The sequence below is a fragment of the Lynx rufus genome, unplaced genomic scaffold, assembly GCF_022079265.1.
Source record: "Lynx rufus isolate CCGP_SWC_20201006 ecotype Redwood Valley unplaced genomic scaffold, mLynRuf1.p SCAF_2, whole genome shotgun sequence".
Classification (NCBI taxonomy): domain Eukaryota; kingdom Metazoa; phylum Chordata; class Mammalia; order Carnivora; family Felidae; genus Lynx; species Lynx rufus.
Window position 1 is genome coordinate 145,325,536 of NW_025814834.1, and position 144,179 is coordinate 145,469,714.

Here is a 144,179-nt window from a genome sequence, read left to right on the forward strand (position 1 = left end):
TAAACATTAAAAAACATATTAAAAAAAGAATGTTTCAGAATTATTTATATAAGTATTCTCTGATTATTTATCTAAACAAAAATACTAAGAACATACTTATAATAATAAACTTCTCAGAATTCCCTGTCTCAATAGTTAAGGTTTCAAAAAGCTGGGGGAAATGATGAATCCCAGCACCAATCTTCTTCATTTGGTGGGGCAGGTGGATGCTGATCATATTACAGTTAATTCGTGGATCATCTCTTGTTTTCTGTTACCATTTCAGAAATTTCTTCTGCCACATAGATTTGCAGCAAAATATTAATAGTTGGCTAGATATGACCTTTACACCCATTTATGAATGGTGATCATCCTGGAATCTACGCAAGATTCCTTACCACAGATGGCTACGTGGAGGATTTGTGCATTGACCTGATTTAGGGAAATATCTGGTACACGATTACTTTTCCTATAAAAAAAATTCATTATTGGGGCGCCTGGGTGACTCAGTCAGTTAAGCATCTGACTCTTGATTGTGGTTCAGGTCATGATCTCACAGTTGTGAGTTTGAGCCCTGTGTCAGCCCCAGCACTGACAGCATGGAGCCTGCTTGGGATTCTCTCTCCTCTCTCTCTTTCTCTCTCAAAATAAATAAAAATAAACTTAAAAAACTTTATTGGGGCGCCTGGGTGGCTCAGTCGGCTGAGCGTCCGACTTCGAATCAGGTCATGATCTCGCCGTTTGTGAGTTCGAGCCCCGCACCAGGCTCTGTGCTGACAGCTCAGAGCCTGGAGCCTGCTTCGGATTCTGTGTCTCCCTCTCTCTCTGCCCCTCCCTTGCTCACCCTCTGTCTCTCCCTGTCTTTCAGAAATAAATAAACATTAAAAAAAGTTTTAAACTTAAAAACTTTATTATTACCCATAGGGATAAAGAGATTAATACTTGATCTCTTTAGGGATATTGCAGAAGAGTCCCCTTTTTCCATTTTGTTCCTTTGGAAAATTTTCGTTGTCACAAGAAAGCTTCCCTCAGGGGCAATTACAAGACCATTTTGTCTTCCTGTGCAATTAAAAAAAAAGTTGCTTTTTTGGTCCTAGTGCTTCTTTCTTTGCAACATTTTTTTCTTATTAGTCAGGTTGGCTATCACTGCTCTTTTCCAAAACCTACTGCCAAACTCATCAATTTGTATCTTCTACCCTTGGGGATTCATTTTTCCCCTTTTCACTAAAATAAACATCCCTTATGCATCTGTGTATATTTTTAATTTTAATTTTTTGGATCACAACAGTAGAGGAAATAACTTGCATATATCTTTTTATATCTTGTTTTTTCTTTTATTACTGTTAACTGTCTCTTCTTAGTGCTCTCACAGACAGAATATTGACAGTCAGCTAGGTGACCACTGTGCCCTGTATTCTGGCCCCAAAACATGAGCTCATGTAAGATTTTTTACTCTACTGAAAACAGATTTACAAAAGTAGGAAGAAACTCTTGCTTTTCTGTCTTCCTTCAAAGCGGTGTGAAGGGATTCCTAACCCAATGTTCAATATGTCTAAATACACACTTGTATGCATTTGACTATTATACATCTGATGTCTCTCTTTTCAGAAGGCAAAGAAACTGATTTAATGTGTCACTTTCATTTTATGCAGTAGAGCCACATTATTTAATATGTAAAGATTTCTCAATAATCTGTTATCCAAACTGAGTGAGATACCAGGTTAGCATTCATCTTTGGTGGAAGGTCATTGTGAAAGTTTATTGAATTTTAAGGGAAGAAAATACCTGGAGCTGTTGCTGACAGTGTACTAGAGGGCTGTGTATACTTGCTTTCACCGTTGAGTCTCTAGCTATAGATCCTAGGAATTCAATATTGGCCATATACTTCTCCCAGCTCACAATACTCACCCTAGAAAGAAGGAACATAATTGAGTCCAGTTTGAAAATGGGGTCATGTGATGGAGTCACCTTGATCATGGATGGTCAAGTGATCTGTAACTGGTGTGAGTCCCATGGTGACCTATATACTTAGGTAGTGTGTGGTCTTCTGAAGTCTGCAAGGGATCACAGTAGAGCCTGGGGGAGCACATTGCTTATTTAGGCATGGAAGCCTGAAAGCAGGGACCATATTTATTTAGACTATTGTATCTTCACTGCCATTAGACGCCTCATACCTGAGTCAAAAGACTCAATATATATTTTCTGGGTAAACGGATGAATGAACGAAAAATGTCTTGATATGCCTGACAAAATGGTGGAACAGATGCCATAGAAATCTGAGTGCTCAAAAGATTTCAGAAGTTTCTGAAAGATGTGTTCAGAGAAGTGAGAGAACTGTTCCTTCACTTGTACTGCTGACTTGTGCTAGAGAAAATTACATAATTATACAGAAGTAGACATTCTTGTTCTCTAATATCAACGGAAACCCCGATGATGTCCAAATGTTAATGTCTGGGCTCACTCACTCTCTGCAGCAGCTGTTTCGGACTTGCTCCACTATCCTCCAGCCTTCTGCCTGCCTCCTTCAGGTCACTTAGTATGGAAAGGCTTGCTGCCAACTTTACAGAGAAATTGGATAACATCTAGCAAAAGAAATAATCTCATCTGCCTGACACCTCATGTAGAAATGTGTCAAATGGGGGTGTTATCTCTCCCTGTCCAAGTCTAATCTTAATACCCTTCTATTCCATTCCTTCAAGGAACTCACTCCTTCCATTATCTCTTAGAAAATTTTTAAAGTTTTTCATGGAATCTCTTTATTGAAACTCTTTTATTGAAGCAATAAACTGTACATCTTTAAAGTATACAATTTGGTAAGCCTCCGAAGCCATCGTTACAATCAAGATAATGAAATGAACATATCCATCACCTCCAAATATATCCTTGTGTCCGTCTATAACCCCTTACCTCCACCCTTGTCTCTTTTTCCTCTTCCATGGCAGGCAAACACTGATCCGCTTTCTGTCACTATAGATTAGTTTGCATTTTCTAGAGTTGTGCCTAAAGAAAATCATACATTAAATATTCTTTTGGGTGGCTGGGTTTATGCACTCAACTACTGATGGACTTTTGGGGCTATTACAGATAAAGCTAGCATGAACATTCTTGTATAAGTCTTTGTGTGGATGTATGTTTCTTCTATCTTGGGTAAATACTCGGGGATGAAAGGGATGAACCGTATTAACTACATGGTGTGTATGTTTAATTTCTTAAAGAAACCACCAAGCTTTTTTCCAAGGTTGTTGTATGATTTTACGTTTCCACAAGCAGCATAGTAGAATTCTAGTTGCTATATATCCTGGGCCACACTTGGCATGGTCAGTCTTGTCAATTTTAGCCATCTTCCAGGTATGTTGTGGTATCTCTTTTGTGGTTTTGCTTTGTATTTCACTAATGACTAATGAACATTTTTCCTGGGCTTATTTGGTGTCAGTATATCTTTTGTTGGCAAAGGAACTGTTAACTCTTTTGTCTACTTTTTATCAGGTTGTTTGTTTACTTATTGAGTTTTGAGAATTCTTTATATGTTATGAATGTAAGTCCTTTAACAATTAGGAAGTTTGCAAAAAATTTCTGCCCATCTGTGGGTTGTCTTTTCATTCTCTAAACAGTCTCTCAAAGAACAAAAATTCTTAATTTTGATGAAGTTCATTTTATCATTTTTTTTCTTTTATGAGTAGTGTGTTTGGTGTCATTATTTCAGAAATCTTTGTCTAACTTGAGTTCACAAAGGTTTTTTTCTTCCTAGAAGTTTTCCAATTTAGGTTTTACATGAGGTCTATGATTTGTTTTGAGTTAATTTTTATATATGGATTCAAAGTTTGCATATGGATATTCATTTTTTCCAGTATCATTTGTTGAAAAGATGATTCTTTTTTTTTTTTTTAATTTTTTTTTCAACGTTTATTTATTTTTGGGACAGAGAGAGACAGAGCATGAACGGGGGAGGGGCAGAGAGAGAGGGAGACACAGAATCGGAAACAGGCTCCAGGCTCTGAGCCATCAGCCCAGAGCCTGACGCGGGGCCCGAACTCACGGACTGTGAGATCGTGACCTGGCTGAAGTCGGACGCTTAACCGACTGCGCCACCCAGGCGCCCCGAAAAGATGATTCTTAACTGAATTACCTTTTCTCCTTTGCTGAAAATTAATTGACCATGTATTTGTGGGTCTATATCTGGGCCCTCTATTCTCTTCCATTTAATCTATTTGTCTATCACAATGCCACACTGCCACACTATCGCGATTAGTATTTTCCATGCTGGTTACATCATAGACCACTTGCCAGCCTATGAATTGGCCAGTCACTGCAGCCAAGTGTTAGAGGGAGCAGGCTCACAAAGTACAAAGGAGAGTTGCTGAGAACTATCCATGTGGGCTGAGGGCAGGACAGTTTCCTTTAACATGTGCTATGGTTATATGGGCACCACGTTCTATCCTGAAAATATCCCACTCTTTCTCTGCCTGAAGTTTTACTCCCTTCAATAAAATTTTTAAGGGGGTGCCTGCCTGGCTCAGTTGGTAAAGTGTGCAACTCTTGATCTCAGGATTGTGAGATCAAGTCCCATGTTGGGCATGGAGCCGACTTAATAAAAAATACAAAAAAAGTTTAAAACAATAATAAAATAATTTTTTTTTACATAGTAGACCTTTCTAACCTTATAATTTCCTTTGAAAACTTCATCAGTCATTTCCTAATTGCCTTTAGGGTAAAATCCAAGGTTCTTGACCTTTGAGATCCAACGTCTGCTTTCCCTTTCAGTTTCAATTCTTAGCATTCCCCACTCTCCAGTTGTGCGCTATATTCTAGCCATGTGAATTACGTGCCATTCCCCAAACATACCACCCTCTCTTGCTCTTCTTAGGTATTTTTCATATGCTCCTTCTACATAGAAAATTTCCCTCCAGCTCTTTTCCCCAAGCTAGCTTTTAGAAGTCTTGTAAATCTTAGCTTAGCTATAACATCAGCTCAGTTCAGCAAATGTTTGTTAAACAACTACTATGAGTTAAAAACTGCACTATGAGTAAGAGATACAATATGGATATCTAACACCCTCATGTAGCATAGAGTCTACAGGAGGAAAAGGACATAAACAAGTATTTATCTTGTGAGTCTTAGTAAGTAAAATCCATATCTACGATGATGTAGAAAATAACATCTAATAAAATCGTGTTCTCTGATAATGCAAAACCAGTGTAATACATCTGGCCATTAATCCTGTCCTCTGCCCAGTTTCCATTTTCAAATAAGTTAGACTAACATTCTTAAATTGGGATGGAGAGAGACAAGGTGAAGCGGAAGAAGTGGGATTCTGTATTCCCAACATTCTCTCAACCCAATCTTCCTGGATTAAGCAAGTGAAATGGGTGCCAAGTAACTGAAAGTAACTGAAAGTAACTGAAAGATTCCTAGAATCAGTGCTGTGATTTTGGAATTCCTGGCTAGTTACAGGACCTAGAATCACTCCTACTATATTTAAGCTGGAGAGGTTAAGTACCAGCAGATTGCTCCAAACTCTAGCTGAGCCGAGGATGAATTTTAATCACACAGCCAGACCTCTGGAACTCTAGCCAGCAAATTATACAGGCTCACTCCAGTTGTTTCATTAATCTCATAATTATATGAACTTGTAATTTATGAAATCGAATTTGGGGGCTCTATTTGTTCAGTCGTGGTGGGGGTTACTGTACGTAGAAGACAAGTATAACAAAGGGAAAACAAAGAGGTATGTGGGTGTGAAGTAAGGGAGTGGGGCAAAGCCTCTCTGAGACGGGGATATTCAACTGCAACTTGAAGGATGAATAGGAGTTAGACCAGGTGAAGGAGTAGAAAGATGGTTCCAGGCAAGGAGAGCCTTCTCTGATCCCCCAGACTAGCTTAGGTCCTCCTCCTTCGTGTTTCCAAGGCCCTACTGTGTGCTTACTCCTGTCTTACATTTATCACACACACCCCAATGGTCTTTTTCTTGGTTCATCTCCCTCCATTAGACTGTAAGCTCCTTGAGGGCAGAGACTGAGTATTTAGGACCAAGTAGCCTATCAATTCCCTTTGTGTGAAGTGGCAACACCAAGAAAGACTCTCTGGCAGAGAGGTTAAAAAGGTGATGCTCTAGAGGTGCCTGGGTGGCTCAGTCAGTTAAGCATCTGATTCTTGATATTGGCTCAGGTAATGATCTCGTGGTTTACGGTTCAAACCCTGGGTCTGGCTCTACACTAACAGAATGGAGTTTACTTGGAATTCTCTCTCTCTCTCTCTCTCTCTCTCTCTCTCTCTCTCTCTCTCTCTCCCCTCCCTCCATCTCTCTTTGCCCATCCCCCATTTTCACTTTCTCTCTCTCAATAAATAAATAAATACTTAAAAAAAATAGGTGATACTTTGTGCAGAAGAATTATAAATGTGCAGTGCAGACCCACAGGTGTGAGGATTGCTCCACAAGGAAAGGCACTTTTGTAGGAGGAAAACAGCATCCTTTCCTGAAGAAAAATTCAGCCCTGCACTATGGGCACGATTTGGTGAGTGGAAAACAGGCTGGATTTTAGCCTCCACTTCCTGCTTGGCTGAGTATCTTTGTGTAGTGCACAAACTCCACAGCTGTACGTAGTGAGCATGTGGATTTTTCACTACAGTCTCTGCAGTGACTAGTAAAAGGCCTGACATGTGGTAGGTATTTAAAAAAAAAAAATAGTCCATGGAAATGGAAGCTTAGACTAGGGGTCCCAGCGCTGCCTTAGCACCATGTGTATTCCAGATTGACAGCTAGGCTATGGAGGTGCCTGGCAAAAAAAAAAAAATGGTGGTGCTGTGTGGAAGGCAGTCACTTCCAGCAGAAGGCTCACTATAGCCACTGAAGATAGCTCGTCATATCAGGGGAGTGATGGGTAGTTGGTAGGACCTGTTCTTAAGTATCCCTTAAGGAACTTTGCGGCAGTTTTATCTGTCCTGCAGCGGAAAGTGGTAACAAAACCCATGAAGGTTACTTCTGGGTTACTTTAGTAGCAAAGAAAGTGCTTGTGTATGAACTATCCTTCAATATTCTGTATCTTTTGGGAACATAGCCCAATTATAACTGATCAAATGAATTGAGAAGACAAAAGCTTGACATAGGTTTTAAACTTAGTAAGTAATGATATACTAGGGCAACTGAGTTTATGAAAGTCACCTTACCAAAACAGAATTTGAGGAGTTTCTAAAAATGTCAGTTATTCTAAGGCATTGCCAGTTGAAAGGTATGCCATTATTTTATGAACCCCTAAAAAAGAAAAAAATGCCACTTACAGTCTAAGATTTGTAAAACATTTTGATTTCAGAGCTGTTACAATATTTAAAAGAAAGTGCTATAGAACTGATGGAATATGGATTACAAAACACTTCATCTTTTAAAAATTTTTTTATTTTTTATTAAAAAAATTTTTTGATGTTATATATATATATATTTTTTTTTTTTTGAGAGAGAGAGTGTGTGTGTCTGTGTGTGCACGTGAGCAACGGAGGATAGGGAGAGGGAGACACAGAATCTGAAGCGGGCTCCAGACTCTGAGCTGTCAGCACAGAGCCCAAATGGGGGCTTGGATTCATGAACCGTGAGATTGTGACCTGAGCCGAAGTTGGACGCTCAACTGACTGAGCCACCCAGTTGCCCCTCCATCTTTTTTTTTTTTGTAAGATTTTATTTTTAAGTAGTCTCTATATCCAACATGGGCCTCAAACTTACAACCCCAAGATCAAAAGTTGTATGCTCCACTGACTGAACCAGCCAGGTGCCCATCCATCTTTGTTTTGTTTTGTTTTAATATATTGTTATATATCTTTAAGGAAAATAAGTGATTTTCTTGGTGAGAACAGACTAACAGTTCAAGTTCCCTTGACAGGTACATCTTCATGGCAGAGTGCAGTTTGCTATCAAAGTTTCATGACACCATCTGTTAAGATCATTTTCATATCATTCCATGTTCACTGAGCAAGTAATTTGGTGTTCCTGGCACCCTTCTCTACAGGGGAGGGAATGTGTTGATCAATCTGTCTGAGAATTCTATTATGGTTGGCAGTCAAAACTTTTACTGTAAATTAATATATTAACAGGTGATTTATGCACTTGTCTCATATATTTCATGGACCTGAGCTTGATCAATTATGGTCTAATTGATTCCCAACCTGCAAAGCTAAGAGCCAAACCCTAGAGGAAAATGACTCCATGGCATTATCGTTATCACATGAGGCACTAGTTGAACAATAAGCTGACCTCTTTCTTTGTCAACTTTAAAATGCAAGCAGCACTTTGAGCATGTGACTTTTGATCTGTTTGACCATAAGGCATTTTTGAGAGTCGAGAGTGTTCTGTTTACTGTCATATCTTCCAAGGAGCCCGGTACATACCTGGAACATTGTAGGCACCATGTGAATATTAGAAAAGAGAATGGCTCTATATTTTCAATACACCATTCAGGTCCTAGTAGAAAAGGATTAAATTCATTAGCTACCTGGAGACCAAAACCATTCTTCTATGTTGAAGTGAGGTATGTCAATCAGGAATGCATCTGACAGTTTGCAAGAAAAAATTTAATGTTCTGGAATAAAAAGAGAAATGGATAAGAAAAATGAAGATGACATTATTGTGTCATATTTTTAACCTGTATTTTAATTTCAGACTAAATTTTTCCTAAATCTATTTTTTAAAGATAGATTAAAGATATTTTAAAGATAGATAGGTACTGGAGGCACCTGGGTGGCTCAGTCAGTTAAGCGTCCAACTTCGGTTCCTGAGTTTGAGCCCTGTGTCAGGCTCTGTGCTGACAGCTCAGAGCCTGGAGCCTGCTTCCAATTCTGTGTCTCCCTCACTCGCTGCCCCTCCCCCACTCGCACTCTGTCTCTCTTTCAAAAATAAGTAAAACATTAAAAAAAAAAATTTAAAGGTTGTAACTACTGGGGTGCCTGGGTGGCCCAGTTAGTTAAGCGTCTGACTTTAGCTCAGGTCATGATCTCACAGTTCCTGAGTTTGAGCCCTGCATCAGGCTTTCTGCTCAGAGCCTGCTTCCCCTCCTCTGTCTCCCTCTGTCTCTGCTCCTTCCCCCCCACCTGTCAAAAATAAATAATATTTTAAAAATTAAATAAAGGTTGTATCTACTGTTCTTTTCCTTCTTCAATATACTTATAAAATTTAAGTAATATACGGTAGAGATTTTAAGGTTTATTTTGAAGATATTTAATTTCATTTACAAATTGAGCTAGAGATATCAGAGTCAAAGTTCTAATTATTAGAATATAGTAAAAAGGAACAGATTTATACAGTTATATCTCCTAATTATTGATTACTAAAGAAATCAACACGTGTAATGCAATATATTGGCTTACTATTTTATGTTCATTTTCTATAGTAAAGCACATGGGATGGCTGAAATTGCAGATGCCCTTTTTCCTTGGATGGATCTCAACCAAATATCCCAGAACATCTGGAATCTTTCACTGTGGAAAAAATAAACAATAAAGGCATTTCTCAAATTTAATGTGTGTGGAAATTTGATGAAGTCCTACTGAGGGCTTTCTTCTAACCAGGAGAAGGCTGGCTGGTCTGTTGCCAAGAATCCTTGAACAGTGGCATTTACCTATAGCCTCAGATTAGTCTGTCAGCCTTAGGAGTCCAGTGGCTCAGTTGCGATTTCCCCTTCTTTCCTTTTCGTTTGTTACTGAACCCACTGCCGTGGCTGAGTCACTCCACTGACCTTGCTCTTACCAAGGTCACCAATGATCTTGTATACCCAGTGGACACCACTTATCTTTCATAACCTCTTTGCTACATCTTTGCAGGATGTGCAGAGCCTCTGCTTTGTGTTCGCCAGTCCCATTTCCTTTCCCTCCAGGGCACACTGCCTAACTACATTTCCTAGGCTCCGCCTGCAGTTAAGTGGGACCATGTGATTAAATTGCTGACTAGTGGAAAGTGAGAAGTGATTTGTGCCACTTCTGGGCTTGGCCACTTCAACTTACTGCACTCATGATTCTCCATGTGTCCTCTCTGTCTCTTTGCAGAGGATCTAGTAGGAGACTCTAAGACCTTCGCGGATGGCAAAGCCAAATGGTGGAAGGAACTTAGGTGCCAGAATAACTGCTTTGAGGTCTTCCCTCTCCTTCCCACTCACTGCAGTGGAGTGTGACCTGAATAATAATGAAACTTTACTGTGTGAAGCCATTGAGGTTATTTGTAGTGGTGGTAAGCCGTTACCAATATTTCCTTGGCTTTGGTAATGTTACACTTGTGCCTGAATCTCCTTTTATGCCTCTGTCCCTCCATTTCTTTTTTTTTTTTTTTCCTTTGAGAGAGGTGGGGTAGGGGCAGAAAGAGAGGGAGAGAAAGAATCTTAAGCAGGCTCCGTGCTGTCTCCACAGAGCCCCACACAGGGCTCTATCTCATGAGCCATGAGATCATGACCTGAGCTGAAATCTAGAGTTGGACACTTAACCATCTGAGCCACCCAGGCACCCCTCTCCCTCCATTTCTTGTTTCTTGGACTTCTCTACTTATTCCTTAAATATTTTTTATTTAAGTTTCCACGGTCCACTGTTTTCTTTCTCTACATGTGTTCTGTGAACAAGCTTATATACTTTCATGGTCTACTTCTAAGATGTTGATGAGATAGAGTAGTAAATGTGTTTCTCAATATTATATGTAATTTTTTACTAAATATTAAAAAATACATGTTTACTATCTATCTGTCTGTTGTACCATGTTTTACAAGGTTTTGTTATAACTATGACTTTGAAATCTTTGTTATCTATTTCCTCAACTTCCCCCTCCCTGGTAAGTTGAGAGTTGATTATATTTTTTGTCTAGTTCTTTTATTGGACCGTAAAAACTCCTCCTGCATTCAACTACTGTTTATTAAATATGTATGACAAATGGTCTTCTTCTTTTCGCTGCAGTGCCTGTACGGTGCTTTTCATGGAGTAAGCAATTGGTGAATGTTGGTTGAGCACAATTATTTATTTCATGCTTGCTCTGTATAAGGCTCTGTGCTGATGTTAATGTGAGACAAAATTAAATATAAGACTTGATTTCTATTGACTTCATCTTTCTCCATGCCAAACATCCTTCTACCTCCACTCCAATTGACAAACATTCTAATATTTGCAGTTCTACAAATAAGACTGCCTTATAGTCTCGGTACTCAGAGGGGTGTCCAGAACTAGTGAGGCCCTAAGATAAATCCAAAACTTGACTTTATTACTATGATAGTAGATTAATCAAGGTTTTTACTTTTTCTTTTTGCCTGAAATTTTGAAGTACTAGAATGTGGAGAACTACCTGCTTTTATCCAACATCAAACTGCATTTTCTTCTCACCTGTATCATTTGAGACTACAGCTTACTTCGGATCTTTTCTTGGGTAATTCCATTCACCGGAATAACTTTCCTCTTTCTCTCTTTCTTTTAAAAGATTCTTAGTCAGATGCACTTATCAGAGCATTATTTTATTACAGTGAGTAGAGGTGCTTTGTGAATTTTCTCCCAGGGTCAAACTGTTTACAACATCTTGATGTTTATTCTCAACTGCCATTTCCTTTCAATGTCTTTAACTATTTTGGCACTGTACTACATACCTCGTCCTTGGATTTTTCCAGTTGCTTACATATTTGTGTTCTTTTTGCATTACCTTATTCAAGCTTTCCACCCTTATCAAGCTTTTTGACATCTATTTTGTAAATAATTTCATCAACTAGTACTACTTTTACTATTATAATTACCACTGTTACTTGTACTACCATATCTATAGGATTACAATTTAATTGCTGGATTCTAGTATCAACAAACAGCATCATTAGTGAGACAAGTTCCTGATCATGGTTGACTTCTAAGTGGTTCTATTTGCTTGTGGCAAGATCCGCCTGCCCATCAGTTAATTGATAGTGTATGTTCACAACGGAAGCAACAGAGTTTGTTGGCTTTTTTTTTGTTTTTGTTTTTTTTGTTTTTATGGTAACTGCTTCTGTACAGATACAATGTCATGAAAATTTTCATAGTACATAGGATTTTTATTAATTGTAAGTCTAATAGTAAATGGAGAATGTCTGATTTTAATGATTCCGCAGATGAAATGACCCAGAGGGCACCCCTCTCAATTGGCTGAAAAAAAATTTTCATTTATATAGTATTATTTACCCATTTGTGTAAATAAAGAAGGAAAATTCACATTTTAAAGAGTCTAAAGAGCTTCGTGACTTTGAGAAAATTACCTAGCCTCCCTTTGCCTCATTAGGTTGTAATGAAATTAAATGAGTTGGAGCAATGTTTGGTACCTAGTAAGCACTCAAAAGTGTTAGCCATTTTTATTATTAATTAATGCAGCAAGTGTAAATATCTGTTCTTGGGGATCTATGTCTGCTGCTGCTGATAGTCATGATCATACAGGAAAGAGAATGTCCCTCATTCTTGTCAAATAAGCACAAATATGGTGTATTTCTCTGAATGCCAATAACATCTTGAGGGTTTGGAGAAGCACAGTTTATGATGGTTGCTAAGCTAATGAAAGGTTTTTTTTGTTGTTTTTGTTTTTTAAAGAAGAAAACAGATTCAGAAAAGATGAAAAATTTATTAAGACAGGACTAGTAGATTCCTTGGGAACTTTTGGTTCATGTCAAACATGTTAGCAACTTCTTGTTTGCTCAGTTCGAAAGCAAGAGAATAGCCCCAAGTCAGTGTTTCTCAAAGTGTAGTGTGTGAAACTCTGTCCTCAGTCTCTTGGGGCGGATGCTTGTTAAAAAGGATGATTTCCAGAACTCTTTTGGGACCTACTGATTCTTTGAAGGGTTAACCAGTATCTCAAATGCTTCTTATATAACCTTAATTTGGAGACTTCTGGCATAATGAGTAACACAGGGACAAAGTATCCTCCCTGCACTTGAGATTTGAAAGAATCAAATTGGTCCAAACCCAGGGCACCTTTTAGGGCAGCCTGCTCCGCTAATTGAGTTGCCACATTTGATGCTTCGCCTGGCCATCAAGCATCTCCCAACAATTGGCTCCCTTAAGATCCAAACCTTCCTCTGCCATTACAGTTGTGACTGGCAATCTTGAGCTCCTTTGCTCTTTTCATCAACAGTAGGACAAGAAAAGGAATTTTGGCACTCTAGTGATTATGGAAATCAAATACGGGCCTGTTCCACCTTAAAGGGCCTAGGCTTGCCTAAGTGCTTGGGTCTTGCAGAGTTTGGGCACCACCATATTTGGAGCGTGCCTACTTTGGGGCGGGAACCTCCTTGAGAGTGATTAGGTCAGCGCTGGGGGAGGTGACCTTGTTTGGTTTCTGGCACCCGAGAACAGTGGTGCACTGTTTCTGCTGCCCCCGTTTGCCTAATTGGCCCAGGCGCTCCACCAGAGCAAAGCCGCCCTAGAACTCCTCGCTGGCCGCCCCCGCGGCTCGCAGCTCGGTAGAGGCGGGAAAGCAGCGCGCCTGCGCCGTGGGAACCGGGGCCGGAGGCGAAAAGCGGGGAGCGGAGGGGGGCCGTTGGAGCCGAGTAGCGTACAGAGCGGCGTGTGACGCGGGGACGCCGCGCGCTCCCAACGTCGCCCCGGTTTGACGCACACGGCACCAAACTGTGAGTTTCAGGGGTTATTTGGTCGGATTCTCCGGGACTCGAGTGGGTTTCGGGCCTCTGGGCTGTGGCGGCGGCGGGATTGAGGGTGGCGGAAGAACTTGGGGGACCCGACCTTCGGCGCTCGGGCCCGGGGAGCTACGCCCTAGGCTGGGTCCCAGCCATCCAAAAGGACGCGTTTTGCCGCACAGGCTAAGATGGCGGCGGCGGCCGAGGAGGCGGAGTTGGTGCTACACAAGGAGCCCGGGCCCCGGGTTCGGGGAGGCGGCGGCCGCGGCGGCCGCGGGGGGCGGCGGAGCCTGAGGTGAGCGGCGGCCGCCGCCGCGGGGCGGGACTCGGCGGAGAGTGGGTGGGGGGGGGGGGGAACCTTTCCGCGGCGGCGTCGGAGGATCCGGTAGCGGACACAAAGGGGCTGAGCTGGGCACTAGACTTGGGGGTTTTGTTTAGTCACATGAAGCCGAGCAGCCAGTGAGCAGTAGGGGGAAGGGGCCGAGATCCGGCGGCTTGGGGAGCCTGGCGGTCGCCATTGCAACGCACTGAGTAACGGGGCGGTCCGAGAGCAGTCACCAACCCCTCTCCGGGGCTGCTCGGTTTGGGCCAGAAGCGCCAGCTCTGGCATTAACTGCACACACCCCTCCCCTTACGTGGGACCGGGACCGCATAGACCTCCCCTCCCCCTGTTCTGCAAGATCTTATGCCGCTAGGTGCCTGGGAAGTAACAGCAAGAGGTAAATCGCCCAAAGTGTTTGGGTTGCCAGGGGCTTGGTGGGTGTCCAGCTAAAGCTTTTTGCTTCTCCAGGTCTGATTCCCTGGCCTTTGTGTCCCTGGGAGCTTAATCTCTGCCAGAGGAAAGCAGGTGTGCTCCACTTCTCCCGTGAACCTGAAGATGAGTTGTCCCAGACCCTTCTCAGTGATTGGAAACTTAGGTGGTGGAGCTAAAGGTTTCTTGTTACGAGACTTCCACAGACGACTCTCGTGTTGGGATCCATCCATGGTTTAGCAGCATTAGTGGAAAACTTTCCTTGAACTGCCTAAGTAATATTGACATAAATTTAGTTGTTATAAAACTTTCATGTCTAGACTTCAAATTTTGTGTGGTCATTGAGAAGTACTCCACAAGGGGGTAAACACAATGGGGGCCTAAATGATGGTCCTGTTTTGTATACAAGTCAATAATTACAACAGGAATACCAAAACACCATCATCTCTTCTGGCCAGTTCTGACTAATGCCAGGCTTGTTGCATCTGGATGATAGATTAGATTTGCCTTAATAGTATATTGCCTCTCTGCAGTAGTTTAGTTACATTTCTTTGGTCCAAGAAGAAGGAAAGCATTTCAAAAAATAGACCACTCAAGTTACTCAAAGGAAACCTGCTGTTTGCCTTCAGTGTCATGTGTAAGTATCCAGGGAAGTTGATGGCAGTAATACTGCTTTGGTAGCTTTGGTGAGAAAAAATTGGTTTTTATGAGGAAGTTAGAATTTCGACATTTTAATAGGTGAAACATGAAGGCTTGACCACTGTTGATGCAGTGATATGTATATCCCTGTTAAAACCTCTGTAGTGTGGATTTTAGAATTGTAAAGTTACACTGCACTTACGGCTACCTCATACTTTGTATATTGGTATTAACTAATGTTTGAAGTACAGAATTTGGAAACAACTAATGTTTTGGCCAGGTCACGTTAACAAGAGTAAGTTATGTGATTGCAGGGTTAAAGCACATTTGGATTGTTAACTTTAGATCTCTGTTCAAATTAAAATTTGAATTTTTTAATATGACTTAAAACTTTCATTTTCCTTGCTTCTTTCAGATACAGATTTTCCCCCTTTAACTTTTCATCTTTTAATAGAGAACACTCTTACTGTATTAATGAATAGGAGAGACATCAACATTGGCAAAATGTGTTACTGAATCATGTGGTTTTGGAGTGGAAGGAATCTCAGGGAACACCTAGTTTTACCCACTGTTTTATAATATATTAATGACCAAGTATGATTAAGTTAGTGAATAATGGAAAATTGTCTTTTCAACTTCTACCTCATTGCTCTTTTCGTTGATCACGTTGGTGGGATGAAAAGGTGACTGCAGCTAATGGTTAAAATAAAACAGTTAAATAAGTGTGCTTGAAAACACTTATTAGATACTATTATATTAATGAGAACTTCTGTGACAAGAAGTTAAAAAGTTTCAATTAACATGATATGGTGATACAGTTGTGAAAGTGACTTTCAGTGAAATAATTTCAGTTACAAAATACAGACATTTCAGATAATTTGGGGCCAATGTTGCTTTTGAATTGTGAGGTTTTCAAAAAGCAGTCTTGACCCAGAAATTAAAAAAAAACAAAAAAACAGCTTGATGAACTTCTTGGAAGATTTGAAGTAATTGCCATTACTACAAATTATTACATAAGAAATGCGATGCTGAAAACAGTAATGCTAGTGCCTTCATTTTGTAATGGTAGCTTTTTTATTGGGTGAATGGACATGACACTTAGATTAGCCCTTGTTAAAAGCAACTTTTTAAGATTTACTACTACTGAATAGTAGTAGATCTGTAAGATCTGTTAGGAAATTCAAAAGTAGCAAAGTCACTTATGGTGGGATCCCTCAGTTCTTTAACTTCTTTGGATATCAAATATAACAAAAACTATTAAATCATATTGAGGTTTTAAAGCTTTTATTGGTCATTTAGGGTACATTTAAATTATTGATTTTTCTAAGAACTACTTCTTAATTTTCAACAGTAGATTTAATTACATTTTAGTCATGTATACATCGGATTATTCTCAGATTATTAGTAATTACAAAGTGAGTCTGTTATCTGCAAACCTTAAATATTTTGCAGTTTTAATTTGTTATTCAAGTTATATGAGGAAGAGTTTTGGTGTGGTTGAATTGAGACTGTATTGGGTAGCATGAGAAGAGGAGAGACTCAAGGACAGTCACTAGAAGTGGTGAGGGTACCTAAAATTTAGACAGATTGGTTGTCAGAAAACATCAGGTTTATCCCAGATATACTGTTAGTGTTAGGGTTACCTATTTAGACTCTTCTCAGGGTGTGGGACTAAAGGAAAAGAGTGGATCTTATTTTTGTAGGAATGCTTTTCTCATGATTGCTTTTCAGGCAGCCTTAAAGGCAGCAGTTTGCCCTGAATTCAGAAATAGGTATGCTGAATTATCCAGTCCTAATTTTATACCAGTCCTTTTAAAAAAGTGTTTTTAATTTAATTGATAGCTGTATACAATAAAACATGAGAATAAAGAATAGCAATTATGATATTTTGGGTAGGTATTCAAATGAGCTCTAGTTTTTTACACTTATTATCATTAATCCCTGTAAAGACTGTTTCGTAGATGGAATCTGTAAATGTTTACAAAGTTATGAGATACAGCAACGATTAAGGCAGTTCTAGATGTATTGTCTGTTAATAGAAATAGTTGCTTTTAATATTACAGACCATTTACATCTTTGAATTTTCAGAAAATTGACAGTAATCAATCTGATTCTAGCACTAGCTCACCCTGCTGGTTGGCTGAAGTATTTCTGTTCTTCTCTTAAAAACAAGTGTAAAGATCACTTGAGACCTAGAAGGTAGAATAGCAAATTAAATTCATGGTCTTTCTTCAGGAAGGAGGGGGTCTCCATGAAAAGGGTGTTTCTCATCTCTAGGGTCGTAGTTGCTCTACTGTTAATTTTTTTCTAAGATCTGCCAAATTTGAACTATGGAGTTACTATCTTTGAATTTAGGAGGAACTCTTAATTATGGGGAGATACTATGTTTTTGTCCTTTTCAAGGACAAGATTCAAGATAGGACATCCTTTGACAATTGAGAAGTGTTAGCAAGAAAAACAAAAAGTCCTGTGACATAACTTTCCAGGAGGAGAAAAACAGAGGATCTCAGGGGGAAGAAAAGAAGCATGCCAGGACAGAAGCAGCAGTGCACACTTCTGGATGGAGGAAAGTGAGGCTGGATTAAGATTAGTGTTTCTAAGATATTTCCTTTATACTCTCCCTCTACTAATCTTTGCTTTACCTCTTCTGTTTGCAAGCTGTAGCCTTCCCATTTCATTTGGGATTCTTGGAACTGTGATCTTGTAAGTAACTTTGTGAAAAGTATAGATAAGTGGTTTTTTCCTTGTAATTTAATTCTATTAGTCTAGATTGTGGTACAGTTGAAGTTGGTTGGAGTGATAAATATGATTTTAGGTATTAAGCCTTTAGTATGTATATCTTTCATTGAAGTTGAAAATACAGCTTTTAAAAGACTTTTTGTACAAAGTTCAGAAACTTAAATAAGTCAGGAGTGAAACGAATAATTTAAAATAAAAAAAATGTAATGAAGCGTTAGGATGAAAGTACTTTACAGTTTACAAAGCATGTTTATCTGTATTCTATCAATTATATATCTTTTATAAAAGATTAACACTTTTATCCTTTCTTCTATGGTGTTTATCCTTTTATTTGAAAGCTGAATGCATATTTTTTTCATCAGTTTCTTGAGGAAGATGATGATATAACTAGTATTTTCAAAACACCATTTATTGGAAAGAAAATGATGGCCATTTGTTTGTTGAATGGCTTGTGAAGGTGGATAAAAGCCTTGCCTGTTGCTTACTGTTGATTTGCTGAGTATTACACACATACACACACAGACAAATGTGTATATATACACACACAGGAGATCATAGTTGCATTTATAATTGTGTATGAATAAAGAGATAAGATGAGCTAAGGTTTAAAAGTGTAAGCTTTGAAGTAAAACTGATGGGGTTAAAATCTAGCTGTGGGGGGGTACCTGGCTGGCTCAGTCAGTAGAGCATGTGCATGTGACTCTTGAGACTCGCTCTCAGGGTTGTGAGTTCAGGCCCACTCTGGGCATAGAGATCGCTTTAAAAAATCTAGCTCTGTGAGCATTAGGCAAGAGGATTTAACAATAATAATCTTCATAGAGGCTTAAAGTTTACATTACATAATTCATGTAAAGTCCTTAGCTTTCTGGTACACAATGGGTGCTGAGCAAATGTTAGCTTTCATAATAATAGGAATAGTTACTACTATTGTTTAATTTTTTTATAATAACTTGAAATTTTCACCTGCGAGTGATTTGGAATTACATACTTTTGCTAGTGTTCCTTTTTTAGACCCATGTCTACAAAGGGAGGGTTGTTGATAAAGGAAGTTAGATGCAGGCATCAAAGTGTGCCTTCTCCAGTTCTAGCAGCAGAAGCTATTAACCAGGTTCAGTATTTCAGGAACACATTCCCTTTTAGTACTGTCAGCTGATGAATAAATGCACTTGGGAATGAGTGCATTTTAATGTGAAGTTGTTTCCCAGCCAATGTGTTGATTTATCTTGGTTAAAACATCCTGAATTTCTTTACTGTCCTTTAAATTTTTGACCATTAGTGGCGGGAAGAGGGTGCGTGGCTGTATGTATTTGTATATAATATACTTTTAAACCCCAGCTAAGAGAGAATAGCTTTAACTGCAGCTAGATTGAGGAGAGGTATGTTGTCATTTTGCTGCTTTGTCTGAGTCAGGAGAATTTCCTCAAACAGCATTTCCTTTTGCTGTTTTCCTCTCCATACTTTTCTTTGTTTTGTATTTGGGCTGGTATGGTCTTAAACTTACTTGTATCTTTAATTTTTCTTCTACCACCTATGTCCCCCACCACCAACATAGATTTTAAGCTTTTTATTTAAAAGCTAGTAAAAGTAATTTTAAGTTCATGTGGCAGAGAGGTGTGAGCATGAAAAGTTAGAATTCCGTTTCAGATATGCTTAATATTTTCAGCAGTTTGGAAAATGAAGGAGAGAAAAGTCACCCATTTCTTATCACCATTATATAATCATTAGTATTAAAGGAAAGGGAGATGAGGGGCGCCGGGGTGGCGCAGTCAGTTAAGCATCTGACTTCGGCTCAGGTCATGTGGTTTGTGGGTTCGAGCCCTACATCGGGCTCTCTGCTGGGCTCTCTGCTGTCAGCTTGGAGCCTGGAGCCTGCTTTGGATTCTGTGTCTCCTGTTTTCTTTGCTCCTCGCCTGCTCATGCTCTCTCTCTCTCTCTCTCAAAAATAAATATGAAAAAAAAATTTTTTTAAAGTTAAGGGAGATGAGACCAACATTAAGCATCTACTTTGTATTCCTTATAATAATGTTTGATATATATATTCTCGTTTTATATGCAAGGAAACAAACTCAAACTCAGGTCGTGTAGATAGTAATTAGTACAGCAGCCAAGTTTGAATCTTAGGTATATCTTGATTCTATAGATGAAATCTTTCTACTCTGCTTTCCCCTCCTTTCTATCTGTACTTTAACCTAATTATACAATTTGTAAGTTTTATTTCCTACTTATAAAACATTATAAAAGCATTTTTCTGCCTACTCTTATTTTAAGCGGTGTCATATTGCCCACATTGTTTATTCATACCACCATATAAAGGCTCTTTGTCTTGGCTGCTGGATATTGGTACAGTGATATTGGTCAAAGTGGAGACTGCCTTTTTTCTTTACTGAGTGACCAAGAAGAAAAATAATGAAGGTTAATCAGAACTAATACTCTCTGGGATTAGAAATGCTACAGGTTTAATAATACCTACCTGGTGAGACATTTAACTCAAAATTGGATATATGTAAAATGTAGATGACGTTTTCAGTTTAGGCATGTGAAAACAACTTTTCCTATATTTTTGTACTTTGAAATGCTGTAAGTTTCCCTGTTAGAAATATTTAAAAAGTGATATTAAAATTAAATAGGCACTTAATTTTGTTTGGTTACTATTTCTAATTCCTAATGTAATAACCTTTATAAAAGGGAAAATACTGAATTCTTATACTTTAATTGGGTGGATGACATATATTTAAAGATAATTTGTGGGGCTTTTATAAATAAATTGTACAGGGCAGCACTGACCAATAGGAATATGTTGTTGTGCTACAAATGTGATTTAAATTTTTCTGTAGCTATGTTAAAAAATGAAAAGAGGGGTGCCTGGGTGGCTCAGTCAGTTAAGTGTCGGACTTGGGCTCAGGCCATGATCCTATGGTTCTTGAGTTCGGACCCCACGTCGGACTCTGCTGACAGCTCAGAGCCTGGAGCCTGCTTCAGATTCTGTGTGTCCCTCTCTGTCCCTCCTCCACTCACACTCTGTGTCTCTCTTTCTTTCAAAAATAAATAAACATTAAAAAAATTTTTTTAATGAAAAGAAATAGGTAAAATTAAATTTATTAATGTATTTTATTTAACCCAGTATATTCAAAACATTATTCCAATAATTGAGCTATTCTGCATTCATTTTTTTCACGTCAGGTCTCAGAATCAGAAGTGTGTGTTCTGTAATTAAAGCACATCTCAATTCAGACTAGCCGGACTACAAGTGCTTAGTAGCGACGTGGCTTTTGTATTGGACAGTGCAGATATAGTTAGTTCTGTACACGTATGGAGAAAGGATAAAGTAGGAATTGAAATGAGCCTTAAAGGGTAGCTAAGAAAAGAGTCTGCTGGAGAACAAATCTGTAAAGTGATGGGAATTAAAATAGGAGACATAATTTGAAATCAGATAATAGAGTGACTTGAATCTAGTTTAAGGAATTTGTTTAGTATGGGGGATGTGTGTGTATGAGATAGTGTATGTTGGAGGGTGCCTAATCATGTCTTGTACATGAGCAGTTAATATCAAATTAATATTTAAGTGAGTTAATATGAGGCAGAACAGGGGGCACTTGGGTGGCTCAGTTGGTTGAGCTTCTGACTTGATTTTGGCTCAGGTGATGACCCTAAGGTCATGGGATCAAGCCTCATGGTGGACTCCATGCTGTGTGTGGAGCCTGCTTGGGATTCCCACCCCCTTCCCCTGCCCTTCTCAATCCTGCTTACGTTCTCTCTCTCTCTCTCTCTCTCTCTCTCTCTCAAATATGCACGTGCGCACACACACACACACACATGCATGTGTGTGCACACACACACACGAGGCAGAACAGGAAAAATGCAGAAGAGTACTCACAAAGTCTTGTAGGTCTTCTAAGGGGAAAAAAGTGTGCTTAGGGAATATTGGTATTCTCTGATTAGCCGTATGATGGAGAATGATCAAAAAGGAATTGAATTGAGAAAAGGTTTTTAGATTTGACCATTTTTTGAAGTTATTTTTATATGTTTTATTTAGGTATAACTTACATACAGTGAAGTGCACACATCTTATGACAACACCTCAGTGAAATTTTTCATAGAAGCATACGCGACTTCTCAGATAAAGACAGTAAACATTTTCTATATGGAAAAAATTTCCAATTCCCCCTCCAAAAGTGACCACTGTTTTGGTCTCTATCACCATAAATAAGTTTAGCTTATATTTGAACTTGATTATGGCATATTTGTCCTCCTTTCCAAGGGTAGTGAGAGTTGATGACTTGAATCTCTGTGTTTTCTGTCCTTGTTTGGCATTATGTGAATTTGGAGGTAATCAGTTGATAGCTGGTTGGTACCATAGCTCTACTTTTTTTTTCCAGTGTGGTTTATACCAAGATCAGAGAGGTGTTTCTTAGTTTTCATTAATATTGATTCTTCAGAAGGTAGTTTTATGACTAGAAATTTGTTTAGAATGCAGAGATTTGAATTGCTTCTGCAGATAACATAGTTATCTGGCTTGCTTTCATTACAGTATTCTCTAGGCATATAGCCAAGAAGTAGGTAGAGGAGGTCTTGGATTGCCTCCTAATATAGAGGTCTTTTGGAACCTTTTTAATAGTAGCATCTAGGCATTATGTAAGTTAGCTTTCAGGCATTGCAGGTTACTTAATAAGGTATTTGAGTGTTTCTGATTGTGATTGTAGGGATAAGAGTAAATTGGTGTACTTCTGTTTACAGCTAAGTATGCATTCTTAACCTGAAAGATTTTGACATTTATTTATGTGTAAAGAACCTAGAATGTTACCTTAAGGACAGTTACACAAACATTTGAATGGTTAAAATCCATGAGAGACACTTTACAAAATGAAAACTGAAGTGGAATTATTCATCATGATTTTGACTTCTGCTGCTTGAATCAATTCTGTTTTTCAAACGGAATTAATGGTTACAACATTGTTTTTTATAAATACTGAGCAGCAGAAGCCTTGTTTACTACTGCAACAATTGGTGCTTTTGGGAGAAATATTTTTATTTCTCAAATATGTATTTTATAAAGTTGAAACAGTACCTAACAATGAAAATATGTATCTTTACATCCTAGTATGCCTAGTTTTGAAGAATAGATACGTTTCGTAAATTTGTACAGAAGTGGACATGAAAATACTTTCTCATTAACATTTGGATTATGAATGCTTTTGAACTTATGAATGAGAATATATAAAGTTTTGTTTTTTTTAAATATGTAGTAAGTTTGCTTAATATACTGTAGCCCTAAGAATTTTATAGTTGTCTTGAAATAAAACCTTATATATCAACTTCTCTTATGTAGGTTTTGCATTTATGAAGTACAGAAGGCTAAAGCAAATTGGTTAGATTAGACATTGAAAAAGTGTGGTTATTATCTACAAAATATTAAGACTTTATATAATATCTTTTGGGCCAGATTTAGAAAACCACAAACAAAAACAACTAGAATGTTATTAATTAACAGCCTTAAGAGCTTTAAGAGCTGACTTCTCCAGCTAGAAAAAAATATTTTTAAGGGTATGTTCTATGTTTTTGTGTTGTTTTGATGAAAATGAATGTTATATTTGTATTTAGTTTTGGGAGATTGGATTTTTTTTGTATGCAGAAAAACCTTATTTTTGTGGTTGTATGTTCTTCAACCTTTGCTTGTTTTCACTGGGGTAGTTATTATACAGAATTCACTTAGTATCTTACTAGGGTAAGAATGCTAATATATGGAGTAAAGGATATGGTTCCTGCTCTGAAGAACTTATGATTTAAGACACAACTTGAAGAGGACTTAATAATGAAGCATTTGAATTACTGAGTTGACAGAAAATAAAATGAATGGTATCTAGTAAGACTGGACTAATTAATTAAGCTCCTTGGCAAAAATATTTTTCTAATCTAGGTTTTGAAGAAGTGGTATGAAGATTGGTGGAGAGGGAAGGAATATTGGTGGAGAGGTAGGGGAAAAGTTATGTGAAAAAAGCACAGAGATGGAAATTGTGGAATGTAAGCGTTTCCCTTACTCAAAATAGAGTCTATTTTAAATGAATGTAATGAAGAATAAATTTGATAAGATGTGGCCCGAGCTGGGGGAATCTAAAGAAGTTTGGATTAGAAATTAGAGATAAGGGATACTCCTTAAGGCCACTGAACAGAAATAAATGAATAAAAATAAAGAAAGATTAGCAGCCAGATAGAACATGATTTGAGAAGAGATTGAAGTGAGGAAGGCCAGTTGGAGGTTATTATCTTGGTGGGTGAGAGGGAAGAGTAAGCATGGGTAGTTTTAAAATCAAGTGAATTATGTGGCTCCTGTTTGTCATGCAAAGTTAAAATAAGAATGGAACACTTTTATCGTCTCATTGAAAATAAATTTACTTGGACACACAATTTGCAAATAAATTATTAACACTAACTGGGATACATTCACCTTGTTCTATTAAAAAACTGATGAGCTTTTAAGTTTGGTTTGAAAACGAAGTAACACCCAAGGAAGTTATGCTGTAGTGGTATTTTCTGAATTGCTAGTACTTTGAACTAAAAAAAAATTACTTGAATATTAAGAAGAGCTTGTAATTGTAATGTTGTATTCTGAGTTATAATAGTATATTTTAGACATGGTTTAAGAGACATTCTGATTGGTATAGGAGTTGGTGGGAAAACAGATAATAAAATTAATAACCTGGAATACCAGTGTTTAAATTTGTTTTAAAATAAATACTTATTTCAAAATTTAGGAATAGTTGAGAACAAGTGTGTTGGTAGGGGAAAAAATAATCCTTATAGTTCCCTCTGAGCAGTAGCATTTTTTGATATTTAAGATGTAAGATGTTTGTCTTTACTGGGATTTTTAAGGGTGTTTAAATGGAATGGATACTGTGTCTTATAGTAAGATTCTTGTTTTTTTATTTAAAAAAATTTTTTTATGTTTATTTTTGAATGAGAGAGAGACAGAGTGTGAGGTGGGGGAGGGGGGGTGCAGAGAGAGAGAGGGAGACACAGACTCTGAAGCAGGCTCCAGGCTCTGAGCTGTCAGCACAGAGCCCGACGCAGGACTCTAACCCACAAACCGCGAGATCGTGACCTGAGCCGAAGTTGGACACTCAACCGCCTGAGCCACCCAGGTGCCCCAAGATTATTCTTAAAAGAAAAGAATTAGAAAAATATGAAAAAGTTTAGAAGTAAAATAATTAAAATTTTTTATCTCCCTTTTTTAGAGTTATTAAATAGAACAGAATTTGGGAGTTTATAGAGCCTAGGAACTTAAGGTAATATGTTAGTCTTAGTTTAACAAGTTTACATTTTAACTGTTCTCACAGTTAATAAAGACTTAATTTCAGTAAAGAAGTTAGTGAGATTTCTGGCAACATGATAAAATAGGCAAGTACATTTGACTGTGTCCAAGTTACCTGTTAAGACATCAACTAAAGTAAAAGAGAATAGGCTGTCCCCTATTGTCACTGGAAGTAGAGATCCATCCATCATCTCTGAAATTGATATTTTGGTATAAAGAGTATGAGTGAGATGGGATGACAGTAGAACTATTTACTCTTCTCTGATTATCCTGAACTATTGATATGAGAATAGGAAGCTTGCATGAAAGCCCTCCCCTGAACCTCTTAAATATTTCCCTGTCTCTACCCATTTGTGCCTGGAAACTTCTTAGAAATAGACCTATTTCCACCTTTGTGTGCTGCTTGGGTCTACGTAAGCTGAGAAGCAATGAAAAATCATCACGTGCTTGAGAAGAGGCAGTTTGAAAGGCCAGATTGACTATTCCGTATACATTGAACCTACTGAAAAGCTCATACAGAAAAGAGGTGGAGGAGATAGAGATAATTTGTGGCTATGATAGGATCAAAAATCTTGTGCTATGGCATTGAATGCCTTAATGGTGACTCTGCCATTAAGAGTGGTAGAAATGGCATCCTAAGAAGATGTCCTTTAGTGTGATATTGCTTGTCCACCTTCCTCCTGGTTCATCTTATTTTCCAAGACTTACCAACTCCCTGTCAAGTTTGATTAACTGATAGCCTTCCAGCAGCTTTTTTCTTAATTTAACAGGAATTGGTCCTCCTCACTCCCTGCCTTTGCAGATTGGATTAAAAATTTTTGGTGTGTAGTTTTATGAGTTGTATCTAAGACATAGTAGGCAATCTAAATCATTAAAAATAAAGGAATGGCAGGGTGCCTGGGTAGCTCAGTCTGTTAAGTGTTCGACTCTGCATTTTGGCTCAAATCGTGGTGTCACAGTTCACAAGTTAGAGCCCCATATCAGACTCTGCACTACCAGTGCAGAGCCTGCTTGGAATTCTCTCTCCCTCTCTCATCTGCCCCTCCCCAGCTTGCATGCTGTAGTGTGCACACGCTCTCTCTCTCTCTGAAAACAAATAAATAAAGTTAAAAAAAAAACAACAATAATACTAAAACAAGTTCATCACTATCAAGCAAAGGATAAAACCTTTTCTAGAGTAAAATGAGTGAAAAAAGAAATTTTTTAATTAATAAAAAGTTAGAACTAAACTCTATCAGCTTGAAATTGTGTGTGATAAACAGCATTGAAACATGAAGTAGAGTAAGTAATGTTTCTTTAGAGAAATTAGTAACACCAGTCTTTTTAAGAGAGTTTAATTTACCTCTCAGAAATTAATAGATCAAATAAACAAATTAAGGATATGAAGATTTGAATAGCAATAGATTTTATTTAAAAGATGTATGTCAACCTTTGTTCCAAACAGAGAATACAACATTCTTTTCAAATTCCTGTGAATTTTTTTAAAAATCGTGTTTTGAGTTTCAAAGAGAATTTGGGGTTCTAAATAAGAGGAATGGCGTAGGCCAGTATTTTTTTTTTATTATTATTAAACAATAAAACTAGATATTAAAGCCAAAATGATGTTAACTGCTTGTTTGGATGATGAAAACTGTGTCCTGTTGGGATTTAAGCTTCAATTTCGTACTATTTAGAAATGAACAACGAGTATACGACATGAAAAAACAGATGAGATTAATATTCATTTAAACATGATGGGTTAAAAAACTTTCATTTACTTTGCTGTCCCTACTAGAATTGGAATAGTGGTTTTCGTTTGTTTTTTTAAAGGCATAGGGTGTCAGGGACAAAGAAAACTGAAAAGTTGATCACAGAAAACTCTGGAGGCTGAAAAGCAACACGTAGTAACTAATTTTGTAGATCTGAGAAAACTGAATTTTCTGCTTATTTTTGGGGAAGGCCTAGAATTGGTGCCGTAGATCCTGGGGTTCTTCAGAAATTGGTAGCTTCAGGTACTTTTGAAAGAATTGTCCAAAAGTCTATGATAAAAAATAAGCAACACTCATGGTACCAGGAGAGGGTTTCTTACCCTCAAGTTTCTTCTCTGTACTGGAGAACTCTACACACAGCTTGGGTTAAGGGTGTCATACTAAATAGTATTGACTAGAAATCTACATCCAGGAATCCTCCCCAGCCTCTTTTTCTCTACTGGTCCTGAGAATACTGGGTGTTAGGCTTATAACCCCAGATGTGAGGTTGGAAGATTAATCCTGTTATAGCAACTAATGATCAGGAAAAAAGGCCAACAGATAATAACAGATGTGGATTCACCCAGAGAAATGGCCCAGACTGGTCCACATCCTACAGTGACACCTACCCATTAACACAATTTATAGACAGCCTTTAAATGTTTCATTTTCAAATATGACATTAAGGATCATTTGAAGATAATCTCAGTATGAAAGGGAAAGAAATAGAAACAGTTCAAGAAGAAAAAAAGTTACTGGAATATGTTTGGAAGTAAGATAAATTCTATCTTTGAAGCAAGAAAGGATGCTTGCTTTAAAAAGAATCCTCAGGGGGCGCCTGGGTGGCGCAGTCGGTTAAGCGTCCGACTTCAGCCAGGTCACGATCTCGCGGTCCGTGAGTTCGAGCCCCGCGTCAGGCTCTGGGCTGATGGCTCAGAGCCTGGAGTCTATTTCTGATTCTGTGTCTCCCTCTCTCTCTGCCCCTCCCCCGTTCATGCTCTGTCTCTCTCTGTCCCAAAAATAAATAAACGAAAAAAAAAATTAAAAAAAAAATAAAAATCCTCAGAAAACAAAGAAAAGCTCTTAGACATTTAGAATATGAAATAATAGAAGGATTGGAAGTACAGGATATGACATTAATAGAAAAGCTAGAAATTTAGAATGTTAAATACTTAGTAGAAGGTTGGAAGATAAAGTTGTGGAAATCTTCCAGAAAGCAGGACAAAAAGAGATACAAAGTAGAAGGTAAGAATATGAGAGGATCATACTTGATGAATTCAACATGTAAAAAATGAGAATTACAGAATGGGGAAAAAAATGTGTGGAGGAAATTAATAATTGAACAAAAAACTTGGGTTTTCACACTGACAGGGTGGACGGAATGCTCCGCATAGTGACTAGGGGGGAAGTACCCACGTCAAAGTACATCATGGTGAAATTTCAGACATTAGAAATAAAAGGAAGTTCCTAAGAGCTTTCCCGTTTGAAGCATGTAAAAGGGATTAGGAATCAGTAACAATGGAAAGTAATTGTTAATGGAATAATGCCTTCAAAGCATTTGAAGGAAAGGTATTTCCAAACTAATTCTATACCTTGCCAAGCTGTCAAGTGTGGGAGTAGGCTAAAGTTATGAAACATATGAGGTCGTTGGAATATTTATTTCATTGCACTCTATCTCAGGAAGTTACTAGAGGACGTGGACTTTATCAAAACAATGAGGTAAATCAAAAAGAGGGATTATCCAGGAAATAGGATCCAGTACAGGAGATAAGTAAAAAGAATGCATACCTAAAATAATGGTGAAGGGAGATCCAAGGAGTGTGGCTGTGCAGCAGGTCTGAGAGTTATTAATTTAGATTGGAACGAGAAGCAAAGGAGATCTAGATGGTATGTCTTTAGAAACGTGTGTGTGCATGAACACAAAATGGGATTTTTGTGATTTTATTCAAAAGGGACGTTTATATGTAGTTTTCTTTTCCTGTGATGTCTTGGTTTTGGTATGAAGGTAATAATGGCTTCATAAAATGAATTAGGAAATGTTCCTTCCTCTTCTTTTTTGAGGAAGAGTTTGTGGAGGATTGGTGTCAATTCTTTAAACGTTTGGTTTAAAGGTAGATTGTACCAGAGAATCTATCTAATCCTGGTTTACTTTTGGTAAATTTTTTTCTTATTTAATCTCTTTAACTTATAATGCTATTTGGATTTTCTACCCCTTCTTGAATCAGTTTCAGTAGTTTTTCCCCCTAAAAATTTGTCCATTTTATCTAGGTTATTTAATGTGTTGCTATACAGTTGTCCCTAATGTTCCCATATAATCATTTTTATTATTATAACACCAGTAGTAATGATCCCTTTATCATTCTTGATTATAATAATTTGTCTTTTTTTTTTTCTTGGCAGCCTAGCTGAAGGCTTGTAAACTTCATTGATGTTTTCAAAGAACCAACTTTTGGTTTCATTGATTGTTCTGTATTATTTTTCTGTTCTCTGTTTCATTTATTTATGCTGTAATCTTTATTTTCTTCGTCTGCCTGTTTTGGGTTTAGTTTGTTCTTTTTCTGTTTTTTTTTTTAAGGTCAAAGTTTAGGTTTTTGAATTGAGATCTTTTTAAATGTAGGCATATATAGCTATAAATTTCCCTTTAAACACTGCTTTCACTTCATCATTTAAATTTTGGTGTGTTGTGTTTTTGTTTTAATCTTAACGTATTTTATAATTTTCCTGTGTGATTTCCTTGACTTCTTGTTTTTTAGGAGTTTGTTGCTTAATTTCCACATATTAATTTCCCAAATTTCCTTCTGTAACTGCTTTCTAGTTTCATTCCCTGGTGTTTGGAGAACATACTTTGTATTATTTTATTCCTTTAAAGTTCTTGAGACTTGTATTATTGCCTAACATATAGCTTATACTGGAGAATGTTCATGTACACTTGAGAAGGAAGTGTTCTGTTTTGAGCGGAGAATCCTATACCTGTCAAGTCTAGTTAGTTTATAGTGTTAAAGTCTTCTGTTTCCTTGTGTTGTTTTGTTTGCTTTTTTTTTTTTTTTTTTTTTTTTTGGTCTGGCTCTATCCATTATTGGAAGTGAGTTAAATAAGTCTCCTAACTATTTTTGTTTGTTTTTGTCTGTTGTCTGTTTTTCCTTTCAGTTTTATGTTTCTGTTTCATATGTTTGAGTCTTTATTCTTAGGAGTATATATGTTTATAGCTGATCTATAATTTTTGATGAATTGACCCTTTTATCATTATAAAATGTCCTTCTTTGTCGTCTCTAGTAACATTTTTTTTAATGTCGATTTTGTGTGATACGAGTACAGCCATTCCTGGGGTACCTGGGTAGCTCAATCAGTTGAGTGTCCAACTCTTGATTTGGGCTCAGTCATGATCCCAGTGTCATGGGATTGAGCCCTGTCTCAGGTTCTGTGCTGAGCGTGGAGCTTGCTTAAGATTCTACCCCTTCCCTTCTGTCTCTCTTAAAAAAAAAAAAAAAAAAAAAAGAGTATAGCCATTCCAGCTCTTTTTCTTGGTTATAGATTGCTTGGTATATCTTTTTCCATCCTTTTACTTGCAGTTTATTTGAATCAAAAGTGTCTTTGAACCTATGGTGTATCATCTCTTTTAGATAATGTATAATTGGGTTGTCTTTTTTTACACATTCTGTCAATCACTTCTTTTTTTTTTTTTTTTTTTTAATTTTTTTTTTTCAACATTTATTTATTTTTTTGGGACAGAGAGAGACAGAGCATGAACGGGGGAGGGGCAGAGAGAGAGAGGGAGACACAGAATCGGAAACAGGCTCCAGGCTCCGAGCCATCAGCCCAGAGCCCGACGCGGGGCTCGAACTCACGGACCGCGAGATCGTGACCTGGCTGAAGTCGGACGCTTAACCGACTGCGCCACCCAGGCGCCCCGTGTCAGTCACTTCTTTTTGATTGGAACATCAAGTTTATTTGCATTTAATATAGTTACTGATAAGGGAGGATTTATGTCCACTATTTTGTTACTTGTTTTGTGTTTGTCTTAAGGTTTTTTTCTGTTGTTCTTTTTTCCTCTACTGTTACCTTCCTTTGTTCTAAATAGATTATTTTGTAGTACCATTTAAATCCCTTATTAGTTTTTTTTCACTATATATTTTTTCATTGTGGTTGTCCTGGGAATTGCAATTAATAACTTTACTTCAATCTAGTTCAGATTACTAGCAACTTAATTTCAATAATATACAAAAATTTTTCTCCTGTATAGCTCCATTTCTTCTCTGTCCTTTGTGCTATTCTCATGCAAATTATGTCTCTATATGTCTCTTAAATCAGAAGAAAAAAGTTACAAAATTAAAAGTTATTTAATGTTCTATATTTTATATAATATATTTTATGTATATTTTATATTGTATCTTTAATATTTACTTATCTAGCTACCTTTACTGTGCTCATTATTCTTCAGGTGGATTCAAGTTATGGTCTAGCGTCCTTTCATTTCAGCCTTAAGGACACCTTTCAGTATTTCTTGTATATTAGGTCTCCTGGCAACCAGTTCTGTCAGTTTTTGTTTATCTGGGAATGTCTTAATTTCGCCTTCATTTTTTGAAAAGTAGTTAAAGAATTCTTGGTTGATAGTATTACTTTTTCAGTATTTTGAATATGTCTTCCCTTTGCCTTTCTGGCTTCCATGGTTTCTGGTGAGAAATTATTAATTTTATGGAGGATCTCTATACATGACAGGTCACTTATCTCTTGGTTATTTCAGGATTCTCTGGTTTTTTAGTTTATTTATAGTAGTTCATTGAGGTTTTTGGATGTAAGGTTAATATTTAGGGAACTTTTCAGTCATTTATTTAGATATTGGTGTTTTTTTAAATGTTTATTTAGAGAGAGAGAGAGAGAGCAAGTAGGGGAGGAGCAGAGAGAGAGGGAGAGAGAATTCCAAGCAGGCTCCACACTGTCAGTACTGAGCACGACATGGGCTCGAACCCACAAACCATGAGATCATGACCTGAGCCAAAATGAAAAGTCAGACACTTAACTAACTGAGCCATTCAGGCACCCCAGATATTTTTTCTGCCCTTTTCACTTCTCTCTCTCTCTCTCTCTCTCTCCCCCCCCCCTCCCTCCCCCTCTCTCTGGGACTCCCATTATGTGTATGTTGACATGCTTAATGGTGTCCCCCAGGTATATTAGACTCCTCTTTTTTTTTTTTTTTAAATCTTTGATTTTTCTTTCTGTTTTCAGAGAAGTTAATCACAATTGACTTATCTTCAGATTCACTGATTTCTTTTTCTGCCTGTTCAAATCTGGTGAAAATTTCTAGTGAAGTTTTAATTTCACTAAAATCTTTTACATTTCAACTCCAGAATTTTTTTATTCTTTATCATGATTTATATCTATTTATATTTTCTATTTGTGGGACATCTATCTCATAACTTTCCTTTGGTTTGTTAGACATAGATTTCCTTTAGTTCTTTGAACATGTTTAAAATAAGCAATTTGTGAATGTGGTTAAGTCTAATGTCTGTGTTTCCTTGGACACTTTATATTGACTGTCTTTGTTTTCCCATGTATATGAACGATTTTCTTTTAAGTCTTTTTTTTTTTAAGTGTTACTGTTTTTTTGTTGAAAACTAAATTTTTAATAATGTGGAAGCTTTGATAATCAGATATTCTCCCCTCCCCAGTGTTTGTTGTTGTTTGTTTCTGTTTGTTTATTCTGAACTAATAAACAAAATTGAATTGAGTAAAATCTGCTTTCTTTAACATGGGTGACCACTGAAGTCTCTACTCAGTGAGCTTAGTGTTCAACTAATAATTCAACAACGGGGTCCTTAAATACCTGGAATCAGTGAGTCTCCCAGTTTTTGTTTAGAAGGTCTGTGTGTGTTGGGGCCTTCAGCCTTCAGAAGAGAATTTTGTAACTTTGCCTTACTCTTGCTGCTTGTGTAGAGCTTCACGTTAGCCAGAGGTGAGTGCTTAGGGCCTTCTCAGTTTTTTCCTGAGCATGTGCACATACCTGTGCTTACATATGACCATCTAGATTCTCAGGAATATTTTGGAACTTTTTGAAGCACCCAGTTTTTCTTTTTAAGCTCTTTTGGTTAGCCTATTGTTTGTCTCAAGTGTTATCCACTGCCTTGGTCAGCTGCAATATGAAACAATTGCCTCTGATAGTTTTTGACAAATACCCTTGGGGCAAAGAGTTTTGTTTTGTTTTGTTTTGTTTTGTTTTGTTTTGCATGGAGGGAGCTCTGAGGTCAAATTAAGATAGCTTTGGGAGTGGGGTCTTCCAGGAAACCACCAGACATGTCAAATAATGACAGTCCTCTGGGAATGTAGTAGTAGAGGCAGTCCACCTTCTTCTGCCCCCCTGATAGAACTGCCAGGCTGTTAGTTTTCACCAGGTTTGTGGACTGTTGACTTTCAAAGCTACTATAAAGCTGGAGTGGGAGGCTGGGAATAGGGCAAAATAAAAATGCCACAGTTTGCTGGTCTTACTAAAATATAGCTATCTTTCTTGAATAAATTCTCCCCAGATTGCTGCGAGCCTTTGGTTAATTTCTAGTTTGGATAATGTTGACACTATTTTTGCCAGTGTTCTTCTTGGTTTAATGGAGATGATGCTTTTCAAATGTCCTTATTTTGATATTTTTGCTTATGTCTTACTGTTGAGTTTTGAGAGTTCTGTATTCTGTTTTAGATGGCAGTCTTTTGTTAATGTAGTTTACAAATACTTTCTCCAACTCTGTCACTTTTTAATCATCTTAACAGGATCTTTCGAAGGGTAAAAGATTTTTGTTTTGATGAAGTCCAGCTTATCAAGTTTTTTCTTTTGTGGATCATGCTTTGGGTGTTATTTCTAAGAACTCTTTTTCTAGGTCTAGATCCTGATGATTTTTCTGTCTTCTACAGGATTAATAGTTTTACATTTTATGTTTAAATCTATAATCCATTTTGAGTTAATATTGGTATAGAGTATAAGATTTAAGTTGGTATCCTCTTTTTCTTCTGTCTGTATATTCAGTTGCTGTAGCACCAACTGTTGAAAAGACATTTTTTCTCCATTGAATTGCTTTTACACTTTTTTGAAAAATTCAGCTAGCCATCCTCAATAGGGCTTTGAGGAGGTTTTAGAAAATATAGAAGGAATACAAGGAGTTAATTCATTTTCTCATGTAGGGTTCGGTCAGATCCAAAGTGAAAAATCCACATACAAGTATAACTACATTGTTTAGAAATCAGGGGTAGGGGAGGGATGGTTAGAGAAGGGGTGGTGGGTAGTCTTGATTTTCATAACAAGCTTTAATTGAAATCTTAAAATAATGTATTTGAATAATTTTAATTAAAAACAAAATAGTATAATGCCAATGCTTTACTCAGGGGAAAATTCAAAGCCTTAAATGTCTATATTTTTAATATTGTAATGTTTTTAATGTGGAAAAAAATACTCAGAATAACACATGGTAAAAATGTACAACTTTAGAATTCAGAAGTGCATACCTTCTTAACCCCTAGCCAAGAATTTAACACATTGCCAGTCCTTCCACTCCGTTCCCTCCCAATCAGCCTCCCCCCTTGTCTTTGGGAGGCTACCATCCCACCTTTTATGGTAGTCACTTTTTTGTTTTATATTTTTATTACTTAAAGATACATTTTTGAGGTATATATTTTTTCCTATTAATGAAATTTGCATAATTGGATCTTGGCTTTTTTCAGCATTATTTGTGAGAGTCATTTATATTTTCACATAAAATTGTAGTTCATTCAGTTTCGTTGCTCTACAGGCATACCTCATTTTATCACACTTTGTTGAGCCATGCAAGTGCATTTTTTTTATTTACTTATTTTACAAATTTCAGGTTTGTGGCAACCCTGTATCTGCAAGTCTGTCGGCACCAGTTTTCCAACAGCATTTGCTTTACGTCATGTTTTTGTGTCACATTTTGGTAATTCTCACAAAATTTCACACATTTTATTGCTATATTTCTTACGATGATCTGTGACCAGTTATTGTTGATGTCACTACTATAATTGCTTTGGGGTGCCAGAAACCACGATGGCATGGTAAACTTAATAAATGTTGGTTGTGTTCTGATTGCTCCACTGACTGGCTGGCTGTTCCCGTTTCTCTCCCTTTATTTGAGCCTCCCTGTTCCCTGAGACACAATATTGAAAATAGGCCAATTAATAATCCTACAATGGCTTCTAAGTTTTTAAGTGAAAGGAAGAGTTGCACGTCTCTCACTTTAACTCAGAACCTGGAAATGATTAGGCTTAGTAAGGAAGGCATGTCAAAAGCTGAGATAGACTGAAAGCTAGGCCTCTTGTGTCAGTTAATGTGTGAATGCACAGGAAAAGTTCTTGAAAGAAATTAAAAGTGCTACATCAGTGAACACATGAATAATAAGAAAATGTAACAGCCTTATTGCTGACATGGTTGAAAGTTTTAGTGGTTTGGATAGAAGATCAAATCAGCCACAACATTCCCTTAAGCCAAAGCCTTATCCAGAGCAAGGCCCTTCAGGGGAGATAGCTCAGGGATAGAGCATTTAATTACAGAGCAAATCCCTCTCTTCAATTCTGGAAAGGCTGAGAGGTGAAAGGCTGCAGAAAAACTGTTTGGAGCTAGCAGATTTTGGTTTGTGAGGTTTAAAGAAAGAAGCCTTCTTTAGAACATAAAAGTGCAAGGTGAAGCAGCAAGCGCTGATATAGAAGCTGCAGCAAGTTATTCAGAAGATATCTAGGTAAGATAATTAACAAAGGTGGCTACACTAAACAACAGATTGTCATTATTGACAAAGCAGCCTTCTAGTGGAAGAAGATGCCGTCTAGGGCTTGCATAGCTAGAGAGGAAAAGCCATTGCCTGGCTTCAAAACATCAAAGAACTGGTTGACTCTTGTTGGGGGCTAGCTAATGCAACTGGTGAAACCAGTGCTCATTTATCATTCTAAAAATCGTAAGGCCCTTAAGAATTACACTACATCTACTCTGCCTGTGCTCTATAAATGCAATAACAAAGCATGGTTGACAGCACATCTTTTTATAACATGTTTCATTGACTATGTTAAGCCTACTGTTTGACCTACTCCTAGGAAAAAAGATTCCTTTGTAAATATTACTGACAATACACCTGGTCAAGAGCTCTGACAAAGATGTGTAATGAGGTGAATGTTGTTTTCATGTTTGTTAACACAACATCCATTCTGCAGCCCATGGATCAAGGAGTAATTTCAAGTCTTATTTAAAAAGTACATTTTGTAAGACTGTAGATGCCATAGTGATTCCAAAGATAGATATGAACAAAGTAAATTGAAAACCTAGATTCAGGGGCGCCGGGGTAGCTCAGTCAATTGAGCATACGACTCTTGATTTCAGCACAGGTCATGATCCCAGGGTCATGGAATCGGGCCCTGCATTGGGCTCTGCACTGAGCCTGTAGCCTGCTTAAGATTCTTTCTCTCCCTCTGCACCTCTCCCCTGCTTGCGTGCGTACTCTCTCTTACCTGTCTCTAAAATAAAAAAATAAAACCTGGATTCACCATTTTAGATGCCATTAAGAACATTCATAATTCATGAGAAGCGGTCATAATAACAACATGGACAGCAATTTGGAAGAAGCTGAATTCAACCCTCATGGATGACTTGGAGAGAGGTTCATGACTTCAGTGGAGGAAGTAACTTCAGGTGTGGTGGAAATAGCAAGACAACTAGAAGTGGAGCCTGAAGGTGTGACTGAATGGCTGCAATCTCATGATAAAGCTTGAACAGGTGAAGAGTTGCTTCATAGGGATGAGCAAAGAAAGTGCTTTTTAAAGATGCACTCCAGTCCTGGTGAAGATGCTGTGCAGATTGTTGAAATGACAACAAAGGATTTACATATTATATAAACTTGATAAAGCAACAGCGGGGTTTGAGAGGACTGGCTCCAATTTTCAAAGAAATTTTACTGTGGCTAAATTGTTCTCAAACAGCATCACTTGCTACAGAGAAATAGTTCATGAAAGGAAGACTCATTTGATGTGGCAAACTTGTCTTATTTTAAGAAATTGCCGCAGCCACCCAACCTTCAGTAGCCACCACCCTAATCAGTCAGCATCTATCAACTCTGAGGCAAGACCAGCAAAAAGATTATGACTCATTGATAACTCAGAAAATGGTTAGTATTTTTTAGCAATAAAATATTAAAAATATAATATAAAATTAAGGTATGTACTTTTTTTAGACATAATGCTGTTGCACACTTAATAGACTATAGTATAGTGTATACATAACTTTTATATGTACTGGGAAACCAAAAAATCATTTTACTCACTTTACTATTTTGCTTTATTGTGATGGTCTGGAACTGAACCCATGCTGCTTGTCAGGTATGCCTGTATAGTACAGTACATTATATGAATATCCTACAATTTATCCATTTTGTTATTTGTGGAAACTTGGATTGTTTCTACTTTTTAGGCTTTTTAGGCTTTTATGGATAATGCTGCTATGTATTTACTTGTGCATGTCTCCTCGTGTACTCATGCACACATTTATATTGAGTAAATATCCAGGGGTTTAGTAGCTTGGTTTTAGGGTACATTTATGTTTAATGTCAGAAGATACTAAATTTTTTTCCAAAGTGTTTTGTAACAATTTACAATCTCATCAACACTTTTGCATTTCAATTTTACCAACACTTTATATTGTTAATCTTTAATTTTAGTCATTTTAGAGAGTGTGTAGTGGTTTTAGTTCCCATTTGCCAGTTTCCAAATGTATCAATTGACTCCCTTTTTTTTCCTGAGTATGGATCACAATCTCCTCTTTCTTTGTGTAGGATATAATTTTGCTTGAAAACTGGACATTATATTAACATGTTTTAGTGACTCCGGTTTCTGTTAGTGTTTTTCTGAGATTTGTTGGGTAAGGTTTATAGTCTGATTTTGATGCTTGCCCTGTGGTTTTCTTCTAGGGATTCCACTAGTTTTCATCTGTTCTCCTGAGCTATGGTTCTGTCCTCTGGCACTTCAGCCTTGTAAGGCTTCACCTTCTTGTTGCCCAAATGGTGCACACTTGAGAAATGCCCTCTGTTGAAAAAGCATCAGTAGTACAGCTCTGTTTTTCAAGTGTAAAAATACTGGCCTCTGCCAGATTTTTTTCCCTTGACCCCTGCAGTTCTCTTTGAATACTTCGTTCATCAGTCATCTGGTGATTTGAGCAAAGTTTATACTGATAATTTTTTCACTACTTCTCTGGTTCTCTCACTGCTAGTTCTCTCACTTAAATTTCTATTTCTATTTTCAGCTGCTTCTCCCGGCCTAAAGTCTGATAATAATTCTGTATTATCTTTTTCCAGAGATAATTTTTGTTTGCTTGTGCCTCACCTGGGGTGACCAGCAATCTGGGATTACTTTATTTAAATTTTAGGGATTGAGTTTGTTTTGTTTGTTTGTTTTTGTTTTAATTTGCTCAGCTAAAGTCTTTAGGTAGGGCTGCAGTACATGCAAGGACTTGTTTACTTCTGGCTCACTAGAGTTTAGTCCTTTGGAGTCTCAGTTTAATAGCAGGCAGTATTCAGTATGGCTCCCACCATTTCTGAACCTTGCATTCCTGTTTTGGTCCCCTTAGCTCTAAAACAACGTCAGAAATTATGATCAGTTTCTCAGCTGCCTCATCTGTATTGGTAAAAACCCCCAAGGCAAAGAAACATCCTTGGATGCTGGGTTTGTATCAGTAGGTTTCCATCCCATCTTGGATCTTGGCCAGGTCATTCTTTACTGTTGTGTTAACTTTTTGGTGCCTTCAAATTGATAGTTTTTTAAATATTTTGTTCAGTTTCTCTAGTAGGTACTTCTGTAGGAGGATTGATAAGTTATTTACTATTCTGCTATTACTACAGTTATTTCGAGAATGTTTGGATTGATGGGTGCATATAGTGTCATTATGGTAATGATTAAAGCTTTTGGCTTGGGTTTTTTCTATGGTGGCTTCATTACTAAGTATGTTGTGACGTGGCAGAGATGCTGCTGGCTGCTCTGACATACGTAATTCTCATGGCTGTTATTTCCACTGAAGAGTGTATCTTTCCTAGTACTTGGAAACATCCTGGGAAGGATTCCCAGTTTCCCACACTGGCCTGCCTCCTCATCTATGAACAAATTGCTGTGGCTGCCTGAGGAATTCTCATCAGCCTGGATGCCACTTGTTCATCCCTCAGTCCGGAGGCCTATGGTGCCACTTTAACAGTTGAGTGAAGAGTGTTTTATTAATGGACAGTCAGGGTGCCATTAACATAAATCAGAAAAAGATGTTAGGTAAGATAGCAGATTGCTCATTAATAGTTTTCATAGATCATTTTGGAGGACCCTGAAAATTTTCATTATATGGTTATATCTAGTAAAGCTGTCTAGCAACAGAATTTCACAAAAAATAATAGTTGACTGGTAACATTACTTGTAAAAAGGATTTTGCTCAGTTTATATGTTTCTTGAAATTGACAGACTCACAAGATGTTTTGTAGAGTCACTGCTAATAAAAGAGTAAAAGAGACTTTTATGTCTCTTTTTTCCTTGCCTTCAAAAATTGAGGTCAATTGTTAATCTAAAATAATTCTTCTAGCGACTCCTGGGTGGCTCAGTTGGTTGAGTGTTCAACTTCGGTTCAAGTCATGATCTCACAGTTCGTGAGTTTAAGCCCCTGTTCAGATTCTGTGTCTTCCTCTCTCTCGGCCCCTCACCCACGAAATAAACATTAAAATTTTTTTTAAATGCTTAAGAAAAATAAAAATAACCCTTCTAGGGATAAGAATAATTTAATTTGGTTTCTTTAGGATTGAGTTGTATCAGTTTGCTGTTACTGTGTAATAGACTACAGTAAAACCTTGGTTTGTGAGTATAATTTGTTGTGGAAATGCTTATAATCCAAAGCACTTGTATAGCAAAGCAAATTCAAGAACCATTGGCTCAGTTGTGATCATGTGACATTCGGTGTCACCTACTACTCAAATTGCAAGACATCACTTGTTTTAAAATTTATTAGAAATGTTTGCTGGTCTTGCGGAACACTCACAGACCAAGTTACTTGCAATTCAGGGTTTTACTTGTACTCTAAAACTTGGTGGTTTAAGACAAACCTTTATTGTTAAAACAAGTCTGTAAGTCAGCTGGGCAGTATTTCTGGTCTTGCCTGGACTCATTTATGAGTCTGCATTCAGCAGCAGGTCAGGAAGGTGGCGTTGGTGCTCTTGACTGAGTTCCCTAGGGTGGCCTGTGGTGGGACATTTGGGCTGTCCTGTTATCCTCCAGCAGATTAGAGGAGGCTTGTTCTCATGATGGTAGCAGGATTCTAAGAAGAACCATGCAAGGTCTCCTGAGGTCTAGCTCAGAATTTGTGAACTGACGTCTGTTACATTCTATTGGTCTTCCTTATAAGGAAGCCTAGATTTAAGGGTAGGGGAAAACACTCTACCTCTTGATGGGAGAAACTACAAAGCCTCATTGTCAAATGCATGAATAACGGGGAAGTGTAGAATTGGAGCTGTTTTTGCAGACAGATTTTTGATTCATGATGTAAAATTAATATTCTATATTTGTTTAGTTCCAGGTTGACCTTTATTATATTTCAGGAGGAATTGTGTTTGTGTATAGAAGTTTAGGCAAGTATAAATTAAATATGTCAATCTGTTCAGAGGTCCAGATGATTCTAGTTACGTATGTTTCATTGGATATATCTAATGACATTCTGGAAGCATCATTCATGCATTGAATTACCAAAATTGTAGTACCAGTTGTAGATGTTGAAAGAGGATTTATTTTCACCTCTACTCTTTTTTGGTTATAAATGACAATATTCTTTTTGTATTCATTATTGTTACTCTAACTTCTTTAATTAGAGATTTCATTATTTTCCCAAGTTTATTAATATTTGTATATTGTGATCTTATAATCCGTTTTATTGAAGTGTAATTGGTATGTAATAAATCATGTTTTATGTGTACAATTTGAATACATTTCGTATCTGTGTATACCCATGAAATCATCACCACAATGAAGATTATAAACTTATCCTTTACCCTCAAACTTTACTTGTACCCCTTTTAATCCTTTCATATTTATTGCTCCTCCCTTATGCAGTATATAATCTTTTTGTCTATATTTTTTTCAGTCAGCATAATTATTTTCAAATTCATATACATTGCATGTGTCATTAGTTCACTCCTACTTATTCCATTGTAAAACTGTAAGGGTTCACATGTTGGTGGACAATTTTTCCTTCAACTTTTGGCTATTACAAATAAAGGTGAACGTTTGTAAGTTTTTATATGAGCATATGCTTTCATTTCTTTGGGTAGATACCTAGAAGTGGAATGACTGGATCATACGTGTAGTAGTTGTATATTTGACACTTTAAGAAATGGTGAAACTTTCTACAAAGTTCTCTTTCAGTTCTGGTGGCTACTGACATTCCTGACTGTGGCTGCAATCTTCAAAGCCAGTGTTTCAAATCTCTACTCTGTCTTCACCTTCTCTTTGTATAGTCACATTTCCCTGTCTCCCCTCTTTCAGGAATATATGTGACTGTACTTAGGGCCCACCCAGATAATCCAGGGTATTCTCTGCATCTCAAATTTTTAACTAATTACATCTGTAAAGACTTTTCTTTTGGGAGGAGTGGTCATACAAGGTAATATTCACAGGTATTAGGATGTGCATTCTCTTTTGCAGGGCCATTGTTTTTCATCCTTTCACACTCAGCAACTCCTAGTGGACTTTTAGTCCTCTCACTTTGATTTATAGTTTAGTTTGCAATAGGTCACAGTATCCAGTTCTGGGTAGGTAAAGATTGGTGGTAGTGGATGGCAGAGAGAATATTCTTGTCTCTTCTAGACATTATGTAGAAAACTCCAGGCCTGTGATTCTCAGTTGTGGCCCTGGAAATAGCAGCATGATCTTAGGAACTTACTAGAAATGCAAATTATTAGGCTCCAACTTAGAACTACTGAATCAGGAGCTCTGAGGGTGGGGGCTGGCAGTCTGTATAACATGCTCTCTAGGTGATTCTGATGTATGCTAAAGTTTGTGAACCACCTTTCTAGTTTATTGACATTATTAGTATTAAAACCATATTCACCTTCTTCTCCAACTCTTTTTTGCTTAAGTCCAATACTTTAACTAGTCCGGGAATTATAGTCCACAAACTTTGTTTTCAGTAGGGATGCAAACATTTAGAACCAAAATCTTGGTACTGATGATCAGTGAAATTAATTAATTTACTCTATAGAAGTTTGCATTGGTCTGATTTTTGTCAGTTGTATCTTACTTAGATGTAGTTATTTCATAAAGTAATGTTACTGTATTCAGAAGTGATACGAACTTTTTTTCTCTAGTCCTGGAAATGTGAATTAAACTCATTAGCCTGAATTTTACTTATTTCCCTATGTACATTTTGGGATACAACACAAAATTTCTTATCTTTCATTCAGCCTACATTGTTGTACTTTTACCACGTACCATCCAGTGAAAATGCTGAAATAAGCTGAATGACTTCTTGGCCTCAGTGTGTCCACACTGTAGTTCAGAAAAACACACAAGTAAACAATTGATACAGAGCTATCACCAGTTGTTAATAGCAATTGAGAAACACAACATCGCTGAAGAAATTAGAGAAGGATCTTTCAGGATAACTAATATTCAAACTAATATTTGAATATTGCAAAACTAGTAAAAAATATGTTAGCAAAGTTAGAGACAGTAAGTGTAGTTTGCCATGTTAAAAAGCATGAAAGTTGAGTGTGCGTGGGAGCTGTTCTGGGAGTTGAAGGGGTTTAGTATTAGAAACTTGGAGTGAATGGGAGAGTAAAGATTGGGGATAAATCGATAAGGATGAGATCATTGATGAGTAGTGTTGAAGGACTTGAAGCATAGATGTGACATTTTCAGGATAGCTGTTTGAAAATGAGGACTTATATATATGATTCTGAGAAGGATGAATTTGAGATGATAGTCTGGAAATAGAGTAGTTACAGTAATCTAGGTGAGAATGGCAGTAGGTGTGGTGGTGCCATTTTTGGGGAATAAGAATTTAAAAGAGTAACAAGCTTGTTTCAGGTAAGGAGAGGAGATGTGTAGAGTACAGAATAAGACATACTGAGTTTTCAGAATTTGTGAAATGTGAAAAATTAGAGGTAGGTAATTTTTCAAGTATAAGGGAATGTTGGGGTGGCGGTCACATTATGCTAGATTGTAGGTTAAATTGAGGAAGTAGGAGAGTATCAGTATATACTGCCTTCTAGAATAATGGCCCATGGCATTTAGCAAATAATCGTTGTTAGTCATTATTACAGTTATTATTAGTGTATACTTTTATGCCATCTCATACTGTATTTTTATCTTCAGCTTTTTGGTGTACTTTTTGGCATGTATGTAATAGTATTAGACAAACATCTAGATAGAAGTGTGTGTTTTAACAAATACTGATTTTAATTATTGCTATACTATTAAAATTAACCAAAATAAGTTATTGTAAATCTTTAAAAAATTTTATTTATTGTTTATTTTTGAGAGAGAGAGAGAGAGACAGACAGACAGAGTGTGAGCAGGGGAGGGGCAGAGAGAGAGAGAGAGGTTGACACAGAATCCAAAGCAGGCTCCAGGCTCTGAGCTGTCAGCCCAGAGCCCCATGCAGGGCTCGAACTCACGGATTGCAAGATCATCACATGAGTTGAAGTCGGATGCTTAACCAACTGAGCCACCCAGGTGCCCCATATTGTAAATCTTTTTTAAAGATAACTAGAAAGATTAAGTTTCTCATTTGAATATATCTCAGTTCATCAAAAAGGTAGTATTTAGCAAGTTTCCTAAAAGTTTAAAATGATCGTGTTTTAGTTGAATGACTTTTTCAGATAGATGTTACATAAAGAAAATAATTAGATTTGCAGTTTTTAATTTAAAACAATAAGTGTGTCATAGAAATGTACTTATTTCTATCTGAAGCAGAAAACTAAATGATGGTCTTTGCATGTATTTTTTCAGGTTTGAGTTAATTTCGAATGAGATTGTTTTTGCAACGAGATGTTAATAAGACAAAATCTAGGTAAGTAGAAGACTTTGTTAAGTGTTACGTATCAAAGTAGGAATAATACAAAAAACTTATGTTTTAAAAATGTGTCTTCAAGTTCAGAATTAATGAGTTTTTCAATAAAATTTTGAAATATGAAGAACTGACTTTGATGTACTTGCTCCAGTTGATTTGGTGGAAGTAACAGTAGAGCTATGAAATTGTGGAACTAAATTCTTCATTTTCCTTCTTTTATGTTGAGTTTAATGCAGTTTCCAGTGACTATTAAACATAGAAAATTGAGTTGGCATTTGGTTTAGCTATTCAGAAACCAGTTCAGTAAGAGATTTGCTAGATTGCTTCAATGTTTTCTTAGTGGATGATAGTACTTGAGTAGTTTTTGCCTTTGTGAATTTTACTTTTTTGTTTCTATTAATGAAGCCCTTGTACAAATTGATTAAATTTGCCAAATTGTGTTTTTTTATGTTAGTATAATGTTCAGAACTGTAAATGATAATATTTTTCTTATGAATATTTGTACTGAATGACTTTCTAATTTAGCATTGTGCTTTGCTTTAATTTTTTAAGACTGTTGATTTTCAGGAAATTGAATTGTGATCATGTACTTGTTTGGTATATGGGTTTTCAATAATATAAGCTGTTGAGATGTTAAAAGGATACATTTGCTGTCTTTTGGTAAATGAACATGGTTTCAGGATATAAGCAGATTAAAAAGAATACTTTGATAAATTGTAGTTAATTTGGTCTTTCTCCAATCTAACCAGATGTTTCAGCTGTCAGAAACTTGCTGATTTCAAAGTTAAAAAAAGAAAAAAAAAGCCCAGAGTGAGAAGTGCTGTAGTTGAGTAATGTGCAGTTAAACAGTGTATTCTCAGTAAGTGGTTTAGGCATAATTGGAAGGAGAGTTTCACTTTTATTGCTATTACATAATAATTGTAATGACAGTGTGAAGAGTTCTTACTGTGCTCTATATTGTGTTAACTGCTTATCATGCCTTATTAATCTTTATAGTACTTCTTGTAAGGTAGGTATTGCTGTATAGAAAATTTTTATTTTTTTTGTTTATAGTGAGCTATTTCTTTTCTTTGGGAAAAGTGCACTGTTTTCACAGCATTTATTATAAAGAATACTTGGCTGTATATCTTCTTGTAGGGGAAAAGAAGCTAGACTTTTTTACATAACGTCTTATAGGGATTTTGTTTGCTAATTGAATATACATTGTCTGTTAGAACCTTTATTCTGATTTCTTAAAAGTCAGATATTGCTTAAGGGATGACACTGGTTTAATTTATTCTGGCCTTATTCTACCACAATTATGTATGCATTTTTTCTTTTTTTAGTAAAATATGTACATTTTTACATAGATTAAGTTGTAATTTATATGTGGTAAAATTTAAAGTATAGAGCTGAATGGGGTTTTTACATATATGTTCACACATGTAACTACCATAGAGGTCAAGGTACAACATTTTCATTGCCCAGAAAATTCCTCATACTCTTGCCTTTCCAATCCAATGCCTTTCCCCCTGAGGTAAGCATCTTTCTGAATTTTATCAGCATAGCTTAATTTTGCTTGTTCTTGAATTTTATGTATATAGAATTCTATGACATTATACTCTTTTGTATGGCTTTTTCCAATCAACATAGTATTTTTGAGTTTTCTCCATGTGGTTGTATCGGAAGTTCATTACTTTTTATTGCTGAGTAATATTCCATGCTACATATTTTTTCTCTAATTTTTTTTTATTCTCCAAGTCTCTGACCTCACTTGCCAGCATTCTACATTGCTTTTTTTCCCTCTAGTTGTCCCCTTCATTGTTCCCCTGTCACCTGCGCAAGAAAATGTAGGCTCTGTAATATGGCATACACTGGTCTCACTGCAGGTATTCCAGAATGCTAGAATTATCTGAGTAAAATAAGTATGATGTTTCATATATTTAGTTTTAGTCCTGATTAAATGTTGTCACTCTTCCCCAGCCCCTTGTCTCCCCAGCTGCCATTGTCCTTCCTCCTCGTTGTCAGGTTATCTCCTGAAATAGTCCATCTGAATTATTATCTTGTCCTTTGAGCCAGACCTAACACTTCCGCAGTAGTATGTTTTCTTTACTGGACTTTGGTGAGCTCTTTGAGGGGAGACACCACCAGTGTCTTACTTATCTTAGTAGCACAGTGCCAGAGTACTGTGTGTACTTAATGAATGTTTGTAAAACATAGAACACTGAATAGAGTTCTGTCTCAGACAAGTAGGGATTGAGAATACTGGCTGGAATGGGGTGAGGACATTGGCACTTCAATTGCTATTGCGCTGTATGAAGGAGCCAATGAGGCAATACAGAAGCAGCATTATAGACATTTTGGAAGGAGAAATAAAACCTCCCTCGAGTCTTCTTTCAGTCCAGTTGAAAAAAATGGCTCGTAATGTTCTTAGTTGAGACCTTAAGGAAAACCGTGTTGGTTTTGATTATTCTTTTCAAATGAAGCTATTAATCCATGTTATGGCAATTGGAGTGTTTAGTACTAATGGTACTCTTTTTGTGAGTTTGTGCTACTTATTTCTTTAAAGATTTTTAAAGATGTATTGGACTAATACAAGCAGAAGATTAGGAAGACTGGTCACATCTAATAAAGAAAACTTTTTCTCATTTTCCTGAGGGTAAAAAAAAATATTGGAGTAGAGAAGGAAATTGAATCATAGTCTGGAACTGTGATAACATTTTTGATTTCTGTAGCTTAGGAAGCTTGCTGTTTGATGAAAAATATTTTTAAAAATTTTGTTTTACCTTTGTAGGTCTATAATATATATAAATAATACACTTTCTTAAGAAATGAAGCTTTTAGAATATTTTAAAGCATTTTATACTAGTTTTTTTTCTTCCATGTTTGAAATTTGGCTAGTTGGGTTGGCTGTTGTAGTCACCTGGGGGATTTTTATGCCTTCTAGCAAGTCCAAAGCAAGGAGAGGTTCTTCCCCACTGGGATCAATTTGTTGCTTTTCCTCTCTGCAGCTTCTGCCATAAAGGTTGAACACAGAGTTGGACATTGACCCCATCTCCTGCTGTTTCTTCTGATCCCTACAAGGATTTTCATAGACATAGATCTTATCAAATGTAGAACTTCAGTTATTTGTTTTATTTTATCATGGATGTGAAGTGTGTTTAGTTTTCTTGTTGATAAAATTTGAGTATTCGGAGAAATTTAACCTTGAGGTTGTTTGACTTAACATGTATTTGAAAGATTTTAGACTAGTTTTTCTTCTCAGAAGCTGATAGGTATACCTCAGTTTCAGATTCTTCCCCTTCGTTTTGCCCTTCAATATTTTATATGGTCAGCAGCTGCTTTTTTCATTTCGCAGAGTTCCTAAGTCCAAGGATTTGAATTTCTTTATGAATATTTATCTTATGTTAGCTAATTTCCTTAATTTTCAAATTAATCTCTCTATGCTTCACTTTAGTAGCAGTGTAGTTGTGCTGCCCTTTGTTGTAATGTGAAAAAGAAAACTTTTAAATTAACAAAAATATATGTTCTTCATTCTAGATGAGATTGCACAATGTGCATTTTACCTTTTTCAAATATATTGCCAAGTAACATTTAGGATTTTGGAAATGTTATTTTTTAAAGAAGTTACATAAGCTTATTTGCATAAGAGCAAATAATATAGAAATGTTTCCAATAAGTAAAACTTCCCTCTCTCACCCAGCTCTGTACACCCCATAAATCATCAGAAAGAACAGGTATATATTCTGCATCTTTCTCTTTCCACTTGCCAGTTATATCTTGGACATTTTTCCATATATGTATTACATTTAATATAATTGTTTCCTTACTGATAGAGATACTTGGGTAAATCTCGGGGTTTTTTCCTGTTTATATAATGCTGTAATCAATATTCTTCACTGTATCTATATTTCACTAAATTATTGGAATTGTGTGAGAATGTAGGATAATTTGTAGCAGTGGATTGCAGGTGAGTGTATATGTGCATTTTAATTTCTGATATATATTGCAAAACTGCAATAAGATTGTATCACTTAACATTTTTGTTAGCAGTGTTTGAGAATATCTCTTTCCCCACACCCCACTGAATATTAACTTGTGTTTTAATCCATGTCAGTCTAATCAGTGAAAAGTGTATTTATTGGTGCATTTTTTTTTAATTAGAAGGATTTTAAATTTCTAGGTCTTTTGGGAAAGCAAAATTAATGCGACACAAATTGAAACATCAAATTAATAAATTTAACAACAAGCCAAAGTAATTTTGCTACAAAACAAACCCATTCATTATAGCGTAGCAGTGTTTCAAATGGTAGAGTTTCTACTGGTCATTGAGCTCCTTCATTCTTCTGATGGCAGACTTTACTGTGGCAGTGGAGGTGGTGTTGTTGCAGGTCCAGGCACTACCAACTACCATTTTCACGCAGGAATCCCAACGCCAGATCCCCACAGCTTGTCTTTTTATCTTGGTTTTGCCCCAGAAGGAGCAAGTGTACTTGATGTGCTGGCTTATTTCATTATTCTTCACCATTTTCCTGAGAGAGGCACCATAATGGGTCCTGTATTTATGACAATTCCGACTTTCTTGGCGTGCTTAGCTAGGTTGCCACAAACGAGGTCTGAGCCTAGAGAAGGCTGGTGTATTCCTTTAGTTGTGAGATTGCTCAAAGGTATGCTATGCCCCCTTCATCGTAACTTAATTCCATCAAAGAATATATAATTGGCAAAAATTTTTCTCCTTTATTGTTAAATCCACCAATTAACATACTATTGTGTTTTATGTGTTGCATTCAGTTATTTAATATTGAATAATCAGATTGTTTGTCTTGTTTACCTTCATACTGTTTACTTAGAACACATATTTCCTTGTGATGGATTTCTTTGCAATTTGCTCCCAACTAATGCTAGTGTAGTCTGTAAATAAAAACAAAAACCATTACTAAATATTAGGTTAATTAAATTTAGATTAATAACATGCTGCTCAAAAGCTGTTGTCTCTTGTAACTAAAGCTTTAGAAAACTGTGTGTGTGTATGTGTGTGTATGTATATGTGTGTGTTTACCACCCTCAGCATGTGTGATAAGCTGTAAATGTCTCTTATCTAGCTTGTAGAAATTACTAAATTTAAGATAAAAAAAAAAAAGAGCTGAGAAAATCCATAACATTATGGTGGCTTTCTCTGAATTGTTTTTATTGCCTTCTTTGGGGTGTATTTTTTTGTGTAGTATTTTCCAATGTGATGCCTTTTCTCCTGGATATGATTATATCTGTTTGCCTAAACCTCTGAAAACTCATCCTTGGTTTCACTTTGTCTTTTAATTTGTCTAAAAGGTTAAGTAGGCTGCATTGATTTGTTTTGGAACCTATTTTCTCATTCTATTTTTTCAAAGAAAGTTTCATCTAGACCTGTACTTGTTATAAAAGTTTATCCTCAAATCTGAAGTGGTTTTCAACTTGACAGTTAAAGGCTAAGTGGCGAATGTCATTCCAGTGTGTGAACAGGGAACCATAAAACTGCCCTGTCAAACCAAAGAATTTTGATATTACTATAGTTTAACCTTCTGTGGTAGGTCTAAACTATAAATAGAGGTGCTAAAATAAAACAAGATATTCAGTAAGCCTTAACTGAAACAATGTTCTAGGCACTTTGCTATATGTTAAGTGTGCATTGGTAATTTGAATTCTCAGTGCCATATAGCTAATTATAGCTCATGAACATAATACTGTCAGGTGTATATAGGGGAGTATAGTTGCACTAACAAGGGAATTTTGAAGGGAAAGATCAGGAAGGGCTTTGTTGAAGGAAGGTGGTGTTTGAGTTGGGCCTTGAAGACAGTAGGATTTTGATTGTAGGATGGCCTTGGGAAAATGTGGGCAGAGGGAGTATGAACTAAAAGTCTTATTTTAGTTGCTAGAAATTATTTTATAAAATGGTTTCATTTAACTGGATGTCCGTGTTATCAAAGTTACTGGCATTTTCTTAAGTGTACTAAAGTTTATAATTTATTATAGTTTTGGAAGTCATTATTTAAATGGTTTCCTTGTTCTGTTTTTCAAACTTTATTTTTATTTTTTAATTTTTTTTAGGTTTATTTATTTATTTTGAGAGAGAGAGTGTGTGCGTGTACAAAGTAGGGCAGGGACAGAGAGATGGAGAGACAGAATCCCAAGCAGACTCTGCACCATCAGCACAGAACCCGATGTGGGGCTCAAACTCATGAACTGTGAGATCATGACCTGAGCCGATATCGTGAGTCAGTTGCTTAACCGACTGAGCCACCCAGCTGCCCCCTAAACTTTTTTAACAAGTCTAATTTTGAACCAATCAAGAAATAAATTATACTGTGAAAGACTCCATACTGATCATTCACTTACATATTACACTGTTGTACTTAAGAGTATGTGATTTGTAAATAATAAAAGACTAGTGTGAAGTCAGATAGAGAATTGCAAAGATAGAAGAATTAGAATGTAAGTCTTCTGACCTCTAATCTACTGTTCTTTTGAGATGACTGACCATTAAAGAGATATTTGAAACATTTTAGGGTCTTCTATCAAGGCTGGGAACTATGGGTATATCTGTCATATGATCAGTTATCAGTATACTTAAGATTTTATTGATTTATTCATTGTTTTCTGAGTTGGTTATTACAGCTACATTGGTTTTGGCTTGTAACTGATACTAGTTATTAGTAGGAAGAGGAAAGATGACGAAACATTTGATTACAATAAAATGTGATTAGTGTTGTTAGAGTTTGTGTTCCTGGATGACAAGGACCACGTCTGTTTTATTTACTAGTATGTAAGCACGGAATATAGCACTTGACTCTCAATAAGCATTTAGTAAAGATTTATTGAATGATTGAATGGAAATATGCCAAGAAGTGACATTTAAACTAAAACCTGGAAGAACTATTAATGATTTATCTAGATAAAAATTTGGGGAAGGACTGTTGTTAGCAAAAGAAATAACATGTGGAAAAGATGAGAGAAAAGAGAAGGGAAGATTGGAGCAACTGAAAAAAAAATGTGTATCTTTTTTAAAAAAATTGTTTATGTTTATTTTGATAGAGAAGGAGAGCATGTGGGGGAGGGGCAAAGAGAGAGGGAGAGAGAATCCCACAAACTATGAGATCATGACCCCACTGAAACCAAGTCAGAGGCTTAACTGACTGAGCCACCCAGGCACCCCAAAAATGTGGCATATCTTGGGTGTAGAGTCCTACATGGAGGGGGGGGGAGCTGGTAGTGTCAAGACATAAAAGGGAGAGTAAGTCTTAAGATATTTTATTGAGGGCTTTATAAACCATTTTAAGAAGTTTGCATTGGGTTGCCTGGGTGGCTCAGTCGGTTAAGCATCCAACTTTGGCTCAGGTCATGATCTCACTGTTGGTGAATTCAAGTCCCACATCAAGCTCTGTGCTGACAGCTTAGAGCCTGGAGTCTCCTTCAGATTCTGTCTCCCTCTCTCTCTGCCCCTCCCCCGCTAGTGATCTGTTGCTCTCTGTCAATAGACATTAAATAGACATTAAATAGACATTAAAGACAAAAATAGACATGCAAATAGACATTAAAAAAAAATAAAGGATTTGGATTAACTCTAATGAGACATCATTTTAAGGAGTTAAAATGTGAAGAAGTAACATGATCAGATCTGTTTTTTAGAAAAAACGTCCCTAATTGGGGCACCTGGGTAGCTTAGCTGGTTGAGCATCCAACTCTTGGTTTTGGCTCAGGTCGTGATCCCAGGGTTATGGGATCAAACTCTGTGTTGAATCTCTCTCTCCCTCTGCCCCTCTTTCCCACGTGTGCTCTCTCGCTCTTCTCTCGCTCTCTCGCTCTTCTCTCGCTCTCTCTCTCAAATTAAAAACAAAACAAAACAAAACAGCAACAGAAGAAAAACATCCCTAATTAAAATGTGGAGAATAGGGGCACCTGGGTGGCTCAGTCGGTTGAGCATCTGACTTCACCTCAGGTCATGATCTCGTGGTTCATGAATTCAAGCCATGCGTGGGGCTCTGAGCTGACAGCTCAGAGCCTGGAGTCTGCTTCTGATTCTGTGTCACCCTCTGTCTCTGCCCCTCCACCTCTCATGCTCTGTCTCTCTTTCTCAAAAATAAATAAAGATTAAAAAAAAAAAACATGTGGAGAACAGATTGGAGAAGCTAGATTGGATTCAGGATGACCAGTTAATAGCAGGAGAATACTGGCCTGACTTCAGAGTGGTGGTAGGGGGGAATAAAAAGACTTAAAGATTATTGAAAAATGGTTTGCTCCTTACAGATTTATGCGATGCTGTTTTTATTAGAGTTTCTGGCCTCTCCTTATTAATTAAACAAGATTTAATACCATTAATGAATAAATAATCATACTATTGATGGCAGGAATCTTACCAAAGATACTTGAGTTGCTAAGAGTATGTTAAATGTGTTAAGTCTTGGATTTCCATTAACATTGTCTAATACATAGTAGCTAAATATGAATTCTGATAATATTTGGTGATGGAGACATTTTTCAGTCTGGGTAGCAAAGTTTAGGTTAAAACTGTCCTGAAGATTTAAGGTTACTCATGATTCAGAAAATCATTTGGAGGGGGATGTAGGTGGGGGGGGGGGGGCAGGTAGAGAAAATCATTTGGAGAAAAGTTATATATGAGTAGGACCTTGCCTTCTTTGTTCACCATTGTATACTCACCATCTAGAGTAGTTCTTCTTACAGAGATACTCAATAAATATTTGTTGAATAATGTCACTACTTACATATAATATTTAATATCTAATCAAATTTTATTTTTAGTTAGATGACAGAGTGGCAGACAAGTTAGTTTTTCTAGCTTATAAAAGGTTATACTTTAAGTAATATTCTCCCCCTTAAATTTCCCTATAACCATACATATTTATACTTCATCCTTCTATGTTCTTCCCTTCCAACAGTGCCTAATGATGCCATTTCATAACTTACTTGCTTCCTCTCTCCCCATTCCCTAATCCCTTGTAAGCAATAATGTTTGCAATTTCTGTAATTTTTTTTTCATTTCAGGAATGTTATATAAATGGAATCATATGTATATACAAATGTACAACATTTTGGTGTTGTTTTTTTCTATCAGGACAGTTCCCTCAAGATTCATCCAAGTTGTATATATACATTGATTAGTTCATTGTTTTTTTTGCTAAGTAGTATTCCATGGTGTCAGTGTTTCACAGTTTAACTCTTCATCTATGGAAGAACAAAAGTCTAGATTATTTCCATTTTGGGGCTGTTATGAATAAAGCTCATATGAACATTTGTGTACAGGTTTGTGTATAAACATCAGTTCCAATTTCTCTAGAATAAATGCCCCAGAGTGCAGTTGCTGAGTACAAATGCTAGCTACATGTTTAGTTTTATCACAACTGGCCAAATTGTTTTTCAGTAGTAAATAAGTGATCCAGTTTCTCCATATTCTTGCAAGCATTAGGTGCTAGAAGTAATTTTGAATTTTTTTCTACTGTAGCCATTCTGAAAAGTGTGTAGTGATGTCTCGTGTTTTTAATTTGGATTTCCCTAATGGCTTATGATGCTCAACATCTTTTCAAGTGATTTTTTTGCATTTTTTATCTCCTCTTAAATGAAATGTCTGTTCATGTCTTTTGCTCAGTTTCTAATTGGATTGCTTATTTATTTATTTTACTGTTGTTTTGAGAGTTATATATTAGAGCTACTGGTCCTTTGTCAGATAAGGGGTTTCTAAGTACTTCCTCCCAGTCTGTAAGTTGTGTTTTTATCCTCTTAATAAGGTCTTTAAATTTTCAAATTTTGATGATATTCGGTTTATCTTTTTTTTTTTTTTTTTTCAACTGTGCTCTCGTTGTCAGGGTCTAGGAATTCTTTGCTCTAAATCCTGAAGAGATTTCCTTATTTTTTTTTTTCTAAAAAATTTGTAGATTTGCTTTTTACATTCAAGTCTGTGGTGATCCATTCTGAGTTAGTTTTTTATGAGTTGTAAGATTCAGTTTGTGGTTCTTTTTTGTCCTATGGACATTTAATTTCTCTAGCACCATTTTGTTGCAAAGGCTATCTTTCCTCTATGAACTGCTTTTGGAGCTTTGTCAAAAATTAGTTGGGCATATTTGTGTGGATCTGTTTCTGGGTTCCTATTCTGTTCCTTTGGTCTATATGTCTATCTAGTACCATGCTGTCTTGACGATTGTAGGTGTACACTGTGTTGTAATTTAAGTGTATAGTATGTTGTAGTATACTGTGATATAATATGCTGTAATGATTTTCCCACTTTATTCTTTTCAAGTTTATTTTAGCTAATCTAAGCCTGTACCTTTTCATATAAAGTTTAAAATAAGCTTGTTTATGTCTATCAAAATCATTCCCAGGGTTTGATAGGATTTGTAATAAACCTATAGATCAGTTTGGGAAGAATAAGTCTATACTATATTGATTGATCTTCCAATCTGTCTCTCCATTATTTAGGTTTTTATTTCTTTCATTAGCGTTTGTAATTTCAGCACACAGGTATTTTATGTTTCATTAAGGAGATAGTATTGTGATTTTAACTTCAGGTTTTGTATGTTCATTGTTAGTATATGGAAATGCAATTGATTTTTTTTTCTTGAAGGTACAGTTAACCTAAAATATATTATTAATTTTAAAGTATAAAATTTAGTGACCTTTTAGATTTACAATATTGTGCAGTTATACCTGTAATCAGTTTCATTATGTTTCATCACACGCAAGGAAACCCTGTACCCAGTAAGCAGTCAGTCCTCGTTCTTCCCTCTACCCACAGCCCTTGGCAACCACTAATCTGCTTATTATCTCTATGACTTTGCTTATCCTGGATATTTCATATGAAATGCCTTGTATAGTATGTAACCTTTTGTGTCTGGCTTCTTTTACTTAGCATAATGTTTTTGAGGCTGATCCATGTTGTACCATATGAGTACTTCATTTCTTTTTATGCCTGAATAAGAATAACATTCTGTTGTATGGCTGTGCTATAGTTTCTTTATCCATTCACCTGTGGATGGACATTTGGGTTGCTTAAAACTTCAGGCTCTTGTGAATAGTGCTGCTATGCACATCTTAATCATTTTCAAGTTTATGCTTCAATAGTATTAAGTATATTCACAGTATACTTATGAAGTATATTTTGTGAAACAGATATCCAGAACTTTTTCATTTTGTAAATCTGAAACTCGATACCGATTAAACAATAGCTTCCCGTTTTGCCCTTCCTCCCAGCCCCTGGTGACCACATTCAACTTTGTGTTCTCATGAATTTGACTATTTTAGATACCTCATATAAGTGGAATCATATAATATTTGCCTTTTTGTGACTGACTTATTTCACTTAGCATAATGTTCTTAAGCTTCATCCATTTGGTAGCTTGTGACAGGATTTTCTTCCTGTTTAAGGCTGTATAGTATTTCATTGTATTTATATACCACATTTCCTTTATTGATTTATCCATCAGTAGATGTTTGGGTTGCTTCCACCTCTTGACTATTGTGAATAGTGCTGTTATAAACATGAGTATGCAAATATCTTTCAAGAGTCTTCCTTAAATTTTTTTGAATATATACCTCAAAGTGTTGTTATGGCTGGATCATATGATAGTTTTATTTCTAAGTTTTCTAGGAGCCTCCATCCTGTTTTTGCACCACTTTACAGTCCCCCAAATAGTTCACAGGGTTCTAGGTTGTCCACATCTTCACCAACATTTGTCATTTTCTGTCATTTCTTTGAGGGAACTATCCTAATGGATGGCAGTGATACTTCATTATGGTTTTGATTTGCCTTTCTCTGATGATTAATGATGATGAGCATTTTTTTCATATGCTTGTTGGCATTTGTAGATTATATTTAGAGAAACATCTTTTGAAGTCCTTTGCCCATTTTTTAATTATTTGTTTTTTTGTTCTGTAAGAATTTTTAAAATATATTTTAGACATTAACTAGTTACCATGTCTACATTTGGTAATATTTTCTCCCATTCTGTAGATTACTTGCCTGTTCACTCTGCTGATTGTGCCTTTTGATGCATGGAAGTTTTTAAGTTTGATGTACTTCCATTTGTCTGTTTTTGCTTTTGTTGTCTGTGTTTTTGGTATCATATTCAAGAAATTATTGTCAAGTTAAATGTCACGAAGACTTTTCCTCTATGTTTTCTCCTAAGAGTTTTATAGTTTTAGATCCTACATTTAGGTCTGTGGCTCATTTTGAGTTAATTTTTGTTTATGGTATAAAATAAGGATCCAGCTTCACCCTTTTGTATGTGTTTATCCCATTTTCCCAGCATCATTTGTTGAAGAGAGTATCCAGTTTTTGTTGAAAGGTTTTGGCATCCTTGGCAGAGATCATTTCACTGTTTTGTGAGTGTATTTCCAGACTCTCTTTTCGGTTCCTTTGGTCTGTTTGTCTTTATGCCAGTACCAGAATGTTTTGATTACTATAGCTTTGCAAATTTATTTTGAAATTAAGAAATGTAAGACATGCAATTTTGTTCTTCCTTTTCAAAATTGCTTTGACTTTTGAGATCCCTTGAGATTTCATATGAAATTTAGGGTAAATTTATCAACTTTTCCCCCAAAAAATGCCATTGGGAAGTTGATAGTCATTATGTTGAATCTGTTGATTGCTTTGGATAATATGGATAATATGGACTTATTAATATTAAGTCTCCCAGTCCTTGAACACTGGTTATTTTTCTGTTTGTGTTTTCCTTAATTTTCTTCGGCAATGTATTATGATTTTCAGTGCACAAGTCTTTCATCTCCTTGGTTAAGTTTATTCCTGTTTTTTTATTCTTATTGATGCTTTTGTAAATGAGATTGTTAATTTGTTTCGAGGTTGTTTATTGTTAATGTATAGACACAACTGATTTTTTTTAGCATTTATTTATTTTTAAGAGAGAGAGAGAAAGACAGAGCATGAGTGGGGGAGGGGCAGAAAAAGAGGGAGACACAAAATCTGAAGCAGGCTCCAGGCTCTGAGCTGTCAGCACAGAGCCCGATGTGGGGCTTGAACCCACGAACCATGAGATCATGACCTGAGCTGAAGTTGGACACTTAGCCGACTGAACCACCCAGGCGCCCCAACACAACTGATTTTTGTGTGTTAATTTTATATCCTACAACATTGGTGAATTTGTTTATTTAGTTATAATAGTTTTGGGGTTGTTTTTTTTGTTTGTTTGTTTTGGTGTCTTTTGGGTTTTCTGCATAAGGTTGTCTATGAAGAGAGATAGTTTTATTTTTTCCTTTCCAATTTGAATGGCTTTATTTTTCTCTTGCCTAACTGCTCTTGTGAGGACTTCTAGTACTATGTTTGATGGGAGTAGCAAGAGCATACAACCTTGTCTTATTCCTGATGTTAGAGGAAAAGGTTTCTTTTCCATTGAGTGTGATTTTTACTTGTGTGCTTTTCATAAATGGGCCTTATTATATTGAGGTAGTTTTCTTCTATTCCTAGTTTTTTACCATGTTTTTATATCATGAAATGGTGTTGCATTTTGTTAAATGTTTCTTCTGCATCAATTGAGTGGTTATGTAGTGTTTGTTCATTGTGTTAATGTGGTATATTACACTGATTGATTTCATGTGTTCAATCATCTTTGCCTTCTGGGAATAAATCCCACTTGGTCATGGTGTAATAATCCTTTCAGTGTGCTATTGAATCAGTTTGCTTTTATTATGTTCAGGATTTTTTGTATCTGTATTCATCAGAGATACTGGTCTGTAGTTTTCTTGTGTCTTTGTCTAGCTTTGGTACCAGAATAAGTAATGTTGGCCTCATTGAATGAGATTGGAAATGTTTCCTCCTCTTCAATTTTTTGGAAGAGTTTTAAGAGAATTGATGTTAATTCGAGTCTTCTGTTTTTCCTTAATTAGCTCGCTGAGGACTTGTCAATTTTGTTGATCTTTTCATAAAGCCGACCTTTTGTTTCATTGTTTTTACTATTGTTTTTGTGTTCTCTATCCACTTATCTCTGCTGTAATGTATATTATTTCCTTCTTTCTTCTAGCTTTGTGTTAATGTTTTCCATTTATAATTTCTAGAGTTGTAAAGTGAGGTTGTTGATTTAAGATTTTTTCTTTTTTTAAACTTATTTACAACTATACATTTCCCCTGTTAGCATTGCTTTCATTGTGTTCCACAAGTTTTGTTATGTTGTGTTTTCATTTTTCTTTGTCTCAAGGTATTTTCTAATTTCCCTTTTTCTCTTTGTTTTGACCCTTTGGTGGTTTGGGTGTTGTTAAATTTTCACAGATTTGTGGATTTCCAGTTTTCTTTGTGCTGTTGATTTCTAGTTTCATTCCATTTTGGCCAGAAAAGGTATTTGTATCATTTCATTCTTGAATATTTATGACTTGTTTTGTGGCCTAACACGTGGTCTGTCCTGAAGAATGTTCCATATGTACTTGAAAAGAATGTATATTCTGCTGTTGTTGGGTAGATTATTCTGTATATGTCTGGTACGTCCAATTCGTCTTATTGATAATCTGTGTAGTTCTATCCATTATTGCCTTTTTTGTGTTAATTGGTCTTTGTGTTGTGCATCATTTTCATTTTCTCTCATTTCCTTTTATGTGTATTTTTTAGTTGTTCTCTTGTGTTTACTTTGGCAATTTCAATTAATATCTTAAGATTATAACATTCTAGTTTGAATTAATACCAGCTCTGTATCAGTAGTGTAAAAACTGTTCTTATACAGCTCCATCGTTCTTCTGTTTTGTTGTTACTGTCCTAAGTTACTTTATACAGTAGTACTGGCTTTTATGTTTACACATGTAGTTGCCTTTATCATTGTTATTTTTTTTGATAGCTTTGAGTTATGATATGATGTCCTTTCATTGTAGCTGAATGATTCCCTTTAACATTTCTTGTGGGGCAGGTCTACTAGTGGTCAACTATCTTCAGCTTTTATTTATCTGAGACTGTTGTAATCCTCCTTTTTTTTTTTTTTTAAGGATAACTTTGCTGGGTATAGAATTTTTGGTCAATTTTTTTTCTTTCGGCACTTTTTTTTTTAAGTTTATTTATTTTGAGAGAGAGTGGGAGAGTGTGAGCAGGGGAGAGGCAGAGAGGGAGGGAGGAAGAGAGTGAATCCTAAGCAGGCTCCACTCTGTCAGTGCAGAGCCCAACAAGAGGCTCCATCTCACAAACCATGAGATTATGACCTGAGCCAAAATCGAGAGTCAGATGCTTAACCAACTAGCCACCCAGGTGCCCCTCTTTCTTTCTCTACTTTATTATGTCAGTGCTTTGTGGCTTCCATGGTATAGGATGAGAAACTAGCTTTTTTTTTTTTTTTTTTTTTTTTTTTAGAGAGAGAGAGAGGAGGAGAGCATGTTCAAGCAGGGGAGCGGCAAGGGTGGAGGGGAGAGAGAGAGAATATCTTTTTTTTTTATAATATGATTTTTTATTTTATTTTATTTTAATTTTTTTTAATGTTTTTATTTATTTTTGAGACAGAGAGAGACAGAGCATGAGCAGGGGAGGGGCAGAGAGAGAGGGAGACACAGCATCTGAAGCAGGCTCCAGGCTCTGAGCTGTCAGCACAGAGCCCGACGCGGGGCTCGAACTCACAGACTGTGAGATCATGACCTGAGCTGAAGTCGGACGCTTAACTGACTGAGCCACCCAGGCGCCCCCAAGAGAGAGAATATCTTAAGCAGGCTCCGTGCCCAGTGTGGAGCCCTACATAGGGTTTGATCTAATGAGATCTAATGAGATCATGACCTGAGCCGAAATCAAGAGTCCAATACTTAACTGACTGAGCCACCCAGGTACCCTGAGAAATTAGCTTGTAATCTTACTTACAGCCCAATGTATATGACTTCTCTCCTGTTTCTTTAATTATTCATTCATTGTGTTTGTGTTTTGACCATTTTATGTTAATGTGACTTAGTCTGGATCTATTTGGAGTTTATCTTTCTTGGAGTTTGTTGAATTTGTTGGCTGTTCAGTTTCATGTCTTTAATCAGATTTTGGATATATATGTCCATTATTTGTTGAAATATTCTTTCTACCTCTTTCTCTCTTTCTTCATCTCTCATTATAAATAGATTGGTACATTTGATGGTGTCCACAGGTCTCTTAGCCTCATTTTGCTTCATTCTTTAGTCTTTCTACTTCTCAGACTATGTAATTTCAATTGATCTACTTTCACATTCACTGATAGTCTCTTCTACTTGCTCAGATCTCCTTTTGAAATACACTAATGAGTTTTTCATTTTAATTGTTGTTCAGCACCAGAATATTTATTTGGTTGTGTTTTATAAAGTTTTCTCTGATTCCTTTTGTATCTGTTTAGTGAGGTTCTCTATATTGAGTCATTATTCTTCTGGTTTTTAAGTGGCTCTTCTAACACTGTCATGCCTGCCACAAGTAAATAGGAACATTTAATTTGCAGGTTGGAAATTACTTTAAATGTCAATGGTATAAATATATCAATCAAAAAAAAGAAAATGACAGAGTAGATAAAAGACACAACTCTATTATATGTAGCTTACAAGAAATTTACTTCAAATTCAATGACATAAGTAGGCTGGAAATAAAAAGATGAAAAGGATATACCATGCAAATATTAACTTAAAGAAGAGGCAAGAATGGTTACATTAATTTCTGTTAAGTTGACTTCAGAATAGAAAAAATTACTAGAGACCAAGAGGTACATTAAATCATGATAAAAGCATCAATCTACCAGGAAGACATAATGATCCTAAATGTGTATATACCAAATGATAGAGCCATAATCTACACTAAAAAAAATAAAATAAAAAAGAAGATAAAGTTGAAAAAGGAAGAGATAAATCCACAGTTATAATTGAACACTTTAACATTCTCCTCTCAGCAACTGATAAAACTATTAGACCTAAAACCAGCAAGAATATAAAAAATCTGAATACGATAAACCAACAGGATCTAAATGACACATATAGAACATTCTACCTAACCACATAGGAATACACATTTTAATCAAGTGCCCATGAAACACTCATGAAGATAGACAACCCCTTTCAGCAATGAAACAAGCCTGAAGAAATGTATAAGAATCTAAATCATATAGAGTGTTCTGTGACCATAATGGAATCAAATTAGAGGTCAGTAATAGGAGAATATCTGTCTATTGAAAATTAAACCTGCTTCTAAATAATCCATGGCTTAAAAATTCTCAGAAAAAGAAATTTAATGGAAATGAAAATACGACATAACAAAATACAAGGAATGCAGCTGAAGCAATGTTGAGAAATTTATAGTGTTAAAATGTTACATTTGAAAAGGGAAAATTTTCATATAATAGAGAATGAAAAGCAAACTAAGCCCAAAGTAAACAGAAAATGAAAATGATAAATTTAAGAGTAGAAATAAATGAAATTAAAGAGAGAAAAATCACTGAAACGGAAAGCTACTTATATGAAAAATCAATAAGCTTGATAAACTAGCAGGACTGATAAAGATAGAAAGTAGATAAAAATTACCTATTTAATAATGTAATGGTGGATATCACTGTAGACCCTATAGATATTACAGGGATGATAAGAGCTTACTATGAACAATTTTACAGACATAAATTTAACAATTAGTATAAAATGGCCCAATATCTTAAAAACACAACCAACTGCAACTTACTCAATACACACTTAATGTTTAATAGACCAATAACTAGTAAGGACGTTGAATTTAGAATTGTGAAACTTCCAGAAAAGAAATCTTTAGGCCAAGATGGAAGTTTAACTGGAAAATTCCAAACTGGAGAATTATTTTAAACAAATTTAAGAAGAATTAACACCAATTATATCTAATCTTTTCCAGAAAATGGAAGAGGGAACACTTTCCATTTCATTTTATGAAGCTAGTATTACACTGATACCAAAACTAGGCAGAGAAAGTACAAAAACAAGAAAACTGTAGACTTAACATCTCTAACCTTAGACGCAAAAAATTCTCAAGAAAATATTAGCAAATTGAACCAAATAATGTGTAAAAACAATTATATAGTACAAGCAGGTGGTATTTATTCCAGGTATATGATGTTGATTGAACATTTGAAAGAGTCCAAGAGTTCATTCTTTTTCATGTTAATTCAGATTTCTCAGCATTATTTTTTGAGAAGACTATCTATCCCTTTGGAATGTTCTTGACATCCTTGTCAAAAAATCGTATGATCTTATATGTGGGAGTGTAGTCTGTAGTCTGTACCACTACCACACTGTTTTGATTACTGTAGCTTTGTGTAAGTTTTAAAATCAGTAAGTGTGACTTGTAACTTTGTTCTTCTTTTTCAAGATTGTTTTTGCTATTTAAAGTCCCTTGAAATTCCATGTAAGTTTTAGAATGAAATTTTTTGTCTGCAGAAATGCCATTGGGATATTGATAAGGATTGGATTAAATCTACCTTGAGTAGTATTAATATTTTAATGTTATTAAGTCTCCTAATCCATGAACACTGGATGTCTTTTATTTTTATCATCTTCAATTTCTTTTGGCAATGTAGTTTTTTCAGTAGTAAGTCTTTAGCCTCTTTGATTAGGTTTATTCCTAAATACTGTATTCTTTTTGATGGTTTTTTAAATGGTATCATTTTAACTGTTTTTTTTTTCAGATTGGTCATTGTTTATTTTGAGAAATGCAGTCAACCTTTGCATGTTGTTTTTCCCCCCTCTATTGTTATTTTTAATTTTTTCTTAGTTTTATTGAGATATAATTTGCATGCATCACTATATAAACTTAAGGTGTGCAGTATAATGGTTTTACTTACATATCCAGTTGATCCTTGAATAACGTGGGAGTGAGGGGTGCTGACCCTGTCCACAGTAGAAATCCACGTATATACCTTTTGACTCCCCAGCAACTTAATTCTAATAACCAACTGTTGATCAGAAGACTTACCGATAACATGGAGAGTTGATTAACACATTTTGTGTGACATGTGTTAGGTACCATTCTTGCAATAAAATAAGCTAGAGAAAAGAGAATGTTATTAGGAAAATCACGAGGAAGAGAAAATACATTTACAGTATTGTACTGTGAAAAATCTGCTTATAACTGGGCCCACACAGTTCAAACCTGTGTTTTTCAAGGGTCAGCTGCATTGTCAAATGATTACTGCCATTAGTTTAGTTAGCGTCCATCATCATATAGATAAAATAGAAAAAGCAAAACATGAGAAAGAATTTTTTTCCTTGTGATGAGAACTCTTAGGGTTTACTCTCTTAACACCATTCCTGTATGTCTTAAGGTGGTGTTAACTATAGTCATCTGTCTGTAGTACTTATTTATCTTGTAACTGGAAGTTGTATTTTTTAGCCACCTTTCTCCAGTACCCTCCTCCCACCACCACCTCACCTGTGGTAACCATAAATTTGGTCTCTTCATGAATTTGTGGGGTTTCTTCTCCTTTTAGATTCCACATGTAGATGAGGTCATACATTATTTGCCTTTCTCTGACTTACTTCACGTAGTATAATGCCTTCAGGGTCCGCCCATGTTGTAAATGGCAGGATTTCCTCATTTTTTACCGCTGAATAATATTCTGTTGTATATATTTACCACAACTTCTTCATCTGTTCGTCTGTCATTGGACACTTAGGTTGTTTCTATGTCTTAGTTATTGTAAATAATCTGCTATGAACATAGGTAGCAGATATCTTTTCAAGTTAGTGTTTTTGTTTTCTTTGGGTAAATGCCCAGGAATTGCTGGATCCTAGGGTAGGTCTATTTTTTGAGGAACTAAATGCTGTTTTCTGTAGTGGCTAGGCCAGTTACATTTCCACCACCAGTATACAGGGGTTCCTTTTCTCTATGTCTTTATCAGCATTTGTTACTTGTCTTTTTGATCATGACCATCCTAACAGGAGTGAGGTGATACCTCATGTGGTTTTTAAAATTTTTGTTTAATGTTCATTTATTTTTGAGAGAGAGCACATGCGTGTGCATGGGGTAGGGGCAGAGAGAGGGGGAGACAGAGGATTCAAAGTGGGCTTCGTGCTGACAGAAGAGAGCCCGACATGGGGCTCGAACCCTCTAACCAGGAGATCATGACCTGAGCCGAAGTCAGATACGTAACTGACTGAACCATCCAGGCACCCCTCTCTCATTGTGGTTTTGATTTGCATACCTCTACTCACTAGTGGTATTGAGCATCTTTTCATGTACCTGTTGGCCATTTATACATCTTTTAAGAAAAGTGTTCAGTGGAATGTGATAATATATCTTTCAATAATCATTCATACATACCAATATTCTGTTGCACATGCCTCACATTAATCACAACATATAGTCATATGCTACCTGGATTCCACACTATGTTTTTCAACGTTTTTTGTTTTTTGTTTTTTTTTGTTTTTTTTTAATTTTTGGGACAGAGGGAGACAGAGCATGAACGGGGGAGGGGCAGAGAGAGAGGGAGACGCAGAATCGGAAACTCCAGGCTCCAAGCCATCAGCCCAGAGCCCGACGCGGGGCTCGAACCCACGGACCGCGAGATCGCGACCTGGCTGAAGTCGGACGCTTAACCGACTGAGCCACCCAGGCGCCCCTATGTTTTTCAATCATGGTTGCACCTTTAGCTCCCTAGGAGTTTCTTTAATATATATGTGTATTCTTTTAATAATTCTTTAAATATAAGTTTAAATATATATATTTAAATATATAAGTTTAAATATATATATTTAATTTTTTTTTCAACGTTTTTTATTTATTTTTGGGACAGAGAGAGACAGAGCATGAACGGGGGAGGGGCAGAGAGAGAGGGAGACACAGAATCGGAAACAGGCTCCAGGCTCCGAGCCATCAGCCCAGAGCCTGACGCGGGGCTCGAACTCCCGGACCGCGAGATCGTGACCTGGCTGAAGTCGGACGCTTAACCGACTGCGCCACCCAGGCGCCCCTTAAATATATATATTTAAAACTAACAGTGCCAGAGCCACATTCCTAAATTCTTCAGAAGGAGACTAAGTGTCAGTAGTTTTTAAAAGGTCTCCAGGTGCAGACGTGGTTGAGAAACCTGTTTTAGATGATTCTGACTACATATTAGAGCTACTATGGAAAATGGAAAACTATAGCAAAGTTGAATCAGAAACTCTAGGGAAGAAGTTCTGGCAATCTGTTTTTGAAAAGTCTCAATTTTTCCAAAGCACGTTTACAGTTTTGACCACTAGTTCACAATTTTCTCAGCCATAGAAAAGGACAGTTAGCAAACTGTTTTAATTAAGGTCATTTACAGGGACTTCTTATGTAAAGCTTTTTATATTATGGACTCAAAAGAGATCCATATGTTTAATATATCAGGTAATAATAGCTAAGTTGTTCTCTTCTGACCATTAAGGAAATTGCTGTCGATATCTAGGTAGAAATATATCTCTGCTGCATGGGGTGCAATAATATGAGTAGGCAGGACCAAATTTTTTCTTAGGCAAGGGTGCTCATATGCCCAAACAGATATTCTTTTTTTTTTTTTTTTAATTTTTTTTTTCAACGTTTATTTATTTTTGGGACAGAGAGAGACAGAGCATGAACGGGGGAGGGGCAGAGAGAGAGGGAGACACAGAATCGGAAACAGGCTCCAGGCTCTGAGCCATCAGCCCAGAGCCCGACGCGGGGCTCGAACTCACGGACCGCGAGATCGTGACCTGGCTGAAGTCGGACGCTTAACCGACTGCGCCGCCCAGGCGCCCCAAGATATTCTTTTTTTTTAAGCCCCAACATTTAGCATAAAGCATGGCGGAGGTAACCTCAGTTTGGTGTATTCATAGGGCAAAAATAACTAGTTATTCACATATATTACAATAGATCCTTCAAATACAGTATAAGTGTATTCGTCTACTAGGGCTGCCATAAGAACATATCATGGACTGGGTGGCTTAACAGAAATTTATTTTCTTACAGTTTTGAGGGCTGGAAGTCCAAGGCAGGTTTGGTTTCTCCCGAGGCCTCTCTCCTTGGCTTTAGATGGCCATTTTCTTGCTGTGTCCTTACATGGCGTTTTCTCTGTGTGCATACATCCTTGTTGTCTCTCTGTATGTCCTAATCCCTCCTTTTAAGGACACCAGTCAACTTGGATTAAGACTTACCCTAACTGCCTCATTTTAGTTACCTGTTTAAAGGCCTTGTCTCTAAATATAGTCACAATCTGAATACTTGGGGTTAGGGCTTCAGTATATGATGGGGGTGAGGGCACAATTCAGTCTGTAACATTAAGTGGGTTCAAGATGTTCTGTGTAACTGAATGAATTAGTGAGTTGAATGAAATTATTTGGAATTGTTTTTTGCAATCAACATTTTACCATATCCTTAGAGTGCAATACCAACCAAGTCCAATAAACAACTTTGGTTTACTGTGGCAGGTAGGTGTGCACCTTTGCCATCTGAAGGTATTTTAAAGTATTTAGAAAAAATGTCATAAATCTGAGAGGATATTGTAGCCTTACTTTATATCATTTATGATATGAATTTGTTTGAAAAATTCATTATGACCCATTTTAATTACTGTGATATTAATAATTAACAGTATAGAAACAGTAAAAGTGTGTTCCTTTGTTGTTTAAAGCGCCTGAAAGCTAATGATATAATGATAAATGTTGCAAAGATTTATATTATTCTTACTTTCCAATTAGTGGAAATATTAAATAAGTTTTTATCTTTTGTGTACACACTGATGGCTAAGGAGAGGCAGTTACCCAGAAATAAGAAGTGTGTCTGGATAAAACAGTTAACGTTAATAAAAAAGAAAGTTTGCTTTGTTGAATTCCCATAATAATTGCAGGCTTTATTATTCACTTATAGTTAGCCTGCTTTGTCTGTGTCCCTTCATTTAGGTATTCAAGCACCTTCTAGTTGCTTAAAACACAGTATATACAGCAAAAACATGGTTCCTATTCATTGGGAGAAATACGTTTTTCAAAAATTATATCAAATATTTGAAAGGCAGAGCTCTGAAAGAAACAAAAGCATATGACAGAGGAACTTGACACAGAGTTTTCAAGGAGGGCTTCCCAGAGTAAGTGACATTTAGAGCTGTGATCTGAAGGAAGCTTAGGAGTTAAGGTTAGCTAATTTATGTGATGGAGGGGAACAGAGGATTCCAGACCAAAAGAACTGCATGTGCAGAGTCCCTGTGATGAGAAGGAACACAATGGGGAATTTTAGAGAGGGCCAAAGTAGTTGAATTCCCTGAGAACTGTGAGGAGTAAAGAGATGGGAAGGTAGGCAGGGCCCAGCAAAAAGCCTTTCCAGGGGCGCCTGGGTGGCTCAGTCGGTTGAGCGTCTGACTTCGGCTCAGGTCATGATCTCACGGTTCGTGAGTTCGAGCCCCGTGTCGGGCTCTGTACTGGCAGCTCAGAGCCTGGAGCCTGCTTCAAATTCTATGTCTCCCTCTCTCTCTGCTCCTCCCTAGCTCATGCTCTGTCTCTCTCTCCTTCAAAATAAATAAAAACATTTTTTTTAAAAAAAGCCTTTTCAGCTGTGATAAAGATTTGGGACTTTGTCCTGAAATAGAGGGAAATGTTGTGTTACATAGAGGAGGGTAAGCTTGAAAAGGTCACTCTGCCTCTAGGCATGAAGAAGTGATTAGAAAGAAACCAACAGATCCAATGAGAAAGCAGATGGATTAATTTTTAAAAATTATTTCTGCTTATGATCATACACAAAAAAGCAGTCACACTGGTACTGTATTAGGTGCTAGAGGTGCATCAGTGAACGAAACGTTAGTCTCTGCTCTCAAGCTTACTTTGTGGTAGGGGAGAGGAAACAGATAATCATATAACTATATAATCTGTCAGCTACTAATAAGTAATGTGAAGACAAATAAGACCAGAGAGGGGGACGAAGAGTGACTAAGGGTGCTGTTTTATTTAGGAACTGAGAAGATCACTGGAACTGAAGAATCTGTGGAGGAAGAACTCCAGGCAGAAAACATTAAATACAAAGTATGTGGGGCCTGGTCAAGAAATAGCAAGGAGGCCAACATGGCTGGGGTACAGTGATAAGAAGAGTGTTAGGAGATGAGGCCTAGGACTGTGTACATTATAATTGGGTTGTACATTAACCAAATGACACTTACTACTAATATCAAAGAGTGTGTGTGTGTGTGTGCGCGCGCGCGCACGCACGTGTATATAGCTTTCTACTAAAATTTAGCCATTTATTTTGCTGGTAATAGTTTACCAAAGTAAAATAGTATTATTAGGTTCTGGAACCATTTCCAGTATATGGAGGGTTGATTTCTATGCACACCACCATGCAGTTCTCCAGATATCAGCTTCGTGTCCTACAATTCAGCTCATTCTGGGGCGCCTGGGTGGTTCAGTTGGTTAAGCATTAGATAGACTTGATTTCAGCTCAGGTCATGACCTCATGGTTTGTGAGATAGGGCCCTGTGTCAGGCTCTGCACTGACAGCATGGAGCATGCTTGGCAATTCTTTCTCTCCTTCTGCCCCTCCCCTGCCTGCTCATGCGTACTCTCTCTCTCTTTCTCTTTCTCTCCCACCTTCTGTCTCTCTCTCTAAAAAATAATAAACATTAAAAAAACAATTCAGCTCAATTCTGATACTATTTCACAGGTTAATGTTACAGCCCTCTAAGACTCCCCCCACCCCTAAACTTCAGATGCCAGTTGCAAGCCCAGGTTGTGGTCTGCTTCTGATTAACTGGTTACCAGTTAGAGGTTCCCATGACCCTCTTCTTGAATTTAGGATGCAAGTTACAAGTCTGGGTTGTTACCTTGTTACTTGTACTTCAAACCTACTGGCTCTAAATCACAAGTTCCCATGATCCCCTCTTTGGGGTTGATTAATTTGCTAGAGCAGCTCACAGAACTCAGGAAACCAGTTTACTTACTAGATTTCCGGTTTATTATAAAAAAGGATATTATAAAAAAGGATATAACTCAGGAAGAAGTGTGCAGTTTCCATTGTCCTCTCCAGGCACACCACCCTCGCAGCACATCCCTGTGTTCACGAACCCACAAACTCTCTGAGCCCCATCCTTTTGAGGTTTTATGACAGCTTCATTATATTTACAGGATTGATTAAAGCATCAGCAATTGATCTAACCTCTAACCCTTCTCCCCTCCAGAGGTCAGGTAGGTGGGACACATGGTTAGCATGGCAACCTCTGGCAAGCAGTCCCCAGTCTTAGGTGATTTCCAAAAGTCACCTCATTAACATAACGAAAGAATTTTTTTATAACTCCTTATACTTAGGAAATTCCAAAGGGTTTTAGGAGTGCCAGAAACTGGGAGGAAGACCAAATGTTTCTCATATATCACACTATCACAAGTATTCATCATTTAATAATTCCTAAGAGCTATTTTTCTTCTTTTTAAATAAGAAAAATAGTCATCAAAAATATTCAAATACAAAGGGTTAGTGTTACTGCTCTCCCAATCCCCAGTTCACTTTTGAAGTCCTAATCCCCATCACCGCAGAGTAGGACCTGAGGTAGGTATCTCGGAATACCTCAGAGTAAACCTTATTTGGTGATAGGGTATTTACAGGGGGAATCAAGTTAAAGGTAGGTCACTAAGGAGGATGGAGCAAATCCACTTATAACTGATGTACTTATTAAAAAAGGCATATTTGGACGCAGACATGCATATAGAGGAAGACAGTTTGAAGAGACATAGGAAGATGATCCACAAGCCAAGGAGAGGCCTGAAACAGATCATTTACTACTCTCCTTACTGTCTCCCTGTCTTTAATGAGGGTAATACTGTTGTAAAACTCAGGTGCCGGGGCGCCTGGGTGGCGCAGTCGGTTAAGCGTCCGACTTCAGCCAGGTCACGATCTCGCGGTCTGTGAGTTCGAGCCCCGCGTCAGGCTCTGGGCTGATGGCTCGGAGCCTGGAGCCTGTTTCCGATTCTGTGTCTCCCTCTCTCTCTGCCCCTCCCCCGTTCATGCTCTGTCTCTCTCTGTCCCAAAAAATAAATAAAAAACGTTGAAAAAATTAAAAAAAAAAAAAAACTCAGGTGCCTCCCCTGCATGTTTCATTAATTTCTAAAGCAATGTAAGTCTTTTTAAGAAAATCTGGAACTAAAAAACAAGCAACGAAAAGTAAACAATGTGGCATTATATTCATTGTTTGCTTTCTAAAAAAAACTTAACTTTGAAACGGTAGGTTTCTTCAGGGTAGTACATACAGCTGTTTTCCAAAAAGATTGACCTTTTCGGTTTGTTTTCAGACTTTGTACCAAAATATTTCACAAACTTACTTAAAATTTATTCTCAGATTGATTTTTTTTTCTATTCTAATAATGTATTTCAATGTAACTTTCTGTTGCTTCAGAGTGGTGTTTTATGAAAAAAAATTGCCACCACTTGGTGGCACTACTTGGCTTAAAAATGAATCAGATGGTCTGCTTCTGCTATTAACTGCTGTTCTGCATAAATCATTAAATTCAGAGGGGAGCAGCTTGATATTAAGCAACTTAATATTATAAATTTTATTATTTTGTAAACAAAATAATAATAGGTGTTGTAAAATTGAATTGTATTAAAATGTCATATGGAATATAAAAATATAAACCAAGGCTTAGTTTGGTAGAGAGGGAAGCCTACGAATTTTTGATAGGATTGTCTTTTAGTTCAGGCATCATCTTTATTTTTTGCCTTAATCATCTTTGTGTCTAAATGTCAGAAAAATATTTTTAATATTAGAAACAAACATCTTCAACTTTTCTTTAGTGTTAGCATTTTCTTTTTTTTTTCTTTTTTTTTTTTTAACATTTATTTATTTTTGAGACAGAGAGAGACAAAGCTTGAACAGGGGAGGGGCAGAGAGAGAGAGGGAGACACAGAATCTGAAACATGCTCCAGGCTCTGAGCTGTCAGCACAGAGCCCGACGCGGGGCTCGAACTCACGGACCGTGAGATCATGACCTGAGCCGAAGTCGGCCGCTTAACCGACTGAGCCACCCAGGTGCCCCTAGTGTTAGCATTTTCTAAGATGTGTATTTTATTTTGTCTTATATAAAGCTATGAAATTGGATTTTTTTCAGGTGATCAAGGTAAATTAAATGTATAGGAAAACAGAAAATATAAAGGTGTTTCATTATGTCTTTCTGCAGCCAATATGCAGAGGATCTAGAAATGTAAGATGTGGAAAGTTATTACACCCCAGACATGACTTTTCTCCTAAGCAATTGATACCTAATATCATAGTAGCTAAAATATTTGTGTAATTATTGTGTTCTAAGTTGCATATACAGCATATAAAAGATGGTGATCCAGGTCTTTAAAATTCAAATATGATACATCAAGAAAGTGCACAAAGTGTATGTATACAGCTCAGTGAATCACCACAAAGTAAACACTCCACAGCCACCAGAGATCAAGAAATAGAATACTGCCAGCAACCCAGCAGCCCCTGTGTTTCCTTTCCCGATCACTCTTACTTGGAGTAACCACTGGCTTGACTTCAAAGAATATGTTTGTGTTTTTGTTTTTTTTTAACCCCGCCTTTGTACTTTTATATAAATAGAATTATATAGTATTATTTTGTTTTTGCTTATTTTGCTTAACATTACATTTGGGAGGTTCATGGATGTTTTCATTATCAGATAGCTCACTTGTATTTCATCAGTATCTTTTTTACTTTTGGACATTTGGATTGAATAATACTGTCATAACATTCTTGTATGTGTTTCTTGGGGCACATGTACATTTATGTTGAGTACATACCAGGGGTAGATTAGCTGGGTGATTGGTGTATATGTGTTTAAATTTAGAAGATAACATGAGAATTGTTTTCAACATAGTTGTACCTGTTGTTAGTAGGATATGAGTGTTCATGTTGCTCTGAATTTTCACCAGCATCTGGTATCAATAGCCTCTTTAATTTTAGCCCTTCTGGTGGGTGTATTTCCCTGATTACAAATAAGATTGAGTACTTTTTCACAAAGTTTTTGGCTGTTCGTATATCCTTTGTTGTGAGGCTTCTTCTTTCCCCCATCTTTTTATTATTACTATAATTATTATTATTATATTCCTAATATATTCCTAATTTATACGAGTTACATAGTTTATGGATATGAGCCCTTTTTTTTTTCCTTTTGGAGTTTCTGTCCTTTTTAAGAGTTTTTTTTAATTTAAAAATTTTATTAATGTTTATTTTTGAGAGAGAGAGAGAGAGCAAGCACAAGTGAAAGAGGGACAGAGAGAGAGGGAGACACAGAATTTGAAGCAGGCTCTAGGCTCTGAGCTGTCAGCACAGAGCGTGACGTGGGGCCTGAACTCAACGAACTGTGAGATCATGACCTGAGCCAAAGTCAGACACATAACCAACTGAGCCACCTAGGCACACCCCTGTTTTCATATGTGATAGATATAAGACCTTCATTTAGTTAGGTTTGTTAGAAAAATATATACCCACTTTGGCTTGATCTTTGCCCTACTGTTAATATCTTTTGATGAAAGGAAGGTCTAAATTTTAATGTAGTTCAGTTTATCATTGTTTTCCTTTATAGTCAATGTTTCTTGCGTTCTGTTTAAGAAATCTTTCCCTGCTGCAAGGAGGTGAAGACATCTCTTATGTTACCTTCTAGAACAGTGGTTCTTAACTAAGGCAATTCTCCCTTCCCTCACCCCACACCTTCCCTACCTGTGCAGGAAATTTGGTAACGTTCACATTTTTAGTTTTCACAGCTAGGTGACTGGGGTATTCCTGGTGTCTAGTGGGTTGGCTAGGGATGCTTGCTAAACATCTTACAGTGCGCAGAATGCTAAACGTCCAGCAATGCACAAAACAGTTACCTAGCCCAGAGTGTCACTAGTGCTGAGGTTGTTAAGACACTGTGCTAGAGACTTTATTACCTAAAACTGATTCTATATACACTTGACCCTTGAACAACATGGGAGTTTGGGGCACTGACCCCTGCATTGTCGAAAATTGCTATATAACTTTTGACTCCCAAAAAACTTAGCTACTAATAGCCTACTGTTGAGTGGAAGCCTTAATAAAATAAGATAGTCAATTGACACACATTTTATATATGTATTATATACTGCATTCTTATATTAAAAGTTAGCTAGAGAAAAGAAAATGTTAATAAGAAAATCATAAGAAAAATAAATTCATAGTACCATAGTATATTTACTGAAAAAAATCCATGTAATGAGTGGACCTCTTTGCCATTCAAACCCATGTTGTTCAGGGGCCAACTAAATGTAAAGTATAGAGGTCACCTTTTTTTTTTCTTAGGGGTACGCATTTTATGAGGCACCATTTATTGAAAAGATTGTCTCGCCTCTGCTCTACAGGATCACCTTTGTCATAAATCAGGTGACCATATATACATGGGTCTGCTTTGGGGCTCTATTTTATTTTGTTGGTTTACTGTATCTACCCTTACACCAAAATCATGCTGCTTTAATTTATGTGGCATTATAGCAAGTGTTTGTATTTAGTAAGACAGATCTTTCCACCTTGTTCTTCTTGACTCTTTGCGCTTCCATATAAATTTTTGTAGTCACGTGGTCAGTTTTACAAAAATTGAATTTATTCATTAATTTGAGATAGAGTTGACATCTTTATGGTAATGTCTTCCAGTCCATGAATGTCATATTATCCTTTCATTTATTTAGGTCAGGAGTCTCAAATTCTGCATTTTCAAGACCCATTTATACTCTTTTTTTTTTTTTTAACGTTTATTTATTTTTGAGACAGAGACAGAGCATGAACGGGGGAGGGGCAGAGAGAGAAGGAGACACAGAATCGGAAGCAGGCTCCAGGCTCTGAGCCATCAGCCCAGAGCCCGACGCGGGGCTCGAACTCACAGACCGCAAGATCGTGACTTGAGCTGAAGTCGGACGCTTAGCCAACTGAGCCACCCAGGCGCTCCCCATTTAAACTCTTAAAAAGAACTTTATTTGGTTATATCAGTGTTTCTCAGCCTTAGCACAGTTGACACTTTGGGTCAGATAATTTATTGTTTGGAGGAAGAGTTTCCCATTAAATGCCATTATAAATAACATAATTTTGTGAAGAGCATACTTTCCAAAACAAAACTTAGTGGGAAGAGTAGCATTGTTTTTACATTTTTGCACATTTCTTTAATATCTCACTTAATAGAAAACAGCTGGATTCTTACACGTGCTTCTGCTTTAATCTGTTGGAATAGCACGAGTCCTGTAGACTCTGGACAACTCCATTTTACAATTTTGACAGAATGGGAGTGAAAAAGGCAGATAAGGTCTTCGTGTTATTATGAAAATAATTATGATTTTAAAGATCCCCTAATAAGGTCCCAGGGATCCCTAGAGGCCTGTAGATTGCACTTTTGGGAACAGGTGCCCTAGAGTTTGCAACATGCACTATTGACCTGTAAGTCTAATTAAGTTATTTTATATTTTTTAGACAATACAAGGAAACTAAAACATTAAAGATTCCATTAACTTCCTCCCCTTCTTAGTTTATTTCCTAGAATACGTATTTTTGACTGCATATGTGTTTTAAGCCCCAAAATCATCATTGTTTTATGCCATTATTTTAGATTTACCCACATAGTAACCATTTTTGTTGCTTTTTATTCTTTCCTGCATCTTCAGTTCTCCCATCTATAATCACTTCCTTTTTTTGAAGAACACTTGTACTGAGAAATTGTCAGTTTTTGTTGTCTTGTCATGTTCTGTATTTCACCTTCACTTTTGAATGATAGTTTTTTTACTAGTTAGAATTCAGGGTAGGCAGTTGTTTTCTTCTAACTACAATATTATCCCTTTGTGTTTGGGCTTCTTTTATTTCTGTTGAGAAATTGGTTGTTACTCCTGTCAATGCCTTCCAGCCAAAAAGACCAGTAAGAACACAGTTTTTTATACTTGTTGCAGTGAAGGATTCTACATGTATTTATAGGAAACCTTTGGGTGTTTTTTTAAGAGGGTATTAGAAAGAACCTATTATAGGATTTGGACTTTGGTTGGGTAATTTTAGAGAGAGTCTAAGGAAGTAGAGGTTTGCTGTGAATTGATTGTTGTCAGAACATGGGAACATTTTAATATTGCTCTTTTTTTAAATTCAGGTGAAATTTATGTAGCACACAATCATTTTAAATGCACAGTTCAGTGGTAGTATATTCATAATATTACACAACCTCCAGCTCTCTTGTTTCAGAACTTTTTCAGTATCCTGTAGCTATTATGTAATATTTCCTATTTTCTCCTGCCACTATCACCTGATACTCTTTACTTACTATCTGCATCAGTTTGCCTATTCTGTATATTTCATATGAAAGGAATCATGCAATACATGACCTTCATGTCTGACTTCTTTTACTGAGCATAATGTTTTCAAGGTTCATCCAAGTTGTAGCATGTACTTTGTTTCTTTTTTGCTATTATGAATAATGATGCTGTAAACACTGATGTACCAGTTTCTGTGTATACATAAGTTTTCATTTTTCCTGTGTATATATCTAGAAGTTGAGTAGCTGGGTCGATTGGTAATTCTCTGTTACCTATTTTTAGGAAACACCAAACTGGTTTTCCATAGTGGATGCACCATTTTACAGTCTTACCACAATTGATAAGGGTCTCTATTTTTCCATATTCTCATCAACACTTGTTATTTTTCATGTTTTTCTTTTTTTAATTAAAAATATCTTAATGGGGGTGCCTGGTGACTCAGTCAGTTAACCATCTGACTCTTAATCTCGTCTCAGTTCTTAATCTCAGGGTCATGAGTTCAAGCCCCATGTTGGGCTCCATACTGGGTGTGAAGCCTACTTAAAAAAAAAAAAAATCCTAATGGGGGTGAAGTGGTATCTGTTCGTGGTTTGCATTTGTATTTTCTTAATGACCAAGATGTTGAACATCTTCTCACAGATTTGTTGGCCCTTTGTACATCTTTTGAGAACTATCTGTTCACATTGTTTGTCCATTTTTTTATGCTTCTTACTTTTCTTACTCTTGCTTATATTCTTTCCTTTCCACTCAAAGAGTCCCCTTTAACATTTTTTGTAAGGCTGGTGTAGTGGTGATAAATTGCTTTAACTTTTGCGTGTCAGGGAACTTTTGCATAACTCTCCTTCTGTTGTGAATGATGGATTGCTGGATAGAGTATTCTTGGTTGCAGAGTTTTTTTCTTTCAGCATTTTGAATAGATCCTGCCTCTCCCTTCTGGTCTGCAAAATTTGTGCTGAAGAATCCACTGATAGCTTTTTGGGGTTTCCCTTGTATGTAACTGTTTTCTTTTCTCTTGCTTCTTTTAAAATTCTCTATCACTCTGCCATTTTAATTACTATGCTTTTTCTTGGTACGGACCTCCTTGGGTTGATTTTGTTGGGGACTCTGTGCTTCCTGGATCTGTATTTCTGTATCCTTCCCTAGATTCATGAAGCTTTATTATTTCTTCATATAAATTTTCTGCCTCCTTTTCTCTCTGTCCTTCTGGGATCCCTATAATATGAATGTTATTACACTGGGTGTTGTGGAGTTCCCTTAATCTCGTCACATTTTTCCACTTGATTGCTTTCCCTTACTCTCTCCTCCAGATTGCTGATCTATTCTTCCGCTTTTTTTAGTCTATTTATTCCCTCTAGGGTATTTTGAATTTCAGCTAATAGAGTTAGTCATCTCTGATTGTTCTTTATGTTTTCTGTTTGTTGAAGCTTTCACTGAGGCCTTCCACTTTTTTCTCAAGTCCAGTGACTGTCTTTATGACCATTACTTTAAATTCTCTATCAAGCATATTATCTCTCTTTTGTTTATCTCTCTTGCTGGGATTTTGTCCTGTTTTTTCATTTGGGTCATAGTCCTCTGTCTCCTCATTTTGACTAACTTCTGTATATGTTTCTGTGTGTTAGGAACGTGATCTATATCTTCTGCTCTTAAAAGTAGTGGCATTGTGAAGAAGAGGTCTTGTGTCCTGCAGTGCAGTGTCCCCAGTTCACCAGAAGCTGACACTTGAGGAATGTCTCCTGTGTGTGTTGTTTGCATCCTACTGTGGCTGAGCCACGTTTGCCTTCAGTCCAGTCATCTGCAATATTGCTCTTTGCCTGTTTTGGGCAGGGTTTGGTCCCTGTGGTGTTAGTGGGCCAGTCTCGGCCACCTTGCACTTGAGTTGAGTCCGACCAAGTGTTTGCCAGAGCTGTGGTAGCACCAATCTGCAGGGTTTCCCTGTGTTGCCCCTGAGAAGCTTTCATTGGTGGGAGGAGCCTACAGTCAGACCAGATGTCTGCTGGCAGCCCATGCTGGGGCCACAGACAGACTGGTATGTGTGGTTTATCTTCCCCTCTCCCTGGGGCATGAGTCATTTTAGAGTGGTGCTTGTCCCTGGCGAGGCTGCTTGCACACTGCCACCCTTGTGGTATTGCTTTGGATGGACTCCTTCAGGTCTGCAGGAGAGTGTGGGGACAGGGGTGCCAGCCAGGTCCATGCCAGTCTACTGCAGGAGAGAACTTAATAGCTGTCAAGGAAAACACTTGTCCAGGCTGGGATGGAGGGGCCAAGTCTAGAGAAGAATGCAGGGGTAGGGCACCCTGTTAGCAAGCTTAGGTTGAGAGTATTTGTGCTACACTGGTTCCCACAGGTTTACTTTCCAGGCTGGGAGTCGGGGGAGGGAAGAGGGAAATGGTGCCTGCCAGCTCTTTTGTTGCTGGAGAAGTCTCCCAAAGATCCCTGCTCCTCCAACACATTCTTTGAGATTAGTAAACAAATCTCTTTCCTGTATGCCCTAGGCATTTTTCAAACTGCTGGTTCTATGTTGTATCTCATCAGGACTGTTTGTTGTGCTGTCTCTTTTAGGGAAGGGACTCAGTTCCCTTTTGTCCTCCAGCTCTCTCAGCACCAAGCCTGCTGAGTTTTAAAGTTCCAGTCCTTCTGGTTTTCAAAGCCAAATGTTACAGGGATTCATCTTTCCAGTACAAGTCCCCCAATGTCAGGAGTGCTTGGCATAGGGTCTTTTCCTCATGCCTGCAACATCCCTCCCATGCATGGATCCCTCAGATTGGTCAATTTGGCTCCCAATTGTGTCTCCACCCTACCTACCCTCTTCTCTATATTTAGCTGTGGAGAGTCTGTTCTGCTAGTCTTCGGATAATTTTTTGGGTTATCTACACTGATGTGGGTGTTATCTAGTTGTATGCATTGGACACAGTGACCCTAGGATCCTCCTCCTTTGCCATCTTAACACCTTAGTTCTTGGCTGAGCCTTTGTCCATTTTTAAAACTGGGTTGTCTTTTTGTTGTCCGGTTGTTTATATATTCTGTATTCTAAACCCTTATTAAATATATCTCAATAATGTCCTTTGATGGACAAAACTTTTATTTTAATGAGTCCAGATTATCTATTTTTTCTTTTGTTCATCATGCTTTTGGTGTGAAATCTAAGAATTTATTGCCAAATCCAACATCATGAAGATCCATCCCTAGGCCTTCTTCAAAGAGCTTTATTGTTTTCAGCTGTTATATATATAGTGTTGATCGATTTTGATTTAGTTTTTGTATTTGTATGTGATATGAGGCAGGGATCCAACTTCATTATTTTGCATGTGATTGTCCATTTGTCCCAGCACCATTTGTTGAAAAGACTGTTCTTTCCCCATTGAATGGTGTTGGCACCTTTGTTGAAAATCGGTTGGCCACAGCTGTTTGGGTTTATTTCTGGATTCTCAAATCTATTCCATTGGTCTCTATGTCTACCCTAATGCCAGTACCACACTGGTTACTATAGCTTTGTAATAAGTTTTTAAATCAGAGGGAGTACCCCTACTTTATTTCTTTTCAATATTGCCTTTGCTTTTCAGAAACCTTTGCAGTTCCATATGAATTTGAGTATCAGCTTATCCATTTCTGAAAGAAAAAAAAGGCCATTAGAATTTTCATAGTGATTGTACTGAATCTGTAGATCACTTTGAGAAGTTTTGTCATTTTAACAATATTTCATCTTCAAGTCCATGAACATGGGATGTCTTTTCATTTATTTATACCTCCTTTAATTTCTTTCACCATTGTTTTGTCGTTTTAAGTATGTAAGCCTTTTACCTCCATAGTTACATTTATTCTTAGGTATTTTATTTTGGATGCTTTTGTAGATGGGATTTTAGTTTCTTTTGAGATCATTCATCAGATCATTCATTGATGGCTTAGAGAAACACAACGGATTTTTGTATGTTGATCTTACAACTGCAAATTTGCTTGATTTTGTTTATTATATTATCTCTGGTAGGGTTTTTTTGTGTGTGTATGTGGAGTCTGTGGTATTTTCCAAATATATAAAATCATGTCATCTGTAAATAGAGATAGTTTTATTTCTCTCTTTCCAATTTGGATGCTTTTTATTTATTTTTCGTGTCTAATTGCTGTGGCTGGGACTTCCAGTACAGTGTTAAATAGCAGTGGTGAAAACAGGCAGTCTTTTACTTGGAGTGAAAGCTTGGTTTTCACCTTTGATGACTGTGATGTTAACTCTGGGTTTTTCATGGATGCCTTTTATTATTTAGGGAAACTCCTTTTCCTAGTTTGCTGAGTGATTTTGTCATGAAACAGTGTTGGATTTTAGTAAGTGGTCTGTGTCTGTTGAAATATTCATGTATTTTTTTTTTCCTTTGGCCTGTTGATATGATGTATTACATTGGTTGCTTTTCTTATATTGAACTGTCTTTGCATTCCTGGGATAAATTCCACTTGGTTATAATATATAATCCCTTTAATGTGCCATTGGATTCAGTTTGGTAGCATTTTGTTGAAATTTTTACATCTGTATTCATAAGGGGGTGTAATTTTCTTTCAGTATCTTTGTCTGGTTTTGATTTTAGGGTAATGCTGACTTATAAAATGTGTTAAAAAGTGTTTCCTCTTCCACGGGGCACCTAGGTGGCTCAGTCAGTTGAGTGACTTTAGCTCAGGTCACGATCTCATGGTTCTATGAGTTCGAGCCCCACACTGGACTGTCTGCTGTCAATGCAGAGCCCACTTCAGATTCTTTGTCTCCCACTTTGCCCCTCCCAGCTCACATTCTGTCTGTCTCAAAAAATAAATAAACATTAAAGAAAAAAAAAAGAAGTGTCTCCTCTTCCACATTTGGAAGTTTGTGAAGGATTTGTGTTAATTCTCCACATGGTAGAATTTATTAGTGAAACCATCTGATCCTGGACTTTTCCTTTCTGAGAGGTTTTTGATTACTGATTCAGTTTCTTTACCTGTTACAGATATGTTCAGATTTTCTATTTATTTTTGAGTCAGGTTTGTGTTTCTAGGAATTTGTCCATTTCATCTAGATTATCTGATTTGTTGATATCTAGTTGTTCATGGTATTCTCTTAAAATCCTTTTAATTTCTCTAAGGTCTGTATTAATGTCCTTACCTTTGTTTCTGATTGTAATTATTTGCATCGTCTCTTTTTTTCTTCTTAGTCAACTTGTTAATTTTGTTGATCTTTTAAAAGAATCAACTTTTTATTTGTTTTATTCTATTTTTATATTTGTTTATCTGTGCTCTAATACTTATTCCTTCTTTCTGCTGGCTTTGGGTTTAGTTTGCTCTTCATTTTTCTAGTTCCTTAAGGTGTAAAATTAGGTTATTGATTTGCTGTCCTTTTAGATGTAAGCATTTATAGCTATAAATTTCCTTCTCAGTATGCTTTTGCTGCATTCCATGTTTTTGTATGTTGTGTTTTGTTTTCATTCATCTCAGGATTGCCATCTTAAAAAATTAATTATTAACTAATTAATAGGGAAGGCACATTGAAGCTGGGATAAACTTATAATTGGTAAAGAATTGATAATAGCAGTCAATTCATTTAGTGGCAGAAGGTCATATTTGATTACTTTGTGTTACACAGTAACCTTGTCTGAAGTGATTATTCTGAGATATTTTTATGTTCAACAAGAGAACAGTATGATTTAGCCGAAAGCATCAGAGTAGTTCTTGGACTTCAGGAGCTAGCTGCTTTTTTTTCCCCCCAGTCTAATTATTGTCTTTTTGTATGCTTTTTGCTGCTGCAACTTTTAAGATTTTCTCATTGTTTTGCATTGTCATCACTTTTACTGTGATGTATCTAAGTGTATTTTTCTTTTTATTATATCCATCTTAAGAGTTCCTGGTGCTTCCAGAAACTGTGGTTCGATGTTTTTTGTCAGTTTTAGAAAATTCTCAGCCATTATCTCTTCTAGTATTGCTTCTGTCCTGTTTTCTCTCTCCTTTACTTCTGGGATTCCCATTAAATACATGCTAGATCTTTTTCCTGGGTCCTCTTTTGGCTCTGTTCTTTCCTCCATTTTCTATCCTTTTGTATCTCCTTTCTTCATTCTTTCTTTGTTCCGACCCTTTCCAGTTCACTCTTTGTTTTGTTTTTGTAGATACTCTTTTTCTCCCAGTTTTACTGAGATATAATTGACATTTTAACTCTTTAATTGTATCTAATTTTTAGTTTTATTGCATGGTGACCAGAGAATATGGTCTACATGATTTCTGTCTCTGTTGGAAATTTCTCCATGGTCATTATAATATATAGTCAGACTTTATATAATGTTCCACTTACGTTATAAAATAAGAATGTCTATTTCTTGTTGTATAGGGCTATTTGATCATTGTCTTTACAGACATTTATCTTTTGTATCTCCTAAGAGAATTTTGGAAAACTGGCATTTGGATTTTTTGTCATGAGTGAAAATAATTATCAGCATTTATACGTGTGTACATGCTGTAAATCTAATTTCTTCAAAACCTTTGTACTGTTGATTTAATTCATTAGCTTACAGAAAATGTTGGCCATATAACAATTTAACGAAGCCAAGTCTTCATAGCTAAATCAAAGTGTCAGTAACAAGGTGGCTTTACTTTTTTAGATTTAACTATCAGACCTGCCACTGTTGACAACCTTTTCATTTCTTTTTTTTTTTTTTTTTTTTTTTAATTTTTTTTTTCAACGTTTATTTATTTTTGGGACAGAGAGAGACAGAGCATGAATGGGGGAGGGGCAGAGAGAGAGGGAGACACAGAATTGGAAACAGGCTCCAGGCCCTGAGCCATAAGCCCAGAGCCTGACGCGGGGCTCGAACTCCCGGACCGCGAGATCGTGACCTGGCTGAAGTCGGACGCTTAACCGACTGCGCCACCCAGGCGCCCCGACAACCTTTTCATTTCTGAATTTTAATTCTAAAACTGAGAAATGGAATGAGAGGGGTATGAGAGAAAGGAAAGTAGGTATAGAGAGGTTGAAGGCATAGTGAGAGAGACAGGACACTGGAATCTTGAGTTGTTTTTCAATGAACTAAGACTATGTAGCCTTTCTATATTGTTTGCTTTGCTGCCATAGCAAGGAAATTTGTATTTCCCAAACTTCCTTTTATTTGGTTGCCAGAGGCTTTTACACAGAGTATTACCAGAGCAGTGTACAATAAGGTTCTGGATGATGGCATTCTTCTAGACCTTTGAGAGATTCAGTTAATAAATACAATGATCTATGCCCTTGTGACTTAGTTCTACAGGAGGGATACACAAACGATAACCATAATAAATAAATATATTACACAGTATGTTAGAAGGTGTAAGTGTTTTGGAGTAAAAAGGGGTGAACCAGTGTAAGTTTACTTGAGAGTGCCAGCAGAATAGAGAAAGTGAGGGAGTTTGGGATGTAATCTTAATCAAAGTGGTCCAGGTAGGCATTATTCAAAAGAAAATGGTTGATCAAAGGCTTGAATTAGGGAATTTGTCATGAGTATCTGGGAGACAGAGTATTCTAGCTGGGGAATGGTTAATAATACTAAGACCTTAGCATGGGAGAGAATGTGTTCAGGAAATAGTAAGGAAGCCAACGTGACTAGAACTGAGTGAATTGGGGAGGGGAGTAAGAAATGAGGTCAAAATGTTGCTGAAAAGGATCTTCGTAGGGCATTACAGGCTATTATAATGACATTGGTTTTTTCTCTAAGAGGGAAAGACAGGGAGCCATTGAAGGATTTTGAGGAGCATTATCTGTCTTAAGTTTTAAAACGATCCCTCTGGTTGTGGTGTTGAGAATAGACAGCTGGGCAAGGGTAGATGCCCTAAGACCAGATTAGGAGGCTGTTGAATGAGTATAGGGGAGAGATAATAGTGGAGCTGGATGTAGCAGTAGTGAGAAGTGATTGGATTCTGGATGTAATTTAAAGATGGTGGCTGTAGGATTTCTTGATGGTTTTGATATGAAGTATGCATAAATGAATAAGGAAGATTGACCCAAGGTTATTGAGCTGAACAAGTGATGGAGGTGGGGAAGGTTGCAGATTTGTATTTGGTGACCTTTCTTTTGTAAAGCGAGAGAAGGGTGATCTTGAAAGAGGAGATGGGCAAAGAAAACTGGAATATTCTCGGTGTGTTGACTTTTGGGGAGAAGTGTTTCAAGCCTCCCTCTGTGACGGTCAGTTTCTCTTAATACTTGTAGATGTTCACAATTTATGTATTTTGTAGCCATTTTGTTGTGTGCAAAGGGGTTTGTGAACATTATATCTTCTTGGTGACTTGTATACTTTATTATATACAATATTCATATTTAGCAGGTGTAGTGCTTTTTTGCCTTAAATTCCATTTGATTTTTCTGATAGTGAAGACATCTATTTTCTTATTATTAACATTTACTTAGTTTATCTTTTCATCATCTTATTTTTAACCTTAACATTTCCTTTATAAACAATATATAGCATACTTTAAAACAAAACAAATACAAATACCTTTTTCTTAACTTACAAACTTTCTTTTTAAACAAAGTATTTAAGAATTTTTTTTAATGTTTATTTTTGAGAGAGAGACAGAGTGCGAGCGGGGGAGGAGCAGAAAGAGAGGGACAGGCTCTGAAGCAGGTTCCAGGCTCCCAAACTGTCAGCACAGAGCCCAGCGCGGGTCTCGAACTCATGGACTGCAAGATCATGACCTGAGCCAAAGTCGCTTAACTGACTGAGCCACCCAGGTGCCCCATAAACTTTTTATATTTATTAAGAGGATTGATGTGTTTGGACTTCATTCTGCTTTCTTGTTACTTTCTCTTTGCTATCTTTTATTGTTACTTTTTAATTTAATCAGTCAAATTTTCTTTACAATTCCAGATTTGAAATTATATATCTTATTTCACCATTTTACTTGGTTACCCTTAACATTTTAATACATTTAAAAATTTTTTTTCTTTGAGGGGCACCTGGGTAGCTCAGTCAATTAAGCATCTGATTTCAGCTTAGGTCATGATCTCATGGTTTGTGAGTTCGAGCCCCACATTGGGCTCTCTGCTGTCAGCACAGAGCCCACTTCGGATCCTCTGTTCCCCTCCCTCTCTGCCCCTTCCCTGCTTGCACTCTCTCTCTCTCTCTCTCAAAAGTAAATAAACATTAAAAAAAAAAATGCTTTCTTTGAATCAGTATCTACCAGTTTGAACTCTTTTAGGCTTCTTTGTTCCCATATTATTAAATACCATATAACCCTCTTTTCTTAGGAATCCTTTTTGAACAATTATCAACAGTTAAGACATTTAGTTGCCATTTTCAGTGGTTTGGTTGCTTATTAATGCTTATTGATTCTTAGCTCTTTTCTTTTTATATGTTCTTGTGTCTCTATGCCTGAGAATTACTCTATGGTAATCTGTGCATGGTAAACTTTTGGAATCCTTGTTTGTCCAAAATGTCTTTTTTGTTGTTGTTATGCTTGAGTGGTAGCTATAGAATTCTGGGTTGAAAAGTATTTTCACATCTTTCACCATGATGCTGGCAAAAATGGTAAGACTGTAAGGAAATAGGCATTCTTACAGACTAGAAGTAGATATGCATATTGATAGAAATTTGGGGAAATGATCTAGAAATGTGTATTAAGCCAAAATACACATGCAGCTTTGAAAAATCTCTACTATTGAGTTAAAAACAGTACTATAAGGCTGTCTATTCAAGGTTATTTACTGTAACATGTATATTGTATGATCCCATTTCTATAAAGATAATCACAAAACAAATACATATATGTGTATGCTTGTATGAATAAGAAAAAGGAGTGGAAGGATATACCAGACTCTTACATTGGTAACTGAAGTGGGAAAGAGTGGGAAACGTAGAGGAGGCAATATTTTCAGACAGATTTGATTTTAAAATACCATTTTTCCTCAAAAATCTGATGGCATTGATGAGGAATTGTGTATTCTTGTTTTTGTAGATAGTCTAGTTTTTGTTTTTGTCTTGTTTTCTGAAAATGAGCAAAGTTCTACCTCTTATTCCTAGAGATCTGAAATTTCCCCAGGACTTGTCAAGAAGCATGTCTTTTTCTTCATCTGCTGAGCACTGATTGAGCCCTGTTAATCTGAAGATTACTGCATTTCTTGATCTCTGACATTTTTTTTTTTCTATTGTGTCCTCTTCTTCATTCCCCTGGGGTGCTTTTCTATAGTTCCTACATGATATAATTTATGGATGTAGGTTTCATATTTATTTTCTCTTCTTGCTCTCTTTTTAAGAAGTCTTTGTTCTTTAAGAATACCTCTCATTTCATCAGCCATATTCACTCTGCTCTTCAACTCCTCTATTGAGAGTTGTTTTGTTGTTAATAGTTGTTGTTGCTTAGTATTTTTTTTTTATTTCAGAGTTCTTTGTCACCCTTTCACTTAGAGCATATTGTACTTCTGTACTTCAGACACAATAGTTTAGGGGCACCTGGCTGGCTCAGTTTGGTGGAGCGCACAACTCTTGATGTTGGGGTTGTGAGTTTGAGCCCCACGTTGGATGTAGAGATTACTTAAAATCATAACAAGAAGCTGCAATAGTTTATAGAAATTGAAGATATTATGAATATTTACTTCTTTTTATTCTAGTGATTAACCTTATAATACATTTAAATTTATATATTTCAATCACTTGTATAAAATAATAAAAAACACACTTAACACACCAATTTTAGCCATTTTTAGGACATACCTCCCCTCCACCTTCAGCCTTTGGAAAAACTTTTCTGAGTGGTGAGTAAGTGTTAAACTTATGGACTGTATGCCTTTACTCTTGAATACTATGTTATCTGTCTCTGTATAAGATTCTACAGTCAAAATAATTTTAACCCCAAACTTTGAAGTTATACCACCTTTGACTGAACATTTAAGTCTTGACACTAAAAAGTCTGTTGCTTTTCTGATTCATATTTTTTGGCATAAAGCCTATTTTTAGTCTTTGGTGGGTTTTTTTTTTTTTGGGGGGGGGGTTGTCATCTCCATTCTTTCCAGCAGTCCTCACCTCTATTACCGTTCTCATTTATGGTTCTATCCACCTTGGTATGCCTCTCTGTTCTTGTTCATCTCTTTTCATTTCATTGGCATTTTATGAGAGAGGAAAAATAAATGCACGTCCCTGATAGACCCTAAGGAATCAGAAACTCTTAAATCCTGAGTGGCCACTTCATGTCCTTTTTCCTTGGCGCACTGGGTCAAGCACTGTGATTTCCCTCTTTATTGCTCATTTAATATTGTTTTACTGAAACCCTGCTTTATCCCTGCAAGAGTGTTATTCTTAAAGCCCCAGCAACTCTTAAGACATACTGCTTCTTTCTGACTCTTTAGCTTCTGCCTGTTTATCCTGTTTATACCTTAGGAGTGGTAGTAAGGTACCAGGTACCAGAATAAATTTCTGCTTGTAAGGGTCTCCTGCTTCATTCAGTAGGAGCAGTATACAAACCCAGCATCATCATTCCATAAATGAAACAAGTTAATGGCAAGCATCATAAAGAATTAACATTTCATGAGTAATTACTAAATGCTAGGCCCTGTGCTATATGTTTTATGTTGTCTTATTTAATCCACACAATCCTCTTAGTAGGTTTCATACATATTTTATTGATGAAGCAACTGAAATTTAAGAAAAGTTGGAATAACTTTGCCCCCAGGTGGAAGGTGTGGAACCATTTTTCAAACCCAGGCATGTGTGCGACCAAAAAGTGATTATCTTGGCATAGTGCACTATAAAATTTAGCTAAAACCCTCGCTTTTCTGAGACTTTTCTTATCCATGGTATTTTATAGGACCTTCTACTTTCTCTGAACTATAGAATGTATAATCCATATTACTCACTTGGGACATAATGTATTGCTTTTTATTGATAGCAGTTTTTTATACATATGTGTCCTGTATTTTAGGTAGAAATACAATTAAAAAAAAAAACTACCAGCAATACCATTTTATTAATCTTAAGAATAATTAAAATTTTCCCTGAAATGATCTCAGTTTTAAATAGCTTTAGTCTCCTTTTATAAAACAATAGTATAATATTCATAACAATTTGGTTTTACAGATATTGGGTAAATTGCAAAGTATGTGTTCTATAAGTCTCTTATGGTTCAAAATTGCTACTTTTAAATGACACTTGTTTGAATAGAGCTGTGTACATTTGATTATTAAGTATTTGCATTTTCTAAATATTACATAGTGTTTAACATTTTGGTGAAATTTTGTAATTATTTAAATTCACAACAGATAAATATCTTTGGTTTTATAAATGAAACTCCAGAATTGAATATTTAATAAGGAAAACTTGTTAAATCAGAAAAAAGTAGTGGCTGGTTTGTGATTTTCCATCACAAAAATATGTTCCTTTTTGTTGCTGCTGTTGTTGTTGTTGTTGTTGTTGTTGTTTTTAAGACATTGGTGCAAGAGAGATGCATATTCCTGTGTAATTTGCTTCAAGGAGAGCAGATTTCTTGTATTTGAATTTTTACCTTCCTGAATGAAGATAATTGTAGAATAGTGATTACTTTGGAATATTTGTCTTAGGAGATAATTGTATTTGGGGGGCTGACTTTAGAGAAAGAAAAAAAGGTAAGTTGAGTAAATGATAGCAGTAAGAGAGTTCACATATAATGAAAATATTTTACAGAAAATAAAACTGGTTTTGTTTCAGTTTTCTAGTTCTCAATGAGTATCAAACTTATCCATCTAAATATATAGAAGTTTAAATGTACATACTACAGTTTAAATGTACATAATACAGGTAAATGGTTAAGTACTTGTTACAGATTATTGTAGAATTACAGAATTTTTCTTTCTACAATCTGAGCCGTTTTCAATAAAATTATAGCTCAGTGAAATAATTTGTTTTCTTGATGTCATAATGTTCAAGTTTATTTCTCATTAGACTATAGACAATTTCGTATTTTCAAAATATGACTAATAATATGACTACCAAATGAATTAATGGCACTTTTATAATAAGAGTTTTACTTTAACTATAAAATCTACCAAATTTTTTTTTAATGTACATAGTTTCAGGGCGCCTGAGTGGCTTAGTCGGTTAAACGACCGACTTTGGCTCAGGTCATGATCTCATGGTTTGTGAGTCCTGGCCCTACGTCGGGCTTTGTGCTGACAGCTCAGAGCCTGGAGCCTGCTTCAGATTCTGTGTCTCCTTCTCTCTCTGCCTCTCCCCTGCTCACATTCTGTCTGTCTGTCTCTCTCAAAAATAAATAAACATTTTTAAAAATTAAAATAAATGTACATACAATTCAGTATGTAAAGTTTTGACTTTGAAAGAGCAAAATTGTGTGAGTATTAGAAGGAAACATTTATTATGTTTCACGCAGTCTTCTAAGGCCAGATTATCTCTTCAACTGTTGTAAGGAATTCCTTCAAAGCCCAGTTGTTTGCATTTGCTGTCCTGTCACTTACTTTGATGTGCGTATTCTACTGGACCTTGGTCCTGTGGAATCGTCATGTGTTTGGGGCAGAAGTTTTATCCACAGCACTTTGAACATTCTTATCTTTTAAGTGCTTGAACAAATTCCTAGCCTTTTCTGAAAACCATTAGGCAAGTAGACATTGATGCTGATTTTGTACTTAAAAACTTCCTTTGTCACATTTCTTTATATCTCTTGCTGATTATTGTTAAATGTGTAAGCACAGTAATTTCTTAATGGCAAAATTTCTTTGCTCTTCAGAATTATTTCAGCTCTCAAGCAGTTCATTCCATATGCATATATAATATTTATATTACCACTTTAGGTGTTTTTATTATCTATCTTCACTTCTAATACAATTGTGTTTTGTCTTCCTAAGACTTTTAACACTTGCACTTCTTTTGCATTTATTGGACACGATGGGTTAATGTTTATAAAATAACTAAAAACTAAGCACAGAGAGTAAATTCATCATAGACTGAAGAACACTAGAAAAGCCAAAGTAAAATAACGATTAATGGCAGTTAATTGGTTGAGAGCAGAGTTGACACACTACCTTTGGAGTGTAGAACTGACACATTTATGTTCATGTTAATTATACAATTGTGGTCAAAAATTTGGTCTGTTTGAAAAAATATATAAAGAGGTTATCACTCATTTTAATTTTTTTTTTAAAAAAACATGAATTGTTCTTGTTGGAGCTATGTGCATATGCACATCATATATCCTTTCAAAGCTGTGATGGTCACTCTTATCTTGTTCTCACTATATGAACGTGTAAACAATGCAGCAAGCAGTCATTCCGTAGCTGAGTAGGATTTAGCATTCTCGTTTGGTTGCAACTGTAATTTATTGCGTCGCCTCTTCTGTTACAAACTCTTCATTAGGAAATTAGCCTTTGATTAGTGAATATCCATTTGTTTTTCTACTACTGTTGTTTTTCATTATTTTATAATTTTGCCATGTTGTTAAAGTTAGGCCTTTATAACTTCCCCACCACTTTTTGTCCTTCTTGTAGTTACCTGCCTCTTGAGGTAGGTTAGATAATGTTTACTATTTAGTATATCCGGCAGTAAGAATCACTTTGTGTTATTAGGTGTTTATGATCTTACTATTTGTAGCATCTTCCTATTAAATAATGAGGATCATATATGGCATCAGGAATAAAACTACTGGACAAGTTCAATATAATTTTATGGTAGGTGGTAAAATCACATATAGATCTTGGTTTGTAATGACAGTAATGACAGGGCCACATGCTGCTGGAAGAAAGCATTATGTGCCGAATGTGTTTTATTCTTGTTTTATTTTTCTGCTCATTATTTATGTATTTTCTGTTTGTTTGAACTCATTGAAAATTTTTGAGGGGGATATTACCCATACAAAAAACCTTTGTATGTAGTTTTCATGATGCAGATAGCTCTGTGGCCTGTGTGTTAGTCATTTAGTGCCATATTTTCATTGTTCAAGAATCAGCTTATCAACATACTACAAGTTAACTAAAGGATTATTTCTTTTCTTTTTTAATTTTTTTAAATGTTTGTTTATTTTTGAGAGGGATCAAGAGTGCACGCAAGGGAAGAGCAGAGAGAGAGGGAGGCAGAATCCAAAATAGGCTCCAGGCTCTGGAGTTGTCAGCACAGAGCCTGACGAGGGGCTCAGACTCAGGAGCTGTGAGATCATCACCTGAGCCAAAGTCAGATGCTTAACCAACTGAGCCACCCAGGAGCCCCAACCAAAGGATTATTTGAAGTAATTTTTGATTTAGAGAATCTTTTTTAAATTAAAGTCCCAGTAGTATAATTTTCACTCCCATTTTTAGCTCATTATTTCAAATAACATTAAATGTTAATAATATAATAACCAAGCATTTAACATATAGAGTAGATATCAGAGAGGATGTTAGAAAACATCTTACCCAATCTCCAGTGCCATAGTTCCTTCTACTGTGTTATTGACAATAGTCCAACCTGCTGAGCCATTCAGTTCACTGTTGTGTGAGACAACCCTTTGCATTGTTGAGTGGTTCCTGTTTTTAGTTTTTTCTTAATCTTGAGTTGAAATCCATATCTTTATAATTCAAACATACCATCTTTTGTATGGCATGCCTTCAAACATTAGAAGACTATTAATTGTATTGACTAATTATTAGACTAAGCATACCAAATTTTCTCTTTATTTCATTACATGGTGTGCTGGATACCCTTATGAATTTCTGTATTTTTTTAATGTTTCCTCTCAGTGACATCCAGAGTAGGATACTACTGGGGTGGTATGGTTATACAGTATACTCTGTCTTCACTTGCATTGTATACTAGGTGAGGCTTGAGTATATATATATATATATATATATATATATGTTTGAACATTGTGTACGGTATATATAGACTTAACTATCACAGTAATTGTAGATGTAGTATTTCAGTTAATTAAGATTTGTTTTTGCAATTAGAATGACAGTTGTGAATGTTTTTTTCTTCTTGACCCAATCTCCTATATGACTAACTGAAGTTGTCATGTGTTCTCAAGGATAATTTAAATGAACATGGGGTTTGTGAAAATCTGACAGATCTTAACTATAACTCAGCTAGTGGGCAACATTATAATTTATTTATAGCTGTGTAATATAGCTATTAATGAGCTAATGTAGAATGAGGGCAAATCCTATTATATCTTTGTATGAAATTATACTACATGACAAAGGTTGGTATTATGTAATAAGTACCCACAAAGTATTAACCTATTTGCAATAAATACAATTAATAATGTACATAAAAGAATGAAATTAAGCTAATTTTATCAAAAATTATTTATGAACAGAAAGTGGACAGCATAGATTTGATGACAGGAAGGTTGTATCTAATCTGAATTACTGAGTGACCTAGGAAGCTTGCTTAGAGGGATTACAGAATAATTATGTTAATATGCAATTATCACCTCATTTCTTCTGTAGTAACCTCAAGATGTAGTGTAGTGAGGGTGTTATAGCAAGTGCTGATAGTTTGCAAAAATACTGATGTTTGAAATTTCTAAGACAATAAGTCTAGCTTGAGGCATAAAAGTGATGATCTGTCATCTTGAAGACAGATCTGACCTTTGTACTGTTTTTTTTTTAATGCTCACAGTGTATAACTACAGGCAGTTATAGCTGTAGAACTCATTATGATTTTCTAGAAACCGAAATATGTTTTATGTAGATTTAAAGTTCCATTTGCAGCTTTTTATAAGTGTGTGAATTTTTTTCAAGAACATTTTAAAATTCATTTAAAAGAAAAATTATGTGGTTATATGATGACATGGAGGAGGACATAGTAATACTGTCTAAGCATTTTATTAAAGCAAATTCACTGAAATTTGAGGAGTCCAAACAATATAACATTAGTTTGATTATTTTAATTTATTAGCTTCCCTTTTTTGAACTTTATGAATGATGTCTACCTTCAAATGTGTCCCCTACTTAGTTACATTAACATAAACTGGTGTTGATGGCTCTGTTACATATATTTGACTATATAAAGATAGTTGGAAGAACTTTGAAACAGTGTGAAATTAGGTTATTGGTCAAATGCTTTCTTGCCTAGATGCCAGATAACCATCCGTGAATGTAGGGAAATAAATTTTGGTGTCAAAATTCTAGATCCATTATTCACTATAACAGATTTTGATGATTCAGCGTTCTGCATTATATCTCAATGCAACAGCTATGATTTTAGAATATTGTTAGGAAAAAATGTACTTGGAACATGTTTTGGTTAAGATATATTCTGAAAATTAAACCAGGAAAATTTTTTTATTATTGCTAAAATACTAGCTTACTGAAACAGTTTCTTATAGCGTATTTTTTAAACTGATGGAGTAGATTTTTTAATATCAATGTGCTAAAAAGAAATTTTCTGAAAAAAGAACAACCTCTGTTTTTGAGTAGAGAGATCATTAATTTGGGGACAAGTTAGGCATATTTCTTTAGGTGTGAAGGAAAACTTTGTTAAAGTCTTCATTTTATATTTTAACAATATCTCATCTGATCTTTTGTTTTTTTCCTTCCGCTAGATGTGTTTAGAGATAGAGGATATATCACATACATATATTCTTCCCGTGTTTTTGTGGCAAAACAGTTTGGTATCTTTAGAATGTGAACTTATGGAAGGCTCATATTAAGGCCATTCTGGTAATGAGAATGCAGTCTCCAAGCAGACATGATATTCTCATAGTTTGTCACCCTGCTGTTCAGGGGGTACCAATGAAGTTGCTTTAAATGGGAAGCGTCTGTTCCATCTCTGAACCTCTAACACCAGAACAGATGGGTGGAACATGGAACATAGAAGGTTGTACCTCTGAGGTGGTAACAGTGAAGCCACTCATTAACACTGAATTTACCACTTCGTTAGCAACATTGCTTCCTGTTGAGAAAAGCTAATATAGGCTTTCAAATTGACTGAGCATATATTTGTCTACCCCTGTGATTATAATAAGTAGGAACACTAAGTGTCTTTCAGGCTAGTTTTTTAAAAATTCTGTTGTCCATTTCAGATTTATGAGATCGTTCCTATTTGGACATTTTACCTTTTTATGTAGTTTAATGAGAAATGTCAGGAATGGGTAATAGTATAGCGTCAAGATTTGCTTTTCTTTTCATTGACATTTACACACTCTTCCCTAACACATGTTTATGTGCTGCCCATTTTTAACTTCTGTGTATGTGATGTAGAGACTCCTGCTGGGTGCTGCATTAGCACCATTTTGGGGTGATAGCATTGAATATGATCTTATTGGAAGTCTATTTTTATTGCTGTGGATGTCTGCCAATCTCAGAACAGAATTCTGAGACCTATGAGGGGCAGAAAAATTGTTGGTATACATAATAATGCCAAAGAAAAGATATTTGCAGTATTATTTATAATATTTGTTGTATTAAAGAACACATCTTGTGGAAAGAATAAGCTCGTTATAAGCACTTGTTCTCAGTTGTGATGAAAGTAATTAGAAATAATTCTTTTATTCTTTAACTAGACTTAATGTTTTACAGCGCATGTAGTTGGTACCATAAGAGATTAGAAATAACTGTATTGAAAATGTTTTAATTTCTAAATATCAGATTAAGTTCATGCTGTCTTAAAATAGTATTATTACTTGTCATTCAAGTAATATACAAGTACAAATTTAAGTACTATGAAGGAGAAGAAGAGAGCAGAAACCTAGCATGTCTTGTTTGCGGTTTTCCGAATAATAGAGCAGTTCCTGGCACATGGTAAGGGCTCAATAAATATTTAGAGAATGAATAAACTGTACTTACTACCATGTGCAAAAGGAAAAGAAATAATGGAATTTTATGCCAGTACTTCAGATAGTTCATACCTAGGGTTGTCAAATTTCAGATTCTTTAAATTGTACTTGAGGATTATTGGATATTTTGAAGGCCTTGCTATAATTGCTGAGTCAAGAAGTCAGAACCATGGTGGAATTTGCATTAGTTGAATGGGGTATCTGAGTTTCATGGGAAGAAAATTGTCTCCTCCTACACACTTTTGCTTTGATTTTACAGCTGTGTTTTTATTCACTCAACATGTTAGTCCTTTATTCACCAAATACTGCCTGAGCACCTTTGCCAAGCACTATGCTAGCTTCTAAAGATATGAAGGTGACTAGGTATAGTCCCTGCCCTCAAAGAGTTTACATCCTCCCTACCAGGGAGACAGGTAGTTCCAGTATAATGTGCCCATTTCTAATATTGCTCTTCTCTAGATGTTTTGTATATATTCAATATTGGTTGTTGTTGCTTAGCACAAAGAAAAAAATTAACCTAACCTTTTTTAAAGTTTTTCTTCATTCTTGGAAAATTACTAGGACCTCCACATAAAAAGAATGGAATTATGCTAATAAAAATGTGTACTTTGAACTCTCCATACATTCTACTAGAATTTTTTTTCATGCAAATCTAAATTTTTTTTCTTCCATTTTCTAGACTAAATGTGTTAAATGGGCTTGCCAACAATATGGATGATTTGAAGATAAACACCGATATTACTGGTGCTAAAGAAGAACTCCTAGATAACAACAGTTTTATCTCAGACAAAGAGAGTGGAGTTCATAAACCAAAAGATTGTCAGACGTCATTTCAGAAAAATAATACACTCACTCTGCCTGAAGAACTGTTAAAGGACAAATCTGAAAAAGCCTTAAGTGGAGGCCAGTCTACTCTATTTATACATGCTGGTGCTCCTACTGTTTCTAGTGAAAACTTTATCTTGCCTAAAGGAGCTGCTGTTAATGGACCAGTTTCACACTCCTCCTTAGCTAAGACTTCCAGTATGAATAAAGGCAGTGTTTCATTAACCACTGGACAACCTGTGGATCAGCCAACAACAGAATCTTGTTCAACTTTGAAGGTGGCACCTGATCTTCAGCTATCTACACCACAGAAAGCAAATCAACACCAAGTTTTATTTTTGTTATCAGATGTAGCACATGCTAAGAATCCAACCCATTCCATTAAAAAACTACCTACCTCTGCTTCCGTTGGTTGTGACATTCAGAATTCAGTAGGGAGTAGTATAAAGTCAGATAGCACTTTAATAAACCAAGTAGAGGTGGGTGAGGATAGTGATGATTTATTGGTAAAAGATGATTGTGTCGATACATTAACAGGAATCTCCTCAGGTACAGATGAATTTAGGTCAGAAAATGAGACAAACTGGGATCCCCAAAAAGAGTTCATTCAGTTTCTTATGACTAATGAAGACACAGCGGATAAAGCTCCAGTTCACTCCAAAGTAGGTCTAGAAAAAAAGAGAAAGCGGAAAATGGATGTAAGCAAGATAACTCGTTACACTGAAGATTGCTTTAGTGATTCAAATTGTGTACCCAATAAGTCAAAAATGCTAGAAGTAGACTTTCTAGAACAGAATGAAGAACTACAAGCAATAGACTCACAGAAATATGCATTATCAAAAGTGAAGCCTGAATCAACTGATGAAGACTTGGAATCTGTGGATGCTTTTCAGCATCTAATTTATAACCCAGATAAGTGTGGCGAAGACAGTTCACCCGTTCATACTAGCACTTTTCTTTCTAATACCTTAAAAAAGAAATGTGAAGAAAGTGATTCCGAGTCACCTGCTACTTTCAGCACCGAAGAGCCATCATTTTACCCCTGTACAAAGTGCAATGTGAATTTTAGGGAGAAGAAGCACCTCCACAGGCATATGATGTATCATTTAGATGGGAATAGCCACTTTCGTCATCTTAATGTCCCAAGGCCATATGCTTGTAGAGAATGTGGACGGACATTTCGAGATCGTAACTCACTTCTAAAGCATATGATTATTCACCAAGAAAGAAGACAGAAGTTGATGGAGGAAATTCGCGAATTGAAAGAACTTCAGGATGAAGGAAGAAGTGCACGATTACAGTGCCCTCAGTGTGTGTTTGGTACCAATTGCCCTAAAACATTTGTGCAGCATGCTAAAACCCATGAAAAAGATAAAAGGTACTACTGCTGTGAAGAGTGTAACTTCATGGCAGTGACAGAAAATGAATTAGAATGCCATCGAGGCATTGCCCATGGAGCGGTGGTAAAATGCCCTATTGTCAGTTCTGATATAGCCCAGAGAAAAACGCAAAAAAAGACTTTCATGAAAGACTCTGTTATAGGATCATCCAAAAAATCAGCTACCTACATATGTAAGATGTGTCCTTTTACGACTTCAGCCAGAAGTATTTTAAAAAAACACATGGAGTACTTGCATTCATCATCATGTGTTGATTCATATGGTAGTCCACTCGGACTTGATAAAAGAAAAAGTGACATTCTTGAAGAACCTATAGATATTGATAGCACTAAACCTTTAATTAAACAACAGTCAACCACATTTCCAAAGAACTCTGCTTTAAAACAAGATGTAAAGCGAACATTTGGATCATCCTCACAATCAGGTAATTTTTCCAAATTCCATAAGCGGCCACACAGAGTACAGAAAGCTCGGAAAAGCATTGCCCAGTCAGGTGTAAATGTGTGCAATCAAAACAATTCTCACAAGACTGTTATGATTAAAAGCAGCACTGACCAAAAACCTAAGTATTTCCATCAAGCAGCAAAAGAAAAATCTAATGCCAAGGCGAATAGCAACTATTTATATAGACACAAATATGAAAACTACAGAATGATCAAAAAATCAGGTGAATCATATCCTCTACATTTCAAAAAAGAAGAAGCCAGTTCACTAAACTCTTTACATCTGTTCTCATCATCAAGTAATTCTCACAACAATAGTTTTATTTCAGACCCTCAAAACTCTGACACGAAAAGGCCAGAAAGCTTCAGAGAACACAGGCGTGTAGCTGTAAAGAGAGTAGTTAAGGAATCCAAGAAGGAAAGTTCTGTTGGAGGAGAAGACTTGGATAGCTATCCAGATTTCTTGCATAAAATGACTGTTGTTGTTTTGCAAAAACTTAATTCTGCTGAAAAGAAAGATAGCTATGAAACAGAAGATGAAAGTTCCTGGGATAATGTTGAGCTAGGTGACTACACTACACAGGCCATAGAAGATGAAACCTATAATGATATTAATCAAGAACATGTAAACTTATTCCCGCTTTTTAAAAGCAAGGTAGAAGGTCAAGAGCCTGGAGAAAATGCTACCCTTAGTTATGACCAGAATGATGGCTTTTATTTTGAATATTATGAAGATGCTGGAACTAATAACTTTTTGCATGAGATACATGATCCTCAGCATTTAGAAAATGCAGAAACTTCATTGTCAAAGCATAGTTCTGTTTTTCACTGGACTGATCTGTCTCTTGAGAAGAAATCATGTCCTTACTGCCCAGCAACATTTGAAACAGGTGTTGGGTTATCAAATCATGTTCGAGGACATCTTCACAGAGCTGGATTAAGCTATGAAGCCCGTCATGTTGTATCACCGGAACAAATAGCCACAAGCGACAAAATGCAACATTTCAAAAGAACTGGCACAGGGACACCTGTTAAGCGAGTTAGAAAAGGTAAGTTTCCACGTGGATAATTTGGGTTACTATGTCTATTCAGATTGAAAGAATCTGAAGGTTTTGTTCAAATTTGGTCTTTATTAGAATAAAGAAAAAATAATTTTATTTTTCAGAGTTAATTGGCTTTAAGATGATCACTTTACAAAAAATTCTGATGTTACTCTTAAAAAATTTTTTTTTAGCTATAGAGAAGTCTGAAACCACTTCTGAACACACTTGTCAGCTCTGTGGTGGTTGGTTTGATACTAAAATTGGATTATCGAATCATGTTAGAGGCCATTTGAAAAGACTTGGAAAGACCAAATGGGATGCTCATAAATCTCCAATCTGTGTTTTGAATGAAATGATGCAAAATGAAGAAAAATATGAAAAAATCTTAAAAGCATTGAACAGTCGTCGTATTATTCCCAGACCATTTGTAGCTCAAAAACTTGCATCAAGTGATGACTTTCTATCTCAAAATGTTATACCTCTTGAAGCATACCGTAATGGCCTAAAGACTGAAGCTTTATCAGTGTCTGCATCAGAAGAGGAAGGGCTGAGTTTCTTAAATGAATATGATGAAACAAAACCAGAACTGCCCAGTGGAAAAAAGAATCAGTCTCTTACACTGATAGAACTGCTTAAAAATAAAAGGATGGGAGAAGAAAGGAATTCTGCTATTTCTCCTCAAAAAATTCATAATCAAACTGCAAGAAAGAGATTTGTTCAGAAGTGTGTTCTTCCATTAAGTGAAGACAGTCCGTTGATGTATCAGCCACAAAGAATGGACTTGACTATGCACTCAGGTAAGAGGATGTTTATGACTATTGTGTATAATTTAAACAGTTTAATTATGCTTACTTTTATGGAATATTTGTAGGAAATACTTCTTAGAATGTTTTTACTTAAGCTGCTTTTTTTGCAGAGCAGAGATTGGTTATACTGTCATTTCTATATAAATCATCAGTTGATGCTCATCAGCACTGAATTCTCTGTGCCTCATTTCTTGGTCAGAATGTAAGGTGAGAACAAAAAACAAAATAAAAACCAAAAAGCTGATCTGTAAAAATAAAATCTGCTATGGCTGGGGAATGGTCCTATGGATGGGAGGTTGACGTTGTTCAGAAGCATAGCATTACTGGAATGGCAAACCTGTTCTCTATTTGCCAGTGCTCCAAGATGATAATGGTTTCAAGATTTAGCTCTTGGTTTTCCTTCTGCTTAGGTCAAACAAACAAACAAAAATGGATTGGTGTCTGTTGTGTGTTGTGATTAACCCAAAGAAACTTCTTCTCCATTTCCTCGTTGTATTGTGGGATAGTTCGGTTTTGGAGAACTGTTGTGAGTATAAAATATTTGTTTGGGGTTTTGCAGCGGTGGTCTAATGGAACAGAACAGATGTTGAGGTTAGTGCTTGTGCACCAATAGTTTTTCCTTTTCAAAAGAACAGTTTGTATTGGCAAATGATGTAGCAGATAAAATAGCCTAACTATATTTGTTATTGCTAAGTCTGGTTTATACTTTTAGATTAGAAAAATTTTAAGTGTCTTTGTCGGTTTCTTTTGGAGGTTAAGAATGTCGATGATTGATTAACTTTGTGGTCTCGTAATTTTAGCCCTGAGTTGAACGTGTCTGAGGTAAAAGTAACTGGTCAGTGGGTTAATAATGAATACAATTACTATAATGTTGATTTGTTTACTTGGGACAGCCCAGATATTTGTTTGCAGTTTTGATTTAAGGAAAGATTACCTTGTGTTGTAAGTGGTCTGAAAAATGGTCCTGTATGAATTTCTGGTTAATACGGTTCTTTTGTACGAAGAGAGTCTTTCAAAATCAAATTTTGAACATTTTTCAGAAGAAGAAAATGTAAGAAAGGTGTGTCAGCTGTGTTGACTGAGGTGTAGTACACTTGAGAGATGGAAACCATATTTGTGGCTATCATAGCTCACGTTGAAGAAACCAACTGAAACGAGTTGGGGGAGTGAGAATTGTCTTAGAAGTTAGGAGTTTCTTATTGTTTTCAACATGTTTTCTTTCCTGTGATGATTAAGATGTTAGCTTGTTGATCATTTATTTAGCACAAAGATTTTAGCAAAAAACTTCAAATCATTAACTTTCATTATTGATTGCGCATTCAGAGTAATGAACATAAAATGCCCTGAATAAAATGTTGTGTCTAACAGCTGCTCAGTGGTGTGTTTTACCACCTTTTCTCCCAGCCTTCATCAGAAAGCCTAATTTAGTATTGAGCCTTTTACGGTTTTGTGGGTAAAACACTTTAATTACCACTTTGTCAACTAGACTTTTTAATTCTTTGTATTGGTAAGTTGCAAGCTTTGAAACTTCTCAACTGAACAGTGCTCTTCAAATCACAGGATTGTATTTAGGTTTAGGAAATGATCTGCGTAACACAGAAATCTGCAAGAAAGTGATAATAGGTGTTAAATCCAGAGGAGCTTAGAGGTTCAAGGCACTCCTCTTCCACCTTTCCAAAGAGCATGGGTTGGCTCTAAATACTAACTACAAACTAATAACATTTAACTTACCCCCCCCCCCCCCCGCTCCTTATTTTAAGTTAAGCTAATTCAATGAACGTTTTTTAAACCATCTTTATTGTGGTACTTTTCTTCACGCTTTTAGCTAAGAAAATTTCACTTTTTGAAGTGAGAACTGGATTATAGTTTTCTTTTGAATGATAGGTATGCCTGTGAAGCTTAGAACATGTGTGCATTGCAATACGACGTTTACAAGTGCTGTTAGCCTGTCCAACCACTTACGCGCTTATGCACGAAAGAAGAGTGCTGGACTTTTGACTGGTACAGGTATGTTTGAACAGATAACACAGCAAGTCTGATTGATTCAGTACACTTTTTTTCCCACCAGACTGGTGCTAATTCAGATGATATTTATAGCTTTCTTTGGTAAGCACAGTTGAGTCTGAATATACATTAAATTTCAGCAACTTGTAAACTGTTAGATATCATTTTAAGCAAGTTCTTCTTTTTCATTTGGCTTCTATTGACTTGATTTGGGAAAAATAAATAAATAACCCAATAGAAGTGTGGGACTTTTGAGTCTGCCTAATTCCCATTGATTTTTAAATTACACTATTTTTTGATTTTTAAATTTATTTTTGTGAGTAGATTCCAGTAAGGCAACCTCTCTTTAGTAAAAAGGATTGTAGTTCTAGCCTAACGAAATGCTTTGTTAGGAAAGAAAATTATTGTGAAATTTCAAATATGTACCTTAAAACTAAGGAGTTTTCATTAGTCTGTAGATCACATCTTTAAAGGGATAAGCCTTAAAAATGGCCCATGTTGACAACTGAATAGATTTTTCTTTTAATACTCCTAAACTATGTTTAGGATTAATAAATACAGCCAACACATAAATCTCAACATGCACATTTCTGTGTTATTTTTGGTTGGTTAGCCCAGCCTTGCAGATACTCTTCATATTGCCAGCCTGTGAAAAATTGTGTTAGCTTACTCATATGTAATACTGCTTCTTACCCTACAAAACGCCTTGCTCTTTTCATTTGTAGCCTTTCAAGCTACCCTGCTTTAGCAAATCCCATTTCTCTCATGTCTTAAAATATACTCTTTTCTAAATATATCTACATAAATCCTTTTGCCTAAAACTCTCCTTCCAGTCTTTTTATTTCTCTTGCTCTTTTAGATCACTGCCTTCTGCTTCCTTCTAGTTGCTGTTTTCCCAACTTTTTTGTTCTTCCTCATGTCTTCCCTTGGCTTACATCCAATATGTTCTTGCTACCAAAGAAACACTTGTATTCATACTAATGTCTTTCTTCTGCTTCTTTGCTTTATCCTTTGACTTGATATACAAATGACCAGGGATGACTGTTGACTGCATTAAAAGAAGAATAGAGTGAGTTTTACTTTACTGGATTAGTAACCTCCTACGGTGAGGTTTTAGTTTTTATAATATTACTCCTACCTTCATCAGGCTTGAAAGGGGATTGCAGACATTAGAGGCAGGGAGGCAGTGAAAATAAAAGACTGTAGAAACAGAACTTCATAATTATTGCTACCACAGTCACTGACTTTCACTGTACACTTACTATGTGTCAGGCTCTGTGCTGTGCAGCCAAATTGCGTAACATTTAACCTTCACACCGCCATATGAGTTGTAAGTGCAATAATTCTCTCAGTTTTACAGAACACTAGGTCTTAGACAAGTCAAGACTTAAGGTGAAGTTACCCAGATTTATGTAGTTATTAATAGCAGAGTGGAAAAATCAAGGATTTCTTATCCTAGACTTTTGTTTTTAATCACGATGGTCTGCCACATACAGAACAAAAGCCGTTGAAAATCCTAAAAGAGGTTAGGTTTACAGTGGGGAGCATTCTGGTGAAGACTGAATAAATGAGTCTTACAAAGAGCCAAGGACCCAAGAAACAGGCCTGGATTAGATTTTCGAGGACTTTAAAAAATATTTCAGTCTGACAATTCAGACAGATAATTGCAAATATTCAGTGAGGTGCATCTCTCCAGTACAGGTTTTGTAGGCCATTAAAAAATGCTTTTATTTCGTCTGAAAATCTTTTAAAACATAGGATTAATTCTTTATAAATAACTGATTGTAGCCCTCCACTGACCAGGGGTGCATTCTAATGAACACTTTATTGTCTAAACAATTTCATTATTAAAGAAAAAGTTAATATAGGATGAATGGGGATAGATTTCTTTGGTCATCAAGAAAAAAAGAGAACATTACTTTTTAAATATCATTAAATACTAACCAAAATGTCAGAAGAGTTAGAAAATAAAAGGTGTGTGTTTGGCAGTCCTAAGGCAAAGAGAAGGGAAATGAAAAGCTGAAGAAAGTCTTAGGGTGGTATTTTCCACAGCACATAACCACTTTTAACAAAAATAAAAAACTCATGCACCTTTTCTTAGAAATTCTGAAACATCCCCCCTCGTTTTTGAAAGCTTCTTGACCAGTAGAGCTATACAGAAGATGTCTTTGCTGCTTGCTCATGCCAACTACAAAGTTTTTTTTAATAAGCTTTCTTATTTTTTGTTTTCCAAATGAAACATTCTGTATTATATTTATAAAGTCCACATGCCTGTTTGCTTCCTCCGTATCAGCTGCAGTGGTGTAAGTCAGTGGTCCCAACCTGTAGTTTCTGGAGGGTTCCACCAGGTTATTGTAAGAGATTCATCAGTTCATATGAGTAACAAGCATTACTTTTCAAAAATAGGTAGATGTTGTTTTCATGAAAAAAGTACAGAATCATTTGAAAAAATCTTTACCTTAATCTAAGTATATCACAAGACTGAAGCAATGTAAAAGGAAAATAGGTAGGACTAAAGCCTCCATAAGAATGTCTGGTACCCATGTTCTTAATTCAAGTAGTCTTCATTCATGTGGATTTTATTTATGTGGCCTACTCTTGAAGAAAAAGCTTAGGTATCCCTACAGTATGCTAAAGGCCGGCTTGGTTATGATAAACCCCAAATAAACCCCAAAGCTTCCTTAGAAAACACCGGCTCCTGGCCTCTTCTGTGGGAACTAGTGGTCTTTGGAGGGAGAGAAATATTCTAGCTAGCCTGAATAGACCCAAAAGAATGCTCCTCTACTTCCCCAAATAGCTGCCTTATGAAAGCTGTGGACCCCATCCCAGAAACATGCACTTATTTCATCCACAGATAAAAAGTTTTCTATATATATGTTTCTGTATTTAGGTATATCCCCTAAAGGTTATCATCTGTGGACGCTTCCTCTAGCAGAAAGCTGAGAAAGGGGAGATGACAAAATAAAAATGAAGCAGACAGAACTGGGAATCAGGAAATCTAAGAAATCTAAGCCCTAAGAGTTAGAAAATGCTTAATATGCCAGAACTGTGTAACACCAAAACTAATGTATATGGTCACAAACATAAGTAAATAAATAAATTAATAAATTAAATAAATTAAATAAATAAATAAACAACATGGTTCCTAACTTTAGTAAAAGGAAATGATGAATAATAAAGTAGGAAAGCTTGGAATTAAAGACATAGAAGGGTAGCCATACCTGGGACAGAGTTCAGTTGACAAAAAAGAATAAACTTCACAGATTAAAATTTTGCCCAGAACTGACCCAGTTTGTCATCCCTTGGGCAGGTTCCAATAATTGTTTAATAATTTCCATGTGCCTTCCATGGTAGATGCTCATTTATGAAACTTTTTTTTTTTACCTTTTTTAAAATGAATTTTTGTCTAAAGAGGCTAGTGCCAAAGGGTTTACTTTATATTCTGTATTGTAAATTCAAGGCATACTTATTATTTTTTAAGGCATACCTATTAAGAATTTATTACAGTTAACATAGACTGCACTATTGGTAGACTTCTTTTTCAAGCTTTATTCTCTTTAGGTTAACTTTTTATGTGGTCATACAGACTTTTTCCTGGGTAATTCTTTATACAGTCTAATAATAAGAACATTGCATAATTTTCATTAAAAATCAGAAATTTCATGTAGTTCGTATTAAATGCTTTTGGACTTCTAATTTTACTATTGACTTTTTTGTGTTTAATAATATTTAAATTAAGTGATGCCCTTTTTATACTGGCAGTATTAAAAACACAGTATCACTAAGTTATTAATAGAGCAACTGTACTGACTGGGTTAGCCCTTTTGTAGCGGCCGAGTAATAGACAAGTGCCTCTTTCATAGGTGTCCTGGATTGGACGATAAGTTATATGGTACCTTGGTTATTAAAATTTCTAAAATATTTAAAATTATTTAAGGCAGAGTATATTCTGTCAACTTAATCTGCAGTTAGGAACCAAAAAAGAAAAATATTTTGAGGTCAAAGCAAGTGAATTCCAACAGGTGAAGAAAGGGGAAATAATTAAAGTCCGAGTAGGTTGTTGTGAAAGGAAATGTATCAGTTAAGAGGAAAGCATGTTTGCACAATGGTGCACAGTGGTGCAGAGCCATGTTATCTCTTAAAAAGCAGAAAGAATAACAGTGGTGTTCAGCATTTGTATTGGAATTCCATTTTACATCTTGACCCTGTAATACAAATGCACATTAATACACATACTCACTTGGTCTCACTCATTACTCACCTGAAGTGATTGTGATGTACTCTAATAATTTCTATTTTATTCTTTTTCATTAAAAATAATGCTGGTCATGATCCAGTAAATTGATTTACTACTTACCAAGAAGTTACTTCCCACAGATTGGAAACACTCCCCTCAAGTGACTCTTTTGCTTAGGGACTGGTATTGACCAGAATCAACAATAGTAACATGTTAGAAATCATACTACTACTTCTGTGGCAGCATGTAAAATTATTTTACTCATTGTATTCAGGTGTTTATCGGTAGATCATATTTTTTAAATAAAATGCTGACCTGTAATATTTAAAGTAAATTAAAGATTCCTAGTTATTTAAAAAAGTAATGCAAGAAAAACATTTTTATATGCAAATGTATTTGGGGAAGGGGTTTCATTTCATTATCTTCAGAACACTTCCATGAAGCATTTTAGAAGTAAAGCAGGATTATTACTATTCTACACCAACAGACTCACCACCATCATAATTAATGCGTAACTTTTCCAGTGAGAAAAAGAGAACTTAAAAACTTGGCACTAGAGTCTTTCAGTCAATACTACCAGTGCAATATGTCTACATTCTTTTTTTAGTAAAGTCAGTGTTTTATTTTTCATACCACCCACTTTTAAATAGAATAGTAGATTGCATGTTACTTAATAGGATCTTTTGCCTGTTTTCAGCTTTAATGATCTAATTGGCCACAGAGGCCTGCAACAACAAGTGCTAATGAATGTGTAACACAGTGCCAGGTGCTGAGCGGGTGTATAAGCCACCAGAAAAGTAATTCTTATATTGTGGAATGTGCTATAGGAACACTTTTCTCCTGCGGTGGAAAGAAAAAAATAGTATTGTGAAAGCTTCTCAAGATGCATTAAATTACTTGTCTTTTCATGAGTGTCTCTGCAGTGTCTTTTAAAACATTTTTGTAATGTTGCATCTTGAGGAAATTGCATGCTTATAGTGATGCATTCAGCCTGAAAGAGTACAAAGAGAACATTTGTATCTTCTTATTATGATTAAACTTTAAAGGAGCAAACTAGCTTGTAGTTAAAGCAAATACCTTGATAATTACTCCAGAGTAGGCTATCTGGAAGATACCTGGGAAGCATGAAACATGTCCCTGTCATCAAAGAACTTAGGAAAGCATTATTGCAACACATACAAAACTATCAAAGTTAGAGACCTATGCGAGATAGTATACAAGTAAATGGAAATAAAGTATTAAGTGCTGTAGGAGATAAAGGTGTTTATTTTAGTCTAGACCTTCTTTTGAGGGGAGCTGGGAATTAAGTTGGGTCCTTTTTTCCTGCTGCCATTATAATTTGTCTCGTTACTAAATAGAGCCTCAAAAAGAAGGAAAAAATGAGAATAGTTCATGCACATATGTTTCTTGTCATTATGTTTGAAGTGAGAGAAAGTAAAACCTAGTAGTCAAAGAAAATTTTCATTCATTCAACAAAATTTTTAGTTCTTTTATCATACCAGGACTGTGCTAGAGGCTGTAAAGACTGCGCTTCAGCTGCATGAACATACTTAGGATCCTGTGGGATAGGTACAAAAGTACTATTATGGTGGAAAAACTTTATAAGGTTTCAGCTAGACCCTGAGCTTGAAGGATGGGTAGTTTTAGGAAGAAGAGACAAAGTGGAACGTTCTCGGTAGAGAAAAGAATGTAGTTTAGGCACGAAGGGATGAAATTTCGAGTTCAAGAGGTACTGAAAGATTCAGTTGCGGGTGTTTGGGAAGATGGTAATGTCAGAAAGGTAAGGTTGATACTTTTGGATGCTTGCTAAAAAATTTAGGAAATCATTGAAGAATTTTTTTAAATAAGGGAATAATGTGGTCAGACAGATGGGTTTCTGTGTTTTCATGGTTATAACTTATCTCTGTAGTACCATTCTTCATTAAAAGTCTATATCTGTACATATTTATATGCACAGTAATGTATCGTTATTTGGGATTAGCACAGTAATAAATTGTTCAAGTTGAGTAAATTTTCCAGGTAATTGAAGACTAGTATCAAACTTGATTTTACCCTAACCATTTTGATGGTTATGTTTCTAAAATGTTGTTCTTATTTCTGCCTTGTGAAACTGTAGACTGAGTATAATTTAACCATTTGAGTACATAAGTGTCATCCTTATGGATACTAAGTGTTTTATTATGCCAGCAAGAAATGGGCTATTTGCCCACAATATGAAAAATTGATTGGCCATTTGCCCACAATACGAAAAATTGATTGATTCAGTAATTCAACAAGCAGTTCTTTTAGCTCATGCTGTGGTTTATGCATTGTGGTAAGTACTGCAGAGATAAATTGCATCTTAGAGTGGAACCACATAATATATAACTTTAATACAAGGCAAATCGTAAGTGCCTTTGGTACTTTTGGCTAGACCAAGACTCAGCAAGGTTTTAGGAAGTCACATTTGATTTGGACCCTGAGGATAGCTAATTGAAATGGAAATAGGGTTAGGGGTAGGGAAGGAGCATACCTATAGGAGGGAGCAGCTTGGGACAGTGTGGAAGTTTATTGCAAATACTTAGGAAGTAGGAGATAACAGGAGTAGAGGTGAACAGGTAAAGGACATGGAATGCCAATCTTATGGTGATGGAATTAGCTTTGTAGTGAGGAACAAGGGAGGATTTTTTTGTTTTTGTTTTTGTTCTTTTTTTTTTTTTTTAAGAATTTGAGAAACGTTAAAGGATTTGGTGGGGAGGTGGAGAAATTATAAGTGAGGTCATTTTAGGAGTCTTGAACCAGGACAATGACAATAGGAATGTAAAGGAAAGATAATAGATGCACAGATAATACTATGGAAGTAAAGTAAGCAGAACTTGGCAGATTAATTAGAAGTAGAAGAAGAGGACAGAGACAGAAATGGCTTAGGTTTTAAATCTTGTTACTAGGAGGATGGTTGTACTAAAACAGTTAATGAATCTGCTGCGATGGGGTTTCCTAAAAGGTTAGGCTTCATTACTTATCCAGCAACACCTAATCATCCAGCTATCCACTGTAATAAAGCAAATAACCACACGTACTGAATCGGTTAAGTTTGTGGTTAGGAAAATGGAACCCCGAAAAATGTTGTACCCTTGTAGCACAAAATATTTACATTTTACGATGCCCTCTTTAGATGTCATTAGTTATAAATTTTAGGGATTCTCTTTGATTGGTAATCTTTTTTGACCAGCCACTTGTTTTTCATAAAAATCCTAACGAGTCCCCTACCATTCCTATTGGTGCTGTTACTAATTTTCTGAGTTTTGCTTTTTATATCTTGTTTTGATCTTTTTAACAATTGAACTAACCTGGACTGTTATGTTTTGGGATTTTTTTTAACATGTCTAATATCTTTATATCATAACTTTGTTATAATCTTTTGTGTTCGTTATGATTTCCATTCTAACATGAATTTTTTAATGCTGTTTATAATCTGGGTTAAGATATAGTTAGACCTTAGAGTAACAGGGCATGTTCTAGGCAGAGCTGAATGTAGGTAATCAGCATTAAATGGCTTTATAGAAATAGTAAAACAATACACAGACTCTCTCTTTTGGAGGTTAAGGTGAGAGGATGACTTGTGGAGACTCTGCTGGTCACTCATGTGTCTAAGAACTGGAAAAAATAGGTCTCACTATTTCTTTGTTGTGTCTGGGATGTAAGGGATAAGGTTAATTCTTGCTCTGCAGTGTTTAGAGCGTCTGTTTAATTGTGGCCTTAGCTGGAAGTTAACTCAAAGTAGAGGATACCTGGTCAGCACCATGTTTGATTTTAGTTTGGATTTTGGCTGGAATGTGTAAACATGTGAAAATTATAAGAAAACTGAATCAGAGATCTGTTGGGGTTTGTGCGTTTGTGACCTTTAGATTTACCATTATAATTATTGTGCGCCCTATGTAAGTTGAACATGATTATGTTGAAAATAATTTAATGGCAATATTAAAGTAAGGTAGATTCCTTACCTAATTTACTTTATAGTCAGAAGCAGTTAATTACTCCTACTAAATATGAAATGATATTTTGGAAATACTGAGACTTTCAGATGTCAGGGAGTGTGATTATATTCAAATGATTCTAAACAAAAGTGATTTATAGCAGATTAGTTATGTATTTTAATGTCTATTCCAATTTCAGGTGTGTCTTAGTCTTAGGAAAGTGGTCAGTATTGGTAAGTGCCTATTTGGCTTTAGTAAAACAGCATGCAAGTTCAACCCACGTTAAGGAGGAATTTTAAATGTTTTTTTTCTTTACCTGTTGCCACAGAGAAATAATAAATTTGCTATCTTTAACTCCTAACTGACTAGTAAGCTACTCGTAGCCAGAGTATTGTTAGTATGTAACTTTTGACAAGCTAGAAAAAACTTATATGCCTCCAGTTTCTCTATTTATAGAAATCTGTGATAAAGTATCATACTTAGGTATAGCTTTTCCCTTTATGTTTTAGGGACATAGTACTCAAAATATTCTTTTACTAATATCCCCTCTACTTTGAAATAGCAGAGACTTCTACAAGTTGAATATACTTTTTTTCTTCCAAGTAGACCCAAGTTTAAATAAAGGCTATCTTCATTTGCTTGAACTCATTCTCTGGGCCAAACATAGATGCCTGGCTATTGCTGCCCTTAATATAACTCTTAATTTGTAGGGCAAACTCAAGGTACCTGCCTTTTCTAGACTAATACTTTAAGCAATAAACCTCATACTTAAAGCAAAGGAAATCTGCTTTTCAAGTATTTTTGCATTCCATCCTCTTCTAGGCAAAATGTTAAATCATGCAGGATCTAATTAACTTTGCTATGATTGTTCTGTGATTCTATGTTAGTTACTGTTTTTAGTCATTGAGAATGGAAACTCTAAAAATTGGTGAAAGTACCTTAGAGTACTGAAAAAATATCCAATTTTGGAGGGAAAATGTCAGGAGAAAATAATGGTGAAAATACACTTCAGAGGTTGCTAATTGTATATCTTATCTATATGCTTAATTCTGATTAGAAGGGGAACATTGCTTTTCATAAAAATAAACCACTTAAACTGCTTTATATGTATCTTGGGAATAATGATTGGTTTGATGATGGCAGTATACCTAAAAACAAAAAAAATTGGTATTGGGAGTAGGGAAGTCCTTTTCCATTTTAATGGGTTGTAGAGAGTAAGATTTAACAATTCTTCTCTTAATAGCTATTTTTTTTTTTTTATGAGCCAAGAGATTAAGAAGTGGAGCTGAGGGCTGCCTTTCTCATTTAGAGTGGTAGGTACTCAGGACCCAGAACTGGTTACACAATTTGTAGGGTCCCGTGCAAAATGCAGATGTAGCGCCTTGTGTTAAAAAATTAAGAATTTTGGGGCGCCTGGGTGGCGCAGTCGGTTGAGCGTCCGACTTCAGCCAGGTCGCGATCTCACGGTCCGTGAGTTCGAGCCCCGCGTCGGGCTCTGGGCTGATGGCTCAGAGCCTGGAGCCTGTTTCCGATTCTGTGTCTCCCTCTCTCTCTGCCCCTCCCCCGTTCATGCTCTGTCTCTCTCTGTCCCCAAAATAAATAAACGTTGAAAAAAAAAAATTAAAAAAAAAAATTAAGAATTTTAAGACTGTGTACGACAAGAGCGTTAAACTGAGTGTGGGTTGCTTTGTGACTGCTCAAGTCATATACCCATGAAGGCTGTTTTGTAGGTACTTTATGCAAAGATAAGAGTGTACACTGAAGAAATAAGAATTTGGCTCTCTCTATCCCCCATCCCTACTTTATCCAAGGTAACAGGTTTCTTCCCCAATTCTTCCCCCCCAAAATGCCATGTTCCTTTTTCAGTTGGGACTGAGGGAAAGAAAATGTTCTTTGCACAGTCTGTTATGTGCTTGGGACTTACGAACTGTGAAAGATTAATGACGGCAACTAGCATTGAGTTTATCAGCTCACACTTGTGTATCCCTTGGGACAGGCATATGCATTCTCCTCCCACCTCTCCACTGCCATTACCTACCTCCTCCACTACCAGTGTGTTAATGGTGGTAGAATGATGATTAACCTATTTGTGTCTTTTTTTATCCCTCCTGTCTTCCGAATGAGCTCATAGCTGCTATTGCCTACCCATCTTATACAGACCAACTAGATGGAGAAGAAATTTTTCTTCCCTCTAGTAGGGCTATACCATACCTCTTATTTTGGATAGGTATAGCCTGGCCATTATATTAAGTTTCACTTTACCCCAGAGATACCAACAACCAGTTAGGAGCAAAACTGATGAAATGGGACTTTTAAATAAACGGGCAGGGGAGGATGATTGCAAATGAAAATATTTTGGAGGTGAATGTTAATTTAGTTTAGTTATAATGTGCTCCTTTACCACACTGAACTTCAGATGTTTCTAAAAATAAATCCTCATTTTTTGAGATCATTTGTGTAGTGAACTAAAAAGAACATGAAATTCATTGAAACAATTGTATTTAATGGGCAGTAAGGTGGAAAGGGCAAAAGTACTTACTTAATAATGTTAGAGCCTTAATGTTAGAGCCTAAAGTAAATTCTTTTTCTTCTGGGTATAAAACTAAATAATGCTCAAAAAAACAAACTTGAATTTGTATCTCTTGTGTTATTTATTAATTTGTTTCTCACTGATCTGGTTTAGTGCTTTAGACACACTGTTGTTGTTGTTGTTGTTGTTGTTGTTGTTGTTGTTGCTGTTGTTGCTATTGTTGCTGTTGTTGTTATATTTTGTAGCATAGCAGTTTGGTGTTCTTTTTTGAGGGTTCATAAATCTATTGTATTTCTCTTTCATTCCTATTTGATCAAACAGCTGTTCTGTTATATACTGAAAGGTATATTCTAAAACTTTGTATATGGCCTTACAGTATAATTCACTCTCTTTACAAGTAAGTTAAATACTCCCAGTAGCAAATTAGATCCTTTATAAATCAGATAACTGCAAAGGTGTTTTTAACAGTTTTCTGATTAAAATCAATCACTTAAACATTTTTTGCCACCCTGAATAGGAACCTTAGGAAGGTTTGAATGACTGAATTTGTTCCTTTCTGAAGATGCAGTTTTACTCAAGAGAAGAAAATTAAGAATTTCTAAAACCAATGTAGTATTTTGTGTAAATACATTTCAAGTACAGAAACAATGTTAGATTTAAAATACTTTGGAAGAGATAAAAGTGTTTGTGTTTTTATTTTTTGACACTAACAAATAAGTGCACACATAAAATCCTATTACGGGGTGCCTGGGTGGCTTAGTCGGTTGGGCGTCTGACTTTGGCTCAGGTTATAATCTCATGGTTTGTGGGTTCGAGCCCCATGTCGGGCTCTGTGCAGACAGTTCAGAGCCTGGAGCCTGCTTCAGATTCTGTGTCTCCCCTCTCTCTGCCCCTCCCATGCTCATACTCTTGTCTCTCTCTCTCAATAATAAATAAACATTAAAAAATTTTTAAATCCTATTACAAAGAAAAACTTTGTGTAAATTTATGTATTCGGCAGATTAGTAATGTAAATAACTTTGTTAAACTTTTGACTATTTATCACAAATATTGATAAGCCCCATTATACTAAAACTGAATGTGTTAGTGTTGTGTTTTAATGTTCCAGTGACTCCTGGTACAGTCCAGAATAAAACTGCTTTTCCCTCTAGATATAATAAAAACTGTTGAATGAGAACATTTGTGTAATAGATATGTTTGTACATCATCTATTTCATTTAGTGGAACATTTTGTGTAAATCATCTTTTTCATGTAGAGAATACCATATGGGTGTCCCTTTTGTGTGCATATTAATATGTTAAATACTCATTTTTTTTTTTTTTTGCAGATTTTTCTAAAATGTTTGGGCTGTAATGCAGGTGTGAAGTTTGGATGTTGGTATTAGAAAAAACTATTCCTGTAAAATGTATTCATGTTTTATCATCTAAGATAAATAAGTGACATTTCAAGGGATAAGAAATTTAAAAGTGATCATGGAGGGGCACCCGGGTGGCTCATTCGGTTAAGCATATGATTTTGGCTCAGGTCATGATCTCATGGTTTGTGAGTTCGAGCCTTGCGTCCAGCTCTGTGCTGACAACTCAGAGCCTGGAGCCTGCTTTGGATTCTGTGTCTCCCTCTCTCTCTGCCCCTCTCCCACTCGCGCTGTCTCCCTCTCAAATATAAATTTTTTAAAAAAACAAGAGTAAAAGTGATCATGGAGATATTAAGACACCAAGGTATTTAGGTATAATTACCAAAGGCCCTAGGTTTTTTAATATACTTACTTTATGGACAAGTTTTCCAAGGGATGCTCAGTGCATGTGTTCTCTGAACTTACTTGGAACACTGGGTAATGGAGATTCTGTCATATGCTGGGAGAGTTGTCCTTTCTGAAGTCATAATTCCTTTAAATATTAATTACTATAAAAACTATGGCATTTTCATTTAAAATTTAGATCTGATCATTCATAAAATAGCCTGAACCTCAGTTTCTAGAGTCCATATAACATCAAAAGTCAGAAAAATTCTTTTTCCTGTATAAAGTCAAAATTCTTTCTACACCTCAAAGCAAACATGTCCAGTTCCATTTTTAAAGAACCACAGCATCTAAATATATAATAAAACATTGTATTGCATACTTGCCTATCACCCTCTGCCCTTATCCCTCAATTTGCTTTACACCCTTAACGTTAGCATTCTGTGAACAAATTTTTAAAGGATTGTTATAATGCATTCTGTTTGTATCCTACAGTAATTTATTTACATTTTAAAAGGAATTTGAATACAGTGTGGCAATTTTGACAACCAGCAAGCTCATCAAAGTAAGATTCTACCTATAATCTCATGATAAACCAAATGCTTACTCTGTTGCACATAACAAAGACAGGGATTGTGTGTGGTTTACCTTATAGATAGGGAAAGAAAAGCTGACATCTAGTAACACTTAGCCCTTTGAGTTTCCTAAACTCTTTACTTCTGTCTAGTGTATGAATTGCTTTAAAGTCCATTTAAATTCAGATTGTTCACCAATGCAACTAGGGGGAAAAAGGTGCTACTTGCAAAGCACTTGGTACCTCACTCTTTCTGCTGGTTGTGAAGAACTTAGTTTCAACATATAAGCTAGACTGATCAATGAAGAATATGACTGCTAGCAACATATTCATTTAAACAAATGATGCAGAGGTGTGCTACCGGATGCTATCTGTATGGCATAGTAGAACAAATTTCCATTCATATGCTGTCTAAATGTCAAAGGTTCAATTATTGGGTTTTCCTTTGAGTATTTGTTGAGTTTCTACTATGTGCCAGGCTCTTGACTGAGAAAACTAATGAGATTTTTCTATTCCAGATTTTGGTTGTTTAGTTTTGAATTAGCCATTCTTTAATACTTAACTTGATTTCCTACAGTTCTTTACTTACTAGATTCTTCTTCTGAGCATAAGCAAAGGAAGACTCTGGGCCCAAGCAGGATTTTACTTTTTAAAAGGCAGGTGACAAGAAGCAGAAACCAGTGGCTTGAATGAGATTTGTCTAGGCTTCTTATGGATTTTAATTTTCTATATGACATTTCTGTTAGCATTGCTACTTGACTGTAAGGAACTGTGTTTACTGGTTTTGTAATAGTAGCATCTATTCTTTTGGAATCTGGACTTTGAACAACTCATTTCACAGAGTCATTGGATAGCCAGTTCCTATTCTTTCTTACCTAGAATTTTCCCAGGGGATTTCACATGGCAGGTTAACAGAAGAAAAGCCATTTGTGTAACTCTTCTGTTACATTTGTTTCCCTTCCCCTTGGATCCCTAGAGATAACTCTTACCTTCTCTTCCTGCTAATTGACCAGCAGCACCCTGGAATACTGTCATCCCTTTGTCCAAAGGAATGGTGTAGTTGTATTCAAAGACCAATAAAATGTTACGTTCTGTCTATTCCCCCTATAAAAAATACCTTTTTTCCCCTTATTAAGTTAGATTTTATAGAATAAGTGATTGAAGGAGAAGTCAAGTAATTGAAAAATTTTTAAAACAGCACTACAATTTTGATCGACTTTAATATAAAAATCTTTTTTCCCATTTTAGTCACGTTTTAAAAATATAGATAGGAGATAATGTAAATTGAAAAAAAAATGTGAAGAATAGTTAGCATTACATTTCTGGTCCATTTGTAAACTTTCTGAGATAATCTGGATTTATATTTCTTAGTAAAATTAAACATATATTATTGTACATACAGTACAGGTTGAGTTAAAATTTGAGAGTTGAGCTTTTTTTGCCCTTTCATGTATAGGGCCAGCATATAATTTTAAGAGCTATTTGCTATTAATAGAATTCAAAGTGTATTTGCCCTAAAATTGATTTCTCATTGAGCTTTTTTATTTGTTGGTGATGATCTTTTACTAGGTTTTCAAAGCATGTGAGACCTACTTAATGGAATAGTAATCAAATGGAAATTTAATATCATGATCTTAATTAAGTAAAAGATTATAATTTTCCTGAAAATAAGGAAGATTAATGAGATATTAAAATAATGGACTTATGGCCATAAGAGGAAAGATTACTATTGTAATAATTGACCAATTCAGTAATTTTAAGCTTAGTTACATTTTCTCAGTTCTAGTTTGGTATGATAAAGCATTATTTGAAAAAGTAGTACAAGAAGAATGTATGCAGGTAATATCACTGTAATTAAAGACCCCACTGCAAGTTAGTGCATGCTTCAGGGTACACAAAAGAATGTAGACTTTTTCTAACTTGATTTAGATGGTCTTGACCTCTCTAGAAGTATGTATTTATGTTTTGGAATATATAAGAAACGTTAAGTCTTTCTCTTCCCTTTTTTAGCCTTAGATTGTAAGCAAAAGAAATCAAGGTCAAGATCTGGAAGTAAGAAGAAAATGCTAACGTTACCTCATGGTGCTGACGAGGTTTACATTCTCCGATGCAGGTATATGCCTATTTTGCCAAGTCTGCTCAGTTTCTTCAGACTTGCTTTGAGACATGTTAGCTGACTTATTTGGGATTTTTAATTTGTGGCAGAAGGTGCATTCTCAACAGTCAAGTTCTAAATGAACTTTTGGAGACAGACTTAATAATACACTGTATTTCTCATAATACACTATATTTCAACAACTGATGAATAAATTTTTTATATTTATCTCAGAGTCTCAGTGATACTGTTGATTTATGAAAGTAGCTTTTTTTTGTTGTGGTATTTATTTGCTTTGTTGGGTTTAATTTGATTTGGTTTGATTTGTTTTCTCCTTAATTGTCTTGAGTTTCTGCTTCTTGGGAATGCGTTTTCTCTCCACTCATACTTCTAACTAAGTATAGCTATACAAACTCATTCCCACCTCCTTCTATACTCATCCTCATGCAGTTTAAGGAGTTCTAAATTGGGGAAGGGTCTTTTGAAAACAGTGGTACATTTTGGAATTATAGTTGTTTTAAATGTATTGAGATGTATAGGCATTAAGACCTTTTAATTAATTTAATTTAATAGTAATGTTCCCACCTCTACAAATATTACTAGAGGTAATATAGCTGTTAAACCTATGAATTGGCAGTTTTATATTGTATTAAATCATTTTGACTTTGTATGTATTTAAAAACTGTTGTCAAGTGCTCCAGTATATGGTAGCATCTCCAGGCTATGGTAAACTCTACCTCTTATGTGTATGGATTTTATGTGACTTGGTTTTAAATAAAGGGAATTGGTCATGTTAAGAGAACTGTTATCAACTTCTTCTATAGGTTTTGTGGCCTAGTCTTTCGTGGACCATTGTCTGTTCAGGAAGACTGGATTAAGCACTTACAACGACACATTGTAAACGCTAATCTTCCACGGACTGGAGCTGGCATGGTGGAAGTCACGTCACTACTTAAAAAGCCTGCCTCCATTACAGAAACTTCATTTTCTCTACTAATGGCAGAAGCAGCTTCATAGAACAAGGAAACCTTTTAAATAGCAAATTTAAATTGGATGTACATTTGAAATTCTTTGTCTTTTTTTTTAAAGCCACGTTAAATTATCCGTTTATAAATACTAAAGCAGGAATATGGGGAAAAGTGAATTACAGTGACATCAGAGCAAACTGAGTACTTCAAACAGTAAGTAGTCTATATATTTTATATAGGACGGAAGCTGTGTTTTTAAGGTTTACTAAGTTTTGTCAGTTAATGGTGTTCACTCGATGAAAGATCAGTACATGTAAGCAGTCATTAATAAACTGTTGCACATGAATAACTTAAAGACAGACTTACTGGAAAATTACATTTTCTGCAGTGTTACCAGAATCAAAGTTCTGTTTATTCCCCACAAGACTTGCATTGAAAAATAAGATATTATATTTTGTTTGTATGTATTTAGTGTTTTGTATAATACCAGGAACCGCTAAACTAAATTTACTCAACTTAGGGCATTAAATATCATGTACTTCATAGTTTGAGACTGTTCACTCAAATAGGGCAGAGTACTATTCTATCTAGATGTGTAAGTGTTTTTTTAAAATCACATGGAACGGTTTTTTTTATACTAAAAAGTGGAGGGAGATTTGTTTAAACAAGTATTTCTAAAAGAAATATGTACATAGTCCTGGAAATTATTTGTGGTAAGGAAATATTCTTTACTCCAGTTGCATTTCTCAGACAATAAAGTGGTGCATCCATGCTACCTCCTACTTTGTCAACAAAGATGCTATTTACCCTTTACATTTTTGTATCATAATAGATTTAAAAAATCTAATGTTCTTTATTGCAAGACATCCCTTTTGTTAACAGATTTGTTTCTTTTTAATGTTTTACTTAAATTTTGACATGCTTACAGGACAGGTTTGCCTCTTACTTTATTTAACATTGTAGAAATGTAATTAATGAACAATGCTCACTACACAATTTAGAATAGGCTTTCTCATTTATATTCCAAATTTGATCAGTTAGCAAAACTTAATACACCAATTGAAATATTTCTACATATGATGAGAATGTTTACAATTTAAATTTTAGAACTTGTTTTGGATGTGACTATATGTACGAAAATCGTGTAACACTATGCTCATGCTAAGAACCGACATAACGGAATTACTGAAATAAATGTGCTGTGAGGAATGGAAAATATGGTGCAGATGTCTTGGTCATGATAAATTGTGATTCTTTTAAACTCTTTCCAAAAACAAATTAGTTCTTTTAACCTGCAATCAGATTCCTTTACAAATAACAGTTTTTGTATGCAAGCACCATTTCATTTTATTTCATGTAGTATGGCTAATACTATAGTTGAAACAAGGATATGCATTGATAATTTTCTTCGTATGTAAATAAAGTTAAAAACAGTTAAAATAAGGAGTATTTTGGTAGAGTATATACATACCTCACTGCCAGTGAATTGCTTTCCTATGGTATATCTCCTTACCAGAAAAATCTCTAAATAAAAAAAGACTTAAAGAAAATTATAACGTCTATATTGTGAAGCATTTCTTATTTTTATCACTGGTGGAAATAGTCCACTTGAGGTTGTGTTTTATGTTGTTTAAATTGTTTATACTGAGCAGGCTACTTTATTCACATACCTTATATGTGAAATTAGGAAGTGGGCTTAGGTGGAACATTTTCAACCAAGGGTCTCCTTATCTCTGGGGTACTAGATAGAGGGAAAGTACTTTCAAGTTATTTTTGTTTTTTGAAATCCCTGATAGAAACTGTGTATTTCTCTGTAAAGATGAGGCTAGCTAAAATTTCAGATTCCTTTACTTCTGACTCAAAATATACCAAGTCTGTGTATACCAGTTGTCTCTTACTGAGAGACAACTCTTACTGAGCATGTTTCATTGATAGTTATAAATGAATATATTTTTTAAATTGGAAGACATATTACATAGCCTGCAGGATTCACAAATTAAAAAAAATGAGGATTCCTCAAGGGAAGACTAGCATCACTAGAGTTGAGTCCCTTTCAGCTCTCATTTTTATAGTTCTCTGATTTTATCTTATTAAGCAAACTGTCAAGATGTAAGAATACAAGTAGTTTGACCACAAATTTTATAAGCAAACCTGGATTATAATTTTTATGTTAAGCTATATTTAAAATAAATATTTCTTTTTCTTAATGTACATAGAATTCAATCTAAGTAGAGTAATTCAAATTAAAAACAGTAAACTATAGGGATTCCTAAAAAGTAAATTAAACAAAAAATATTTTTCATGGTAAAGATATTTGGGTTTCAAAATTTGAAAAATTCTTTAGGAAGCCAAGTTTATCCGTTATTTGACAACTAGGAAATTAAGACATAATTTTCATTTGGCTTCTACTAGAAAAAAAATTCATATTGTCTCAAATTATGGGATCACAATATAGCCTGATTCAATATTGAGTATTGCCTATTTTCTTTTAACTTTTTGTTGTTGTTGTTACCTAAAATATTTGAGCTTCTTTAGTGTTAGAGCTTTACTTTCTTTTTTTAAAAATCTGGTTAAAAGTGTTTATTTAACAGCATCAAGACAAAAAAGTTAACTTCTCTGAAAGTAGTACTTTCTACTATGCTTCTTTAGACTATATTAGAACCATGGTGTAGCGAATATCTCTATTTTGGATTTCACGTATTATGGGTTAAGGAGATGATAGTTTTTCAGTAATAATTTACTTATTTATTAAATGTGTTATTTATTTTTGAGAGTACAAGTGGGGGAGGGGCAGAGAGAGAGGGACAGAGGATCTGAAGCCGGCTCTGCGCTGACAGCAGCGAGCCCAGTGTGGGGCTCAAACTCATAAACTGCGAGATCATGACCTGAGCCAAAGTCAGACACTCAACCAACTAAGCCGTCCAGATGCCCCATCAGTAGTGATTTAATAGATAGACTTTTCTTTTTTTTTTTTTTAATTTTTTTTTTCTTTCAACGTTTTTATTTATTTTTGGGACAGAGAGAGACAGAGCATGAACAGGGGAGGGGCAGAGAGAGAGGGAGACACAGAATCGGAAACAGGCTCCAGGCTCCGAGCCATCAGCCCAGAGCCTGACGCGGGGCTCGAACTCACGGACCGCGAGATCGTGACCTGGCTGAAGTCGGACGCTTAACCAACTGCGCCACCCAGGCGCCCCAATAGATAGACTTTTCTTATGGACATACATATAACCTCTCAGGAACTATACCGTTAAAACATATTAGTCTAAACAATAGCTTTGGGGGTGCCTGGGTGGCTTGGTCCATTAAGCGTCCAACTTCGGCTCAGGTCATGATCTCACGGCCCGTGAGTTCGAGCCCCGCGTTGGGCTCTGTGCTGACCGCTCAGAGCCTGCAGCCTGTTTCAGATTCTGTGTCTCCCTCTGTCTCTGCCCCTCCCCTGTTCATGCTCTGTCTCTCTCTGTCTCAAAAATAAATAAATGTTGAAAAAAAATTAAAAAACAAACTAAGAAAGTGTAATATATGCTCATTTTAGAAATATTATGAAAATGCAACAGTAAAAAGGGGAAATAACCTTGGTATAATCACTCAAAGACATTTACTTTTACAGCTTGTTATATTTCTTTCTCTTACTGTTTCAGTGAGCTTGTGATTGTATGTATTATATAACGTATACTGTTTTCCAAATTTTTTCAAATGTTTATTTACTTATTTATTTACTTATTTTGCGAGAGATAGAATCCCGAGCAGACTCCTGCTGTCAGCACAGAGCCCCACGTGGGCCCAAAAGTGAAATCATGACCTGAGCCGAAATCAAGTCAGACCCTTAACTGAGTGAACCACACAGGCACCCCATGTTTTCTCAGTTTTAAATTTGAGTGGTGCATTGTGTAGACTAACCTTTGAATATTAGATCTGGAGCATTTTCTAGTACAAACAGCCAGTTCTCTGATTCTTGAGACATCAACTGGGTATCCAAGAATTTGATGCGATTCTAACATTAACTACCTAAAGTTAGCATCAGACTCCTTAGGCTCAGTCCCACAACACCCACACTTCAGATGCCAGTCACAAGTATCAGCTCACTTGTACTTCTCACAATCTGGCTATAAATTGGGGTTCCTGCAACATCCTGTTCAAGTTCAGTGATTTGCTAGAAGAACCTTATAGAACTCAGGAAAATACTTGACTTTGCCAGTTCATTTTAAAGGATGTAACTCAGAAACAGACAAATGGAAAGGGATGCATAGGGCAAGGTACGCATGGAAGAGGGTGGCATGGAACTTCCATGTCCTCTCTGAGTGCACCAGCCTCCCAACATCTTGATGTGTTCACCAACCTGGAGGCTTTTTGAACTCCATTGCTTAGAAGTTATTATAGAAGTTTCATTACATAGGTATGGTTGTTTTAATCATTGGATGCTGATGATTAGCTCAATCTCCAGCTCTTTTCCCCATCCCTGGAGGAGTTGGTGGGACCAGGGTGGGGTCAGGGTCAGAAGGGGTGCTGAAAGTTCCAATCCTTTAATCATGCTTTGGGTTTTCTGGTGACCAGTACCCATCCTGAAGCTATTTAGGGGTCCCAAGCCACCGTTTCATCTCATTATTCCTGCAAGTTTAGCTGTTGCTCCTTTTAAAATAAGCTGTTCTGTAGTTCTGGCTCCTTTTTAACATATTTAATTTTATCTCTAGTTTTCTAAAGTTTTACTATCATATTTCTAGATGGGAATTTCTTTTTTATTATTGTCAAGTTTGGGATCTCTGATGGGCTTTTGGAAATTTCCTAGCTGTTGTCTCCCAGCTGTTTCTTCTGTCTCATTCTCTCTTTCCTTTGTAACTCCCAACCAAATCTGTTTTAAATCCTTCTCACTGTGTCCTCTAGGTTTTTTACCATTTCTTCTCAGTTTTCTCTGTTGGTGTTTGCTACATTTCAAATAATTTCTTTTGACCCATCTTCCAGTTTACTAATTTTCTAAGCTCCAGTATACTAAATCCCATTTACTGAAGTCTTAATTTTGGTTGTAATATTTTTCAGATCTAGAATTTACATTGGTTCTTTTTTTGGATACACTTTTTATTGTTTCTATTAGCCTATGTGGCTGTTATTTCTTTGAATATGGTCTGTATAGTTATTTATATATTCTTCTGATAATTCCAAATAATTACGTGTCTGAGCTTACTGATGTTTTCCCTGCATCTTGTTCATGGTATCTTGTTTTCTTACATGCCTAGACGTCTAACAATATGCTAGATATTATATTTGGAAGCTGTTAATAGAACTATTTTGAAGCCTAGGATAGTATCATAGTATCTTTCTCTGCCAGAGAGTAGGGTATCATAGTATCATAGTATTTACTTCTGCCAGATGAGTAGGGATTCTACCAGTAACACTGTAATTCCAAATTCAAGATTTATATTTTCCTGGTCTACCAGATGACCCAAATCAGGCTATAAAAGCTACATCATGGGAAGGTTCATACACCCCTAGTTCATGTTTTACCCTGTGAATGTAATTTTTTTTGTACAAATTCCCTGCGACCATTGAAATTGCAACTTAGTTTCATAGCTATTTCTTCCAGATATGCTGTGTCCTCTGCAAAAGTAAAAGGTTTTATTACAGGGTGACCCCATAAGGTTTCTTGTCTTCTCTTAAGAGTTTCACCAGATAATTCTTTACTATCTTGTTATTTCTTTGCTGCTTATATGATGTTTTTGTTTTTATTAACCCAACCTTTTTAGTTGACCACAGTGAGAGAAATTATTGAGATTATGTAGTCCACCATTATCAGAATCCAAAGTCCTTACATAAATTTTCGAGAGAGGGGATTTTATATGTTTTGTTCAGTTCTATTTTCCTCTAAGAGTTCTGTTATATAGTATGCATCTAGTCAATATTCACTGAATGATTAAGTGAATAAGCTATTATTTTAAAGCTTATTTAAATACTTTATGGGATATGTTCCCCTTGTTTTTCTTCTTAAAAATAAATTGTGGTTATTCTTTTTTTTTTAGTTTTTATTTAAATTCTAGTTAGTTAACATACAGTGTAATATTAGGTTCAGATGTACAGTAGAGTGCTTCAACACTTCCATATAACACTCGGAGTGCTTCCTTAGTCCCCACCACCTACTTAACCCATCCTCCCCCACCCCCCACCTTCTCTCTGGTAACCATCAGTTTGTTCTCTATAGTTAAAAGTCTGTTTCTTGGTTTGCCTCTATTTTTCCCTTTCCTCATTTGTTTTGTTTCTTAAATTCCACATAGGAGAGAAATCATATGGTATTCTTGTGTTTTGCTCTTCCTGATATATTTTAGGATTACTTTGTCAAAATCTCTTTGAACTCTGAGATCTTGTTTTTAGAACTGCACTGAATTTATAAATTGTGGAAAATGGGAAATATGAGTCTTCTCTTTTAGGGATATGGTATGTTTTTCCATTTATCTTCATGTCTTACAGGTAAGTCTTATAGTTTTCTTTATGAAGAATTGCACATTTAAAATTTATTTCTCTGTATTTTAGTTTTGCTGCTGTTGTGAACAGATTTTTCCCAAAATTTTTAGTTGAACGTTACTGATATAAAGGGAAATTACGGATTCTCTGTGTAGCAGTCATTTGTATCCTGTCACATTGCTGAACTCTCTTATTTTAATACTTTTTTTGGTTAATTTTTTGAAATTTATGTAGCCAGTCATATCCTCTGCAAATTGTGATATTTGTCTCTTGCTTTCCAATACTTATTCCTAGTCTTTTTCTTGTGTTCTTATATTATCAAGAATCTCCAGTACAGTATTGAATATTAATGGTGATAGCTTGCATTCCTCTCCTGCTCCTAATCATATAATGGAAACTTTTGTTTCATCTTTAAATATAATTTGCTGGGAGTTACTTGTAGACACAGTTTATTGAATTAAAAAGAGTTTGTTTCTTATTTGATAAGGGTTTTTCATTTTCTTTAAAAAATTTTTTTCAACGTTTTTTTTTTTTGAGAGAGATAGCATGAGTGGGGGAGGGGCAGAGAAAGAGGGAGACACAGAATCCAAAGCAAGCTCCAGGCTCTGAGCTGTCAGCACAGAGTTCCACGCTGGGCTCGAATTCATGAACTGTGAAATCATGACCTGAGCCGAAGTCGGACGCTTTAACAACTGAGCCACCCAGGTGCCCCTTTATTTTCTTTTAAATAAAAAATAGACTCTCAATATTAGCACATTTCTCCAGCCTCTGTTGAGATTTGAATGTGCTTTTTCTCATTTAATCTATTGATGTTAATAAAAAACATTAATAGACTTTTAAACATTGAACCATCCTTAAATTTTTCCTTAGTCTTGATGGATTCTTCATACTGTGAACTTAATTTGCTTTTATTTCATTAAAGAATTTTTTCATGTATGCCTATTAGTGATCATGGACTTTTCTTCTATATCTCTCTGGATTTGGTATCCAAATTATGTTAACCTCATAAAATGATTTGGGAAGTCTAAATTTACCTATGCTCTGAAAGAGTTTTCATAACATGGACAATTTTGCTTTCTTAAAGATCTGGTAGTCCTCATCCATAAACTCAGGAGCCTGTTGCCTTGGAGAGACACATCTTTTGACTACTTTCACTATTTATTTTATAATCGTAGGTTGTTAGATTTTTTCCCCCCTCTCTGAACCAATTTTAGTTTATTCTCTTACAAGAGTACGTGTTTCTCCTAGATTTTCTAAAATTTTGGAAAAATTTGTACATACTATTCCCTTCAAGTTATTGTTTCCTCACATTACTAATGTTTACTTCAAGCTTGTATTAGCTTTTTTCCTTAAACTTACTGAAGGTTTTATGTTTTTGTTAGTCTTTTCAGGAACTTGCACTTGGTATTTTTTTCATCAACTCTATTTTTCTACCTTCCACAACTTAAGGCTTATTTTCAGCCTTTTGGTTTTCTAATAACTACATGTAAGACTACATGTTTTTACATGTATATCAGATTTGACCATTTCCCATGGATTTAGATATATAGAGCTATCGTTGTTTATTACCTTACGTTTCAACTTTGATTTCCTTTTTAGCCAATTTCTACCTTTTGGGAATTTGTTGAAATTTTGTGTGGCCTGAGATACATGGTTACTTGTTGGCAATGTCTCAAGTGTGAAAAAACAATGTGTAATCTGAGTTTTGGGGTACAGAATTTTCTAGATATATTTGTGATATAAATCATATGTTAAACATGCTATGTACATAAATTATATATATAAATATATATTCAGGATTTAAATGATGCTATTTAAGTTATATCTTACTCATATGTACTTCACCTTTCATATTCTCTGAAAGATATGTTAGCATCCCAGTATGGTTGCCACAGTGCCTGTTTCTCTTCACCCTCAGTTTTTGCTTTCTGTGTCTCCAGTCATTGTTCTTAAGTATATGAAGGTTCACGATGACTACTGAATCTACTTGGATTCAATAGAAGCATGAAAAAAGCCCTATTTTTAATTTCTGTTATTTACCTGATAGGCATTTCCCCCCTCCTTTCTAATGTCATTTTATTTTAGATTTTCCTCTCGTCAATGACATATAGCTGGATTTTCTTATCTAATACACCTAGTTTGAGATGAATAGGTGAATATAACCATTCATATTTTTGTGCTTATGTATATATTTATACTTATTCTTGCCATATTATCTTATGCTTTCTATGTATTGTGCTTTCTTGATGTTTCTTTTCCTTTCCTATCTTTTATTGAATTGAGTTTTCTTTGTTAATTTTTTTTAAGTTTACTTATTTATTTCGAGAGAAAGAGAACACATAAGCCCAGAAGGGGCAGAGAGAGAGGAAGAGAGAGAATCCCAAACACGTTCTGTGCTGCCAGCTCAAAGCCCAACTTGGGGCTCATTCTCACCACTGTGAGATGACCTGAACCAAAATCAAGAGGAGGAGGCTTACCTGCCCAAGCTACCCAGGCGCCCCACTTTGTTCATTTTTTTATACATATATATTTGTATTGAGGTCATATAGGACAAAGAAAAATCTCACTTTCCTTTAATGCAGGTAGTTTTCTAGATTTTCTTGGAATATATATTTTTTTCAAATTAAGTCTTTGCTATGGTCTCTATTTTGTGTACCCCTCCTCTCCCCTTCCACCAAATTCTTACTTTGAAATCCTAACGTCCGATGGCGATGGTATGAGTAGGTGAGACCTTTGGGGCTGATTAGGTCATGAGGATGGAGCCCTCGTGAGCAGGATTAGTGCTTTTGCAAAAAGATCTCTAGCCCCTTCCACAGCGTGAAATATCTGTGACGTGTGAGAGGGCCCCCCCACTCCAATCTGACCATGTTGGTTGGCATCCTGATCTTGGACTTCTAGCCTCCAGACCCATGAACAATAAATGTTAGTTTATAAGCTACCCAGTCTGCGGTACTTTTTGTGGAATGGACTAAGACTTCAATTTAATTAAATCTTTAATCCACTTGAAATTTGTTTTTGCTTATGTTATAGTGTAGGAATCTGTGTCTCTCTTCTTCCAGAGTGGATAGCCAGTTATACCAACACCAATTTATTATTCTATACTTTGTCCAACAGAACTGAATACTACTTTTGTCATATATCAAATTTCATGTATTCTGCAATCTGCATCTGGAATCTCTGTTCTGTTTAACTTTTTATCGGCGGGGGGAGGGGGGTGGGGGAGGGTGTCTTTTTTAAGGCTAGGTTCTGGTAACTGGCAGAGAAAAATTCCCTGTCCCTCTTTAGAATAAACTGTACTTAGCTTTCTTTACTGTAAGATCTTTAGAGTGATTTTACTACCTTTCTCTTCTGTTTCAGAAAATTCTCTATTTTCACAACACTGAGGACTCTATCCTCATCCATTTATATTTAATTTCACATGGCTAACCAGTGTTTCTGTTTCTCTTATTCCATCTTGAGGTCTCTTTTCTAGTTTGTTTTTTTACTTTTGCTCTGAAAGGTGAATAATAAGTTTACTGAGCAAAGGATCCTCGAAGACAGTCCTCTCCTTTCAGGGTGGTAGGTGCTATTTGTCTCAGGTGCATAGACCAGCTATTTCATTGCCAGTCTGAGTTTTTTCCTTTTAAGTAACTTGTTCTTTCTGTTTATAAGATTGTCTCTTTATCCTTAGAGTTCAGGAACTTGCCAAGTATACCCAAATTTGTGCTTTTCTCATTGGTACAACCTGGAACATAGCAGAATTCAGGCTTTCTATAACTCAGGTAAAATTTTTTACTATTCTCTGTTGAATAGTTTTATCTTTTCCATTTTTTTTCCTCCTTTCAGAATTCCTATTATCTGCATTTTGTATTTCCTTGACCTATTTTTCAAATCTTCTCCCTCATGATTTCCATTTATGTGTTTGCTTTGTACTTTGAAATATTTCTTGCACTTACAGTGACCAACCTCCTCTTCAATTCATTGAAAATTTTATTTCAATAATAAAATTTTGTTTCAAAAATGTTACTAAACTTTCAGAAATGTGTGTGTGTGCACTGCAGTTGAATCTCAAATGATATGATTTATTTTCATTCATGTTTTCATCTTCTCTAGTATTTCTGTTTTACTGAGTATGTATTTAATTATTTTGCTGATTTCCTCTCTAGTTGCTGAAATGCCTTAAAGTAGTTATTTTTCTTTTTCAGCTCGTTGGATTCAGATCTGTTTGTTGAGATATCGGGATATCCTACATGTTAATAGTCTTCCAAGTAGTGAAAAGTGAAGTGACAGTCCCTTGCTGAGGTACCTGAAGGACATCCCTGATATCTCTCAGGCCTCTGTAATCTCTCAGTGTGTAGGGCAGGGAGGATTCAGTCTACCCATTTCGTTCCTTTGGGGCTTAAAAAAGATGTAATATGCTTACGTTGGGGCCAGATATCTCTGATTGTCAAGTTCCTTCTAGGATCCACCACCCTCTCGTCCTCACCCCTGAGCTTCACCACCTGGAAAAGAAAGTTCCATATCAGTTCCCTTTTCTCTCAGGACCCTAAGAGAGCCCCATGCCTCACTTATATTTACACCAGTTACCTCTTAGTCTCAGCAGTCATTTGGCTTATAAAAAGCTAAAAGCTTAGTCGTATTGAAAGTAGAGGAAAGGAATTTGTTAAAGTCACACCTGTTCCTTGGGGCACCTAGGTGGCTCAGTTGGTTAAGCGTCCAAGTCTTGGTTTCAGCTCAGATCATGATCTCACAGTTCGTGGGTTCCAGCCCCACATGAGGCTCTGTGCTGACAAGGAGTCTTGCTTGGGATTCTCTCCTACTCTCTCTGCTCCCCACCCCCCAATAAACAAATACATACATACATACATACATACATACATACATACATAACTTTTAAAAAATCACACCTATTCCCATAATTTCCTCACCCTGAAAACTTTTAACAATTATTAACCTAATTTTTAATTAGCATCTACTATCATCAGTATCTGCGTCTCTTCCCTCCAATACCACAAGAACCTTGGCATGTTTTATTTCCCATTCAGCAGCCTATTTTTTTCGATCCCCTGAAATTTGGCTTCCATATTTATTAAATCTGATTAATTATATTAAATCTCTATTGTTCAGTACACATCTTTTTATAGTCTGTGTGAAGAATACATAAAGCACGGTGTACCAAAGTAAAACACTTGTATGTAATTGTTTCACTTCCAAGGTAGACTTGTTACTTTTTTCATGGAAAATTTTTAATTGAGGTAAAATTAACGATTTTGTTTTATTTTCTTAATGTTTATTTTTGAGAGAGTGAGAGAGGGAGCACAAGTGGAAGAGAGGCAGAGGGAAAGAGAAAGAGAGAAAATCCCAAGCAGGCTCTGCACCATCAGCACAGAGCCCCATGCAGGGCCCAAACCCACGAACTGTGAGATCATGACCTGAGCCAAAATCAAGTCAGATACTTAACCGACTCAGCCACCCAGGTGCCTCTAAAAACAACTATTTTGAAGTAAACAATTTAGTGTATTCACGGTGTTGTGTAACAATCATCTCTCCTTAGTTCCAAAATATTTTCATTACCCCAAAAGGAAACCCTGTACACAGTAAACAGTTGCTTGCTCCCCAGTACCCCCATCTGTAATCCTGGTCAACCTCCAATCTGCATTTTACCTCCATGGATTTACCACTTCTACCTTAGTATCCTTTTTTAATCAGCCTTTTAATTTTAACCCTTGAATATGTATTAGTTTCTTTGTCACCTGTGGTTTTATATATGCATGTCTTCCTCTTGGAATTATTTATCTTTTGCTGGAATATATCCTCAAGGAACTCTTTTCAGAAAGGGCTTACAGGTGATAAGTTCTCCAAGTCTACATATCCGAAGATATATTTATTTCCAGTTTGATTAGGGATAGAATTTTCATAGACTTTTGAAAATACTATTCCATTGCCCTCTTACATCCAGTATCATGGATAGTCTGGTCCCAGTCTGATCTAATTCCTGTTTCAATCTTTTTTTTCCCCCTCTATTTGGAAATTTTAATATTTATCCTTTTATACTTATTTACCAAGATATGTCTTTATTTTTGATTCATCCTGCGTAGCACTTTATGGACCCTCTCATTTGAGGATTTATGTCAATTTTCTGTCCTGGGACATTTATTTTTATTTTTATTATTTCTTTGCTTATTTGTTTTAATTCTTTTTGCTGTATCCTTGTGGAACTTAGAACTCCTGAATCTGTCTTCCATGTGTCTTTTTTTCCTTTTACACTTTTTATCTCTTTTGTCTTCTGTATTTTCAGTTCACTCTTCCAATACACTAACTGACTCTAAAACTATGTTCATTCTGCTAATCAGCCTACCTGATGAGTTGTTTCAGGGGTTGGTATTTTGGTTTAAGTCTTCTTTTTGCTCTATTAATTGTTTTGTCAGGGATTAGTTTTTATTTGTTGAGCTTGATGCCTTTCTTTCACGATGTTAGTTTCCCTCAAATATTTGGTGATTCTTGCTTGTTCATCTTAAGTTTCAAATTCCTTGTTAGCCTTCTGCAGTGTTCTATGAATTCAGCCTATTTCTGGTTATCACGGGGAAAGAGTACAACCAACATCAAGGCTTCTAGATGGGTGGACTTAGTTTCTTTTTTGGTATTGTAGAACAGTACCATGCCTCTGCCCTGGCTAAACTGAAAACACCTTAACTCTTGGCCCTTTCCACCATTAGTAGCCATCTATCTTCCCATGCATACTTTGGGTTAAGGTTTCCCCTTTCAGTCAGATTCCATTTATCATCTGTGTTTTCGGGGATTACTCATAATTTCTGATTAATCAAAATATACTCTCTTCTTTCCCAACACTGTTAAAGACTTTTACATTTTTTCTTTTTATCATTTTCCTAAAAACTGGAGGATCCTGAAATATATGTTCAATCGACATCTTGATCAAAACTTCAGAAACTAATCCATATATTATTGTGAATATGTAACCCAAATCACTTCTCCAATGATTTCTTAGTCACTGGGAACTTCAGTATGTTGCACAGTCTATAAGACATATTTACATGAAAGCCCTTTTTTGATTAATAGGAGAAAAGTTCATGTAATTGGAGTGGTATGTTATTTCCTTAAGCGCTTCTGAAATCATGTTATAGGACGTGGTAGTTATGTTCAAAACAGTGTTCTTTTTAGCTGCCCCAAATCCTCAAATTTTTTTTCTGAATATAGCTTATAAATCAGTCCTTTTAGAATATCAGAACAATGCTTTCTACTCACTGCTGTCACTAGATACATATTTTATGGAGATGCATTAGAAATAGATAAGAAATGAAAGTATTTTATTTTTTTTAGAAATTAATCTGAAACATGGATTTTTTTTTTTTTTAAGTAATCTGTACACCCAATGTGAGGCATGGACCCACAACCCCTAGATCAAGAGTCGTATGCTTTACTGACGGAGCCAGCCAGGGGCCCCAATAGATGATTAAAATGAGTAAATTTTTTACCCTATGATTTAAATTTTATATTCTGCTTTTAATTTTTTATTTGTTTTTAGAAGGTGACATTTATTGTTGCTCATTTCTCTTTCCTCAAAGTGATGAAGCTGCTGATTTGAAATGTGTATTTTGGTGCCATTTCAGAACCAAAATGTTACTTACCAAAGGTGATTATGTGAATGTGGTTTCCTGAGATACCTGCTCTCCTTTTATATAGTATATTCAAGCCCTTTGAGAGGTCTAAATATTATAGATCATAGCTCATGAGACCTCTTCTCACCCAGAAGGGCAATATAATAAGGACTTCAGGCCATTCACTAAAAAGATGGAAGAAACTTATGTTCTCTTATATATAACTGTAAAAGTCCATTTTCTCTGTTAGACATCTGCTACTGCTATATTTTCTGCTATATTTCAGGAGGCAAATGTCCTTAAGACTAACGCTAATGTGGCTGTTTGAACTGGTGATCAGGAACTCCACAAGGGTATGCAGTCTGCTATGTGGTTTTGGGCCCACACAGTTTTTAAAAGGACGTCAATTCCTCACATAATTGCAGCTAAAATCAAAGGGTTCTAAATAGTAATACTAGCACAGCAGTAAATGTTATTTTATTCTCATGACCCATTTTCTTGATGATCCTCTGAATTGCCTAAAAACACATGCCAAATGCAGTTTGTGCAGTTAGCAGTAAACAGATTCAGTTAGGGCTCACTTTATGTAAGATCTACCAGTATCTTTAATAAATTACATACATTTTTATTTAACTTTTCAGAGAAAAGAAAGGTCTGATCCCATTTGTTCTTCATTGCTACTTCTGGATTCCTCCCTCTCTCCTCTCTAAAATCCTCTGCTTTGAAGCTCAGACTGTCCAACAATTCACTCTGCATCCTTGTTGCAGTTAACTGACAGTTCCCCAGGATGCCACAGCCTTGAAGGTTTTTAGCTCCTCGTCTGTCTTTGCAACACTACCCATGTTCTAAATCTTGAAGATTTCAGTGTCCATGAGAAAATGACATTAGAAAAAATTGCCCAAGAAGGTGAGGGAGCTAGTCATATAATTATCTTGGGGAAAGTGTAATGGGCTGAGGGAACAAGTGCAAAGACTGAAGCAGAGCATGCTCGGTGTGCTGAAGAACCGCAAAAAGGCCATTATGGCTGGAGAAAAGCCAGGGACAAAGGAGATAAAGTCTGAAAACAGAGCTGGGTCATATAGGGCCTCTATGCCATTGTAAGGCATACCAGATCATAAGATTTTTCTAGCAGATTTATCCTTCACTGTATTTCAGGCTCTCTGATGATCATGTCCTAAACCTTGTCTGTATCCATAATTATAGGCCCATCTTTTTTTTCTCGGTTTTAGTATTCATATTCTCTGAATTACCATTTATGGTCATTCCAATTTTACTCTCCCTGATTTCAGTGATTCTTCAACCCCACCAGGGCCTACAATCCATTGATCTTTTATCATTTTTTATTGACTCCGCCTCCCACCCCTCCCTGTTCTTCTTACTCCCTTATCAAAATTATATTCATCAGCCCTTCATCAGGATCACCCTGTTGTAGTCACTCGTCCTTTGTCTCTCTCTCTCTCATTTTGTGTACTCTCTTGACAAAAGTCTCAACCCCAGCTAAACCAGGTCTCCACACTTAAACGTTTTTTTCTCCCATATTAAACAAATTGTTTAAAATAAGAACTTTTGGCCTCCATTAGAAATGGTGGAGGCTGGGGCGCCTAGGTGGCTCAGTCAGTTGAGCATCCAGCTTCAGCTCAGGTCATGATCTCACAGTTCGTGGGTTTGAGCTCTGCGTCGGGCTCTGTGCTGACAACTCAGAACCTGGAGCCTGCTTCGGATTCTGTGTCTCCCTCTCTCTCTGCCCCTCCCCTGCTCGCGCTCTGTCTCTCTCACAAAAATACATAAACATTAAAAAAAATTTTTTTTTAAATTTTTTTTTTCAACGTTTATTCATTTTTGGGACAGAGAGAGACAGAGCATGAACGGGGGAGGGGCAGAGAGAGAGGGAGACACAGCATCGGAAACAGGCTCCAGGCTCCGAGCCATCAGCCCAGAGCCCGACGCGGGGCTCGAACTCACGGACCGCGAGATCGTGACCTGGCTGAAGTCGGACGCTTAACCGACTGCGCCACCCAGGCGCCCCTTTTTTTTTTTTTTTTTAAGAAATGGTGGTAGCTGGAGAGCTGGCTCCAGCTACCACCCATTTCCTTTTTTCCTTTTTAAAGCAAAATTCCTGTCAGAGCCATATATTATAACAATGATAACAATAAATAACATTTATTAAGCACTTGCTGTATGCCAGGCATTGTTCCAGATATTTTACATATATTAATCTTGTTTTATTCTCATAGCAGTCCAATGAGGTAAAAAAAAAAAAAAATACCACTTTTTACAATGAGAAAAAGGCATGAAGAACTTAGTTTCCCAACTACTTGCTGACAAATAGTGATCCTGGAATTAAAATCCAGGCAGTCTGTCATCAGAGCCTGTGCTCTCAACTAGACCAAAGCAAAGCAAATTATGTTCTAAATCTCAGTTCTCAGACACATTAGCAGCACACTCCAGTTTCCAAGAATGAGTGTATCCTACCCCAATCCTCATTCCTCCTGAGCAGTATTGTAGTAAGTTCTGGCTGCAAAGCCACGATATAATAATGGGGAGTTTTTCATGTAACCAGAAGGTTCAAAGTGATTACTTTTAGGCAAAGGACTCTTTCTCTTGCAACATTTTGACTTTACCCTTTTTTGGTTTCCTTGTGCTTTGCATTTCTCTCTTGCCTCTCCTGTAAATTCATCGGTAAGAGGCTTAAGGCTGCCTCTCTCTTTGGTAGAAGCTCATGCTCATAGTATGCCAAACAGGAACCAGGTGGGGAAAAGGAGTTAAAGGAGAGACTTTTCTGATCCTGATCTCTAGTCCAGGGGAGGAAAAAAAAAAAGAATACCTGAGCTGCATCAGATTAGTAATAAACAAGATTTCTTTGTCTGAATTGCCCCCTTTTCAGTTGCTTCTTTGGAATATGTGGTGGCAGATTTTAATCCCCCAAAAAAAAAAATTAGGGACTTTGCACTATTTATCGAAGAGGAGGGGAAAAAAACCTAATGACATGATTTTAAATTCGTCAATTGGAGTTGTTTTCTCTAGACCCTAATCTAATATTCCCAGAGAACTTCTTACTCAAAGAACTTCCTATGATACATTATTAATTTGTCAATTCTTTCTTACATCGTCTTTGGGGAGAGAGCAATTCAGTTAAACATTTAGTATATTTTTTTAAATAACTACTGACTTAGAAAATTTTAGATAGTAAATCATCAAAATCAGTTTTAAGAAGAAGGAAACATCAGAATCACTCTAGAATGCCATTCTCATTGGCAGAGGTCACATGCCCCTTCCTAAACAATTGCTGGCAAGGAGAAAGGGTTTCTATGATTGGCTTTTCCTTTTCTGGAAGGAAGGTTGTGGAGTCAGCCACCATCCCAAAGAGGAGTTATGTTTCTTATTTGATTTTCGTTTGGTTGGTTTTTTGGTTCCTTTTTGAAAGTTATCCTCATGTTAGAAATAGTTTAAAATTCCCACTCTAAAGAACAGGCAAGCTTTTCCCAGCCATGTTGTTGCCCATCCCAACCGCCCCCATACCCATTATATATAGTATGTATAGTGTATATAATTCTGCCTCTCTGTAACCATGTTTTAATTGTATTCAATTTGCAAAAGTGTTAGAATTTTATTCACAGTGAAAGGTCTAATCTGTTGAAGGGAACTGATGTTGATGTGAAATCACTAGAAGAGAATAAAAAAAGAATCGGCCTACAAACGACCATGGCAAAATGAAGTTCTAAACATTTCCCAAGTGATTACTTTTTACCATGGAAGTTTTATTTCCCAGAAAGCATAAAGCTGAATAGTCTTGCCAAACCAGCTGAAGCTTAATGAACAAACTCTATTGGCCCTTTAATAATAATATCTGAACCGTTTATCTCTTCAGTTCTAAAAATGCATATAAGTTGGCAGAGATTTGACTTAAGAGTTTTAAGTCCTATATATAGCTTTTGGGTGACTTGATCTCTTTTTCTAGACATCTCTCTGCCTCAGGGCTTTGGTCTAATTACTTTTAGTAAATAAACTATTTTCATATAAATGGTTTAAAGAAAAGCAATATTACTAGGATTATGAAGACCAAGAGTATAATGTTACAGTCTAAAAACCCAAGGTTTTACTGTGATACTAAATGTTTAACTGAGTTGCTGTTTCCCCAATTGTACCTGTGTTGGATGTTGCCACTTTTCTATTGCTGGAAAGGGCCTTTTACAAAAGCATGTTCAACGTGAATACTAATCCTTATAGCAAGTCCTTCAGGTTAATGCCAATAGTGTGCATGAGGACAAAATCGTATTTATACCATGTAATACTCCAGAGGGATTAGGTACTGAGCAGCAGCTGTAGAGAAAAAGATGATAGGTCTGACAAGGCAGAACAGGCTAGAGAGTCGGATTTCTGAAAGTGGAGATCAGAGAGTAGAACTAGCACTAGGAAGTATTAGGAGATTTCAGCTTAGAGCAGTTTCAGTCCAAACCCAGTGGGTATGCTTAAAGAGCCAACCAGGAAAAAAAACGAAAACAAAACCAAAAAATATTTGCTTCCTTATATGGACTTAGGGAGGTATTCTGGGAAAAAAGCATGTTGAAACTCCTTCAGGAAGGAAGAGGACTTCTGATTCAAGAGTCATTCTGTTTCTGTGCCTTTGCCACCAGTTTTCACACAACTGCTTTCTCTGATACTACACTGTCAGAGACACCCAACTGATAGTTGGCTTTTTCTTTTACTGAATAAATACAACTTTTTCCCCGACCATAAGAAAGAAGAAAACTATGAGATAGAAGATCTGTTTCCATGGCTTTAAAAAAAAAAAAAAGGTAGTATTTCCCACTGTGTTCAGTTGATGATGGTGAAAGGAGGAGAAGGAGGATGACAATTGGAAAGGCATTTTGAAGTTTAGTGGCTGTTAGGGGAAGGAAGTTGGGGATAGTGGAAAGAATACTAAACCAAGTATCGTAACTTGATTTTTAGGTCTGGGTTGTTCCCTACTTTAGCCAAACGTAAGACTCTGAATTCATATTGGTTTTAGTTTCTCTATCAATAGGAAGTAGACTGTATGATCTCTTGCCCTTCTACCTCTAAAATTCTGTAATTATGACAGCAAGTATCTACACTAACGCCTGAGCAGTATCGAGAATATGAAAAACAGTATATAGAGCGAGGTGTCCTTTTATAATTAAGTTTATGCCTAGTTATAATTGGTTTATGGAACAAAATTTTTTCCCAGACCCACTGTACCTCAGAAGGGATTAAACAGTTCATTCTGGCCAAGAAAAGGCAAAACTGTTAGCACATCATACTGCCACATGAAGGCTAACAATTAGACATAAAGCCAGACAAAATCACAAGGAGAGCCATAAATAAAAGAGAGTCTTAATGTGATTTAAATACCGTGACTGAGTTGCATTCAGTGTTAGCCTGGTCACCAAGTCCAATGCGACATTATCCTCTATAGAGATGTATTCTAGCAAAAGACTTCTGCATCCGCCATCTGGCCCTTGACTCAGGGAGCACATCTCACTGAATGACACATAACCCAGTGGGATGCACCAAATTTGCTTAAACATGAGCACATCCTCTTCTCATAACAAAGGCTGGATATGACCCTAATTTTATATTCTATAAACTGTGTTTGAGGAAGTTATTAAAACAACAGTCTTCTGGGGAGGCCTATAACCATCTACTGATCATGTTTTCTTTGTCACAGCCACAGTTTCAAGAAATACTGTACATTTCAGCTTAAATTGAGAAGCAAATTAGATGTGCTTTAAATTTAAAAATTCATTATGAATTTAGAAGTAAAAAAGTGAACTGTTTGTGACTAGATGATCTGACCTTACAAACACAAGAATTTGAGCAGAGTTCCAAAAGTTAGAGTTTGTGTTCTCTGCGAACAGCCTTCAGGGAATTGTGCCAGAGGAGCTCTACTTAAGAGAAATGTCTCTGAGGTTCTGATTTTTTTTTAGTTTATACCTTAAACTGTGATTTCAGACGTGTTCCAGAATAAAGGCAATCACATCCAGTATTTCCTGTCTCTAAGATAGAGTCTACTGCACTGCTTTTATTTTATATTACTTGAGAATTATTTTCCTTTAGAAGGAACAGTATGATTTGCCTAAATGGAGAGTATTTTTTTTTTCTTTTTAAGTATATCTTTGGCATTCCTCAGAGTGTTAAATATTTTATTGGCTATTGGGAAGAAAGGATTCTCTGTTATGTAAATGGCACCCCAAATCTACAGATCCCAAGTTAATACTGAAGACTTTTTGTTAGTCTCTGGTGCCCTTTCTGGTAAGATAAATGCTAAAGAAGGGGCAGTATGTGGAAATAGGAATAAAACGAAAATGACCATTTTTCTTCCAAGTTATATAACACTATAATGCTTTGTTGCAATAATATGAGGAAACCTTATGCAAGAACTGAGCTGTGATTAATAGAAGCAAAAAGAAGTAGAAACATCATTCCTTAAACACAGTAAACTCAAATAGGAAGGAAAATAGTCTTTTAATGAGAAGCAAAAAGTTGTATGGAAGTGTTGAATCATTATATTGTACACCTGAAACTAATATTACACTGTCTATTAACTAACTGGAACTTAAGTAAAAACTTTTTGAAAGTTCAAAGTGATATGAGAAGGAAATATTAATGCTAATGCCAATATCATGTGAACTGTTAATTAGAAAGTAAAGTGAAAATGGAGCATGTGACTAATAAAGTAAATACCATGAAATTCTGGGGAAAGCCTAGTTAAGCTGGACTTCTTCAGGGCTACAGCACTGAGGGGATTTTCTCATGTTTCACGAATTGACCCAAATTATTATGGAGTCAGATGATAGTGGAGTCACTATCGTGAAGGGTAGTGAAATGAATGAAGACTGAAAGAGAGCCTCATAATGCTGACGTTGTCAGATGTCCAGCCACGTGGACTTGTGAACCTGGCAAATTGCTGAAATTAGTATAGGGGGAAGAAATCTTGAGTTATAAACTAATTTAAAAATGAGAGCAATAAGCTAGGCAATGGCAGTTTTAACATATTTTAAGAACTGAACCTATTCATCCAGTTTAGTACCAGGCCCTAAGCTTCTGCCTCGAGTGTATGGCCCACCTGAATATTAAGGGCCATTATATGGAAGATGATGACCAGCTGTTCTCTTTCTCCCCTGAGTTCCAAACAATAAGAAATGGTCATAAGCTTTGGTGTGAAGGATTTAGGCAAAGAATGAGGAAGAATATTGTAAATTGAAGTGCATTACTGAGTGAATTTCATTCTGTGGAAGTCTTTTAAAAAGTCATTACTGTCACTCAAAACACTTACAGTCTGTCTGTGACATACATAGGTAGCCCTACAGTAAGAGATATGAATAATTACACAATTAGAACGTCTTTGAGCTGGAGAGTAATCAGCCCAAACACCAACTAACGCAAGAGAGAAGCATGAAAATACATAACCACAAAAATGAGAGAGAGAGAGAGAGAGAGAGACATGTATAGATCAACATAATGACAGCATTTAGCTAATTAAACTCTCTGGAAATGTTCTGACTGCTTTTGGAAAGCAAAGAAGTCTTCATTTTTAGCTTTGTCAGTTGACATAATTTTGAATTGAGTCTGATTCTCATTGGCATCTATGATCTATGTATACAGTTTCTGGAACAGCCTTTCCCTGGAGAAAATTTTCAAACAAACATTTGGCATCAGTGGAATATTTTTTACCACACCATCAGTAATTTTCATTGTACAGCCTTTGACTTCCAGAAGATTCAAGCTGTCTTAGAGTCTCTGAGAACCCTAGGGCATTAGATGAATGCCAGGTATATTATACTGAGAGATTAGATCCCAGGGAACTGGAATTCTGAGAACTAGGATGCCTGACTGAAATTGAACTATCTATGTATCCTGGTATAGATACAGAAAGATATTAGTGGTATTTTAGATTAGAATTTTTAGACTTCATCCAAACAACCTGTTAAAAGCCACGTTCTCTTGTACCTGTGAAACCATAGATTCAGTGTAAGAATAATGCGTTCAAGAAGATTTAGTCCTATGCAGTGGTGTGCTAATGTTTAATTCCTGGTTTTCCGGGCAAGGAGTGTGTGGTTTTGGGGGGTGGAGGATTGGAAGCAGAGGTGGTAAGCAGGTATCTGATTTGTAGCATTGGCCAATTTCTGTGATGCAAATGCCCCCACCACGGCCAACTGTAAGCTACTAAAATGACATCAGTGAAAACAGAGTTGGGAAGAGGTTGCCTCTCGTTATTCCCGCACATGAGTGGTCCTACATCAGGTATACATAAAACACCAAAGTTCAAAAATCTCACTCTGTGTCATTCAGTGCCAATCAGCATTGTCATCATGAAGTAGAACTTCTCGCTTCCACCTTCTGGCAAATGGTCTGAAAGCATACCTTACAAATACATGGCTTCTCCATCTGAGAGCTGTGATTTTTTTTTTTTAATATTTATTTACTTTTGTGAGAAAGAGAGATACAGCATGAGCAGGGGAGGGGCAGAGAGAGGGAGACACAGAATCTGAAGCAGGCTCCAGGCTCTGAGTTGTCAGCACAGAGCCTGACATGGGGCTTAAACTCACAAACCATTAGATCACGACCTGAGCCGAAGTCTGATGCTTAACCGACTGAGCTGCCCAGGTGCCCCGAGAGCTGTGATTTTTAAATCCTACTAAAGACTTTATTATTTAACATAAGACTCCCCTATGATACTGCTCTTTTTAGCAGTGTCACCCAGTCCTTTGTATGTTCTAATTGCTATAAACAGCAAATGAAATGTTTATAGGTCAACAGAACCAATTCTTAGGAGCAGTAAGCACAACCTTCAGAATAGAAAAATAGTTTGGGAGGCATGTTTTATTTTGGATTTTAGTATTTTTGGTGTTAAAAAGACTGATAACACACTGAGAAACAGTAATTATCATTCAGCATGAGCCTGGCTGGAAACACATTGCATAGCAGTTCAAGAATTTATTTGCTTATTTTTGGAAACAGTAGAACTATTACATTAACCTATCAGTTTGTGGTCATCTCCTCCTTTTTTCTTTTTTTTAAGTGTCTCAGTTTTTGTTTTTGTTTTTTTTTTTTTTATGTTTATTTTGAGAGAGTGAGAGAACATAGGGGAGGGGTGGGGAGAGGAGAGTGAGAGAGAATCTCAAGCAGGGTCCATGGTGTCAGCAAAGAGCCCAGTGGAGGGCTTGAACTCAGGAATGGTGAGATCAAGACCCAAGCCAAATTCAAGAATTGGAGGCTTCAACCAACTGTGCCACCCAGGTGCCCCCTCCTCCTTTCTTCATTCACTGACCTGCACATAGTTTTGTAAACCCAAGATACATGTGTCTCATCCCATTTGTCTCTCTGTGAAAATAAGAATTGTAAAATTGTAGAACAAAATGGCATTGCCCTCCCCTGTGCCAGAATTCCCAGATGCCTCGTGTTCCTGACCGAGTAATTCATTTACTTACGAATTCCTGCTCTTTGTATTTAAAAGACAAAACCATTTGGCAAAAACCCTTCTGAACTTCAGAGAGAAAGCAAATGGATTCTTAGGACACAGTCATTCCAATCATGCCATGGTTAATATTCATTCTAAACTGGATAACATTTAGGATAACACTTATATTGCTGTTTACAGTGAACTTTCACATGTATGTCCTTCCCATTACATAATACTGAGTAACATTATTGGTAACATGAAATGTCACTGTCCAGTCTTAGAGCCTCTGCCAATAATTAATATGTATTTATTCAATAAGTAGGTGATAGGTGCTTTCTGTGGTGAGCCATTATGGAGTCTGTCAAGATGAATTAAGACCAGTCCATTAGTATTTGACTTAAACTGGGCAGGGGTTAGAAATGCTTGCATGTATTTAAACTATATGAAATTCTTATTTTCTGTCATCACTGGGAGAGAATTTAAGCTCAAATAGGTCATCACCATGGCCCTAATAAAATTTTTGTTGTTGCTAGGTTGGTTGGTTTGGTTGTGTTTCTTTTTATTTTTTTGGATAATTGTTTAATATAAACAATAATTCAATCACAGTTGACAAACACATGAATAAGTCAGTGAACTGTATGTGCCTGCCACGCATCTAAGGTCATTCCCAAGATATACTTCTTCAGTGAATTTTTCCCTGACAGTAACAGTTAATGACAGTGTGACCCCAATCATCTTAATTGCTGAGAGTTAGCACAGTTATTCTGCATTGCTATTGGCTAATGAATCAGATTCATTGGCTGGTTCTGACAGGGCTGACATAACATGTCACTGACAAAGTGACAGTTCTAGAAGAGGACAGGAAGAAGTATGAGGAGGGAAGCAAACGTTCGTCAGTACACTTAGACAAACTAGCACAACAACACAGTCTGTGCTGAAGCAGGAAATGAAAAAACACACAGAGGGCCTCCTGATCATTTGCCTTAACATCACATTTTTATTCTCTCATATTCAGAAGAAAAAAAAATAGTGGTAGAATGATATTTCTGAATCTGTCATTTATAAATTGTAGTTTGGGAGAAATTGAAATAAGTTACGTGGGGGTGAGGAAGAGACAAGTGAGATCTTAAATATTAAGTTGGGGTGGGCCAGGGGGAAGCATCAGAAGGTAAGTAGAAATACAGAAGTAAATTGGGTGTTTCCACCAAATACCAAGCCATCTAAGGAGAGACCATCACTTCTTATTCACGATGTAATTAAGTGGAACCATGTGAAACTGCTGATAGTCAACCGTCTTTGACCTACAAAAATGGTCATGGGTGTGGTTCGACCTATAAACTATTGGAAACAAGGTATATTTGTAAAATATATTTTAAAAAGCACACTAAATTATCCCATGGCTTGTTACAGAGAACAAGAAAAACAATAATCCAAGAAAAAGTTTTTTAAAAACACTATAGTCAACTCCTTAACGTCAAATACCTATGGGTTTTTAATCCAAAATACTCTATATGCTTGGGGATGATGTTTGCAAGGGTTTTTTTGGAAAGAAAATAAGCTAGTTAAGAAGGCATTTTCTATTAGCTCCAAAGGAATGTAACACCAGGCAGTTTTTTTCATTTTTAAGGATCTGAAGGACGCTAACTATAGGAAAGATCAAGAACAGCCACGTGCTGGTGAGTACTAGCCAGTGTTTCTGCACTGACAGTGTAAAACGTCCTCAGCTGTGGAGTCTCCCACCCACGATGTAACTTTGACCTATGTTGCTGTCCACAGGTCCTCCACCACCCTATAGCAAGCAGTCCATGGATGTCTGCAAGCAAGCATTGGGGCCTGGCTGTGCCATCCTTACCCTGGCCCACCCCTGGGCACAAGTGGGATGTGGACTCTGAACAGAACCACCAGTGTATTTCTGCCACTTCTCATCCATCATTTCTGGGTCATTTGAGACCAGCTTTCTGTGTTTGCTAACAGATCTTAATATATATATAGGAATATCATATATATAAACACACATATATATCATCCAGCCTTATAAAGGAGACTCTGCCATTTGCAACGACACAGATGAACCCGAAGAGGACATTATACCAAGTGAAATAAGCCAGACACAGAAAAATACTGCATGGTCTTAGTTACATGTGGAGCCTAGAATAGTAACCCCACTGGTTACCACGTGGGGAAAATAGGGAGATGTTGGTTAAAGGATATAAAATTGCAGTCTACAGGATGAATGAGGAAAGCTAATGTACAACATTATGACTGTAACTAGTAATACTGTATTGAAAACGAAATCTAAGAAAATACATTTCACGTGCTCTGACCACACACAACACACACAGGTAACTGTAGGAGGAGATGGATATGTTAATTTGCTTGACTCTAGTATCCTATCATTATGTATATCAAAACACCAAGTTGTACATCTTAAATATATACAATTAAATGATAAAACAGGAACAATGTTTTTAGCCTTGAAACTGAAGTTTGAGCAGGGCTCAGTAGGGAAGCACTCTTCCTTCTCCCAGTTAGTGTTAACTAGGGCTGCTCAGTGTTGAATCTACAGAAGGCTCATTCACTCATGTGTCTGGTGGTTAATACTAGCTGTCAGCTTTAGCTGGGCTGTTGCCTTGAACATCATCATGTAGCCTCTCCATATGTTCTGGGCATTCTTCCAAAATGGTGGCTCTCACCATTTATCACTCACGCCAAGTTTAATTGTCTCAAGAAAGAGCTGGGTGGAAACCATCACCTTTTCTCCTTACTCTGCAGCTTAGCAAGTAGCCTTGAAAATAACAACCCACATTCTAGGTACCTCAGGGAGCAGAGTGGACTCCATTCACAAAGAATTGTCATTACTTGAACTGTCTGGTGGCTCTGTGGGAAGTGGGAAAACAAATAGAAGCTTTACCTGTTCATACCTCAGAATTCCTCCAGTGCTACAGCTGCTGCACAGGTGGGGTTTGTTGAAATATTTACAGGGAAATATTTTAGTTGCTGCTGCAAGGGGTGATAACAGGGCAAACAGTATATTGATGAAAAAGCTTGTAAGAAAAGACAAATACAGTGTCCATAAAGGCTTTGAAAAGTTCTTGACGTGGAAATTTAGAAGGCCACACACATGCACAGGGTGTGCATGCTTAGGAAGGCCCAAGAAGGCCCTAAGCTATCCCCTCTGGCTGACCTTGAGGCTCTATAAAAGCAGAAAGTGAAACCTAAGGCACAGTTGTAAACTGCCTGATTGAGTACTGAAGGTATGCCTCAACCCACACATCAAGCCCCTTGGCAAAAGCCAGTATTTTGTGGGTTCCAGGCATTTAAGGAAATCTCTGTGCAATTAACTGATCACTAAGCCAACTAAGAAATTGCAGTGGTTTCACATAGGAAGGGATACAGCTTTACAGGATTAGTTCGGAAAAGTCACTAAATAACAGACCTTAAGATGAGAGAAAGAAACCCAGGTTTGCCACATAGTAATCAATATATCCATTTCTCTAAAAACAGTGCATGCTATGAAACAAAGTATGACTCCTCAAAACAAAACAAAACAAAAAAAAAAATAGCCAATAGGAAGTGTCCAGGAAAAGCCCAGGTATTGGACTTTGTAGACAAAAGTCTCAAATCAGCTATTTTTTTTTTTAATGTTTATTCATTTTTGAGAGGGAGAGCACAAGCAGGGGAAGGGCAGAGAGGGAGAGAGACACAGAATCTGAGCTGTCAGCACAGAGCCTGGTGTAGGGCTTGAACCCACGAGCCATGAAATCATGACTTGAGCTGACTGATAAGATGCTCAACTGACTGGGCCATCCAGGCACCCCATTTTTTTTAATGTTTATTTAAAATTTTTGAGACTGCCCAAGTGGGGTAGGGGCAGAGAGAATCCCAAGAAGGCTCCATGCTGTCAGTGCAGAGCCCGACGCGGGACTCCATCTCATGAACTGTGAAATGATGACCTGAGCCAGTATCCAGAGTGGGACGCTTAATCAACTGAGCCACCCAGACACCCCTCAAGTCAGCAATATTAAAAATGTTCAAAGGAAGTCCCATTTGAAGAACTAAAGTATCAGAATAATGTCTCACAAATAGAGACTATTAATACATAGAAATTATAAGTAAATGGAAATTTTAAAGTTGGAGAGTGTAATAAATTAAAAATCCACTTGAATGGCTCAACAGATTTAAGCTAGAAGAATGAATCAGAAAGATTCAATAGAAATCAGTAATAGAAGGAAAGTTGGGAAATTCACAAATATGTGGAAATAAACACATTTCTAAATAACCAATTTACACAAAACTGTAAAGGAAATTATAAAATACTTTGAGATCTACAGAAATGAACACAATATAAAAAGTATGGGATGCAACCAAAGTGGTAAGTAGTAAAAGGTAAGTGAATAGGCACACCTGGCTGGCTCAGTCGGTAGAACATGTGACTCTTGATCTTGGGGTCAT

The 144,179-nt window shown here is 36.2% G+C and overlaps 1 protein-coding gene and 1 pseudogene across 11 annotated transcripts; one reads left to right on the forward strand and one right to left on the reverse strand.

Annotated features, from left to right (window-relative positions):
* Nucleotides 1-13,314: 13,314 nt before the first annotated feature.
* Nucleotides 13,315-117,817, forward strand: ZNF644 (zinc finger protein 644). 11 transcript variants are annotated; one of them, XM_047085954.1, is made up of 9 exons: nt 13,315-13,565; nt 14,362-14,959; nt 36,264-36,872; nt 43,729-43,789; nt 94,321-97,358; nt 97,544-98,149; nt 100,043-100,165; nt 115,209-115,311; nt 116,118-117,817. In XM_047085954.1, the coding sequence occupies exons 4-9, from the start codon at nt 43,746-43,748 to the stop codon at nt 116,308-116,310; spliced, it is 4,107 nt and encodes a 1,368-aa protein (XP_046941910.1). In that variant the 5' UTR covers nt 13,315-13,565; nt 14,362-14,959; nt 36,264-36,872; nt 43,729-43,745; the 3' UTR covers nt 116,311-117,817. The 11 variants fall into 11 exon arrangements, with proteins under 11 accessions (XP_046941910.1, XP_046941911.1, XP_046941914.1 ...); XM_047085955.1 differs by lacking the exon at nt 14,362-14,959; XM_047085958.1 differs by lacking the exons at nt 14,362-14,959; nt 36,264-36,872.
* Nucleotides 48,087-88,396, reverse strand: LOC124515732 (60S ribosomal protein L37a-like; annotated as a pseudogene).
* Nucleotides 117,818-144,179: the final 26,362 nt, after the last annotated feature.

Excerpts from the sequence above, each read along its gene's own strand:
- ZNF644 (XM_047085954.1), top strand. The coding sequence starts at position 43,746 with ATGAGATTGTTTTTGCAACGAGATGTTAATAAGACAAAATCTAG. Across the intron at positions 97,359-97,543 it reads TGTTAAGCGAGTTAGAAAAG|CTATAGAGAAGTCTGAAACC; the intron begins GTAAGTTTCCAC and ends ATTTTTTTTTAG. Across the intron at positions 115,312-116,117 it reads GTTTACATTCTCCGATGCAG|GTTTTGTGGCCTAGTCTTTC; the intron begins GTATATGCCTAT and ends CTTCTTCTATAG.